General features: G+C 50.9%; 4 protein-coding genes across 9 annotated transcripts; 2 read left to right on the top strand and 2 right to left on the bottom strand.

The window, feature by feature from the left end:
• Positions 1-29,606: 29,606 nt before the first annotated feature.
• On the top strand, positions 29,607-59,545 carry RANGAP1 (Ran GTPase activating protein 1). Of its 2 annotated transcripts, none has more exons than XM_075009880.1 (16): positions 29,607-29,680; positions 32,827-32,965; positions 34,962-35,089; positions 36,011-36,070; positions 36,932-37,111; positions 37,644-37,778; positions 40,031-40,189; positions 40,385-40,498; positions 41,170-41,269; positions 43,184-43,268; positions 43,904-44,075; positions 44,601-44,717; positions 45,087-45,189; positions 46,748-46,836; positions 50,199-50,320; positions 53,498-59,545. In XM_075009880.1, exons 2-16 carry the CDS (start codon positions 32,854-32,856, stop codon positions 53,565-53,567), a joined length of 1,746 nt encoding a protein of 581 aa, XP_074865981.1. In that variant the 5' UTR covers positions 29,607-29,680; positions 32,827-32,853; the 3' UTR covers positions 53,568-59,545. The 2 variants fall into 2 exon arrangements, with proteins under 2 accessions (XP_074865981.1, XP_074865974.1); XM_075009873.1 differs by having other exon boundaries at positions 29,629-29,680; positions 32,805-32,965.
• Positions 59,546-59,645: 100 nt separating this feature from the next.
• Positions 59,646-74,786, bottom strand: LOC142021256 (uncharacterized). The gene is made up of 4 exons (XM_075009866.1): positions 74,670-74,786; positions 64,538-64,986; positions 63,194-63,792; positions 59,646-61,481 (listed from the first exon to the last, which is right to left on the bottom strand). Exons 2-4 carry the CDS (start codon positions 64,974-64,976, stop codon positions 60,630-60,632), a joined length of 1,890 nt encoding a protein of 629 aa, XP_074865967.1. The 5' UTR covers positions 64,977-64,986; positions 74,670-74,786; the 3' UTR covers positions 59,646-60,629.
• A 6,464-nt stretch (positions 74,787-81,250) lies between these two features.
• On the top strand, positions 81,251-103,576 carry CHADL (chondroadherin like). The gene is made up of 5 exons (XM_075009855.1): positions 81,251-81,377; positions 93,543-93,713; positions 94,820-96,487; positions 101,514-101,680; positions 102,552-103,576. Exons 2-5 carry the CDS (start codon positions 93,555-93,557, stop codon positions 102,787-102,789), a joined length of 2,232 nt encoding a protein of 743 aa, XP_074865956.1. The 5' UTR covers positions 81,251-81,377; positions 93,543-93,554; the 3' UTR covers positions 102,790-103,576.
• Positions 97,730-134,684, bottom strand: L3MBTL2 (L3MBTL histone methyl-lysine binding protein 2). 5 transcript variants are annotated; one of them, XM_075009838.1, is made up of 20 exons: positions 134,664-134,684; positions 132,194-132,470; positions 131,411-131,544; positions 130,931-131,054; positions 130,740-130,819; positions 125,788-125,905; positions 125,267-125,401; positions 122,942-123,030; positions 120,585-120,816; positions 119,526-119,605; positions 118,591-118,695; positions 117,082-117,229; positions 116,351-116,433; positions 115,187-115,421; positions 114,298-114,363; positions 113,213-113,335; positions 112,221-112,301; positions 107,719-107,816; positions 101,491-101,564; positions 97,730-101,323 (listed from the first exon to the last, which is right to left on the bottom strand). In XM_075009838.1, exons 2-19 carry the CDS (start codon positions 132,426-132,428, stop codon positions 101,520-101,522), a joined length of 2,211 nt encoding a protein of 736 aa, XP_074865939.1. In that variant the 5' UTR covers positions 132,429-132,470; positions 134,664-134,684; the 3' UTR covers positions 97,730-101,323; positions 101,491-101,519. The 5 variants fall into 5 exon arrangements, 4 of the variants coding, with proteins under 4 accessions (XP_074865939.1, XP_074865921.1, XP_074865912.1 ...); XM_075009820.1 differs by lacking the exon at positions 134,664-134,684 and adding an exon at positions 134,525-134,590; XM_075009811.1 differs by lacking the exon at positions 134,664-134,684 and adding an exon at positions 134,489-134,560.
• Positions 134,685-135,727: the final 1,043 nt, after the last annotated feature.

Below are 135,727 nucleotides of genomic sequence, written 5' to 3'. Positions count from 1 at the left end.
GGCATTTAAGGCAGCTGCAGTGTTGGCTGCTCACTGACATAGACTTGTCGCATGAGAGACAAGCCTTGAAGCCTGGAAAAGGATGCGTTGGTCTGGTACTGGCCTGATACCCAGCCTGATAACTCTGCTTTAGAAAATTAATACCCTAACCTTACTCTTATATCTAAATATTACAAGCTCATTACACAAGCTCATTATTAAAAACACTTCAGGACGGGGAGGGGGTGTGCCAGCATGCCCACCATCCCTGGTTCCAGCATCTATGCTCCTCTCCATAGGTTCCAGCAAGAGGAAGCCAGTGAGGATCTCACCGGAACTGCCATCTCCAAATTCATATCCAGTCCCCCCAGTACCAACAGGGTCATCTCCACTATGGTCTGAGAAGCAGGCTCCCTATGGCACCCCAAGGTTGGATCATATGTGTTTCAAACAGAGAATGCCAAGCTGGTACTTGACCACCCTGGTACCTGCCACATCCTCAGCATTCTAAGGACCACAGGGTCTCATCTCCATATCAATATCCCTTGAGGACCCTTTGGGGTTTCCCTCCACATTCTAAAGCCTCTGTGCTCCCTTCCCTCCCTTCTCCACTGGCAACACCATCACTGCCTTCTTTCCCTCAGTACAGGGATCAGTACCATTCAGAAGGAATTGCATATTGAGGACCTGTATAGGTGACCACCCGGTGAGGGACCATCTCAACAACCCTTTGCCTCTTTTTCTTTGTCACCTTTGTCTCCCACTCCTGATGATTTCAAAGCTCTCAAGACTTGTAGAGGAGGGTGGCTCCTGGTCTGGCTGTCTAACTAGAACAAATCCAGGTAAAGTCACACATAGCTGCAGACATTTTAGCCTCTGCAGAATCCTCTAGAGTAGCGCTGTCTGTTAATGAAGCTATCCTGGAACCTGTCAAGGGTTTATGGAAAACTTCTCTTTCTCCTATTGCTAAAGGAGTGAAAAGAAGACACTATGTCCATTCACAAGAATTTGAGGACTCATATAACCACCCTCTTCTAGGCTCCTTAGTAGTTTCTGCTGCCAATGAAAAAGAGAGGCAGGGACAACAGGTCACTGTGCTGGAAGGAAAAGAATAAAAAATGCTAAACCTACTCAGCAGAAAGCTTTATTCCACATGAGGTTTACAGCTTAGGACCACAAACCAGCAGGCTTTGTTGGGTCAATAAGATTTCAGCCTGTGGGATAATATCCTGAAGTTCAAAATCAGGATTTGTGATGAGGCAAAGCAGTTCACTGCTGTAGTAGAGAAAGGCAAATTATATCTCAAAATAAGTGTTCCTTCCTTAGATGCCAGGGACTGATATGCTGCTTTCAACTTCAAGGACACATTTTCACATGGCTATTCATCAGCGTCACAAAAAGTTTCTCAGATTCACAGTCAATTGATACCACTACCAATCTGTGGTATTTCCTTTTGGCCTGTTTGAGGAAACTGCCTTCCTTCACTGTGGAGAGGCAATTGATGGAATACATATTCAGACCATTTTACGACAGAGTACATCAATAGATAGAAGTACTTCTCATGATATTTCAGCTGCTTGTTGATTACTGCAGGCATTTCACTGATATACACATAAGGTGGTCTGAGAAGACACACGCTTCACGCATCTTCAGAATCATTGCCCTGTACAGAAAGTTGCAAGGTGCGTCTTACTTTCCAGAGCAGAAGATCACAGACAGGATTGTAAGACACTCAGGCCAGAGGGCTACAGAAGATTGATAGAAGGGAAATATATTCACTCTGGATAAATAGGCCCCTGTTCCCAAAGTAAACTAGCAAGGGCTAATCCAGAACCAACAGGAACCAGCTGGAATCAGTCAGGACAGTTAGGCCAATTAAAACACGTGGAACCAATTAGAAGGCTTCTAGACTCAAGTGAGCCAAGCTAATCAGAACACTGGGAGCCAATGAAAAACCAGATGAGACTGGTCCTAAAAAGGCTCCTCTTCTGTTGGCTCAGTGTGTGAGAAGAGTTGATGAGAAAAGGATCTGTGGAGAATCTGAGAAGGCCAGGTGGAAGTAGGTACCAGAGGGAAGAGCCTGCAGTAAGGAGGGTGCTGGGGTCTGATGTGGGGAAGTGGCCCAGGGAATCATAGCTGACAAGCAGCTGATACTTGAGACATTGCAAGCAGCTGCTATCACAGGATCCCAGGGCTGGGGCCCACAGTAAAGGTGGCCTTGGGCTCCCCCCATTCTTCCATCCCCTCTCCAGCACAGGAAAAGGACTGATATTGGTGGAGGTATTTGTCTTGCCCAAGTCACTTGGAGGGACAGCAGAAACTATGGAATTTTGTCTCCTCTCCTTTCACTGCGCTGGTCAATGATGAGAGTAGCTCACCAAACAGCAAGCTGGTGTTTAAACTGAGGGCTTCTGGGAGCCTCTGAGGCAAATAATCCACCAAAAAGTTAAGAACTTGCAGAGCTAGAGGACACGGGAGGTATGATCTGTATCTGATAAAAGTTGAGAAAAGCAACACTGAAGTTAGCTGTCAAAATTACAAACAAAAACTGAAATTTATCAAGACCATGTACCTTACAAGTTTCCTTGTGTCCCAGGGCCAACAACAGAACAAAGTTAACTCCTTAAAGACTTCATGTCCAACAGCTGGATTCATTGTACAGATTCCTGTACTGTGAAACAAAATCCAGGCCGGTGTCTGTTGGAAGCAGCTGATTCCCTATTGGTCCAAGCCAAGAGGAGCTATGCTAAGCTTGTTCCACCAGGAAGTAGATTCTTGAATATTTGAGATTGTCCTACAGTTCATGCCTATTGTTTTATTGAGCTCTGTTGGCAGGGGACAATGGCACACAGATATATACAGTTACAGTCCAAAGTGTGTATTTTTAAATTATGACAGAGAATCCCTAACACTCCCTAGGATGGTCATCTTTCCCACCGGACAAGTGTGACAGCAAAATATAAGACAAGGAAGTTTTATAAAGATCATATTATTTAAATGTTAATGTAATGAAAATTCAAAGTAGGGGGGTCACAGACCAGAAGGATACCACATACTGGAGTTTTTCACTTGGGACACATCAATTCATCCTAAGCTTAATATGTTTATATATGATGCAATATGAAGACTTTTCATTGGATGGTGATCACCTATCACAAGATTATCATTATGCATCTCAGTATAGTAGCATTTTGAAAGACATGAAAGTTATTGGAAGACTAGTCAACATCTTGCAAATCCTACTGCTTGTGGGACCTGGGATCATCACCAAGACAGCGGTTCTCAACCAGGAACATGTATCAGAGAGGTAATCGTGTTAGCCTGTAGCTTCGAGAACAAGAAGTAGTCTTGTGGCACCTTATAGACTAACAGATATTTTGGAGCATCAGCTTTCGTGGGCAAAGACCCGCTTCATCAGATGCATATGATGAAGTGGGTCTTTGCCCATGAAAGTTTATGCTCCAAAATATCTGTTAGTCTATAACGTGCGACACGACTTCTTGTTCTCGAACCAGGAACATGTATACCTCTGGGGATACGATAGAGGTTTTCCAGGTGGCGCTTTGGTTCATCTCTAGATACTTTGCCTAGTTTTACAACAGGACACATAAAAAGCACTAGCAGTGAAACTAAAATCTGAAATTTCCTTCGATGCCTTGTTTATACTATACACTGAAATGTAAATATAATACTTATATTCCAATGGACTTATTTTGTGATTATATGGTAAAAATGAGAGAGTATGCAATTTTTCAGCAAGAGTGGTCTGACATTTTTGTATTTCTATGTCTAATTTTTTAAGTAAGTAGTTTTTAAGTGAGGTGTAACTTTGGGGTACATAAAACAAGTCAGACACCTCGAAGGGGTACAGTAGTCTGGAAAGGGTGAGAGCCACTGATCTAACACAACTGTGATGGTCCCGGAAATATCATGATGGCTGGCAATTGTATATTCAGTAGCAGTTATATAGATCCTGTTTGCAATCTTATTCATAATTCATATTATCTCACCTTCCAAAAAAAGCAGACTTAATCAGCTACCAGTGCACATCCTTCCTCTAGATGTCTGGAAAGCCTGTAAATCATTGCGCCGATTCTTGCTGTATTAAGTACAAAGCGCGGCTAACAGAGGCCAGGCAACAGGTTCTGGGAGGCTTGTGCATGGCATAGGCCAGCGGTGAGCAAGGAACAAAGTCACTAGTCCATGTCTTCACAAAACAAAGCAAGTAGTCCTGTAGCACCTTAAAGACTAACAATATTATTTATTAGGTGATGAGCTGTCATGGGAAAGACCCTCTTCAGATCTGGAGAATTCCTGAGTGATACCGACTAACACGGCGACCTCTCTGAGCGTATCCTCCTGAACCGTGTGTATTAGTACAGCACTCAGGTTCCCAAATGATTTTCTTCCATTCTCACTGCCAGCCTATGCCATGCACAAGCACTCCAGGATCCGTTGCTGTGGCTCTTGTTGCATGGCCTCTGCCACCTGTTTAACTCCGTCCTAGTAAACTTACCCTGTGTTGCTTGGGACTGGTGGGGGGCTAAACCCCCCACCTGCTAGCTGCTCCCCTGACGGGGGGTGAGGGGCATGGCTGATGGTTTCTCCCAGGGCCAGCCCAGCACATCAGGGAGCCAAGCACTCCACCTGGTGGCTGCTTACTGAGGCAGGGGAAGGCCGTGCACTCTAGCTGCTGGCTTCTCCCAAGGCCAGCTAGGCCACGCTGGCTGTCCTACACACTTCCCAGGGCCAGTGGGGTCTGTGTAAGCTGCCTGCTGCTGCTCCCCAGTGCCAGCCCAGGGCAGTGAGACCACAGAGCAACGAGCAGCTGCTCTCTGGGACAGTCTAGGGTGACAGGGCTGGCAGCTGCTTCCCGGAGCAGGCCAGAATGGAGGGGGCCCTGTGTAACGTGCCTGGATTTTTTAAATAATTATGAAGCCATTGCTGGAATCACTATGTTAAGTTTGCACCAAATCTTGTGCCAGGTGGGCCAACTGAGGTGTCTAATGAAAGCTGGTAATGTCCTGAATCTGATTGTGCTACTTGTATGTCTGTGCCGTGTTTGTTTGTAAAGTTATAGATATTGGTGTTGTGCCTGCGTTAGAAATGTTTCAGTGCTGAGATTCACAGTGGAAGGTGTGATCACCTCCCCGGTCAGGTGATGTGGGCTGAACAAGGGAACAGAGAGCAGATACCCAAACGTCGATTCCACATTTTATTGACATGGACCAGGACGTGCTGGCTAACCCAGTGCCCAATAGCAGAATGCCACAACAGACAACCTGGGCAGGTGATCTTCCATCACCTATGGAAGAAGAAGGAATTATTCCCTCCACGTGGCAGGCTATAAAATGGCCCTGGGAGTGACCATCTTGGTCTCCAGTCCTCATAAACTAAGCCTATGTGAACTGGGGTCCCATCCCTCATGGGGTGTATTCTCAGAGACTTTCAAGAAATCAGCGTATAACATTGCTGTATCCTACTTCAATAGCTCTCTTTGATGTGTGTAATGTATCACTTAAACAAATGTTCTCTCTCTCCCTATTCTTTCTTTCTCTATTAATAAACTTTTAGATTCTAGTTTCTGAAGGATTGGCACAGAGTGCTGCTTTGGGTAAGATCTGAGTATATATTGACCGGGAAATGTGGCTGGACCCTTTGGGGCCTGGAAAAATCTGTGTGGAATTGGTGAAATAGGCTTTCAGAGCCTCTCACCTGAGTAAGGAGGGTTGCTAGTCAGGGCATTAGGAGCAGCTGGAGAACCTGGAGGTGTGCTTGTGTAGCTTCTGGCTAGCCAGTGCGGGTGGCAAAGGTACTTTTGTGGCTGGCTTAATTTGCCTTACTGAGCAGAAAACCCCAGCCTGGGCTGTAAGCGGTCTGGTTTTCAGCAATTTGTCCAGAACTGGTTCTCTCAGCTCTGCTGAAAACCCTAGTGAGCCATCACTGGAGTGCTGGTTGCCCTCTGTGGTCATACGTGACTGTCCCCTGTGTTTGTTGCCCCCTGTGGTGATGGGTGAGTATAACTGTCTCTGCTCTTGCACTCTTCTCTGTTTGATGCGAAATAATTACATTCCACACACATCCCATTATGTGGCGCAGCCAAACCCTGACTCTGCTTGAAATTATGATACAAGGAACCTGCTCACCAAATTTGGTCATCCTAACTCTTACCGTGTAGGAGGAGTTCTTGAACAAATGGACTCACATATGGACAGAAAGATGCACATATCTAATATACGTGATGTATAAAGGCCTCTACAAAGAGAACAAAATTGGATCTTACTGGACTGTAGGATGTAATAAAAGTCATCAAATAATGTGGCCAATTTTTTAATAAAACTATTGAATTTCAATGTCTTGTCTGCAAGAGCTGCTAGAAATACAGATTGTACCTCCCTTGTCCAGCGCCCTTGGGACATGAATGGTCCCAAATGAGGGGATTTGCTGGATGAAGGGAGGTCAGGCCTCCTGGCTGCCCTGAGCAGGGAGGGGAGGCGCGCGCTGGTTTGGCTCTCTTCCTGGCCACAGGCTCCCTGCCCCCAGGTTATCTGGAGGGGGGCCCATTTCTGCAGAACTTTCCTGTAGGCCCCAGCCAGCTCCCAGTTGTGGGCATGTTGGCATGTTGTCTTCCCTTGGCCTCAGCCAGGATCCCTGTGGCTGTGGGGCTGCCAGCATTGCTCTGTGCCCCAAGCTGGCTCCCCACCATGGAGCTCCTGGTGAGGCTCCCAACCAGGGCTGGACTCCCCATGGTGGGGCCCCCCAACCCCAGCCACACTCCCTGCCCTGGGGCTCCCCAGAGCAGGCTGACAGCAGGGCTCCCTGCCATCAGCAGGGCTCTGCTGTGGCCCCAGACAGCAGGAGTTCTCTGGTCCTGCAGCACCATGATCCTGCTGGATGAGGGATGTTGCCCATGAGAGAATGCTGGCTGAGAGAGTTTCAACCTGCATTTTGATGTTACACAATCACCAAAGCTAGCTCTTGTAACGTTAGCATAAACACCATGGGTGCGTCTACACTTGCATTCCTCTTTCGAAAGAGGGGTGCAAATGAGATAAAAGAAAATGCAAATGAGGTATACATTTGCATATTTGACACCTCATTTGCGTGTTCTAATTTCGAAAGAAATTAATGGGAAGAAGGATTCTTTCAAAGATGGGTTTACTTTCGAAAGAGCAGCGTCTATACTGGCTTTGTTCTTTCAAAAGAAGCTCTTTTGAAATTAGAATATGCAAATGAGGCACCAGAATATGCAAATTTATACCTCATTTGCATTTTTGATTTGCCTCATTTGCATACCTCTTCTGAAGGAGGAATGCAAGTGTAGATGCACCCCATGAAACAAAAATATGCACATTGATTTAACTACCCGAAATTCAACACAGCTGGAAATTTTCTATTTCTAAAACAAGTAAAAATATTTTCTTGACTAAACATTGAGTTAAAATTTGAATGCACACAAGTTAAGGGCACGTTAATGTTGTACTGTTTCAAGAAATCTTGGACCACGAGGGCAACTTGAATGAATGTCTTCTTTGGTCATTTAATGTGGCCCATTACTTATTTGATAATACTGGTGTGGAAACCATCTTGTATAAGAAGCCGTTTCACATTCCTTACTTCTGCACACACACAAGAGCCTGTACTTTCCTTGACCTGTTTGGGAATAGCAGGAAGGATGAGCTCTATGGAATGCATTAATGAACTGTTTGGAGTCAAGGCTCCGGCTCCCTAGTACCTGTTTCTCTTTGCTGATAACGGTTTTTCTTTGAGAAGTGATTTACAATTCTCTACCTAATTGCCTCTGACACTGGGCTTTGTTTGTGTAAGGGTATAAAATACTAGAGTTAGCTGCATCAAGCAGCCTTGCTGGACCTGGTTTTACTAGTGTCCAGTTTGGCTCATCTGTTGCTTTATTGAATTCAATAAAGCTGAATGTTAGCCGCCTAAACACAGAGAAGTCCTGTGCTTCAACACTGCCATTAAGCACTGAGGAACAGGTATGTTGACAGTCTTGTTCCAGTGTGCTACATTTGCCTGCTCCTACAAAACAAGCCATTGCCGATTTCTCCACTTGTTGTGCAGCCGCAGAATACTGCAACCCTGCAATCTGCTGGTAGTGGTGGCAATGACATGACCTATGGTGCAAGTCATTTGTTCTCCTATTTCCAAAGCACTGTTCTGGAAGAGGAACTGCTGGATTTGGAGCGCGGGCCTGTTCCCAGATTAGTGCCTAGCATTGAGAGCTCTCTCTCTGCGGAAGAGAAGAGCGCCACCTGTTGGAAGTATAGCTTCTGATCATCGCAAGTGTCATACACATATATATATATATATATATATATATATGTATGTATTATATATATGTATTATATATAATAATATAATATACATAATAATTTTTGCTGTGTCTGTCCATCTCTCTGTCTGGGAAAGGTTCTACCATGTTTCTTCTCTTCTGCACCAACCATGCCATCCCCAGCCCCTCCCCAGCTAGTATGGGGCCCAGCCCAGACATGCAACAGGCCCTCCCACCAAGGCAACTCCAGCCCTTCCCCCAGCCAGTGCAGGGGCCTGGCCTGAGCCCCCCCAACAGAGCCCCACACATCGTGCTAGCCTCAGCCCCTCCCCCTGCCAGCGCAGGGCCTGGCCCATACACTTTGGGTGTGTATGAAAACAGGTTTCTGTCTGGAACTTTGTTCCAGCTCAACTGCCACTTTCAAGCTGAGCTGCAACAGGGCCTCTAGTGTGAACAAACAGTGGTGTGGAGCTCTGGCAAGCTGTACATCTTACAAATACAGTCTTCCCCCGCCTTACGAGGGTAATTTGTTCCTGAAAAACCCCTCTTAGGGCAAATTCTCGTAAGTCAAAATGTAATTACCATTAATTTCAATGGGAAAAATTTTTATGCATTCCTGAGCCCCAAAATTTACATCCATTTATGCTAAAATATGATAAAATAGTGCGGCCAGGTGAGCAGAGCCCGGGGCCAGGGGGCCTGTCCCAGGTGCAGAGACACGGCTGCGAGGGGAACGGAAATTGAAGAGCACCTGGGAGGCGGGTGCAAAGCTGGGTAGCTGCCCATGGCTGCAGAAGCGGGGCCAGTGCAAGGGGGCGGGCAGGGTACAGCAGGGCACGGGGAGGCAGCCCAGCCTGAGCGCAGGTTAGGTTAAGCAGGGAGGGGGCAGTGCCAGGGGCCGGCTGCGTGGGGAGCTAGGTAGACATAGGGGGCCCCTGGCTGGCGAGGGGCGATGCCTCGCTCGTGTGGGGCTGCGCGGCGGAGCAGCCCCGCCAGTGGCAGCTGAGGTGGCAGCGCAGGCGAGCCAGGCGCTAAAGGGGACAGAACACCTCAGGCGGCGAGCGACGCCCGAGGCACAGCTGTGCAGGGCAGGTGGTGGCAGCCTCCTAGCCACCCCGGGGACGAGTGGCAGGGGCGGGGCCGGGATGGGCTGGGTGCCCAGCATCCACGTCTCACAGGAGTGTCTGGGAGCCCATGGCCTCCGGCCAGGCTGGGGGGCACCACTGCTGCAGCGCCAAGGTGGAGACCAGTCACAGCAGTGCCAAGGTAAAGGCCGGGCCGGGGGCTCTGTGAAACCGCCACCGGACACTGCAGAGAGATGCACCAGCCGGGATGCAGCTGCGGGCAGCTGTTGCCTGGAGCCACGGCCTTTCTCCCACTGCAGGGCAGCCGCGTCCCGCTGAGGCGCACAAAATCCAAATCAGTCCTCGTAAATTTGAGGAAATGCCTCGTAAGCCGAAGTAGGGGTATTAAATGAAACTCCTCGTAAATTCGAATTCTCGTAACCCGAATGGGCGTATCTCGGCGTATGACTGTAAACTCACCTGCGCTTTTCATCCTTTCTAAATCCAGGTCATCCTGTCCCAGGTGTGTTTAAAAACTGAGGCTATCACAGAAACAAACATTTCATGTACCATTTTTGTTTGGTCCAGCAATAAAGGAGGAAGCATCACACCCAGCTACCACATGAAACAGGAGCAGAATTTCAGAACAGTTGCCCATATTGTAGTTGCTCATGAATGGCAGGAATAGGAAAGTGCTTTCTCTCCTTTCATGTGCCAGCATTCATCCAAAGCAGCCTATATACCATTTTGCTATAGGGACCCCACCTGCAACGACCACACTGGTAGCACTCACTGGGACACACAGTAAAATAATTCTTGTGTCTCTTTCTTCCTGATGAATATACAACTGATGGATGTCAACTCTTGCTGTCGAACACCAGAAGCTACAAGCCAGAAAGAGGATTTCATCTTGAGGTAACAGAGAGGTGTTTGTGTAAACAGTTGCTCAGACAAAAATACTGAAAGCTTCTCAATGGGAAAAACTGTGTGTGGGCAATGAACATCAGATGTCAGACTAACACCCCATTCTGCTTTGGTGCCTGTTCTTGGACTGTCATCTTGGTGTACTAATGTTAATGCCAAAAGGACAGGCATTAACTCCTGGTTCAAAATCTGTTGCAATTCACAACCTGGATGGCTTCATAGACTGTGATTAGTCACTGAAGAATATTTCTGCCTCACCTTCCTGGCTGATGTCTTTCCTTTGACCTCTTTCCCTGCTTCAAATATCATTAAAAAGTTGGCGTGTTATTTATTGGCAGTGGGTTATGAATGTGTACACATCTGAGCTCCCTGTGGTGTGTTGTAAGCTGTTTCTCCATAAAATTGTCCAACTTCACTTTTCCTATGATAGTTACATTCAACAGTATCTTGTATGGCTTCAGCAGCCAGATTTTTTGTTGCACTATTTTGCAATGAAGTTGGTAGTACATCCCCACAGAAAACTTTGAACTTTTGAAGGGTTTGTAAGAGTGTGTCCTCTTTTTCATTGTCACACTACTTTCTGGTCTTTCTGAACTCATTGAGAAGAAGATGGTGATCCCAGCTAACATGAAACATAGTTCTGGTATCTGCTGCAATATGGGCTCTGCGGACGTAAGACAAATCCAGTCTGCTAAGTGCTGAGCAAGTCTTGGTGATGCCAATACTTCCATCTTCCTTCTTTCCATTAAGACACTCTTGGCTCTGATTAGGGAGAACTTGTTTGAACTTCTCCCATGAGCTCTTGAAAATATAGTTCTCTTATGGGACCTTCTTGAAAGTGCAACATCTCCATTCCACATGCTTCACAAAAGTGGGCTGTGTTCTTTTACAGATACTGCTGTCTTCACTGTGATCACTAGAGCTTGCCACGCAAGGTGTTTTTTAGTGGTAGATGGTCTTGCTTTCTATTACCCTTGGATTTTGCCTGGGTTGGTGTACTGAGCATAGATGGGGCCGGCAACCCTCTGCAGCTCCCTGCCCTGATGCTGAAACTACTGAACTAAATTCAGTTGGTTTAATGGTCATCAGGGTGGTGGGCAGGAGCGTGAGAACTCAGGCTGCCTTGAACCAGCAGCAGTGTCAGTTCTGGGGGTGCTGGCAGGATGCACGGCTGGCGCGTGGGGCTGGCACTTCAGCTCTGGTCAGAAGAGCAGGTGTGACATTGAGAGCCACCTGCAGGGAACTTGCTGCCCAGTTCCTCCTCCTCCTCAGCATGGAGGGCTGATGTGAACATTGCTCCTTCCTGATTAAGAGCCTACCCCTGCGTGCAGTGCTTTCTTTGTCCTCATTTGCTCTCAGATCCAGGGGTGAAAGTAACTTAAACTTTCTACCTGGTACAAACCATTGTGTGTGTGATGTTCTTAAAATAGGGGATAACAAAAAGTACAGTTTGATGTTATTTATTAAGGACTATCTCATATTCACATGCATTGTGGCTCTGGAAGTAGTGAATATGTAACTAAATTTGAAAAAATGGCTCATCTCGCTATTTCACTTGCAGACCCCGGCACATGATGCTATTGTTTCTTCCTCTTCACTGAGTAATGGGCCTACCCTGTTTGTGGTCTTCCTCTTGCTTCTAATACGTTTGTGGAACGTTTTCTTGTTACCCTTTATATCTTTATCTAATCTGAGCTTGTTTTGTGCCTCGGGCTTTCTATTTTTTCCCCTTTTTTTATTTGTTCGTGTTCATCCCTTGTAACATGACCCATTGTCTACTTTTCTGCAGGATTCCTATTTGATTTTTAGATCACTCATGATCTCCTGGTTAAGCCACTGTGCTCTCTTGCCATACTTCCTATTTTCCTACACAGTGGAGTAGTCTGGTCTTGCACCCCTACATCTGTGACATCTAAAACCCTCAAGGGCCTACACATCTGGTACAGGCCCTGCCCACAGCTGCCTCAGGCCAGGCACACAGATCCCTATTTCATAGCTAAGGTCCAGCCTGCTCCTCACACTCAGGGGTCCCTGGCCTGACTCCCATGGGGCTGCCCCATGGCCCACTAAGGTTTGTCCCAGGCCCTGTTTTTTTGGAGGAGTGGGTCTGAAGCCAACTTTGGTGCTGCATTTCACATGACACAGCCATGTGCTCAGTGTTGGCCCCAGAGTCTCCCCTTCCTCCCCACATCAGACCCAGGCTGGGATATTCAGGCCTTTCCAGAAGAGCCATCCTTAGGATTTACGGGGCCCTGCACAGTATGATTGAACCGGCGCCTCTCTGCTCCACTGAAGGTAGGCCCCAGCCACCACTGCTAACCCCAATGTGTCGATGACGCACAGTCACCAGCCCCTGCTTGTGCATCCCTCGGACACCGCCCCATTGCTGCCACATGCTGAGCTTTGTCTGCAGCAGATGCTGCAGTAGTGATTCCATCGGGCATTGCACTGCCACTTGGGTGCTGAATCTCACCAGAGCCCCAGACCCTTTCAGCCCCTCACCACGCCTGGCTCACCGGGAGCATTCTGACAGTCAGTACCAAGCAGTAATAATGAGAACCAAATACAAGAACAAGTGCAGGATGTACATGTGGAGTACAAGGGTTAAGTAGTAGTAGTAGTAGCAGCACGAGAGCCAGTGTGTATACGTATGAGAGAGAGAAATGAGTGAGCCAGTGTGTGTGTGAAAGAGAGTCTGTGCTGGTGGACTGTGACTCATGAGGGACACAGTGTATGTCGCTGTGAGAGCCAATCTGTGTTGTGTGTACACCCCCTTATTCCATCTGCCCTCTTTCCATTGCTTGTCTCCCCCACCCTTGCTCACACCCTCATTTGCACTGCAAGGCCCAAACTGTCTATTGTTTGGGCAGGTGTATTACACAAAGTTCAGGTTTTATTGGTTACTAGAGCTGGCAGCAAACCAGTCAAATTTTTAAAAAAATTTACAAAAGTTTTCATGATTCTTTCCCTCTCCTCTTCCCATTTACTGTAACAAGTTCCATGTTTTTCCCCACTAATATTACTGTAATTTTATGTGTGGAATTAGCAGCATACATATCACAGCTGCAATAGGTCCATTAAAGCCAAACTGCAGAGCTCTAGAGCAGAATCACAGAAATGCATCTGTAAACCTATCAAATTAAATCTGTAGAAACTGGCTCCGACACCTCCGTGCTAATAGATGTGTGTATTCATGTGCACACATCTAGCCGGTACTAACAGAGAGAGAGAAAGAGTGTGATACATCTATGACAGATTGGCTCTTCTCTACGGTGACCATCCACCCCATTTTTCCCAGGACAGTCCCTTATTTAAGCTGTTTCACAGGCGCCCTGACTTTTTAAAGAAAATGTGCAAATTGTCCCATATTTTGTGGGGCTCCTGTTCCATGGCAGCCAGTGTCTCGAGAAGGCAGCCCCCGCTGACAGGGAGCTCCCCTGCTAGGCGGCTGCCCCATTCCCTGGCATCCCACTGCCAGTGAGCTCTGCAATCGGGTGGCCTCTTCATTCCCTGGCACGCCCCTGCTGGGAGGTTGTGGAGCCCCCATCCTCCACTTTCCCTCACCAGGAGGCTGCAGAACCCTCATCCCTGGAGGCCAGTGTCTATTGGCCTATTGTCACCTTTCCTGTTCTTGATCACTATGGACTGGTCTATGAACAGGACAACAGATGGCCATCAACGAGGCATTCAGTGGACGCTTTTCAAACAGCTAGAGGACATTGATTTTGTTGATGATGTTGCCCTTCTTTCACACTGACATGAAAGCATGGAAGAAAAGGTCGCAACGCTGGACAAAACTGCCCCAATGACTGGACTGAGCATTAACAAGGGAAAGACCAAGACAATGAGGATCAACCAGTTCATCACTCTGGGAGGGGATGACCTGGAAGATGTGGAGCAGTTCACCTACTTAGGGAGTATTAAGGGAAGAGCTGGAGGAACAGTTAAGGACATCAGTGCCAGGACAGGGAAAGCAACAGCGGCATTCGACTTTCCATCCCATATGGAGTTCACAAATAACATCTGCGAAGATGAAACTGCAGATCTTCAACACAAATGTGACGAGTGTGCTCTTGTATGGATGCAAGACCTGGGCTACGTCTACACGTGCACGCTACATCGAAATAGGCTATTTCGATGAATAACATCTACATGTCCTCCAGGGCTGGCAATGTCGACGTTCAACATCGACGTTGCGCAGCACCACATCGAAATAGGCGCTGCGAGGGAACGTCTACACGCCAAAGTAGCACACATCGAAATAAGGGTGCCAGGCACAGCTGCAGACAGGGTCACATGGTGGACTCAACAGCAAGCTGCTCCCTTAAAGGGCCCCTCCCAGACACAGTTGGACTAAACAACACAAGATCCACAGAGCCAACAACTGGTTGCAGACCCTGTGCATGCAGCATGGATCCCCAGCTGCCGCAGCAGCAGCCAGAAGCCCTGGGCTAAGGGCTGCTGCACACGGTGACCATAGAGCCCCACAGGGGCTGGAGAGAGAGCGTCTCTCAACCCCTCAGCTGATGGCCACCATGGTGGACCCCGCTATTTTGATGTTGCGGGACGTGGATCGTCTACACGTGCCCTACTTCGACGTTCAACTTCGAAGTAGGGCGCTATTCCCATCCCCTCATGGGGTTAGCGGCTTCGACGTCTCGCCACCTAACGGCGATGTTAACATCGAAATAGCGCCCAACATGTGTAGCCGTGATGGGCGCTATTTCAAAGTTAGTGCCGCTACTTCGAAGTAGCGTGCACGTGTAGACACGGCTCTGGTGTACTAAAAAGTCTTCCAATCACAAGCCACAGACATTCATAAACAGGTGCCTGAGGTACATCCTTCACATCAAATGGCAGATGAGGAGGTTTGGAACAGAGCAGGACAAGAACCACTGGAATTTCAAATCAAGAGAAGAAAGTGTGGACGGCTATACCACACTCTCAGAACACCATCATCCAGCATAGTCTGTGGAGCTCTCACATGGAACCCTTGAGGAAAACACAAAAGAGGAAGACCTTGGATAACATCTGAGACTGAGGGACAGCAACTGTGGTGCTCCTGGAGTCAGCTGGAGGTTTTGACCCAAGACAGAGTGAAGTGGAGGAGGTTTGTAGATGACAAACCTCCATGCGGTGTACAAGGGTTAAGTAGCAACATGGTCACCCTACTATTCTGCAACTTCCAGTCAACAACATTCACTGTATAGGAAATAATGCATTTATGAAGATACACATCTCATAGAGCAGGAAGGAATCTTGGGAGGTCATTAAATCCAGTCTCCTAACTGCTTGGCAGGACCAAGCACCATCTTTTTTTTTTTCTCTCTTTTGCAAATCTAGTTGCCCCAGATCCCTAAATAGCGCCCTCAAGGATTAAACACACAAGCCTGGGTTTAGCAAGCCCATGCTCAAACCACTGAGCTATCCCTCCCCCATTGATGTTAGAGTTCCCTTCTCTTTTCAAAGTTTGTTTGGAAATGAATACACACACTCACACCATCAGTTTTTATTTGCAGAAGCCAGCAAAAGGAATAAAAGTCAAATAATTGGGCTGCAAATTTTATTCACACACACATGAAGCAATACACATGCCTCCCTATAAAAAGACACACAGTCTCTTACACATGCAGAGAAGCCCCAAGCAAACACCCATGGCCAGAACAGCCTTTGGCCGGCCCAGCCCTGTCTCCCACCAGCTCAGAGGAGCCCCAGGGCCATCACACTGCACCTCCCCTCCCTTCCCTGGGCCAACCTGCTGCCTGGGGAAAAGCTGCAGCAGTGTCTCTTCAGTCAGAAACAAGGAGGAGCCACGTGGCACCTCAAGGACCAACACGTTTACTTGGGCATTAGCTTAACTCTGCCCTGGAATCTGCGTGGGGCGCATAAAGGGCCTTTGCTCTCCCAGAGCAGGCAGAGCTGCCACACACCAGCCAGGACCTCCAGGCCCTTGCGAGGAGCCCAGGCCCCTGGGCAGTTGGTCCCTTGGCCCCCTCCCCCACGGCAGGGCCTGCCTGCTCCGGAGGGAATCCTGGAGACTCCAGGGGCGGACGGGGCGCTGAATGGCCGGCTGGCGACGGCCCAGGCTCCCTGCGAGCTGCTGCACGGCCTGTGGGGAAGCCGCCGAGCCGCACGTCCAGCTGGTGTTCGGGTCTGCGGGGCGGGGGCGTCCGTGTGCTGTCCCAGCCCACCGCCCCGCAGGTGCCGCTCCCAGGGGCTGGGTCACGGGAGGGAAGAACTACCTCCGGGAAGTGCAGCGAGTAGGGGCAGCTGGTGCTCCAGCCACCCCAGGAGGCGAGACCCGGCCCCTCCCCTGCTGCTGCCCCACCGCACAGACACCCTTCCCCCAGGGCCTGGGTGGCACGGTAGCTGCACTGCCAGCCCCTGCTCCAGGGGTGTGGCTGGGGGCAGGGGCTGGGCCATGCCTGGCTGTTTGGGGAGGCAGAGCCTCCCCCAGTCCCCTGCCCACCGCCATTCAATTTCTGTCCCCAAAGTGACCCTCCAGCCAAAAGGTTCTCCCACCCGCGAATGAGAACCTCTGTGGCACTCAGCAGCCTCCACCCTGGCCCAGCCCCGCCACAGCCCCGTTCCCCTGGCTCCATCCTCCCATTCCAGTTCCCAACACTCCCCCAGCCCATCCCCCAGCATCGTGTCCCTCCCCATCACACTGCTGCCCCGACAGCATCGCTGCATCTCTCCCCGTCCTACGCCCCACATGATCCCACTCACTGCTTCCCTCCCTCTGCCCCCCTCCCCATCTCACTCACTGCTGCCCTCTCCCTGCCACCCCCTGCCCCATCTCACCCACTGCTTCCCTCCCTCTGCCCCCCTCCCCATCTCACTCACTGCTTCCCTCCCTCTGCCCCCCTCCCCATCTCACCCACTGCTTCCCTCCCTCTCCCTGCCCCCACATCTCACCCACTGCTTCCCTCTCCCTGCCCCCCCATCTCACCCACTGCTTCCCTCCCTCTGCCCCCCTCCCCACCTCACTCACTGCCTCCCTCCCTCTGCCCCCCCATCTCACCCACTGCTTCCCTCCCTCTGCCCCCCTCCCCACCTCACTCACTGCCTCCCTCCCTCTGCCCCCCACCCATCTCACTCACTGCTTCCCTCCCTCTGCCCCCCACCCATCTCACTCACTGCTTCCCTCCTCTGCCCCCCACCCATCTCACTCACTGCTTCCCTCCCTCTGCCCCCCACCCATCTCACTCACTGCTTCCCTCCTCTGCCCCCCACCCATCTCACTCACTGCTTCCCTCCCTCTGCCCCCCTCCCCATCTCACCCACTGCTTCCCTCCCTCTACCCCCCACCCATCTCACTCACTGCTTCCCTCCCTCTGCCCCCCCACCCATCTCACCCACTGCTTCCCTCCCTCTGCCCCCCACCCATCTCACTCACTTCTTCCCTCCCTCTGCCCCCCACCCATCTCACTCACTGCTTCCCTCCCTCTGCCCCCCACCCATCTCACCCATTGCTTCCCTCCCTCTGCCCCCCCACCCCATCTCACCCACTGCTTCCCTCCCTCTACCCCCCCACCCATCTCACTCACTGCTTCCCTCCCTCTGCCCCCCTCCCCATCTCACTCACTGCCTCCCTCCTTCCACCCCTGGCCCCATCTCACCCACTGCTTCCCTCCCTCTGGCCCCCCCGACCATCTCACCCACTGCTTCCCTTCCTCTGCCGCCCCCCACCCCAGCTCACCCACTGCTTCCCTCCCTGTCCCAGCCCGCAGAGGTGGAACTACACACCTCTCCAGCTCCTGGGTGCTGGTGATGGAGCGACACACACAGGTGCCGTGGCTTGAGCCCTGCCACATGAGAGGCCCGAGAAGAGGCCCAAGCAGCAGCAGCAGCAGCAAAGGCGGAGGGGTGGCTCGTGTAACCCCTCAGCAGCTGCCTGCTGAGCACTCGTGTGCTGCTAGTTAAGGGGCGGGGTAACCTTTGGCCTGAGTCACACTGAGTACAGAAATTGTGCGGAGGGCCAGACTAGGATGGCTGGGGGAGGCTGTGCCTCCCTGAACAGCCAGGTGTTGATTGGCTCCCACCCCCCCATGGGCCCTCACCCTCTATCCAACCTCTCTGCTCCCACCCCAATTGCCCCCCAGGGACCCACCATCCATCCCCCCTGCTTCTTGTCCCCTGACCACCCCCTGAGGTCCCCAACTTTGATTCAGGCCCTCAGGGACTCTCCTCCTGGGACTCTTCACTTGCTATCTGACCCGCCTGTGCCCCACCTCTGATCATCATCCCTGGTACCCCCAGACCCTATCCACTGTTCCTGCTCCTCCATGTCCTGTCTGTCCCCACCCCCAGGAACCTTGCCTACAGACACTCCCCTGCTGCCCACCCTGAACACCCATCTCTCACTGAGCCCTTCTACTCCCCAGTCTCTGACTGTGCCCCCTGGGACCCGGCCTGCTGTCTAACTTCCTGCTCCCTGCCATCTGATCACCACCCCCTACACCAACACGTCCTCTCCAGTCCCCCCTGCTCCCTCACCTCCCAAAACCCCTCCCGCTGGAACCCCTCTGCCCCCATCCAAGCACCTGTTCCCTGCCTGCCTGCTCCCAGCCCCTGGCTGCCTGTCCTGGATCCCCCAGTGCCCCTCCGCCTGACCACACCCCTTGCAGCATTGTGCTTGCAGGGCAGTGACCGTACTGCCCAGCCACGGGGGACCGTGTCTGTGGGGTAGGGGGGCAGGAAAGGAGGGACCAGGGTCCAGCCTGCTCAGGCAGCCAGATCCCTGGCCAACCCTGCTCGGGCTGCTCTGGAGTAGTTCCTCCTCTGCCCTGGCCCAGCCAATGGGAGCTGCTCCTATGGGTGGGCGGGTGGGACAGCAAACCCCACACCCCCCGCAGCCCTTGTCCTTAGAAGCTGGACATGCTGACTCAGGTGCTTCCCCAGGGGCTGTGCAGCAGCTAGCAGGGATCCTGCAGCCCCACTGCGGTACAGGAGCCAGACATTCGATGGCCTGGTCGGAGGGGCTGGCTGGAGCCTCCAGGATTCCTGTTGGACGGGGGTTCCAGCCCCAAAGCAGCCACTGGTCACCATATTCCCTGGTCAGTGTGTGGTGAGCTCACCCCGTCCCAGCCACAGCCGCAGCCTTGGGCCTGTTCCCGTTTCTGCCCAGCCAGCGCCTGACACACCGCGACTGCTGCTGGGCTGCTGCGGCTGCTCTGGGGTGGCTGCTTGTTGGCACCTCCTGCCACAGTCCCAGGTTCCTCCAGGGGGAGCAGCTGTACGTTTGCGGGGGTCAGACCCTCCCCAAGATTTCTGTCCTCTCCGCCGGGTGCTCCGAAGCCTCTGTCTCCAGCTGCTGTGACCCAGAGACAGCGCCGGGCTCCTGGTGGCTGCCTGGGGTGGCAGGGTAATGATCCTTCCCTCGGGTGGGAGGGCCGCTCGCTCCTGTCTCTTCTTCAGCCAGCCCCCAGCGGAGTGCGGTGCTCTCCTTGTCTCTCCTCTCCAGGCCTGGCCTGGGCTGCAGGGTAACGGCACAGGGCAGGCTGGGCCCAAAGACTCTCCTCACCCCTTCTGTGCTGCTGGATGCTTTTGCTGCTACCCCATTGCTGCTCCTCCAGCTGAAGGAGGTTCTGCCATGGCAGTGGGGCAGGATCCCAGCCCCCCAGGATTGTTCTGCCACCCCCCCCCACCAGTGTGGGGTTCTACACCCATCACAGGCGCCCTAAGGGGCACAGCCCCTGCAGTTCCTCAGCACCCGGTGAGGGAATGGCTGGTGTGCAGCTGGTGCCTTCCCGTGGCTGTGATGTCTTACACCTGCAAGGGAACAAGGACCTGTCAGAGACTGGGATACCCCCAGGAATCGGGTGATTAATGGCAACAGGAACCAGCAGCATTTCCACCTACCACCTGCCCAGATTTACTCTCCTGACGCCTGGGAAGCCGTCTTGTCTTCCCCTCTAGGCTCTCCAGTGCTAGACAGCGGCCCCCATTGTAGGGCGAGCCCCAGCCTCTATTCCCTCCCCTGCCCTCCGAGTGCTGCTTCACCTCCCACGCCACCCAGCACACAGCTCAAGTGCTCAGTCTCCCCTCCCCCACCCACTCCACCCAGCGGGGGCAGGGAGGGGGCTGCAGCTGCAGGGGTGGGAGGCTCTAGCGCAGTAATGGGGGAAGAGGCGGTTGAGCCCTTTTCCAAGGTGACTCTCGGTGAAGCTGTAAGACGGCAGCGCTAGTGAATGGGGCTGATCAACAGCCCCCTGCTGGCTGCTGCCTCCAGTTCTCCTCAGAGCGGCTCCACTCTGGGCACCAGCAAAGCCAACTCCCCCCAGGTACCTCAGCCCCGCCTGGTCAGTTTGCCATGGCCCAGTCAGTCCCAGCCCAGGAAGCTGCCAGTAACAGGGGCACCTCTCCATGGTGATCTGGGACAAGGAGCGTGGCAGGGCCTTGCGGAAAAGCCTCCTCTGCTCCACCCTGTGTTCCTGTCCCCGTTCTCCTGGGGCCAATCCCGGCACCACAGGCGTTTGGTGCAGGTGTATCCTCTGCCCTGGGGTGGGAGAGATGCAGTCGGGTTTCCCATTCTGGTTTGGTGCCTGTATCCTTCCGGTCCCATTGGCACCGGGAGAAGCTCTTGCTGCGTCCCTGCCCCGAGAGAATGGCAGGAAACCCTCCAGATGGGGGGTCCTTGGTGCACAGTTGAGGGATACAAGCCTACACTGAGGAGAAGAAGAGAAAGGCTCATCCCCACCCATGTGTGATCAGTCTCAGAGACACGGGCAGGGGCAGCAGGGGTCCCATTACCCAGGTGGTGTTTGTCTGAGGTAGGAGGGGCCTGGTTTGTTTAGGGGTCCCTTTGCCCATCTTCTGCCAGTCTCACTCTTCTACTGGGTCCCCTCCCCCACTGGCTTTCCTTAACTCTGTAGCATGGCAGTAGCTGGCGGAGCTGAAGAACACACTCCTTGGTGTGCCGGCTGATGTCCTGGGCTGGCCCACTGGAGAACAGACTCAGCTGGGCCCCGAGATTCCCCATTGTGGGAGCTGTGCTGAGTTCTAATAGAAGGAAGGGGAGATGGGGCTCCTGGAGCAGTGTGTGGTCAGCTCCCAGTGTCCCCTGGGCCAGGAGCCTCTCTCCCACAAGTCCCTCTGCCAGAGCTGCTGGGGTGAGGCCCTAGAGCTAGACAGCCCCCAGTGGAGCCTGGAGCATGGGGACGTGGGCAGGGTCCTCCAGGAGGACTTGTTCCCCCAGACCCTTCAGGAAACAGTAAGGGACCCAAGGCCAGGCACAAACCTGGCTGGAGCAGGGACTGGATCATGGTCCCTTTGAGGTCCAGGCTCACTACTGAAGCAGGAAAAGAAGAACTTGACTCAAGCCTATCTTGTGCCCCGTTCTGAGTCTGCCTCCCCAAGGGGAACACTCCTAAGCCACAGTCCCTGCAGCAGCAGATCCTGCAGCCCATCAAAGCCGGGGGCCACAATCCAAAGCCAGGAAGCTGCAGTGAGAGGTCACCTACCAGAGGTCAAATCAAGGGAGAGCGACGGTGAATCAAAGCAGGACTGTGCTGCACTTTATGGCCCTGGCTTTCTGCTGGGACGCTCTGGCCCTGATCCCAAAGCTGACGTTCTGTTCGGGAGAGAGGCAGGTCAGAGTTCCTGGGCAGGGACACGTGCTGTGCAAATGAGCCCAGCCCCATACCTCTGAGGGCTGGGACACTGTGCTCAGGAGGGAATGTCTGACTCAGTGACCACAGAGCTTTCCAAGGGGACTGGTGCTCCCAGGACAACGCGTCTGTCCTGCAGGTCACATCTTCCCACCGTCTGTCTAGCTTGGGCCAATGGTCAGTGCCAGAGCTGGTCCCACCCTCCCTGAGCCCCTGATCCATGAACAGCTCAGTAGGAAGGAGACAGCCCCTCACTCGTCCCCCCTCTAGAGTCCTTGCTGGAAAGAAGGGCATGACAGCAGACAGCTGCCCCCAGCTCTCTCGGTGCCTGTAGGGCAGACAGGCTGATTCCCTGGGCAGCCTCTGGTTTGTCTAGGAAGGAGTCACTGACTCTTCTCTAAGAACCGTCTTTTGAATCTCACGGTCTGGGGATCGGTTGAGGGTCTTTCCTCAGGCCAGCTGGGGGCCCAGTGGTTAGTGCTCATCTTGAACCAGGTGGAGGTCTGGCTTGAAGTCCCAGCTCCTTCCCTTGTGCCTGACGGAGGAAGGGCCCAACATTGCAGGGCACGGGCTGCCCTGTCCAAGGATGGCCCAGTGGGATCCCAGACAGGACAGGATGGAAATGGATATTCCAGTCTCTCATTTTCTGAGTCTGGCCAGGATCAAGATAAAGTTGCCTCCCAAACCTCCTCAGCAGCCTCACCACCAAGGTGTGTTGGAGCCTGTCTGTATCTGGGGCTTCTGCCTGCAGGTTTCCCAGCCTGGCACCCAGGAGATTTGTCAAGACCTTGTGCAGAGCCTACAAGACAAGGGAGACTAATGCGTGCAAGGCTGCACCTGCCACAGGACAGTAAGGTGTGTGGAGCTCTGGTGAGACCCCAACACATACCCTGGCTTCTCCAATTCTCATCCCACTGCAAGCTTTGTCGCTGACCCATTCCTGTGTCTCTGGACTAGACAATTTAGCAGATATCAGAATGACTTAGTGCTCAACACCACGCAACCACCCTTCCTCCTCCATCGAGTGCTTTAATGCCCATTACCTCACCCAGACTGACTTCTGCCAAGAGCCATGGAAGTGTCTTTCTTCCCATTTGTCAGATTGGAAGCCTGAGATACAGAGACAGGAAATGACCTACCCCAGGGCACACAGCCAGGCAATGGCAGAGCCAGAGAGAAAAGCCAACAGTTCTCACTTTTAGTGTAACCAACAGACAACAACACTCTCTGCCCCCGGGAGGCAGGGAGAGAGCTCAGGAATTGAGATGGTGGGAACATTTTAAAGGAAACAGTTTTCTGTTGGGAAAATCCCATAGACATTAAACAAGTTTGTTTTCTGAAATTGTGAAATGATTTGGATGAAAATTCTTTGCCAAGATAAAACAAAAGCATCTCTTGTTTGTCACAAACAGTAATATGGTCTCATCGCACACAAAGAAGGGACACTGATTCAGAAACTAGGAAAGATGCTTCAGTCTGGGCTCAGGACTCGCTCCTCTTAATGATTTAAAATAATAAAACGGCAATAAAATTGACTCTTTCCACTAGCGCATGGAAGAGGAACATTTATTGCCTCAAACTGGAATGAGAACCAGCTCAGATCATCCAAAATTCCAATAATCTGGAGACTGGGAAAGTGTGAGGCTGAAGCAAGAGCTGCCTGCCTCCGAGTGTGCTGTTTGCTGGGCTAACACGGAAAGCTGCAGAATGAAAGGTTGGAAGCACAGGGCTCTCCTGCCTGGCCTCATCATCTGCAATGACTGAACGTTGTAGGATGCTTCCTAGTATACGCTGCTCCTAGTGACATCTCACTTGGACCATCCCAGCTCCCCAACCTCCACCAGCCCAGCGGCAGGGAGAGGAGGGTTTTCACCCCTACCTGAGTGAGGGCTGAGGAAAGCGAAGGGCCTCGTCTGACATCCAAGAGCCAATCTGCGCAATGTTGGGAACAGGACCCAGAAGCTCTGACTTCCAAAGGAGCTATCAGTCTGGAGCTCCACATGCTGAATGGTCAGAATAAAGTGATCTCAGGTCAGCTCCAAACCGACAAGAGAGAAAATCAATAGGGAGAAGCAGAAGAACTCCCCACGCACACAATTAATTCTGGCTTCTTTGTGGGGCCATAAAAGAGAACAAAGTCCTGAGATGCCTCCCAGTCACTGCCCCCCGCTCCCGGCTGAGCCAATCAGCGCTGAGAATCTGAGGGGTAGGAAGCTGTGGGTTCCCCCAGGTGGCCCAGGGATGGCTCAGTTGACCAGTGGGCAGGATCACTCTCAGAGCTCTCTTCCTGTCCCACATCTCTGTGAGGACCTCCCACAACAAGGGCCAGAGAGCAGCCCCACCCCCAGTGGAGGGAGGGAAGCAGGGAAAGGGGGAACCAGGAAAAGACAAAGCCCCAGTGTCCCCACTGACTGCAAGTGACAAAGGCTGAGGTGAGAAGCGCAGACCTCAAGCAGGAGGCTCCTGGTAGGAAAGTCATGGGGAGTTTCTCAACCTGCCCTGCCCTGCCCTGCAGCCTGTCCTAACCAGCGGTTGTCATGGCCCCTCTGTGAGGTCATCACCTTCCAACCTCCTTTAACCAATAAGCTGAGCTGCTGCAAAAGTCCATTGTGATGTCACTGCCACACCCACCACTGCCCTGAAGGGCTACTGTCCTAGCCCTGGTCTGCCCCTTTGCATGTTTGAGCTGCTCCCCCTATGTCACCCCCAACTCACTCAGTGTTAGTTCTGGGGATCAAGCAGCTGCACACGAGAACATCAGAGGCTGCTCAGTCTGCACAGTTTTGCACAGCTTTGCAGACTTTAAAGGCAGAAGAGACAGTTAGATCATGTAATCTGACCTTGCTGCATATCACAGGCCTACTGCAGTTGTGAATTTTGTACCAAAGCACACCCCAGAACAGCATTGCCTCTTCCCTGGAAGACAGCAAGAGGTGAAGAACACACCACTTCCCTTGGGAGTTTGGAGGAAATTGATGTAATGTTGGGAAGGGAATTGACCCCACAGCAACGCTTGTGATTCTGTATTACAATCTACGTGCACAACAGCGCTGCACAAAGGTTGTACAAGTAACCTTAATTCTGGTGTTTCCTAACGTGTACAGGGCTGGGCTATGCGCTGTTCTCAGTCATTAGGGAACTGTTCTGGGTAGGGAGACATTTCTTTATTTCTACCTAAATGGTTGTGCCACCATAACTTCGAGTGTGTTCATAAAAGTGCTTTTACACTGCTAAGACTGTGCCCATATGTGGGAGATTGTATCTGCTTAACTATACTAGCAGTGCTCCAGCAGTACAATTTTCTAGGTAAACAATCACCTGCACACCAACACTCATGCACCTTTAGACTGAGTTAACACAAAAAAGTCAGGCTTGTACAGACTCAAAGAACCAAAAGGCCATGAGAGATCATCAAGTCCAGCCCCCTGGATTCAGGGCAGGAGCAGTCACCTAGACTGTCCTGACAGGCGTTTGTCTAATCTGCTCTTAAAATATATATAATGCTGGAGATTCCACAACCTTCCTCAGCAATTTATTCCAATACTTAAGCACCCTGACTGTTGGTAAACTTTTCCTAATATCCAATCTAAATCTCCCTTGCTGCATTTTAAGCCAGAGGTTAAAGAGAATAATTTTTCTCCCTCTTGAAAGCTGTTATCATATATCCCCTTTCAGTCTTCCATTTTCAAGACTTAACAAACCCAATTCTTTCAGTCTTCCTTCATGGGTCATGTCTTCTAGATGTTTGGTCATTGTTGTTGCTCTTCGCTGGAACTTCTCAAATTTGTCTGGTTTTTTCCCTGAAATGTGACACTCAGAGTTGGAAACAAAACTCTAACTGAGGTCTAATCAGCACAGAGTAGAGAGGAAGAACTCCTTCTCATGTATTGTTTCCAGCACTCCTGCTAATAAATCCCAGAGCGATGTTCACTTTATTTATATACTTAGTTTGTGGTCCACTATTACCCCTAGATCCCCTGGTATTGACTGCAAACTTTATAAGTGTACGTTCTATGGCATTATCTACATCATTGGTGAGGATATAGAGCAGAATTGGTCCCCAAACTGATCCCTGTGGAACCCCACTTGTTATGCCCTTCCAGCATGATTGTGAACCATTGATAAGTACTTTCTCAGAACAGTTATCCAACCAGTTATGCACCACCTTATAGTAGCCCCATCTATGTGGTATTTCCCTTGGGTTATTAATGAAAAGGTCATGTGAGACTATATCAAAAGCTTTAGTAAAGTCTGGGTATACCACATCTACTGCTTTCCCCTTATTTCCCATCAGAGAAAGCTACCAAATTGCTTTGACATGATTTGTTCTTTACAAATCCATGCTGAGTGTTACTTATCACTTTATTATCCTGCAGAAGATGTTTGCCAATGGCTTCCTTAATTAGTTGCTCCATTATTTTCCTGGCACAGGAAGTTAAGTAGACTGGTCTGTAGTTTCCTGGGTTGTCCTTATTTCTCTTTTAACAGATGGGGAGTATATTCGTCCTTTTCCAATCTTCTGAAATCTCTTCCATCTTCCAAAACTTTTCAAAGATAGTAGCTAATGGCCCAGATAGCTCCTTCACCAGCCCATTGAGTAGTCGAGAATGCATTTCATCAGACCTTCGTGACTTGACATCACGTGTTTGATTTTTAACTTCTTCTTTAACTATTTTAACTTCTGAACCAACCTCATTTTCACCAGCATTCACTATGTTGAGCATTCAGTCACAACCAACCTTCTTCATGAAAATTGAAACAAAGAAGTCATTAAGCATCTCTGTTACTTCCACATGATCAGGGCTTGACAACCTGTCATTCTAGAGCTGCATGCTGCTCTTTAAGGAGTCAGTTGCGGCTCCATTCGCTGCTGCTACTGACTCCTCTTGCAGCTCGCTGCCCTGCTGCGCTGAAATAATGGCATTCATTTCAATTGGTTTAATGGCTAGCAGGAGGGATCCGGCTGTTAAGCCAATTAAATTGAGTTCCATTATTTCAGCGTAGCAAGGCAGGGAGCTGCCCATGCAGCAGGTGGGGGAAGGGAGCAGGAGAGCTAGGGAGAGGGGCAGCCAAGTCTGTCCCTGATGGAGCTATGCTAAGGAGGAGGCAGGGGAGGCACAGAAGGGGTTGGCAATGGCTTCAGAGGAGCAGTGGCAGCATGAGCAGCTGGGGGAGCTTGTTAGCTGAGGCAGGTTAATCCTGGGGGTGTGGCCAGCAGGTTTGGGTCTGAGAGGCTTTAAGACTAGGGATTGGGGGGAAGGTTTGGGGCTCAGAGGAGTTAGTCCTGGGGATGGGGGGGGCAGGGTTGGGGCTGAGACCATAAAGTCTGGAGATGTGGGTGGGGCTGTGGGTCAAGGGGGTTAGAGCCTGGGAATGGCAGGGGGCGGGGTGTGGAGGGTTGATGCCTGCATTGCCCCTTTCTGCTTAAGAGCTTATTGTCAGACACAGCTTTTTTGTTATCCTTGTTTGCTCTCCAATCCCAGGGTGAAAGTAACAAACTTTCTAACTGGTACAAATCATTGTGAGTGCGCTTTTCAGGGGTGACAAAAATTACAGTTTGATATTATTTATTAAGGACTGTCTCATATTCACATGTATCGTGGCTACTATTTATTTTGTAATCAAATTTGAAAAAATGGCTCTTCATGTTTGCAGACCCCCTGCACATAGCAATTTCTGTGCCATGTGTACTCCTGGGGGAATTCCACACCAAAAATTAAAAAATTCCTTACCAAAACAATTTAAAAGTTAGCACCCAAATTTTAATCAATTTTAAAATTCTGCATATTTTATTTTCAACACCACATTTTTAACACAAATTCCTTACGAGACAAATTAATACAGAACTTCAATTCATTTAAACTACAACACAGAAGTCTATTTCCCGAACCCCTCTGATGCAACGCAAAGGCTTTGGGGAGTCATAGGTAGCAGAGATGAGGGAGAGAAGGAGGCTGAGAGTGAACCAGAGGGCATTGCTGGGTGTGGGTGGGAGAAGTATGGGACTGTTATTTAGGGGGCATGTTAGGGAGTTGGGAGCCTCAGCCATGCAGACCCTGACCAAGCCTCTCCCATTCAGGCACATCTGTTCCCATTCCCATGTATCCCTGAACCGCCTCATATAGGGCTGGTGTCTTCAGGTCTGTAGAGCTACATGGCCTGGCAGGCCTCTACCTCCAGTCCCCATGTGGCCCTGTAGTCCCCTGCCCAGTCAGCCCCAGGCTCAATGCTGTCACCCCACTGGCTCCTATGCTCTCACCCCAGTCTGTGACTCCCATGTGGCCCACTCTGTTTGTCTCCCCCATATCCTGTGCTTCCTAATCTGTCCTCAAGGTCAGAGTGCTGTAATGAATGCAGCAGTGCACACCCACTAGTGCAGAATTCCTCGAGGAGTACACAACTCAGTTTTTCCCTGATGGACTAAATTCTCTCCCTATTTGACATCCTATAGTTTCTAATGGCTGTCTCCTCCCTTATCCAGCTCAATGCTTGTTCACCTCTTTCATGACACCTTCTTAATACATCACAAATAACATAGAGATTGTAGACAACTAGTATGGATCTCTTGAGCTCTACTACTGGTTCCATGGTTTACTGGAAATAAAAATCAATGAGTGTCATAAAACACCCCCATCTCATCTAACCACTGTTTCTCACCCTCCTTGTAAAAAAAATGCTATCACCATCATGTCTCTATTACTCCTAACAAAGAATTGTACATAAAACAAATGCAAAACATGGAAGGAAATAAAAAATGATTTCACATTACTTGACAAATAACCTGTGATTAACTTGCTTATAATATTAGATGAATAAACAAATACTATACACATTGAATTAGGGTACAGTAGATGTTAAAACCCATAAGTTTGACTCCTCATTCTCTTTCTTGATAGACTGACAAATGAGCATGCCATGTTCTTCTAGTCCTGTCAGGACCAGGATACTAGAGCGCTAACATGAGCAATGAGGCATCTTTTGATGAATCCACTTCAAATGGCAGGAGAGACAAGCTTCTGAAATACCCAGAGCACTTCTTCAGATTATGGCCTTAAGTTGAACACTTGCCTCTCTTACCAACAGAAGCAGTTCCAGTAGAAGATACTGCTTCACCCCCTCGTCTCGGTAAGGAAGTACATCAAAACATTAGATCGCACTGACAAGCTCATACAAGCGCTATTTGCGTACCCAACGCTCATGGTGAACTTTGGCACTAGGTGGGTGTTTGCTAGTTGCAGGGCTTCAACCTCAAAGCTCAGGCTTGGCAACTGCCCTAGGTGCGGGGCCAGCAGGTTCACGCAGGGCTAGAAGCAGCTGCCACCAGAGCTGAACAAAAACTGCTGGCGGGAACCTGACAGCACCGACTCACCAAGCCTTTAAACGACCGCTCCGCACCCACCAGCGCCACCTCCGGCCCCGCCATTTAAAATCGGTGGCGCTGCGCGAAGGATCCTGGGAATGAAAGTCCACGCGCACGATTCCTCTGCCAGAAGGCCTCGTTCGTCTTTTGTGGAACTACAATTCCCGGCGTGCCCCGTGGCATGGGATTTCCCCCCCTCCCGCGCGTTGCACTACGGGACTCGTAGTCTTCTCACGCCCTTGTGGCCTCTCCCCTGGGACACCAGGGGAACCACAGTTCCCAGCGTGACCCGCGGGGAAGAGCCGGCGCCTGCGCCAGCGCGTCGGGCGGGCGAGCGGCGCTGCGAGCGAATCGGAGCCGAGAAAACAAAACTGCCGGGTTTGAAATCCTCCGCCTCCCTCTGCGCCATCGGCGGCGGCGTGACGGGCCGGAGCCGGGTGCGTCCTAGGTGAGCGGTGCTGCGCGGCTTGTTTATTGTAGGGTCGCCAGGAGGTTGGCGGGGGTCGGGAGCGGGGTCTGACGCTTCTTCAGCCCGATCTGCGCCCTGCCGAGCGGCTTCGCCGGGCAAACGGCTGGGCTGCCCCCGCGCCTCCGTGCTCAGCTCCGGCGTTGCACAACCTCGGCTGCCCTGCTGCGGTGCCGGCCGCCGGGCCGGGAGGGTGCGCAAGCCCGGTCTGCGAAGGCTAGGCTGTTGCATCACTGCGGGATGTGGCTCGAGTCCCGCCCTGCCTCCTTCCTCCTGTTGCGTCCTCACCTGGCGCGCTGGGCCCGGGCCGCATTAGCGGGCGGCGCTGGCAGAAGAGGCGCAGAAGCAGTGGGGCGGGGGATGTCATAGAGCAGACAGGTGGACGGACAAACAGCTGCCTCTCTTGCAACCCAGTCACTCCCGGGGGGTTAGCGAGACACTGAGGGATGAGGTAATATCTGCTGTCAGATCATCTTCCCAAAAACAGGCAGCCCTGCAGCACCTTAAAGACTAACAGATGTATTTATTAGTAATGAGCGCTCACTATCAAATAAGTAAATGTGTTAGTCTTTAAGGTGCTACAGGACTGCTTGCCTTTTCTGACATTACAGTAAAATCCTGAGTTACATGGGGATTGCCTTCCTGCAACCCCCGCATAACTCAAATTTTTGTGCAAGTCGAGATGGGGAGAGCTGGGAGCCAGCCTGTTGCTTGGTTCCCAGCTCCCTGCCACTTGCAGGACCTGGGAAACTGACCAGCCTTCCAGGGCTGGTCAGTTTCCTAGCTGACACTCCTTGCCTTCCCCCAGCTGCATGGCTGTCAGCCTGGGGGTGGTGCTGCTGGAGGAAGGCAGGGAGAAGGGGCTGTTAGTCTGCTTAGCTGCCCACAGCTGCAGGCAGTTAGGCAGGCTGACAGCAGCAGAGCAGCCTCATGTTGTGTTTAACTAACATCAAAACCAGTTACGCACAAGCGGTATATTGTGAGGATTTACTGTACAAACTAACTCAGCTATTCTCCTGAGATCCTCTTCTGTTAGTGCAGCTATGTCTGCACCACAGGTTACTTCAGTGTAACTTGTGATGCTCTGGGGTATGTGGTGGGTTGGGACCACCTTGTGGCTCCCGCCTGATGGGCTGAGGCCCCACTGAGCCTGCTTTCCCTTACAGCCTGGGCCTTCTATAACCCTGTCTTGCTGACCCCCACTCTCTAGCCTGCTTGAGCAGAAACTCAGGCCACACCACCAAGCCTGCAGACACAGATGGAAGCAGTACAAAGGGGGCCTTTTCCAGTAGTCAAGTACACCGCTCCTCTGGGAGCTGATCACTGTAAGCTATGTCAGATCTCATGCTAAGTGTGGCTCTTTTCCCCAGTTCAGTTTTAGTAGTTTGCAGGAAGTCGTTTGGAGGAGCCAGGGAGAACTGACAGGATTAACTCATCTCCCACCCTTAAATAGGTTTTGTACAAGATGTGAGTCTTAAAATTACAGAAATCGAGATGGGTTCCAGAATGCGGAGACATCGTCAAATTTCTCTGTAGCTGTTTAAGCTCTTGCAGGTGGGGCATCAATACTGTGGCTCTTTCATTGCTGTACCTGAAGCATCAGCTGTGGGTATGATGCAAAGCAGCCATTGTGAAAATACAGATACCCAGGCCAGTATTCCTAACTTAATCTGTAAACTATAGCCTTTCCAATTATATAGAATATGAGTCATCTTGCATCAAGCATACCTGAGTTAAGACATTCATATCATATTTTCAGAAAGCATAAGAAATGCCCTGTTACTGTGTGAATAATCCACATCTGAGTGACATACGCTACTTAAATGCCACAGTGGTATATCAGTGGGAGAACTTTAGAGAAGCACAGCTCCAGTGAAGCTGCACCACTGTAACTCTTACAGACCATGTCTACACTGGCACAAAACTTGGAAATGGACATGCAGATGGCCAAACTGAAGATTACTAATGAGGTGCTGAAATGCATATTCAGTGCCTCATTATCCATGCTGCCGGCCGTGGCTCTTCGAAATTGCTGCGTTTCGCTCCCAGTTGGCTCATCCAGACTGGGGTCCTTTTCGAAAGTACCCCTGTCTGGAAGAACCACATGCGAGCGAAAAGCAGCGATTTTGAAGAGCCACGGCCGGTGGCATGCTAATGACGTGCTAAATATGCATGTTAGTGCCTCATTAGTAATCTTCTATTTGGCCATGTGCATGGCCATTTAGATAGAAGTTTTGTGCCAGTGTAGATGTAGCCATAGTGTTGACGTAGCCTGAGAGAGACAACTTCTGAGATCACTTAATTCAGCTTTGGCTAATGGGTGGCCAAAGAATCCACAAAAACCTGGTGTGTAATTACCAAATGAGCAGAAGAATTGTCTAGGATAAAATAAAGCATTCCAACCAGGATCAGAATATTGAACCAATCAAAGGGAAATCTGAGACTTCCTGCAAAATTTACCACGTCAGAGAGTGGAATAGGAAAAGAGGTGGAAAACCCCTTTGCTTGTTACAGTTACAACTTAGACTACATAAATACGAGTAAATAATAATGTGTAGTGTAGTTGCTCTTGTATCCTGCACCTATGCTGTCTCTGTAGTAGCCACTTATTAACTAAATGTGATTGTACTGTGGTATTGATACATGGGTACCATACAGGATGGAAGGGAAAAGGAAAACTAGTTTTGTTTAGCTCTGGCTCATTGTGAAGGGGAGGGGAAACTCACAGGACTGGACCATGGCTGGTGTTTAAAGGCCATCGTGGTGGGGTTTTTTTGGCGGGGGGGTGTGTGGAAAGGAATACTATTTTACAGTTCTAAGAGTGTTGCAAACAAAATAATATCTTGTGGGATGGTATCAGATAGTTCGGGTGCCTTTTTCAGTCTTGTTGGTTAAAAGTAAAGACTAGATTAAAATCTAAACCTTTCCCTGCACACTCTTAGATTCTGAAACTGACTAGTCTGGTCTCATTGCCATGATTGTTCCTTAGGATTTTTTTAAAACTTAATTAAATAGAATTCTTAAAAAAAATCAGTGTTAATAATCTGAGATGTTACTTTTAACAGTTTCATCAAATTGAGGTTTGGGGTTCTTTTTATCTTGACAGCATACTTCTTTTAAATCAACAGTTCTTGGAAGCGAGTGAAGTGGAAAAAATGGCGTCAGAGGACATTACTAAACTAGCGGAGTCACTTGCCAAAGCCCAGGTGGGCGGAGGGCAACTGAGCTTCAAAGGCAAAAGCCTAAAACTCAACACTGCTGAAGATGGTAAGAGAAAACCTTGTGTTGGGGTATTGTTTCCCCAGGATGTGCCTTAGTGTCAACCCAAAGCTGTGGGTCCTGAAACTCTTCCAAGCTAAACGTGTTTCGACATAGCTTAGTCCAATGTAGAAGAGTGTATGTCAGGGTGGGAAATAGTATTTGATGCTGGGGGGTGGGACATGCCAGGAATTTGGTAAGTGGTCACAGGCTGCACTTTTATCTCATGTTAACGGAGGGGTGTGGGACTTGGGATGGAGTTTGGGCACAGAAAGGAGCTTGGGATGGGAGGTGCAGGGCCTGGGAGCAAGTTGGGGTGAGGGAGGTGGTTGTGACCTGAGTCAGGGAATTGTCGTGTGTGAAAGAGGGTGGGTTGCCAGCTGTAGCCTCCTTCTGGGAGGCATTTTACCATAGGCTCCCTGACTGCTGTGGCCCCATGTGCCACTCAAAATGATTGGCTGCTGGGGCCAGAGTGTGTGTGTTATGCCCCCTGGAGAGCATGCCGACAAGCACTGCCCCTGCAACTCCTATTGGCTGGCTTCTGGCCAATGGAACAGGGTGCAGAGACCCCAGACCCGTCAAGGGACCTGCTTCTCAGAGATGCACACTCTGGCCTCAGCAGCCAGCCACTTTGAGCAGTGTGGGGGATACAGGCAGCCAGGGAGCTGAGGGCCTTGGCGGGCCACAAGACATTAGTGGCACAGAGGATCATGGCGGGCCAGATGCAAATGTTTGTTGGGCTGGTTCTGGCCTACAAGTTGTATTTTGCCCACCCTAGTCTATGTAATGTGGCAGGTGGACACAGTAATCCCTCAAAGTACACGAAGGCTGTGTTCCATGCAACCCTGGTGTACCTTGGATTTCCTGTAAGTCGGGGAGGGCATGGGGGGTGGGTTGGGGCCCTGGGAGTGGGTCGGGGGTGCCCGCAGCCGCTGTTTCCCCAGGGCTCTGGGGCCAAGAGTGCCCATGGCCACTGCTTCCCTGGGATTCCAGGGCTGGGAGTGCCCACAGCCACTGCTTCCCCAGGGCTCTGGGCAAGAGGAGAAGAGTTTTAGTTCTCCTGGCTGCCCACAGGGGTAGGCAGCTAGGTGAGCTAAAAGCCTTGCCCCTACCTTCCCAGCACTACTCTGGGAAGACAGGGGGAAGGGGCTCCTACCCTGCCTGGCTGCCTGCAGCTTCAGGAAGCTAGGTAGGCTGACAGCCCAGCAGCTTCACATTGTGCAAAACGTGCATTAATGTGAGTTTTGTGCAGCATGAAGCCACGTAAAACAAGGGTTTACTGTACAGGAGTTGGTCAACTGAGAAATGGGGGCCTTCTGGTAGCAAAGCAGCCCCTCCACGCCTTTCTTCCAACAACACTAGCCTATCATCAGTTCAGCCACTAGAGAGACTGGTTTGGGTTCTCCCTGACTCATGTCAGTTTTTGTTCTGGGAGTGACTTCTAACACACACGCTGATGCTTTAAATTTATAGAGGCAGGAGAATTTCCTCACAACTCTAAATGCTTCAGGAAGACTAGTAAAACCTGGAATGACTGAAATGGCACAGGATTGTAACCAAGACCTTACAAGCTCTGTGCAGGGGGCTGCCTCTGCAGTCCCACTGGCTGTAGAATAGAGTTCCTTGGTCAGTGCTAGACAATGTGTTTCCCTGGGGTTCTCTTCTCCCTGCACATCTCTGGCTGGGGAAGCGTTATCTTTGTCTTGCAATGGCAGGTGGGGGACTAAATCCCTGAAGCACACGTCCATTACAGAATAAAATGCCTACCAAGGATTAGATCGTACTCAAACCTGTGACTGACATTTCCCACTAGTTTGCTTGACAATAGTCTCCTCCTTTCCCCTCACTGATAGTGCAGAACTGCATTAGTTGTGGAGAAAAGATGTAGAGGCTGGAGAATAAGAAATAGGGATGGGAAGAGAGATTCCGTAGCTTGTGCTTGTATGGAACCTAAGATGTCTTAGTTTTGAAAGGAGGAGAGTAAGGCTCTGCTTGTTCTATGCAGCGAAAGAGGTGTCGAAGGAAATTGAGGAATTTGATGGCTTGGAAGCCCTGCGCCTGGAAGGCAACACCGTAGGTGTGGAGGCAGCGAAGGTCATTGCCAAAGCCCTGGAGAAGAAAGCTGAGCTCAAGGTGAGATCTTTTGGTAGTATTGAAGGGGATGGTAGGATATATTGGCGAGACGGTGAAGGCCTGTCTGTTTTTGAGCACTGACCCAGGACATGTATTGCTCCCTCAGGAGTAACCTTCAGCTTCCTTCCTTGTCCCACCAGCTGATAAAAATAGACACAAGAAAACTAGTCTTATGTATGAATAAGTGGTGACAAACACTCAGGAACTCATAAGTTGGCTTAACAGCCCTGCAAGTAGCATGTGTTGAAATGCTGCGTGTCAGCTGTGGGCAGCTCTCCATGGCTGAGGCAAGAAAGCCATGGGAGAAGACTCACACCAAGGTAAGCTTGTATGAACTTGAGGGGTGGAACCCTCCATTAAAGCAGTGTGGCCACTTAGGGCTGTAATCTCATCAGATCTTGCAGGGTCAGACCTCCTACTTAGGAAGGAGACTTCAAGAAAAGCCCTGAGTGCTGGAGGAAAGGTTGACTGAAGTTCAACAGGATGCTCTGTCCCTTGAATTATTTATCCAGTATTCTAGCCTAGCCCTGAGGAGGATGGATACTGCGCCATGGAGACACTATCTTCTTTATGAAACATAAACTGGAAACCTTGTACACTTGTGGTCACTAAGGTTACTGTGTCCCTTCTCATATGTTTAGGTTCCCATATCCTGATGAAATTCTCATTCTGTATCCTTCAGTTTCCACTGCACATAATCATATGTCCTTAGTTCTTCTATGTTGTTAAACAGCTGATGAAGTGTATCCCCAAAATGCATTTCATTGGTGAATGAAGTGAATTTGATAGTTCATGTAACTCTTTGGTATCATTAGGTGATAGGCACAAAAGAAGTGTAAGCTGTAATAGCACGTCTCCTGTGGAGTGCTTGTGGTTAGGGGACCTTTTTTTGACATAATTTTTCCATCTGTTTCTTTTTAGAGGTGTCACTGGAGCGACATGTTCACGGGGAGACTGAGGTCTGAGATCCCTTTTGCTCTGGTAAGTGGGAGAACTGGGACTGAAATCTGATTTATGATTGAACTTCCCTCTTCATGTTCACACTTAAAACTGTACATCCTTTCCATGGAGCCATGTGCTGTCAGAGACCCAAATGCAGGCATAATCTCGCTGATAAAGCATGAGCATGTAGGAATTTCCCTCTCTCTCTCAGCCCCTGGGATGATGGGAAGAAGCAATAGCATAAACACCTTGTAGCTCATCTGAAAAGCAGCTCTTCCTTGGAGGTGGAACAGCAGTATGGCCATATGCCAGGCAGGGCAAGGTGGGATGCACGGACTCCAAAATAAAAGGATACCCTCTGGAAGCAGTAATTCTGAAGGATCCTGGAGTGGATCAGGAGATGGCTTCTGTAATCTTATAGTTAAAAGTATCAGGGGGCAGCCGAGTTAGTCTGTATCTTCAAAAACAACAAGAAGTCCTGTGGCACCTTATAGACTAACAGATATTTTGGAGCATAAGCTTTTGTGGGCAAAGACCCGCTTTCTCAGATCTGTTAGATCTTTTCTTGAAGTCTCCTTCCGAAGCAGGAGGTCTGAAGCGGGTCTTTGCCCATGAAAGCTTACGCTCCAAAATATCTGTTAGTTTGTAAGGTGCCACAGGATTTCTTCTAATAGTTGAAAAGAATAATAGCTCCTTTTTAACTAGCATGCATTTGGATCTGTGAAACTTGGTGCTTGGGCAAGTCATGCTTCAGGGCACAAGGTCAGAAACGATTCCGTCTCCCGTGTGCAGCGTTGCACAGTGTAGAGGGGGTGCGCTTTTTCTTCTGTAGTAGTGGCTTGTGGTCTAGATAGGCCTATGGAACTAAGTTACTGAAACAAATCTTTTATCTCCTCACAGACTGCCTTGGGGGGGGCACTCATCACCGCGAGTGCCCAGCTAGTGGAGTTGGACCTGAGTGACAATGCCTTTGGGCCAGATGGCGTGCGTGGCTTTGAGGCACTGCTGAAGAGTCCTGTGTGCTTCACCCTTCAGGAGCTCAAGCTGAACAACTGTGGCATGGGCATAGGAGGTGGCAAGGTAAGAGATACTTCAGCCCCACCTCACTTGCACTGGTCGTTCTCAAGGTGCCAGGGCTTTGGGGTCCATTTGGTCTTGATTACCGTCATACTTCAGAGTGGTGAAGTGTCCAAGATGTTCAGAGTTGGGCTATTCCAATACCTGGAAAGGAGAATCCCATCAAGAGACATTTGATGATCTTCTGTCTGAAGTAGTCCCTGGTCTTGGTTCTATGGAGGCTGTTCTTTGCAGTGTGAAACCAAGGCCTTGATGATTCATGGTCACTAAAGAGCCAGGGTTGTTTACCCAAATCTGCATTTGGACAGGCAACAAGATAATTGTTGTTTTCATGATATAAAATTCCCTCCACAATTTCAAGTGACTACCTAATTAATGTGTAGTGGTGGTGGTATAGAATGGTTCCTGTGTCCCACCCCAGAAGCAACTTCACTTCAGTGGTGTCGTAAATGCTTCCTATATATCCATTTCATGAAACGTTGCTGGGATCCTTCAGGATGAGATACTATAGTAATTATGTTAATGTTGTGTCTAGATCTTAGCAGCTGCCCTGAAAGAATGTCACAGGAAGTCAAACGCCATGGGCAAACTTCTGGCTTTGAAAGTATTCATGGCTGGCAGGAACCGTCTGGAGAACGATGGTGCCACTGCATTGGCTGAGGCATTTGGGGTAAGCTCCAAAGCAGGACTTCCTCGCAGAGTCAATGTGGGTGTGTCAAGTGCGTGTGGGTGCTGGTTCTGGTAACTGTGAGGGAGCAGAATGTATCCAGAAATGTGCGTTGAGGTGACTCGTGCATAAGGTGCTGGCCCTCAGTTCATCTTTGCCAGAACAATCTGTATGCCGCTGAAAAAGCGCCTGAGCATTTGAGGAGGTTAACACCAAGTGAAGGAGAGGCTTTGGGCAGGGATGGCATAACTGAGAGTAATGGGATAAAACTGGGGTCTCCTGCATCCTTGGTGAGTTCTTTTACCTGTCCAGCTGAAAGTTAGGAGGTGGATACCACCTTCTCCAGACTATGAATGGGGGCTAATCTGGGAGGCCCTTCACCTGCCATCAGCAGCCAAATTCCTATCTTCCCCTGGTTCATGCCTCACTCTAGGGCTTACGCAGGAGTTGCCTGGGTGTCTAGAGGGAGATAGCTGTGTGTGCGCCCAGAGACAGGAACATAGGCACTGAAGGACTCTGAAAAACGTGTTTACTGAATGCGTGTTGGCACCTACAGGGTTAAGTAGGAGTTTTGTAGCTCACAGTGATACCAAAACTGGGATCTAGATGCTGAAATACCTTCTTGGATCCTGCCAGATAGGAATTGTAGTTACTTGATAGTTCTCTGGCTTATGTCTTTCAGATGTACGTTTTCCATCACCTAGTGACTTTTTAATTGTCTTATATGCTGTCAAATTTGCCCACAGTAGCATAGCCAAGCCTTGTTGCATGTAGATAGGTAGATATGGTCCTGCCTGTTTAATAATTACAAATTAAGGAGACTGACTATCTTCGGATAATTTAAAACTTTCTTCCTATGCCTGTCTGACGTACTTCTATAGTGCCATTAGCTGTTGTGCGTACAAAGAGACTGCTGCACATATAACAGAGCAACGCCTGCCTGCAGTCTATTATCAGGATTCACTGCAGCACTGTCCTGACAGGTCTCGTGCTCTGTCAGTGATGATAGCCTTCTGGCTGTGTGCGTGTGCGCTCAATCTTGTGTGGTGTGTTGACTTGCAGACTCTGTGAGAGCCTCCAAAGACCACAGAATCAGATAAAGATTGAAGGCACCAGGCCGGGTTTATTGGCAAGTGAAGCATGGTCACAGTTGTCAGTAGACTTTACCGAACTCATATGTACTCCCTGCAATTAACTGATTCAGTCAGTGGGAGATTCTGCCTCCCCAACTACCCCTCTGGGTTAGCCAAACACAGTCGTCCCCATCCTGCTCCCCTGCAAGACATCAACTTGTATACAAGTACAGACACGTTACACATCACTCCTGAGATATCAGGATGCCACCCTCTGACATCACTTAGATAGCATCGTCTCCATCCATCATGCTGTTACTTTAGACCTTTTCCTGAACCTGGGTCAGTATCTATGGGGGGTGAGGATACCGAGATCCTTGTTAATGAGCTGTTGTTACCATCCTTTTGAAATGTGCTTTCTGCTGGTATCTAGTTCCAATTACTGTTTTGCACCTGGGCTTATTACCAATTAGTGTTTTACATTGCCAGCCTTGTTAATGCCAAGGTCGGTGAGCAGGGGCCGGCTTTGTGCTCACAGCTTAACATTGCTTTGTGAAGTCTTGATCATTGTCAGCCTGGCCTTAGGCCTTACATCAGGCCTTTGTTGCACAGACTTATATTTCAGGCCCTCATCTTAGTACACAGTCCCTAAAACAATGACCATTTGTTTTCTTTGCTATATGGGAAAAAAATCAGACTTGTATGGGCTATATTCATATTTTCACATTATGTGTTGTATGTGCCATCTATCCCAAAAAACTAATTACTGCTCAGATTCCCCTTTTGGGAGGTTTCCTTTGCAACCATAAGGGCTAAAAGTCAGAGTCAAAATCTTCTGTTGCTTTTATTTCTGCAAGCGGTCATATGCCTTAATCTCACAAAAAGCTGCTTGAATCACTTCTGGCTTGTACCTCAAGGCTCAGAATCACTGACCTAAGAACTGAAGGACAGCCCTGACTCAGCAAATAAAGCATCGGCCCCATCTTGATTTGTCCCTGGAGGCATGGCCCTGAGGCATGAGAGGTGTACTTGTAACAGTTAACAGGATTACAGGATTTCTGGCAGGCAATATAGTACACACACTGTGGGTGGCAGAGAAGGAACTTGTATGGAATCCTGTAGGATGATGGCTGTCTTTGTGTTGAAGTGTCTTTTCTAATGGCTGATCCTGTCTGAATGCAGCTCATTGGAACCCTGGAAGAGGTCCATATGCCACAGAATGGAATAAACCATCCTGGCATCACAGCGCTGGCACAGGCCTTTGCTGCCAACCCTCTGCTGAGGGTTATCAATCTGAATGACAACACCTTTGCAGAGAAGGGGGCTGTGGCCATGGCCGAGGTGAGTTATTAGCAATTGCATGGGGTGTCTGTCTCTTTCCCCAACAGTGGAAAGATCTTCAGTGCTTTGGGGCTGAATGTTCTGTTAAAGCATGGAGGGAGAAGATGGTCTTTCCGCTTTTGAGTATCAATGAGTTGGTCCTTGCCTCTCCCCTGAATTTCTGCCTTCACGGGTGCCTGCTCTCCCTCTCTGCAGGCTCTGAAGACTCTCCGACAGGTAGAAGTGATCAACTTTGGGGACTGCCTGGTTCGCTCAAAGGGTGCCATTGCCATTGCTGAAGCTGTCAAAGAGGGGCTCCCTAAAGTCAAGGTACCACCTTCTGCTCCATCTTCATATCTCTTCCCAAAACAGCTGGTATTTTTCCCCCTCCTTTCTGTTGGCACTGCGTCCTAGGGATCAGCTGATTCAACATGTCAGTGGGCGTTGCTGCATGTGGTATAATTTGGTTCTTATTGGCCTGCTGGCCTATGAGTGTTTGTTTAATCCAGGGATCAGCAGCGTTTTGGAGGCAGAATGCTGAAATTTGGCCTTTTGACCTCTGTGTACAGTCCCGGTGCTGGTGATATTTTTTAAAGTCACTAATAGTCCTACTAACAACAGCTTCATTAATAAATAAATGAAGATGCAGAACTTTACCGTTTAGATGGTCATTAGCATTATGTGGTCTTTTGCCAATCCACAGGTAACACGGCTTTGAGCAAGCTCCTGCCTGCATGGGGGAGGAAGGGCAGGGCTGAGCTCCCACCTCGCGTGCTGATGAAAATCGTTTCGTTTGCCACTCTTGGCACGTGTGCCGGGCTGCTGACTCTTGGTTTAATCTTTGCTCACTGACTGAGGTTTTTTTGAAGACTTTTTTTTTTTTTTGACTCAAAATCCCCAAGGAGAGTGTTTCTCCAACAATTCTGAGCAGGTGAAGCTGGTTTTTGTTACTGGAGAATTTACATACAGCATTCCTCTAATGCACCTTCTGTGCTTCTCAGGAACTGAACTTGTCCTTCTGCGAAATCAAACGAGATGCTGCCCTGGTTATTGCAGAGGCTACTGAAGACAAGTCTGAGTTGGAGAAACTGGATCTCAATGGTACGTGAGCATGAAGTTAGATCAAGTTTGTCTGATCCAAGACTTACTCTAGAAACCACTGGGAAGAAGCTTGTGGGACAGAAATATCTGCATTGCTGCCGAGAGGGGTGGGGCGGAGGGGGGGGAGGGGGAGGGAGAGGGGGAGAGAGGGTGAGTGAGTGAAATTCTGAGGCTGCAGAGAGCAACTGAGTGATAAGCTCTTCTCCAAGGCTTTAATCATTATATATAAACCTTTTTGAGCGCTAGGTTCAAATCCTGGCTACTTATCAATGCTGCTTCCTGACATGGATACAGCTGAGTTCTATATGTCTTGTGTTTGTGTCCATAGGGTAAGACGTTAAAAGCAGGGTCCTGTCAGCACTGCGTTGGTGCAAAGATCCCATGAGGCTATTAGATTTGCACTGAGGTCTTGGCAGACGTTTCCGTCTACTCTTTGTGTTGTTGCCTTCCCTCCCGGCAGTGGCAGCATTTCAGTAACACTTTATAGGGCCCTACCAAATTCACAGTCCAGTTTGGTCAATTTCATGGTCAAACAGTTGCTGTCATTCTCCAGCCCTCCAGGTGCAGGAGCAGGCTGAGGGTGGGAGGTCTGGGTGGGAAGGAGAGTTCAGGAGCGGGTTTGGGGTGTGGGGTCTGGAAGAGGTAGTATGGGAGGGGGTTGAGGGTGGCGGCCCAGGTAGAAGGTGGGATGCAGGAGCAGGCTGGGGGTTTGGGAAGCTGAGAGGTGGGATGCATGAGGAGGCTGGAAGTGGAGGATCTGGGTGGGAGAGAGGGAGGGGTGCAGGAGGGTGATGGGGTCGGGGCTTTTACCTGCACAGCTCCCCAGGAGCACACATGGTTCCCACCTCCTGCTGTTCCTATTGTCTAGAAAAGCCTCCCAGGCAAATGGTTCCCCAAGCCGGGGGGAGGGAAACAGCACCATGCAGAGCTGCTTCCTGCTCCTACCAGGCTGAGCCTGTGAGCCAGATTCAGCCTGCGGCTTGCTTGGATCCTGCCCTGTGGGGCTCAACGCTTCCTTCTTCCACTCTCCTGACCCCAGCAGGGGGCCAGCGCTGGCACTCCAGCCATGCGAGGGGGCTGCAGTTCAGGAGAACTAGCATGGCTCCCCATTGCAGGGGTGGGGACAAGGGGAGGAAGCCCTGAGGCTTGTGCCGTCCACGCTGAATCCAGGCAAGCCATGGGCCATAGGTAAGAGCATACAAAAGACCAGATTTCATGGTCTGTGATAAGTTTTTCATGGCTGTGAATAAGGAAGGGCCCTAACGATACAGATATGATATGCAAAGAGCTTTAGAATCCTCTGGGGTGAAAGGAGGATTCGGTCTCCAAGACTCAGCTCTCATCAGGTTAATTATATTCTTCCTCCTTCCAGTGTCCCTCGCAGTTGGATTCTTTAATGCTGTTCTTTTGTCAAACCCTTGTGTGGGGTCTGAGTTAATGAACAGCCAACTGATTTCAGTGGAAGTCTGTGTATGTGCCGCTTGTAAAGCGCTTTGTGTGAAAGGTGTTTATAGAAATGCAAATCAAGCAGCCTCACTGTGAGCAATGGTTCCTTTTTTAACCCCCTTCTGGCTAATTCAGCACCCAGTCTGAACTTATGTCTTCACTACCCTAAAGATCGACCTGGTCAAGGTCAATCTTCCAGAGTTCGATTTTGTGCACCTAGTGGGGATGCGTGAAATTGACCCATCAAGGGTCGACAGTCAATTCCTGTACTCCTCAATCTCCTGAGGAGTAAGGGAGGGTGGCCAGGTAAGTCAACTGTAGATAAGTTGATTCCAGCTGTGCAGTTGTCATAGCTGGAATTGCTTATCGACAATCAGCTTTTAAGATCTAGTGTGGCCCTGGCCTGAGAGTGTCTTGTCTCTCTTCTCTCTGCCTCCCCGGTCTGACTTGTCTCTTCTTGCATCCTAGGTAATGCTCTGGGGGAAGAAGGCTGTGAACAGCTCCAGGAGATTCTTGAAGGTTTCAACATGGCAGATGTGTTGGGTTCCCTGAGGTAGGCCATGAGAAGAGGTGGTGGCAGGGATCTGCAAATCCTTCATGTCAGCACTCTGTCTGCAGTTTACATCTGTTTCATGCAAATTCTTCTCTGCAGGGTCTGACATTCCTGAGAGATGCTGGATTAACAAGACTGAAACTTTCAGACTTCAGTATCTCTGCAAGTCCCACCCCCCAGTATACCTCCGCCCTTTGGTCTGGAGCTCTGGAACAGTGAGGGGAGAGCCCAGTTTCCCCCACCTACTCCGCTCTGGACTCTTTTTTTGCCTATACTTGTGCTTGGTCTAGTGTTTTGTAGACACCTGTCCACTAGAAATTGGGCTGAGACTCTTGATTCTGTTTCATCCACTGGCAAAGGGCTGTCTGGTAGTGAGGGACTGTTCCCACTGGTCTGAGGACAGATTAGAGCAGATGACCTAAACATGCCAGGCTCCCTAACGCATTGCAGTCTCCAAAGGCTCCCATTCACTGTCACGGAAGTGACTTGTTCTCAGTCACCTTCATGTCTGAGGGCTTGGGAGGATTCCATTGCTTGTTGTAATGACCCGAAGAAGGATACCTTGGTGCCAGTGTGTGTCAGGAAGCCTGTACTGCAGGCCTGCTAATGCAAATACTTCTCTTAATCCTCCTTAGTGATGACGAAGGAGAGGACGACGAGGATGAAGATGACGAAGGGAAAGACGAGGAGGACGAAGAGGAGGACGAAGAGGAGGAAGAAGAGGAGGAGGAGGAGGAGGAACAGCTGCAGGAGAGGGGACAGGGAGAACAGGAATCACTGCCTTCTAAGAAGATCCTAGACTCCTATGTAAATGAGCTTTGAGGGATAGACAATAATCCCGTATCTGGAATAGGGGAAGGAGATTTCAAATGAGGGAGCTTCTCATAGAGCTATTATGAACTTGCGGAGAACAACTGGGGATTTGCATGTCTCTAAGTGTCTGCCTCTAGTTTGGCTGGAGGGGTGTGTCAGAGCAGGGGACGGGTAAAAGAAGAAGGTGAGAGAACAATAGCACATGAAGGTTTGGCAATCTGAGGAAAATCTGTAAGAAAATCTTTCTTCCATTGGTTTCTGTATCTCTGATACCACTGGCTGACCCCCATAAGTCATAACATTGGCTGTACTAGCTTTTACCACACTGCTTTGTTAGTGCAGCACCCCCTTCCCTTCACTCACTTGTCACACCCATTCACAAGCTCTAACAATGCAGATGGCGCCAGCCTGCAGCACCCTCCCTGGGCCAGGTCCATTGCGCTTCCCTTCCAATTCATGTGCCCACGGCTCTGCCAGTGCTCTGCAGAATTAACTGGGATTTGACTCGCTCTGTTTCAGGACTCTACTCCTGTGTCTCTGCCACCTCCTGTGGATGTTGCCAGCTTTCTTGCCTTCCCGTCTCCGGAGAAACTGCTGCGACTGGGGCCCAAGTGCTCTGTTCTGATAGCTCATCAGGTAAGCGGGTCAGTAGGTGCTGTGCACATGGCTTTTTTGGTGCGGTGGGATAAATTGTTTAACTGCCAGAGGTGATCTCTTCTTGAGGTCCCATGACCTGGATTTAGGGTCCTTCCATTGTCTTCCTCTGCTCTCTTCATTTGGACAACTTGAAGCTGCACGTTTAGGAAGCAGACACGGTGCCAGCGCAGCAGCTGCATTTCGTGGCACGGCTCAGGCCTCCACATGTTCTGAGGCAGCCAGGACCATTCTGTTCACCTGCAGCCAATTAGAGGCAATTGTTGCACTGTTTGTGGCTTCTGTTGCAATAGCCTCTCTTCTGTGCTCACTGCTGTGGACTTAATGGCTCCCGTGTTTTGTCTCTGACAGACGGACACATCTGATACGGAGAAGGTGGTTGTGGCTCTCCTGAAGATCTCTTCTGTGTTCAAAGATGAAACCACAGTGAAAACAGCAGTGCATGAAACAACAGGTGATGCAGTCTGTGTCTGTGCAAAAGTGGGGCCCAAAGAGCCTCTCTTAATTGTGGCTCCTGAAGAGATACCATGGATGGCCTTCTTGGAGTATGCCATTTTGGTAGCTCTGCTTCCTGCAGTGCCCAGAGGAAGGCATCTCTGTCTTCAGAGTGTGTAGGGCTGTTTTGGAGGGAGTGAGGGTGTGCAATCTTCAACATATAAGTTTATACCCCCAAAGCATGATGATCAATGTCCCTTATGGCCTAATTACTATTGCTGGGAGTGTTACTGGCATTTTTTTTGGTGTGGGAGGTGGGGTTTACTGAAGCTTTATTTTTGTGCCTTAATACCCTGTCAGTGAGCTCCACAAATTAATGATACACTGTTTTTCCTTCAGTCTGTTTTAAATTAACTGTAAACCATTTTTGTAGCTGGGGTAGTGAGAGTAGGGAGCATCGACTTGGTGTTCTTTTTCCTAGTAATCGTCTACACTACCTCTGTCATGTTTCCCCAGAAGGACTGGAACTGGTAAGGTATGGGGCAGGGCACAGTCTGTGCAGGGGCTCCATGTGCCCTTTGCATGCTGTCCAGGACGCTGCTGGATCACGGTATTATAGAGGAGGGATTTGGGTGGAGTATGGCCTAGGGAGTCTGTGAATCCTACCTGAGGGTATTGCTCAGTGAAGTATGGCTGCTTCCATAGCCCTGAATCTTCTGTTGTGGCTGCACAAGGAACATGAAAGTGCTCAATGGATTGCTCCAAGACTGAGAAAGGGGAGTTCTCCATCCTTCATTCCCAGCAGCTGTGTTCACTGAAGCTGGGCATAGGGGTCTGGATTTCGCCCCTCCTCTGGTAACCTTTTTAGAGTCTCTTTTTATACTAAACCACAACTAGTTGTTGCCATCAACAGACTCCTGGTGGGCAGGCAGGACAAAACCCATGAAAGCTGTTTTTGTGCACACCAATAAAGTCCTTCATCCATGAGGGCTGATCTCCATTACAGAGTGGATGAAGGCTGTAGCACCAGATAGATGACCACCAATGAGAGCCTGTGGCTTTAGTGAGACAAGACTGCAGCCAATCTGTGACACTCATTACAACAAGAATGAGGCTATGTGCTATCCAGACGCAGCCAGGTAGACCATTCCTTGCACTGTCTGTGGCTGATGTCAAGTGACATTCTTTGCCTCAGTCATAGTTCATCGCTAGGTCTTTGAGCAGCCCCCATACTTGTGACTGGTCTCCATGCCACATCTTGGTTGTCTCCTCTAATCTGCACCTCATCTGTTTCTATTCCCTGCACTCACTGTTTGGTCTGCTATAACCTCTCTGACAGCAGAGACAGCCAGGGTAGGCAAGGCCCATCTAACAGCTGATAATGGTCAAGGCCTTGTGTATGCAGTGGCAAACTTGACTTAAATTCTGCACTGGCCTCCTGGCATTCCAGTTCAGTAGACTAGAGATTGAGGCATCTTCAGATTAGCTGAAAGCAATTGAATCCAGCACTGAAATGAGCAGTAGTCACTATAATCTCTTACAGTGCTCTTCAGCTTGACCCATTTATTTCTCTCTAGATGCCTTGATGAGAAAAGCCTTCACTTCCACCACCTTTAGTTCCGACTCGTTCATCACCAGCCTACTGATCCATATGGGCCTGCTTAAGGTGAGAAGGCAGGAGGGAGTTAAAGTGGTCTGAATGGTGGACTGAGTGCTGATTTGTATTTCTCTTCTAAAAGCTAAAGCTTGTTGGCAAGTCATGTTCCTGTCTCCATGGCAACAGTAAGACTCCTGTGTATGCCCAGTGCCTAGAGACAATAGAAATCTGCAGGGATAACAAATTCCAGTGAATAGTAGCAGAGCGGTGGCCACGTTAGTCTGTACTCCAACAAAACAAAGCAGCAGAAATGTAGCACTTTAAAGACTAACAAAGTAATTTATTTGGTGATGAGCTTGGGTGGGACAGACTCACTTTTTCAGATCAATCTCATTTCCAATACAGACTGACATTTTATAAGTACGTAGGACCAAAAAGAGAAAAAAAATTGCAGTGAAAACTGACAAATCAAATAGGATAGAAGGAGGAGGGTGGGAGATGGGAGGATGTTACTTGTCCTGTTTTGAGATAATGCTGAGCATCAAAGGAAGAAAAGCAGTCCTTGTAATGCGTGAGGTAGTTGATGTCTCTGTTTGACATGTGGTACAATGTGTTGAATTTGAATATGTACTCTCTAACTTCCAGAGAGGGGAATTGTGTTAGAATGGAGGGTCTGACTTGTATTTTCAAGATGTGATATGTCTCTAAAGGAGGGAGGGTCATACAGACAAACCAGATGAAACTTTTATTTAATAGAAGCCTCATAAAAGATGAGTTACCAGGTGTCAGCCTCCTTGGTGTAGCATCATAAAAATCTATTCATCACCCTGGTGTCCAAAAGGGTCCCTCGTAGTCAGATTTTCCCTTTTGAAAAGATCACAGCAAGAATAGGCAAAGGAATTGACAGAAAGAAGCTGAACATTTCAGTCCAGTGTCCTTGCTAATGTCTGGAGCATCCAGAACGAGGCTGCACAGAATAAAACCTGTCAGCAGGATCATTTTGAGAATCAGCTGTCTAACCGCAATAGAACCTCCACTCAGCAGCATGAACAGAGTTGAAAGGGGATTGGAGTTGTCTCCATCTGCAAGCTCAGAGGAGTGCTTCACTGGTCAGGCTGTTCTGCTTCACAGACTAGTCTGAAGTGTCTCACAGACACAAGGACTAGAAATGGCGGAAAAGTAGAAAAATCCACACAAACCCTTGGAATGCTCTACAGCTACAAAACTTGCATCATGTCTTCAGTCATGTGGCTTTTTGGGGCTCTCAGTTGATGACTCAACAGCTGTGACATGGGTTAGGGACCAAAGACGTCTCCTTTGGATGTTCTCTCTTCCTCTGTTCCCCTCTTCTGAATGGCCCTACTTAGTTCTGTAGTCCTCTGCTCCATGAGCAGGTGTGGTGTTCTTTTGTTTCTTTTCCACCCCGCTTCAGATTGCGAACACCGTGTTAATGATGAGATGAACTGGAAGGGTAGAACTTGGGGCTGGGTTTCACAGTAGAGAATTGAATCGGGGAGTAGTGTCTCTTGGCTCCTCTCTTGGCTGACCAGTTGTTGGTTGTGATCCATGTGTGTCTATGGCTTAGGTTTGCAGTGGAGAAGGGAGGCTGTTTCCCTATTTCTTTTTCACTCTCTAGACCTAAGGCAGTAGCTGGACCCATTCAAACAAAATGCACTTTCAGTCTAACCAAATTCAAAGTGGTCCAGTCAGGACCAGGGCACACCTTGTACCCCGGAAAGCGGAGATTCTGAAGAGGATATGGGAATCGTGGTGGACAAGCAACTCAACGTGAGCTCCCACTGCAATAGTGTGGCCAAAAGGGCTAAAATACCCTTGGGTATATAACTGAGGGAGTGGAGGTGGAGAGGGGACTTTACTTATGCAGACAGCCCAAGGGAGCCCAAGTGTGAACTGTTGTGTAGATTTCTGGTGTCAACATTCTTTTTTTTTTTTTTAAAGAATGTTTAAAATTGGAGCAAGGGTGCAGAAAAGGACTGCATGTTTCAAGGGCTTCAGAAAGTGCTTTACATTGAGAAACTTGGAGAGTTCAATCCTAGTTTATCAAAAAAAGACTGAGAGTTGACTTGATTCAGCTAAAAGTGCCATGAGATGGATAAAACAGCAGGCATGGAAGGGCTCTTAAATTCAGTGGAGAGAGGCATAACAAGGACCAGTGGCTGGAATGTAGACAGCATGCCTAAACTCTATTTTGCATGTGAGGGTGATTTTGTTCATGAGGCCAAACTCCCAAGGGAAATGGTGGAGATCTCTTGCTGTCTTCCAGTCAAGACGCCCGGTGTTTCTGGGAAACGTGCTTCAGACAAATACAAGTCACAGGGGCTACTGGGTGAAACTCTGTGGCTTGTGACAAAATAGTTGTTGTAGGCACGCTGTCTACATTCCAGTCACTCGTCCTTGTTATGCCTCTCTCCACTGAATTTAAGAGCCCTTCCATGCCCACTGTTTTATCCATATCATGGCACTTCTAGCTGAATCAAGTCACCTCTCCATCTTTTTTTGATAAGCTAGCTCTCCAAGTTTCTCAATGTAAACGAGATGAGTTAATGGTCTCATTTAGCTTTAAATTAAGAATTGATTCTGGAAGTGATGGGAAACAATTGGCGAGGGGAGAGAGAGGCACACAAGGGAATAACTCCCCCGTTGATCTAGCAATGTCTGTATCTGCAGAAAGGAAGGTCTGAAAGGAATATCCATGAACTGTCTAAATCTCCCACACCTCGCAAGACTGTCAGGCCTTAATTGAAACACACAGTAGTCTTCCTGATGGCTGTGTTTTGAGACACTCACTTTCAGGATGGGGGTGTTGATTGTCCATCTCCTGACTAAGCCAATTCTCATAATACTGGGGCCAAATCCCTCCTGCTGCAGAGGGGAAGGCCAGTTCCAGCAAAGGCGTGGTTATTTGTTTGGATAACTGTAGCAGCTGTCGTCATATAAACTCCAGAATTAGTCTTTTCCGTGACTTGCTGTGGAAGCTGAGCCCCAGTGGGAGTCACACTTCTCCCTTTCTGGTTTGCCGTTCACTGGATGCATCCACACTCACTGGGAGATCGACCCAGTCAGGGATGATCTTACAGGATGTGATTTCGTCTGCCTGCTTGGGATGAGCAAAATCGAACTATCAGGGCTTGACAGTCAACCCCTGTACTCCTCATTATCACATGCAGTAAGTGAGGTTGACGGGAGCGTTTCTCCTGTTGACCTTCCTCGGTGAGGCTGGCCAGATAAGTTGATTCTAGCTTTGCAGTTGTAGCTGGAATTGCTTATCTGGGATCGACTTTTAGGTCCAGTGTAGACCTGCCCATAGACGCTGGGTTCATCAGCTGGCACACTGAATTAGATGCAATGGTGGCTGCATTTGGTGAGAGAGTTGGTACATGCCTTACTTTTCTGTCCTTTCCATCTGGCAGAGTGAAGAGAAGATCAAGCCTGTCCCAAGCCTCTACGGCCCTCTGATGACTCTGAACCATATGGTCCAGCAAGATTATTTCCCCAAATCCCTGGCCCCAGTTCTCCTGGCCTTTGTGACAAAGTGAGTATTGCACCTTGCAGACCGTCCCGTTCTGCAGGAAATTTGAAACTTTCTGTGTGTGGTTGCAATAAAAAGAAAAACACCCATTCTTCCCGGGTGGGGACAGTTCCTAGAATAAAAAGGCAGTGGTTTAAAGGTAAGTTGTTCCTATCTGGCCTAGTCCAACAGTCAAAGCTTACAAGGTAAGACACACTGATCCCAGGGAATGAACTGGAAAACGGACTTTCTAAAGGTGGTCTTAAAAACTGGTGTTTCTGCAGAGGCAGGCCAGTTGAGGACTACTGACGTCATGACAGGAGCAGTTTCTGAGCCCAAAGGAAGGCTAGGACCTGGTTTCCAGCTACAGGTTTAATGAGACAAAGGAACACTGCTGAATCAGATTTTTGCCCCATTTTGGGCATTCTGAAGTAGAGTCATGATTAATGTGAAAGTTTGTAGTGACTTCAAGTTCCCACAGAAACTTCTTGAATTCCAGTGTTTTGCAGCTGCAAATGAATGCTGAAGTGTTGGGATAGGTCATGAGAACAGGGAAATAAAAACCAAATTGACAAGTCTGTTAATTGTCTTTTGGAGAGAACTCTATAATGTAGAGATCATAAATAGTGAAAATTTTAAGCCAAGTTCCTTTTTTGAAAAATGTTTAACAGTAAAACATGTCATGCTAGTACCGAAGCTTCAGTTAAGCTGCGCTATTGTCCAGGTGAAAGCTTCCATCCCAACTCTAACCTGTGGGGGGCAGTATTGGAAGGGGTGTGCAACAAGGCCAAGACAACGCTGCAGGACAGCGCATTTTGTTGTTTCAGGGCTTGCTTCCTTTGCTTTCACACGTCGTCCCCCAACTGCAGGGAAAAGTGGAGGGGAGGGTTTAGAGGGAATCGGGTGCTATGCAACTGCAAGCTTTGCAGAGTTGGCTTGAGAACTGCTCTCTTCCTTCAGCTGCTCCATGGCTTCACCAAAACTCTTGGTAATCTGTGGTCATCTGTATCCCCTTTGCCTGAAGCTCAGATGCTGAGGAGCTTGTCTTGTCCTTCACCCAAAATTAATAGGCTGGTCCAACGCCCTAAAGTGCCACCTTTTGCTACTTGGAGTGCTCAGCTGCCAGCCTTGCTCAGCTTTCTCTTGGGCTCTAGCAAAGCCCTTCTGCTCATTGGCCTGAGCATCTACTCCAGCAGGTCTCCCGGCCTTGTCAAACGATCAGCTCCTTTGTTAGGGGCTTGTGGAGCTTTAATGTTCCTGTGAGCTGCTTCGGCCAAAGCTAATCTTGCTTCCTGTGTTCCCAAGCTCCCGTTCCCTTTCAGTACAGGGAGCCTCTTGAATGTCCAGGCTCCCCCTGCTTCAGTGGCAGACGATACAAATGACCTGAGTCAGAGCATTTAGGAACTCTGGGAACAAGGAATCGGCCACAGAGCGCACTCCATGTGACAGCATTTTTTCCTTTAAATCGTTATTAAGAGTGAGAGAAACACCGCTGTGCAGTGAGTGTAAGCGAAGGCCCTGATCATCGCAGATGGGATGCTAAGGGCTGGTTCTGTATGTGGAGTTTCTGATGGTCACCACTCCACGATGCTGCTGAGTTCCTGAGCAAGCTGCAGTCTCACTGCCCCCACCACCCTTTTTTGGGTTTTTTTGGCCCTGCCCTGATGGAATTTGGTTGTGGTTGCCTCTCTCAGCTCCTTTCCTCACAAGGGCTACGTCTACACTAGCCCCTTTGTTTCAAAAGGGGCATGGTAATGAGTGAGGTTGGAAGATGCTAATGAGGCACTGCCATGAATATGCAGTGCTTCATTAGCATAACAGCCACGGCAATTAGAAAGCGCCGCTTTCAAATTGCACGCCACCCATGTAGATGGGGCCTTTCAAAAGGAATCCCCACCCCCTGGCCCCCAGACTTCGAAAACCCTTCATTCCTATTTGGTTTTAGGAATAAGGGGCTTTCGAAGAGTGGGGGATCCTTTCGAAAGGCCCCCAATCTAGACGAGTGGCACATGATTTGAAACCAGCACGTTTGAACTGCGGTGGCTGCCGTTATGGTAATGAGGCGCTGCGTATTCATGGGAGCAGCTTATTAGCATCTTCCGACCTCGCTCATTAGCATGCCCCTTTCAAAAAGAAGGGGCTACTGTAAACATAGCCAAGGGCAGGGTGTGGTTGAGGTCAGAAATTCTAGTCAGCGTGTATTTCCCCCATCACTATTCCATGGAACCAGGTTGTAGGGATCCCAGTGAAGTGTCCAGCTCAGGAGAAGGGGAAGCCTTTTAAGGGCAGGCTAGAGCAGCAGATTTCAGGGAATTCTAATACAATGCAGTCAGTGCAGGGTCTCCTATCTCATTCCTAAGGTTTGGAAAGGAGGTTCCAAGTGAAGCTGCAGAATTTGGTGGGGTGGACCCTCGAACATAGAGAGCACTTTGAAGGGCATAGCTTACCGCTTAGCAACAAGGAGATGCTGCTCAGTCCCATGTTTCAGGCTTCATTTCAAACCCCCTTTTTTCTCAGCTGGTTCATGCACCTATTGCTGTTCTGGCTGGGTGGGCCGGGGGGAGTTGGTCAGAATGTTTTTCAGTGATGTATTGGATTCATGTTCTTCAGGGGAACACCACCTTGGTGTGGGCAGTGGGTACGAAGCAGGGAAAGTTTTGTTTTTGGCCTAAACAGTGAACACGGTCAAAGCATGAGCCTGTGAAAAGGGGGAACCTGTTGCAGCTGTAACTTTAGCAGCCTCTACCCCTATGCCTGTACAGTAGTACCAGAGGCCAGCTGGCTTGATACATTTCAGGAGAGGATGAGACGGTGGAGGGACCAGGGTGTAGCTGTAGTTAGTCCTGTAATGGTTCTTTTAGCATAATCAGCCCTCATGCTTCAGGGCACGGTGAGATTGTGTGTACAGTACAGTGACGCAACACTGGTGTTGATGTGTGCAGAGGTTGGATTTCCTCTGATTTACCATTGGCCACTGCCTGAGGTGGGATTCAGAATGAGACAGAGCAATAGGCTGGTTCAATGCGGTGATCCCTGTACCTTGATACCCTGTCTCTGGGTAAGAACGGAGTTGGCTGACTCTGGAGTTACTGGCCCCTTACTGTGCCGGTGAGCCCCTTAACTCATGGAGAGGGGGTATTCAGTGCTTCAGAGCCAGCTGGGGCACCTTTTACCTGAACTTTTTCTCTCCTCTCTCTACAGACCCCACCGTGCTTTGGATTCCTGCTCCTTGGCCCGTCACACGCTGCTGCAAACTCTCCACCAGCTGTAGTAGAAGCACAGCTGTGCCCTTCCCCTTCCTAGGACTTTTATCAGCAAGAGCTCTTAGCCAGCTGGTGGGAGAGGATGGTTGGTGCCCAGGGCAGCCCACTGGCTGGCTCTCGCGGGGGTGCCTGTCCTTCTGCTTTAACAAACTCGGAGGAATCCTGCTGATAGTTTTTTTTACTTTGGTTTTTCCCTTTTTTTTTTTTTTTTTTTAAATTGGAGGCCCCACGTCCAAAGCGAACTCCAGGGCAGGCAGTTGTGCCAGAACTTGGCTTCCTGGGGCTCCTCCTTGCTCTCCAGGAATAGGAAAGATGGGCTTATTGTGCTCAACAGGGCTGGCTCCATCGGCGTTGTGCTCGAACGACTGTCTTACAGAGGGTGCTGGACTGGGGCTTTCGCTGAAGCAGCAGCTGACCCAGCCGCAGCTTTTGCATGGTGCCGTGGCTTCTACCTCGTGCTGCTCCGGGCCATGGAGCTGGCAATAGCAGAAGTGGTGTTACTGCTACATGATTATGGGATTGTCTGGCTGACTCTTGCTGCTCCAGGGTTGGAAGGACTGGGGATGCTCCTTCCTGGTCTTGTAACAGGCCCCTCTCCCCCCTGTGACCTATCTGTATTTTAATCTGCTAATCCCCAGCTGTGCTAGAGGGGATCTCCCTCCAGTAGGGTTGAGCCCCAGGATCTCTGCCTACTCATTGTGATGCTGCCACAGCCAACATTCCCCCAACAGAGCTTCCCCATTAAAACAGGCTTGCTTTAGAACTGACTAGAGTCAGTTGACTCCTGGAGCTGGGTCCATGCTCAGTGCTCACACCCGGGGAGCAGTAACAAAAGGGGACTAATGCTTGGGAGCTGGAATCAGTTCCCATCAGCTAGGCTCAGGGCTGGGCAAAGTGAAACATTGGTGGTTTCAGTGACAGGAATGAGGTGAGGGTCTCTAAGCATCTCTTTGTACCCCCACATGACACAGTAGGTCTGAATGCTTCCTAGTTATGCTGGCACTTCAGTAAGTGACCCTATACACGTTAATGGCCGGGGAAGGGCACAGCTGGGTTCCTGCCCACAGGCTGTTTCCTTGGGGGCTGTAAAGGGGAGGAGGTGAGGGCCTGTATTACAGTGCGCCCCTCAGCTAGTTCTCCAAATTCCTGCCTTATTTCCCAGCTCCTTATTGTTCCCCAGAGTGCAGGTCTGGGAATTGTGCCAGAAATATTTGCCAGGGGAAGTGGGCCAGGGGCCTCCTCCCTCTCTAGGGCAGCTCAGGAGCATCTATCTTGGGCACCATAACACTGCTGCCTCTGAGGGGGAAGTGGCTGTAACGTGAGCTGCACGTTTTGCCTACTGCAGAGGCTGAGGCTAGCTTGCATGAAAGCTCCATGTTGAAGCATGCAGTGCTGAGCGAGGGGCAGGGACTCCATCCCTTGCATTGCACAGGATTCATGGGGCGGTGGGAGGCAGTTCTGACAGACAGCTAACTTCTGCTGGCTGACCCAGGTGAGTTGCTTCATAGGGTGTGGCTTTGATGGTGGTTGCTGTAGTCCAGCGGGGTGGTTGTGACCTAGCACAACCGGTGGTAGTATCTCACCTCTGGTTAGTGTGCTCTTCTCATGCTCCGGTTCACTTTTGTACTATATTTAGAGGTACCCCCTGCACTTAGGGGGCGGGGTCTGTCTTCCAGCACTAGTTCCTGGGGGAGCCAAGGTTCTGTGCCACTTACACAGAACTGAGCTGTTGCTGAGGGTGAAACGCTGCTTGTTGCCGTTGGTTTCTAGACACTGCCAAATGCACACCTTCAGCTTGGGGCTCTAGGAGCATGGGGGCAGCGGCTGGGGTGAACCATAGGGCCCCTGAGCAAGCTGGCTTTGCTAGTTGCTTTAGGGGAAGGTTAGGCAGAGTAAAGTGTGGGAAGCAAGACAATGGTGAACCCCTGCTTGTGTAACTTTGTATCTGGGGCCTGCTGTCACCCATCTGAGGGCTAGGCCCAGGGGTTAACTGGGCTGTGATACACCTCTGCTCACATTGCTGCCAGGTTGATAAGCAAGGGGGAGGGGCATGGCTGGGCAAACTCCATCATGCATAGGCTTGCCTGAGCGTCTAACTCAGGAGCAGGCACAACAGGGGCCATGCTCCCAATCCAGCGAGGCAAATGTCCAAATGTGGCCTGGGACAGCCCTCAGGGTTGCCGGTGGCCCAGAAGGACCCTTGGGCAGGATCTCTGCTGTCTACACCCCTGCATGTGGGTAGTCCGTGGGGCGGAGAGGAATGACTGTGCTGCCCCCTCCGCAGCACAAGCCTCACAGGTCCCAGTGGCCAGAAATTTGCAGGCATAAGTAGCTTGTGGAACCCCCGTCTGGTGATTTTGAGTAGCAGGTGGAAGCGCAGCAGGCAGGGAGCCTGCCTAAGGAGCCCACAGGGCTGCTGGCTAGGAACCATGTAGGGTAAAGACCTCCTGGCCAGAGCCTGCACTTGGCACGCGAGCTCCCTGCCCCAGATCCCAACTCCAACCTCTGTGTACCTCCCACATGTCAGAATGCATCCCTGCCCTCCCCTGTCCCTTACCCCAACCCTCTGGGCACCCAACCTCCATCCATGACACTGCACCCTCTCCAGGAATAGCATAGGAGAGGGTGGCCTTGGCCCACTTACCAAGTTCTTTGTGTCTTGTCCCCCCCCATCAAAAAGTATTCCCCACCTCCACTACAGCTACAGCTGCTTTCTAAGGTGCAGTTCCTATGTGCTAGCCCCGGCCAAGACAGCCATTAGGGAACTGAGTGGGTAGCTGGGGGAGACAGTCTATGGCCTTGTTACAGGAGGGCCTGGAATATGTCCTTTTTGCCACACAGAAGTAGCTCTGGGCTTCCTGTAATAGCTTTCCAGACCCCCTCCGTGCTGGCCTTAAGGCTCTTAATACTGCAAGGAAAGTGCATTTTTCTGACCTCTTCCCATAGGTGAAGCTGGTGTTACTTGTACTGGGAGGGAGAAGAGGCTGCGTGTATGTAAAATGGTTTACTGGTCCAGAGGCAGACAAAGTAGTATGGCCTGGACTAGCACCTGCAAACTAAACCCCACCCAGCCTACACCTCACTCTTCTCATCCAATCACCCCACCACTCCCACTCCAGCAAGCCCCGAAAACCTAGGCAGCTGGTGGGGTGGGGGGGAGGAGTGGTGGTAAGTGATGTTTGTGCTCTGGGTCTCTAATGCGCAAGGGAGCATGGGAAATGGTAATGACTATTAGACTAGAGCTGGTCTGAGGCAGTGCCAGAGGTCACCTGGGTGCAGGCCTAAGGGGAGGTGCTTGGTGGGGTCATAAAGAAGTGAGAGAAATTCTACCTGCAACCATGAGTCCTGGGTCCAGTCCTAGTTTGAGCTGAGGTTCTAGGCATTTCCCACATCTTGCCTCCTCTTGTCCCCCGTGAGTGAGTCTGAGGCAGGGTCCTGTCACGGGGCAGTCCAGCCTCCATGCCCAGCAGCTATGACTGACAGGCTGCTGGCACAGACCCAGGGCTTCCTGGCTGTTGGTGCTGTATCTTCCTATGCCAAGAGAATGGGCTGCACCTAACCCTCATGGCATGCTAGTGCTGGCATGTCATATTAAAGTCACAGCAGCGTTATTTAGTTATGGGCTGGGGGATGTTGCTAGGGGTAGAGGAGCAGATGCTTTGGACAGCCACGTTCTGTGGGGAGCTATTTGCTCAAGCAGATGCTTTATGTCAGTGGTAGGCAGCATCAATTCTCGCAGTGCCCATTGGCTGGGAACAGCGAACCACGGCCACTGGGGGCATGAGGGGGGGCACCGGTGGATGGCACTGCATGCAAGCCACAAGTTGCCCACCACTGCGCTTTACCCGAGTAAAGAGGCCAGAAGGTGCTCATGTACAGACAGGGAACAGAGAAAGGAGGCCCCAAGGGAGGTTTAGGCTGGACATTAGGAAAAAGTTCCCAACTGTCAGGGTGGTCAAACACCAGAATAAATTGCCAAGGGAGGCTGTGGAATCTCCATCTCTGGAGACATTTAAGAACAGGTTAGACAGACGTCTATCAGGGATGGTTTAGACAGTACTTGGTCCTACCATGGGAGCAGGGGGCTGGACTTGATGGCCTCTCGAGGTCCCTTCCAGTCCTAGTGTTCTATGGTTCTAAGTCCCATTCAGTTACAGCACAGGCAGCCAGGCAATTAACTATGGAAAGTAGCAGCGCAGTCGCCTCAGTCGCTGGAGCTCAGAGAGACACGTTGGGTGAGGGAACTATTTATTGGAACGGCTTCGGGGGGTGGGAGCCTAGCGTTCAAGCCACTGGCAGTTGCGCTCAGCAACGGTGTGGGACAGCTTCCGTAAGAAGTGGTTAAAAGGATGGGGCCTTTTCAGCTTGGAAAAAAGCCTGAATGGGGTTATGATCATGGGCTATAAAATAAGAACTGCCACGGAGCCCGTGAGTGTTACACACCTCTGCACATAGAGCCCCAGAGGGCAGCCAATGAACTTAAAGCTGCGGCTTTCAATGGAACAAAAAATGTGCTCCACACAATGCCTAGTCAAGATGTGGCACTTTCCAAGCCAGGGTGTGAGGGACAAAAATATAACAGGCTTCAAAAAATAATTAGGTACAGCCAGGGAGGCTGGGTCCCTCAGTAGCTATAGACCAAGAGGGTCGGGGGGGCAGCTCCATGCTCCAGCTGGCTCGAGCTTCTGACCACTAGCAACTGGGACTGGGTGACAAGAGCTGATAAACTGCCCCTAGGCTGTTCCTTCCTGTTACCAGCCAGTCAGAAGACAGGCTACTGGGCTCCATGCACCAGTGATCTGGCACCCATGGCCAGTCTGTCCAGCCACTCCCTGGAGGTTGCTGGGTGAGGCTCATCCCATTGTGCCTTTTCGGCACTACCAACAATGCAGGTTTGGGTGCCTCAGTTCCAAAAATGTGTCTAACCAGCTTCTATTGCAACCATGTCAGCTAACAAGAGCTGAGCAACACATTTGTATGGGACTGGTTTAACAGGCAGTTTATTAGTCCAGCAAGGAAGACGGTTGCTTGGGTGTTTTGGATATGGAATGTGCCATAAAGGGCTTTCGCCAGGTTGCCTGGGAGAGGCTCCTGTTCAAGCATGGTGGGTGTTGATGTGATGTGCTTTCTTAGCAAGCGTGAGACTGAAAGGTGAGGGTTAAGCTGTGCCCAAGCCAATGCCCAGCAATAGGTGGCTGGTGGGGGTGGTTTGAAGTGGGGAGCCCAGAACAAGGTTGATATTATCTAGTGTTCTGCAGGTCCCTTTACCGCCATTCAGCCAATGCCTTGAGACAAAAGTTGGCACTGGTGCTTAGGGAGAGAACAGGAACATCCCCACCTGCCTCCCTTTGTCCCAGGTCATGGACATCCTTCGAGTTACATAATGGAAAATCAAAGCAAGTCACTCTTTCATTAGGCAGCAGTTTAACACTCCTGGCCTCTGCCCTGATTTTGAATGGAAGGGAGCGTTCAAAACCCTGCACAGGGACCGTGGTGGGATGTGGAAAAGTTAATGCTATCAGCAAGTGTTAGCTTGGAACATGTTGCTTTGGGAAGTCGTCTCCTCCCTGATGTCGCAGTTATAGCTGCACCGACTGGCCAGAGTCTGTAATGCACCAGAAATACAATTCCTGCCTTGCTGCCCCGCCGCGTGCAGCACCTGGCTCCCCTCCCCAGCATCACACACAGGCTCAACTGGGCTGGTGCAAATTCCTTCTTCAGTTCTGCAGCTCCCCATGGCTTTTGCTGCCTGCAGCACTGCTCACACTTGAATGGCAAACAGCTGTTCTGCCTGCCTTCCTCCTCCTCCTCCTCCTCCTCCAACGCCTCCCTATGTACATCCCCCCATCCACACACCCCATTCAGTTTCACGCCTGCAAAACTACACTCATCCCTCACTATATGAGCACCATTGGTTCCCAACTTTCTGCTCGTGGGTGAAAACTTGTAAGAGGGACACAATTGCCATTAAATACAGGTAAAAGTCCCTGATTGGGTCCTAGTGCTCTTAACTCAGCGAAGGTGTGGCAGCAGGTAGGGCCGCTTTGGAAAGGTAAGTGAACCTTGGGTTGGGGAGGGGCGGTTAAAGGCTGGGGGCAGTTTGAGGGTTAAAAACCTGGTGGCAGGTTGGGGGCCATGGTGTGGGCAAGGGGTTCAGGTTGCAGCAGGTTGGGTGTGTGGGGCTGGGGCGGGGTGGTCATCAGGCTGTGGTTGGTGAGCTGGCAGGTTTCAGGCTGCAGTGATTTCGGTGTGTGGGGCCGGTGGTGGGGTGTAAGGCTGTGGCGGGTTGTGGCTGCAGGAGCCAGTGGAAGGGTCAGGCTGCGGTGGGTTGGAGCTGCAGGGAGGAGGTAATGCTTGTGTTAGTGGGGGGCATTCACTCATCTAGTGGACAAACGGTGTGTGTGTGTGTGTGTGTGTGTGTGTGTGTGTGTGTGTGTGTGTGTGTGTGTGTGTGTGTGTGTGTGTGTGTGTGTGTGTGTGTGTGTGTGTGTGTGTGTGTGTGGGCCGTCCCTCGTTTTAGCGAGTTTAACAAGGAATGAGTGTACGTGCCAAAACAGCAAGAGAGAGACACAGCAAGAGCGTAAGCTGCAAACATTGCCCCAGAGAAGGGAAATCCCAAACCCTTGTGCGCCTGAACGTTCTAGTCCAGCTTTGCTATAAATAGCGACCCCCATAGCCACGTGGAGGGGGCCTGGCAACTGGCAACCCGCCACCAACACTGCCTTTAAACATCACCCTGGCGGTGGGAGGCACACCTTTGTGAATCTCATGGGTGCCACCAGGGAGAGCCAACTCCTCAAAGCTCTGTATGCGTGGCAGGAGGCTGTGCAGTGCCTGCCGGGGGATCCTCTGTGACGAACAACCCTGCACGGGCTAGAGGGGACATGGACTGAGGTGGATAAAGGGCCTTGAGCCACAGGCTTTGTCCAGCTCAGCTTTCTTTGGCTCTGCTTTATTGTCCATGTCAGTCACAAGGGCAGTTACACACTTGTCTGATTTCCTTCGCAGGGCTCAGGTCCCTGGGGGGGGGGGGGGGTGGCAGACCCCACGCGGCTGGGGAGTGGTTAGAATCACAGTGCTATGTAGGTGGGTGTGGACGTGCTCCTAGGTGGGGTAGACACGGTACAGTTGACCTTCTCTGGACAGTGGCTGGCAGCTGTCATATGACTCTGCCTGTGCTCATCTTCCATGTCTTGGTCGACTGAGTGCATGGGCAGCTTGGCTCGGTTGCTGCTCCTGCGATGGGGGAGTGACCCGTCTTCGTCATAGTAGCGCTGGAATTGGATCGGCCGTGTCCGCAGTCTGTAAGTGACAACCAGGGCCAGGGCCACCAGCGTGAGGAGAGCGGCAGCGACCCCAATGCCTACGGCCGAGTGACTGTGGCCGAGCTGGTTGTGCACAGGTTGTGCGCTGCTTGGAAGGCTGGCGGTGTGCTCTGCTGAGCACTGCCCGGTGCCAGGGATCTGGCACTCCAGCAGATTCTCATTCTGGGGGATGACGCAGACTCTGTACTCGGTCCCGGGCCGGAGATCGTGGAGTGTCACCTCAGCCAGCCTCCCCATCACCCGCAGCACCTGCTCATCCCGGCCAGCCGTGTACCGCACCTCAAACTGGTCGTGGTCACCAGAGAATGACCAGCTAACCACGAGGGACGTGGCTCCCTTGGTTCTGATGCTGACCCTGCTGATGTGATCAGCCAAGCACGGGTCCCACCTCTCCAGCACATGGTGATGGAAGGTGGTGGAGCTCGCACTGCTCCTCGTGGTGATTAGGGCGGCGGAGGTCGTGGTGGCAGCCGTAGTACTAATCCTTGCAAGAGGTTTGTCTCTGGATGGAGCAGTGGCCATGGGTGTATTTGTGTTTTCGGGGAGGCTGAGGGTGGTGGAGTCCATCCCGTAAGGTGGACAAGTCAACTTCTGTAACTGGGTGGGGAGAAAAGAAAACCGCGTGAGAGGGAATATGAGCAGGGATAACTCCTTCCCATCAACAGGCAGGGAACAGCCCCGCCATCCTGCACTCCCATCCCAAACGGGTGGGAGAGTCTTTTGAGGGGGTTAGGACAGGAAATGGGAAATGCCTGGTCCACCTGGAAATGTAGAGAGGGGCTTGGTTAATCTGGAAGGATAGAAATGACCCAGGTTGGAACAGGCTCCGGGTACCAAGCTAATACTGCTGACACCAGCTGTCTGTGAGTCTTTTATGGGCAAGAATGTTAGAGTAGCTCCATTTTTGGATGCCCACATGTTTCGCAACCAGGACTGGCTCAGCTCCCATGGCCTGTCTCCATCTGCCAGTGGCATGTGGGCCTGCTTTTTGTGAACTGCTCTGGGTCCCCAAGGAGGCCAACAGCCAGCTGAGCTGGGAAAGCTGATGGGAGGTTGAATAGCTGTGGCCCAGCTTCCCCACAAGCTGAGACAGACGGCTATGCCGCTCTTCACCTGCCCTGCGCTTCAGGTGAACAGGGAGAGAGAGGTGTCAGGGGAGAGGCAGAGTCACAGGCTAAGCCTGAGGTGCTGGAGAATGAAGAAGGGTATGGCAGAGAGGGGAAGGGGGAGACAGGGCAGAAGGAGCTGTGCTGGTCTCTGCATTAAGCCAACAGGGGCTTGTATTTTAACACTATGATTGTTCTTATTCACGCCTTGCATAATGTGGAACCTGGAGCCTGCCGTAAGCTGGGGCTTGCTGCAAACACGGGCACCCAGTGACTTCTGCACGGCTGGATGGCCTCCGCAGCCACCCCCTCACCCAGCAGCCCTGACTGCTCCCCACAAGACCTAGGGAGAGCAGGGGCAAGCTGGCGCTAGAGAAGGAGGAGGACAGACAAGGACTGAGCAGAGGGGAAAGGGAGGAAAAAAACACAATAAACAGAGTGTGCATCTGCTTCCTTCTTTCCCTCACCAGCTGCAGAATCCTCCCTGTGGACACCTTCCTCTTCCCCCCCGACCTCAGCCACTGAGACACCCTAATGCCAGGCTTCCCTGTTAACACACGTCTGTCACTGTCAGATTTCTTGTGAGTGCCCCAGACCTTCACCAAAAAGACCCACCTCCCAGCTGGCAGCTCTCCCAGCACCCAGGGTCATGGACAGGGTTCTCGCTTGTTTATTCCATCCAGAGGTGGCATGCATTTTGTTATGTGCACCAAGCCCTGCAGGGATGTGCACCCCACAGTGGGTGGCTGTGCGCATTCAGGTAATCGGCGGGGCAGCGCCTGAAGCGATCTTGGGTGGCCGCCCAAGCATTCAGCTTACGGGGGTCACGAGCTATCATCAGCTGCAACCAAAAGCAGCCGTCTTCAGCCCTGTTGGGGGCGGGGGCTGTGTTTTCAAGCGAAGGGCTGGAGTTTTGGCTTCCCCCAGAATGGGCCCGTGAGAGTAATTTAGTGAATTGTCTTCACTGCAGCACATGGAATTTTCCATGTCCTGCCCGCACACTGGCCAGGCCTCACCCTGCCTGGAGAGCCACAAAACCATTGGTGACCTCACTCGTCCCCCTTTTAAAGTACGGGTGCAGTGAACAGCGGCTCCCCCTGCAGCGCTACCCGCCCTTAGGGAGAAAGGGGGGGGGGTGCCTCTCGGACTGGAAATCCCATGCACCCCAGTCCCAGGCCCTTTCCCCAAACTGCAGGCTGGTACCTCGAGGTTTACCAGGAGCCGTCCCTGCAGTGCCTGGGGGGAGCTGCACATCACGGGGCTGCGTTCTTTCCGGAGCACGCGCTTCTGCCAGGTGCGGAGCCAGATCAGGCTGCAGTCACATCGCCACCTGTTCCCTGTCAGATACAGCCTGGAGAGCGACTTCAGGGAGGAGAGAGACGGGAGCGACTCCAGGCTGTTGTTTCTCAGGCTCAGCAGCTCCAGCCGGCGGAGCCTGGTGAAAGCTAAGGCAGTGACCTGCTCCAGGGCCAGGCTGTCCAGGTACAGCTGGCTCAGGGAGCGAAGCCTCCTCCCAAAGGAGAGAGAGGTCAGCTTCCGGATGGGGTTACCGCTCAGCTGCAGAGTGGCCAGCATGGGCGAGGCACGGACGGCTGCAGGCACGCTCACCAGCTGGTTCCAGTCTAGGCGGAGGGCCCGCAGGTTGCCAGGGAGGGCTTTGCTGGACATGTTGCTAATACGGTTGCCGCTCAGGTAGAGCCGGCGCAGCAGCGGGAGGCCCTGAAGGGCTTGGTCAGAGAGCTCCAGCAGCAGGTTGTTACTCAGGTCCAGGACGCTGAGCTGCTTCAGGGAAGAGAACGTACCTGAGGGGGGGGAGAGAGAGAGAGAGAGAGAGAGACAGAGAGACAGAGAGACCCAACCCAGCAGGTCAGCCCAGTGTCAAATGTTCCGTGTGCCGATCATCTCTGATCCTTGTCCCCCTCCCCCAGCCCCGAGTTACCCCCTCCCATTTTCCCCTGGGGAGAAGGAGGTGCTGACTTTGTGGCCTGGACATGCGACACCTCCTCGATGGCCATTCTGGACCCCACCCTTTCCAGTACGGGGGAACAGTCTTCAGCCTGGGACAGGGCCTAGTTGAGAAGACATGTGGGGCTGAGACGGCTGGGGGCTCCGTCTGCTGGCTCATAGTGGTGCTGGGGATCTATCCCAGCAGTTTTCAACCTCTCCGGATGACTGCTTTGCCTCGTGCCCCCTCAAGGTTTATCTCACACAACTGGCTTTTAAAATCAGGCATAAAAATACACATCTCACAGCCGCCCTATTGCTGGCAAACAGCCGACTTTCTCCTTCCCCCCCATCTCATTAGGAAATCAAATCACTTGGATTATCAGGATAGTACTGACATTTCAGGGTGCGGTATTCAGAGCAGTATACACTTTTCCATATGAAACGCTACTTTGTTATGCTTTCATTAGTGCTTTTATGTAGCCTGCTGTAAACGAGGCAAGTATCTAGAGGTGTTGATGTGCCCTCTTGGAAGAGTTCTGCGTAACCCCATGACACATGCCCCACTGGCTGAGACCCACTGGTCCATCTATCCAGCAATACCTGGCAGGAGGTTGGCAATCTGGTTGTGCTCCAGGTGCAGGAAGATCAGATTTGTCAGGTTCTCAAAGATCCCCTCTGGGAGCTGCTCCAGGAGGTTGTTCTCCAGGTGGAGGTGGAACAGATTCTTCACCCCTATAAAAGCTCCTGGCTCCACCTGGCGGATGCCACAGCTGCCAAGGGAAATGGTGCTGACCTCCGGCAGCTCTGGGAAGAAGCCTGCTGAGAGGGTGCTGAACTGGTTGTGCTGCAGGTCAAGCTCCACTGTGGCACTGGGAATGCCCAGGGGACGAGAGACTAAGCTGGCATTGGCGCACTGGACAAACCACTGGGAGAAGAAGCAGGAGCAGTTCACCGGGCACTGGGCATTGCCTGGGAGCTGTGTGACAGCCATGACTGGAACCCCCAGCAGAGCGAGGCCCATGATCCAGAGCCTCAACATGGTGGTTTCTCTGCAACATAAAAGCAGGTGCCAGTGAATCAGATTTCTACATATTGTGAAAGGGCTGGGAACAGGCAAGGTCACATCTCATTCAAACCTCTCAGAAACTGTCCTTCCCTATGCTCAATTCTCCAGGGAACGTGTCCGTGCCACTCGTAAGCTACCCATTGCCCACTAAAGGGCAGTTCCACTACTCAGCAGATCTCACCATGAGGAGATGTAATATAATGCAGCCAACATGTTCCCATCCCACCAAGTTCAATCAACCCTTGACTCAGTCTGAACAGCTTGTCTTAACCCTTCTGGCTTGCTCCGAGAGATGGTGTACATGCGCCTCGTCTCACTCGGCTTTGGCGGTTGGCTGAGCAACAGGAACGCTGTTATTTTAATCCTTTCCTGTAGCCCCCGTCACTGATTTGGGCAGCATTCCCGCCACTTTATCAATAGGTTTCTATGCCTGAGCACTAGCAGAGAACACAGCGCTCGGAACCAGTGACATGGCTCATCTGCTACCAGCTGCTTGGAACGGTGTCCTGTGAGGGTCCTGCCTCAGCACAGGGGCTGTGCTAGATGATCTCAAGCTCCCTCCTAGCCTATGTGGCTGACCTTCGGGAACAAAGCAACGGCTGTCGCCAGATCAGCCCATTGCTCCATCCTGTCTGGTATCCTGCCTCCAACTGTGGCCAAGACCAGATGTTTTCAGTGCCATAGTTTAAGGACATATCTTGTGTTGTGGCAGGAGCTGCTGTAGTGTCACGGACATTAAGGCCAGAAGGCCCTATCAGGACCGTCTACTCTGACCTCCTGCACATTGCAGCCACCGAACATCACCCACCCACTCCTGTGCTAGGCCCCTGACCTCCGGCTGAGTCTCTGACCTTCTCAAGTCATGATTTAAAGACTTCAGGTTACAGAGAATCCACCACTTACACTAATTTTTACCTGCAAGTGGCCTGTGCCCTATGCCGCAGAGGAAGGTGAAAATCCCTCAGAGTACCTGCCTAAAGAACCTGGGGGAAAAAAGCTTCCTGACCCCAAACAGGGGGATTAGGCCGTCTCTGAGCATGTGGACAACACCCATCAACCAGACACTGAGGAACAAATTCTCTGTAGTACCTCAGAGCCTTCCCCATCCCACGTCCCAAGACCAGTCATTTGGGATATTTTCCATGGCAGATGCAGCCGGGCCACAAACTATTTTAGGCAGTTTTACCAGCCCATTCCCTCCACAGACGTTTCAAACTGTGTTGAAACAACAGAGAAGTGGCCGTGTTAGTCTGTACTCCAAGAAAACAAAGCAGCAGAAATGTGGCACTTTAAAGACTAACAAAATGATTTATTCAGTGATGAGCTTTCGTGGGACAGACCCACTTCTTCAGATCACCTTCATTTCCAGTACAGACTGACATTTATAAGTACAGAGGACCAAAAAAATTGCAATAAAAACTGACAAATCAAGTACATAGGACTGAAGGAGGGGGATGAGGGATGGTAAGTGTCCTGCCCGAGATAATTACGAGCATCAAAGGAAGAGGAGAAGCAGGCCTTGTAATGGGTGAGGTAATTGATGTCTCTGTTCATATCACGTGTTAATATATCAAATTTGAATATGAATGCCAATTCACAAATTTCTTGCTGTAATCTGTTTTTAAATTCTCTGTGCTCTAGGACACAAATTCTCAGGTCTTTCACAGAACGGCCCACTGCACTGAAGCGTTCACTGACTGGCTTATGTGTATTGAGTTTCTGATCTGCTCTGTGTCCATTTAGTCTTTGGAGAATGTTTTGCCCATTCTTTCCAATGTACATAGTGTCAGGGCATTGTTGGCACATAATGGCATATATAATGTTGCTGGAAGGGCATGAGAATGTGCCTTTGATCTTGTAACTAACATGGTTGGGTTCAGTGATGGTATCCCCAGAATAAATATGTGGACAAAGTTGGCAGTGGGATTTGTTGCAAGGAAAAGTTCCAGGTTTAGTATGACTGTGGTGTAGCCTGTGATTGCGGTGTATCCAGAGTCTCAAAAATAACTTTGACATTATAATCAAGCCAGCTGACAAAGGGGGTGCTATAGTCACCATGAATAAGTCAGACAATGAACAGGAGGCAGCTAGACTATTCTCCAACACCACACTTTACAGACTTCTTTCCTCTGATCCCACTTTAGAATTCCAAAAGAAACTACACCATCTACTTAAAGAACTCCCTGCCTCTGCTCGAGACCAAATTCACTCAGACACCATATGAGTCCCAGCCTGGATTATTCTATTTGCTGCCTAAAATCTACAAACCTGAAAACCCAAGACACCCTATCAGTTCAGGTACTGGCACCCTTACTACTGGACTGTCCAGCTATGTAGACTCCTTCCTCAACCCTATGCCAACAGCACTCCTAGCTATCTCTGCAATATCACTGACTTCCTGAGAAAATTACAAAACATTGGAAGCCTTCCTAACAATTCCATCCTTGCCACCATGAATGTAGAGGCTCTCTACACCAATATTCCACATGAAGATGGACTCCAAGCGATCAGGAATACCATCTCTGTTGCTACCACAGCAAATCCAATGGCTGACCTATGTAACTTTGTTCTCAACCACAATTATTTCCAGTTTGGGGACAATTTATGCCTCCAGATTAGCAGCACTGCTATGGGCTCCCACATGGCCCCACCGTATGTTAACGTTTTTATGGCCAACTTAGAATAACGATTCCTTAGATCTCATTCTGTTACCCCAACTCTACTTACTCTACATTGATGACATCCTTATCATTTGGACCCAAGGTAAAGATACTCTAGAAGAATTCCACAGAGATTTTAACAACTCGCACCCCACCATCAATCTCATCCTTGACTATTCTACATGAGAAATGCATTTCCTGGATACCACAATGCAAATCCTGATGGCTATAGAGACACCACTCTCTACCGGAAACCCACCAACTTCTACACTTACCTACACGCCTCCAGCTTCCATCCAGAAAGCACCACCTGATCCATCATTTATAGTCAAGCCCTTAGATACAATTGAATCTGTTCTGATCCTATGGACAGAGATTGAAAACTTCAAGACCTCTACCAAGCATTTATAATACTGAATTACCCACCAGGAGAAGTTAAAAAAACCAAACTGACAGAGCCAGATGAATACCCAGAAACCAGCTACTTCAAGACAGGACCCAGAAGATCAACAACAGAACATCACTTGTCATCACCTATAGCCCCCAACTCAAACCATGCAATGAATCATTAAAACCCACAACCTATTCCAGAGCATGATGCCACTCTCTGGAAGGCCCTCGGTGACAGGCCTGTTCTTTCCTACAGGCAACCTCCTAACCTGGGAAAGATTCTCACCAGCAATCACAGGCTACACCACAGTAATACTAATCCTGGAACTTTTCCTTGCAACACATCCCGCTGCCAACTTTGTCCACGTATTTAGTCTGGGGACACCATCACTGAACCTAACCATGTTAGTTACAAGATCAAAGGCACATTTTCGTGCCCTTCCAGCAACATTATATATGCCATTATGTGCCAACAATGCCCTGACACTATGTACATTGGAAAGAATGAGCAAAACATTCTCCAAAGAATAAATGGACACAGAGCAGACATCAGAAACTCAATACACATATGCTGGTCAGTGAACACTTCAATGGAGTGGGCTGTTCTGCTGAAGACCTGAGAATTTGTGTCCTAGACCACAGAGAACTTGAAAACAGATTACAGCAAGAAATTTGTGAATTGGAATTCATATTCAAATTTGACATACTAACACATGGTATGAACAGAGACATTGACTGCCTCACCCATTACAAGGACTGCTTCCCCCCCTTCCTTTGATGCTTGTAATTATCTCAGCTAGGACAATTAATATCCCCCCTCCCCCTTCTTCAGTCCTATGTACTCGTTTCATCAGTTTTTATTGCAATTTTTTTGGTCCTCTGTATTTATACATGTCAGTCTGTTATTGGAAATGAGATTGATCTGAAGAAGTGGGTCTGTCCCACGAAAGCTCATCACCGAATAAGTCATTTTGTTTGTCTTCAAAGTGCCACATTTCTGCTGTTTTGTTGTGTTGAAACAAGTTAGATGTCCCCCTTCTTACTGGTCCCCTTCAAAGGCTGTCCCAGAACTTCACTCCACTGATAGATAGAAACTTACATTCAATTTCAAGCTAAGCTTATTGATGGCCAGTTTATATCTATTTTGTGCTTATGCCAGCATTGGCTCTGAGCTTACTTAGCTCTTCTTTGTCCTTGGTGTATATCCCTCAGCCTTCTTTTGGTCAAGCTAAACTAGCCACACTCTGAGCCTCATCTCCTCTCAGGAGGTAGCTTTTCTGTTCTGTGGCACCTCCTAGTAGCTCTTTGCTACCCCCTTTCCAGTTTGCATCCACCGTTAAAAAAAAAAAGGAGACCAGAACTACACACCCTATTCTACTAGAGGTCTCAGTGCTCTGTACAATGGTACTAATCCTTCCCTATCTCTACCGGAAATGCCTCCCCTGACGCATCCTAGGGCTGCAGTAGCCTTTTTCTTGGCCACATTACACTGGTGGCTCAGTGTCTCCCTGTGATGAATTAATACCCCTAGGTTGTTCTCCTGTGTCCTCTCCTCTTAAAACTGTGGCACCCATCATGCTAGCCATGAACCACACGTGGCTATGTGGCTGGTTGAATGTGGCTACTTGGCTTGAACGGTACATATATTTTCAGAATAATGTGGCTAGTTCGTTACAGCATTAGCCACTGTAGTGACACAACTGGTTAGACACCACAGGCTTAAAATGGTTTGTATAGAAGCTGGTCACCTGAGCATCCCTTGGGATCAGTGCTGTGCCATATAGTAGACCTGACCTTAATAGCTACTCTCCGGTCCCAGGACAGGCCTGATGTCCGAGCTGGTTACTACTCTGCCATGAGGAAGATCCATGGTTGACTCCCTGTTGCCCTGAGTGTTCCCAGTAGACCCTGCTGTGCCTGAGATGAGACCCAAATCCCATCCCTGGTCCCCAGAGCTGGGCAGACCAGAGGTATTCCAGAAACCAGTGCGGTGGCCGACACTTACTGCTCTGGGCTCCCACTTCAGGAGAGCCGGACAGGAGGGGTCTCACGTAGAGTTAATTAGAGAAAGTTAATTAGTCATATTTAATTATTCATTTGTATCAGTTTATATTTGTACAAATTCATATCTAGTTCTGTTATAAACTGTAAAATCACTTGAACAAATCCAAACTTGTACCAGACTCCATATTGTACCAGCCTCCATACTGCATTCTGTAAGTTCTCTTGGGGCTGAACCCTTGCCTAGTTAAGTGACTAGGGTGTGAATTGTAGAATTGGATTAGATGTGTAAATGGGGTATGTATGATTGATCCTCAACGCCAGCCTGTCCTGAAGATCAGACACCAGTGGCTGAAGAAGCTGAAAAAGTGCAGACACCACCCTGAAGGTGAGAAAAGCTCCACCCCAAAGACAAAAGAACAAGGTCCCACAAAGGACACGCAGGAAAGTCATGTCTGGACATGACTCTGAGGCACCATGACACAGCAGGATCCATAGGCTACCATCTAGCCTGTATCCTATAAAAGAAGGGGTGAGAAGGAAGGACCTCTGGGTAACATTCTGCCTGCAACATCAAAGAGCATCGGTGCACGCCCGACAGAGACCCGGCTCTTCCTTGTGCCCAGCTTTCCTGGCCAGTTAGCCACCACAAGCTATGAACCCAAGCTGCCAACTCAGGACTGGTAATTAAGCAGCAGCTGCAGAACATTTGGGATGTGTGTGGGTGTGTATAAAGGGTATGTAACTAGGTATTAATTACTCATAATAAAACGTGGCATACTGCCTTGTCCCCTGAAAAAGATCCTGTCTGTATTTTCTGCATAACACTCACCTAGGACGATATTTTGTTCCAAAAAATTTGGAGGCTTTCCTGGGTGCCAAGTGGCCTGAAATGATCACCGGGACTCGCTCAGGTTGGCGATGGATTTTCGGCATTCCATGTCAATGTTCCCCTGCCAGGGCAACGTGGCACCAGAGGGACACCGTCAGTCAGGTCAGCTATGTGGCTGGGCAGCTTTACTGGTTGCTGTCCTGCCTTCCTTTAGTTTTTTCTCCCCACCCCGTTCTGCTCCCTGGGCCTATGGCCTTTGATTTCCAGTTCAGGCTACTTTCCTCCTCTCCCACTCCCTCCGGATTGCCTCCCGCCCCCACGGATAGAGACTCACGTGGAGTCCATCAGCTTTACACCACCAAAGCCTCTGGTTCCTACTGTCTCTCTGACCGCTCCTCCCCATTCTCTCTGCCCTGGTCTCGCTCCCTCCCTGGCAAGGGGGCATTCTCCCCTCTCCTGCTCAAGCAAGATTGTTTAGCTCCGAGCTGCAGATTGCACGGGACTGGGGGAAGCCTGAGCTTCCGCCTTTTGTTCACTCACATAAACTAGAGTGCTAGAAAAACGCTGACTCTGCAAGTCCAGCCCTGTGGTCCCCTGTCATCCCGCCCTTGGTTAAGGTTTGCCTACACTCAGGGAAGTCTGGGCTGTAACATGGCTCCTGCGAGATATAGAACACCCTGTCCCAGCCCCAGCCAGTCACAGCCCCTATAGCGTGGGGGGTGGGGAAGTGGATTCTGCAGTGCTGGCTCTGTCCGGCCCAGCCTGGGCGCAGCAGAATCCCTCTCTCTGGTGGGGAAAGCAGGGGGAGCAGAGCAACTCGGGGATCCCAGGGTGCTGAGTGAGGATCTGGTAGGACCTACATCAGGGTTGGAGCTGGAAATTGAACACACTGGAGACAGAGGTCCCTGGGCAGAGGAACAAGCTGGGGACTTCAGGATGATGTCCCTGGTCAAATCACTTCTCTAGCTGCATCCCTAAAACTCCCCAAAATCACCAGTACAATCCTTCACGAACGGAGATTATCCGAGTCTGTCTGGGATTCTCCTCTCCCTTCCCACAGCCCTTTCCTCAGTACTGACCTTAGCTGCTTGAACCCTGGGACCCCGAACCTAGAGAGGCTGGTCTCACAACCTCCGCTGGGGCCCAGTACGCCCAGCGTGCGTGCACACATGCACACGCGTGCGCACGCACGCACGCGCGCACACACACGCACACACACACACACACAGAGCGCTGGGGTGCCCCAGGGATCAGTTACGCCACTGGCATCTGCGGTATTACTCTGGGCCCACACCAGCTTCACTGAGAACCAGGCCCTGGCTGATGTGAGCCCTGCGCTGTGCAGAGGCCCTTGACCCAGGGGACTCGAGGCTGGTGCAAAATGCCCCTGCAGCTGGTTAGGCTGAATTTAGTACAGAGTGAAGAGAGGCTACCGAAAAGAAGCTGCTGTTCCCTGGCTGCAGACACCTCCTTAGCCAGCGATGGCGGGGCCACTTCAGTGCCCAGTTAAGGTACGGGGGGAAGCAGAACTCCCACTCATCCACCAGCCCATCCCCTGCCCCTTAGCTGGCACAGGGAAACCGCCCCCCCCAACCAACCCCTGCCCTGCTTCCATTTCAATGTACTGTATCTGCTGCTTGGGCACCTGCAGGGCTCTGCCCCGTCCCAGGGAATCTAACTCACGGTTTCCCAAACTGGGGGGGGGGGGCGTGAAGAAATTCCAGGGGTGACCCAGCCCCCCACATCATTCCCCCCCACCTGAAGAAAGAGCTGCTGTTTGCTTCTGGCTCTCAGGCCCTGCCATTTTACATGGGAGACCTGGCGCAGCTGCTGTAAAAATCAGGCAGCTGGCAAAGACCCACATGGAGCTAGCTGCCTTCTGCACGGGTGAGTGAGTGTGGGTTTGGGGGGCTGGGGGAGAGGAGGAGAATGGGGTTAGATGGGGGGCTGGGAGTGCCTGGCTCCGGTGAGAGGGATGGGGTAAGAGCAGGGGGGCTGGTGGTGCCTAGCTTTGTGGGAGGGGAGGGACTCAGGTGGGCAGCTTGTGGGGCTCAGGTGGCTGGCTGGCTTGTGGGACTCATGGTACTTTGGCAGCGGCCCTTGGCATCACCGGGCTCAGGCGGCTGGGGCTGGTAGCTGGCCCTGGTAGTGCGGGCTTGGGCAGCTCAGGCTGGTGTGGGTGGGTGGCTGGCCTCAACAGTGTGGGGCTCAGGGGGCTCGAGATGGCAGGTAGGTGACTGGCCCCAGCAGTCTGGGGCTTGGTTGAGCGGCTAAGGCAGCTGGCCTGCGGCTGGGGCGGGCAGCTGGTCCCAGCAGCATGGGGCTCAGGTAGCCAGTGGGCGGGAAGGCGGCTGGCCCAGGTGGCTGGCAGGGGGGGTGGCTGGCTCATCCCAGTGGCTCAGGGCTCGGGCAGGTGGCTCTGGCAGCCCAGGTCTCAGGTGGGTGGCTGGTGTGGGCAGCTCTGGCAGCTGGCTTGGGGTTCAGACAGTGGCCAGATGGGGCTGCACCAGGCACCTTCAAGGGGCCAAGAAAAACTATTTGTGCTTATTCTTAACTTTAAATAACATTTTTATATCAAATCTTTGTGTTTGTTTTAAATTACGAATTGAAGTCTTTGTTAAAGGGGGTTGGATGATGGTAAAGAAGAGGTGAGGGGGTGGGAGGGTTTCTCAAAAATCAAAAGGGCGTGTGATGCCAAAAAGTGGGGAACCCCTGTGTAGCTGCTGTCTCTTTCTGACCCCCCGGAGGGATCTCATTGGGGTGGTGCAGTTAGCGCCCTGCCCTGCCAAGCTGAAAGCAAAGCAAAGCAAGCCACTGGTTCCCCTCTCTTGCTCGCCAGCCTGCCTGCGGGTGAGGCCCAGCCATTGCTCCTGCCATTGGCTGCTGCCCAGTGTGCCACGAGGGAGGAGTGGAAGCTACGTTTGCTCCGACCGAGGGGCCAGGCTGGGGACACGATGCAAAAAGGACCTACCTTCTATTTCATTCCTGGGACCCTGTGTGCAGCTCCCCGGGACACGGAGGCCACGGTGGCCATCTGAGGAACAGGAGCCAGGGAGCCCTCAGGCCGCAGCTACCTAGAGAGGAGCCCCACCCTGCACTGCAGCCACCCACACAGGGGTGTCACCATTCTGCCTGAAGGGCACAGGCAGCTCTGAACCGGCTAATTGGGCTCCCTGCGTTCTCTACCTTCCCCATCAGCGGGAGGCTCTGCTCCATCTCCTTCTGCAGCCAATCAGCCCTCTGCACACTCTGTGTGCCTCTCTCCTCCCAGCCTCTCCCCATCCACCCCCACCACGCCCCACTCCCCGCTCATGGGGTGGGCTCTTTCACTCTTCCCCAGGCGGCGGCTCCCCCACCACACCCCACGTTCCCTTTTTAACCCAGGAGCCTGATCCTGCAGCCACTCAAACGCCTATTGGATTAGCTGCGACTCCCTCTTGGGTGCGAGTCTGCGCTCACTCCAAGCTTGTCATCTCTTGCGTTGCTGCAAGCTCCGTGGGGCAGCTCCGCTCTCCAGTGAAGCACTAGGCTGTGAGTGGCCCATAACACGACAGGGATGGCTTCCCCTCAGGCTGCACAGCTGTGCTCCCAACCAGGTTCCACAGAGGAGCAATTCCCCTTGCTGTCTGCTAGAAATACTTGCTCTGTGTTTGCAAAATAATCCATTTACAGCAGCTATTTCCAGGCACACAGCGTTTCTTCCTCGCCAGCTCTGCCTGGCCTCCACTGGACCCTCCCCCGCCTTCACTGCCCTGTATCGCCATTGCTCTCCAGCTGCCTTACCTGTCCTGGGAAATGGCTCTGCTGAGGGGTGTTTGCTGCACAGCTCCAGGGCTTTACCCTTCTCCAAACAGCCCATGCACTGCTGCTACCCAGTGGAGTGATTTTCCTTGTGACTCGTCCCTTGTCCAGCTCAAATGCGACCAACCCGCCACGTAACCTGATGGAGGAAGCAGAGCTGGGACATGAGTTGTTTCCGCCTATTGTCTGCAGGCAGAAAGGATACAGATGAGCTGGAGAAAGTAGAGGCAGCAAGAAAAATACAGCCACCAAGTTTGGAACCAACCATGCATTAGTGGTTGACACACCTGAGCCAGCTGGGCCCACCATCAGCCTTGGCCTCATTGGGGCATGAGCCAGGTTTGAAAACCAGTTTCTTACTGGCTCCCTCATTTGCCCCCAGAGCAAGCCAAAACATGATAGGCTGGCTTGTGCTGAGCCCACCAAACTGGGCTTCATGGCTGATTCCAAAAGCGTATTCTGGCCTGGCTCCCACCCACTGCAGACAGCATCCACTCATCTCAGCTCTGTGCTTCGCCAGCTGCCTGCAGGCTGGGCCGCCGGGCTGTACCTGGGCTATCCGCTCAAGGTCAGTGAGGAGATTCAGGCCGCTTAGAGGCTCTGGTAGCGACCAATGTGACCGGTCTCCTCTAAGGCAAGGCAGCCTGGCGAGGGCACATCCCCCCCTTGCTCTGTTCCCACCACGGGCAGAGAGGGCTGTGCCGACCAGCGCTCCCTGTGAGCTGAGCGCTTGTGCAGCCGCCCAGGAGAGAATCAGGCGCTGCCCTGCTGGGTAGCAGAGCGCCCACAGCCGGCAGCGTGTGTCTCTGTTGTGCTGCAGAGCCACGCATGCCTTGGTGCACATCACTCAATTTATTCTGCCCATGGATGGGAAAAAGGAGCAGGAACGCTGCTGCCAAGTGACCACCAAGGTGCTGGTGCTCAGGCGTGGATTCACTGTGAGACCCGCTCTGTGAAGGCAGGGGGCCTGCAACAACAGAGGGCCCCAAAATGTAGGCCCGGGAACTAGGGCTGCAGGTGCTGTAGCTCTCCCACATTTTACATGGGGCTCTGTTGCTGCCCTGTGCCTGGAGCTGCAGGCTCAGCTGCTGCCCCCCACTTGGGGCTCGGTGGGGCTCCAGCTTCCATGCCTGTCTACATCCTGAGGGAGGCGCCCTGAAAACAAACCTGTGCGCAGAGCCCCACAGCGCTGTACTCCTGTTCCTCAAGTTACAAACTTCCGGCTTATGAATGTTTGTTCCACCGATGTGCAGTTATACCTATTTTTCAACTTACAAACCTATTCGCTACAAAGAAGAACCAACCTGCCTCCAAGCGTCCGCTTTGCAAGTAACAAATACGGAGGAATACAGCAGTACACAGCATGAGGCTGACTTGTTTCCCTCCTCCCGCCATTTCCTGGGAGTTGGGAGCCAGTCACAATTTTTTTACATTGGAATTAAAGGGAATTTCATTTTTGATTTATGAATTTGCACCTTACAAACAGTTTTCATGGAACGAATTACGCTCGTAAATTGAGGGACAGGTGTGTAGCCACCATTGCTGGTGCCGATCTATAAAGCCTGAAATGGGAATGGCCCCAACCCCATACTCACAGGTCATGGAGCTTCTCTGTTATCCTACCAGATCCAGACATGTCGATGGTTTGTCCACGAGCACCGTGGAGCAGAGGGGTGTCAATAGTAATGCCTTGCCACCAGCGCCTTCTCTTGCAGGCAGTATAGCTGAGTCTGTTGTGGCTTTGCATGAAATGCTGTTTCCAAAATCTCCAGTCACAAACTGGTACCTTCTCCTGGGAGGTACATCATGTACTCTACAACTGAAGCTTAAATAGTGTCATCGCTGGCTAGGAACTGAGGCAGCAACGACTTCCTGACAGCAGACCTGAAAGAAATATCTCCTGTCCTAATGGGACTTTCACTCTGAAGCCTAATGAAATCACTTTGAATGTCAACAATGTTGTTAACAATTTCCCGTAAGAGGAAAGCAGATAGCATTATGGAAGGTTGCACCATCGCCTCTGAGCAGCCTCTCCATTTGGTATCAAAGCTGGACAGAGGTTGGGTTGTAGCTTGAGCTTATTTTTTTCCAGCCTGACATGGGTTTAGCTGAATGGCTTACTTCGCTTCCTGCTTGGTAATGCCGAACACACTCTTCCCTTTCTGGCACTGTATTTGTGACCTTACAGCTACCTGGTGACGGGCACACACGATTAGACAGAGCTGGCATCAGCCTCTGCAAAAATACAGGCAGGAAATTGCTTGGATTCCTACCTGGTGTCTCTAGGACCAGTGGCGGCACCGAGAGTGGTGGAGAACAGGCAGTTGCTGAGTCCCTTGATAAGATCTGCCTCATGAAATTGTCCAGCAGTGAATTTCTAAAAAGGTACCCACCCAATTTAACCCACTGTCCTAGAAATAACCTGACCCCTCCACACACTAGGGCCCAGTAAGAGCCACAGCAGAACAGACAGCATGTGACTCTATTGACTGACCTGCGTCTGGCTCAGAGCCAGAGACCAAGAGGGAAATAGTTATTCTGTCCCCACAAAGTTATTCTGTCCCCCTGGCTCTCAAAGGGGATTAATCCTGCCCAGCCTCCTTTTCCCAGTTAGGGACTCATACAGCTCTGGCCTGGCCACCTCTCCTTTTCAAAACAAAGGGTCGGAGCCTGCAGCAGCCTCCGGACTAGAAGGTCTGCCAAACCAAAGAAGCTGCTTGCTGAGTGGGGGCTCCGCCAGTGCAGCAGTGGTCACAGGGGCAAGTGGGCTGGGGAAAAAGAAGATTGAGGGAAGACATGATAGTGGTTTTCAGGTATCTAAAAGGGAGTCAAAAGGAGGAGGGAGAAAACTTGTTCTTCTTGGCCTCTGAGGATAGAACAAGAAGCAATGGACTGAAACTGCAGCAAGGGAGGTTTAGGTTGGACATTAGGAAAAAGTTCCTAACTGTCAGGGCAGTCAAACAGTGGAATAAGTTGCCAAGGGAGGTTGTGGAATCTCCATCGCTGGAGGCATTTAAGAACAGGTTAGATAGATGTCTATCAGGGATGGTTTAGACAGTACTTGGTCCTGCCATTGGGGCAGGGGGCTGGACTCGATGGCCTCTCGAGGTCCCTTCCAGTCCTAGTGTTCTATGATTCTATGATTCTGTGTGTCGCTTAGCAAGACACAGGACTCGCATTTACGGTAAGCTGCTCGCAGTCTGTTTGGATCAAAGAGCTGCAGCAGCAGCAGCTGGCTGGAGCAGCCATCCCAGGGACACAAAGAAGCCAGTGTCCTTGGGAGAGCAAAGAGGGGCAGGCCCACCAAGGCTGAGGTCTGTCAGGAGGATTGAAAAAGCCAGGTCTTGTGTGCCTCCTCCCTGCACAGAAATCTGCCTCCCTTCACCCCACTTCCTGCTGCCTGCCCAGGAACCAGCGTCTGCACTGCACTGTGGAAAATTCCACCCCGCTCTCCCGGGCGCACCAAACGTTTACCTTGCAAACAAGTCGCCTGTGTTTCCTCTTCCCTTTGTCCTGCTGCCCAGCGGCCTGGGTTTTGCTGCTGGATGTACCCAGTGCAGCCGCTGCCCCTCTCCCTCTGCAACGCAGCTTTGTGTTAAATTCCAGCAGGAGCCGAGTTTTAGCTCAGCCGTTCCCAGAGATCTAGATGGAATCTGGCCCAGCAAGATGATTAAAACTCTGTGCCCCCCCGACAAACCAGCATGAGCCGAGAGCTGAGCAACCCTACCATAACGGTCTGGATCTGCAGGGCGATCAGGCACTGAACCTTGAGCCTGCTCCCGCACATTGCCACCTCCGAGTCAGTGGGGACACTCGGGTCAGGAACACGTGCAACAACGGGGACCACTGGCTGGTCCAGCTCGTGACCAAGGGCCCAACCCTGCCCTAACTGGGCCCGGGGGGAGCAGAATGGGGCCCTGAGGTAACGGCATTGCCGGCGTCTGACCTGCAGGCACAGAGGTCTGCGCTGCTGGAGCAGAGAGGTGAGAGTTCTACCGCCGATGTTTTTCTAGCTCGGTGCTCAGCTTTACCACCTCCTGGCACACTTCGGCCCTGGTTATAATGTCACGGCACACCCGATATAGATAACCCGATCTCCTCCCCCTCTGCCAGAGCCAGGCACCCCCGCGCTAACTCAGTGTGGGTAACTCACCAGAGCTGCCGCCGCCACCACCACTGCCGCCGCTGCTTCTGTCACATGCTTCTCCCACCAAGTGATGGAGAGTGTGCACAGGGCAGTGGCTGGCACTCCCAGCTCTGAGGCACACCTAGCACTGCCCACGGCACACCAGTGTGCCATGGCACACCGCAGAGTAATGGTTTAGCTGATAGACCAACAAGAAGTCTTGTGGCTACCGGGTATTTTGGAGCACAAGCTTTTGTGGGCAGAGACCCGCTTTGTCAGATGCGTGAGTGGGGGGGAGGGTTTAGAGGGGTATTTAAAGAGTGGGGTCCCGGTAAGAGGGAGGGCCAGAGCTGACAAGGTCTACTCAGCAAGGTGGAACTGGCCCAGTATCAACAGTACTTATCAAAAGAGGAAGCTGATAATTTAGCTGATAATTACAATGCCTGTCTCTGCACATTGTGGGCATCTGAGTGTTTGAATGGTCCCCTTAGAGCAGTTCTATGACCCCTGGTTTGAAAGACAGCCCCTTGCTAGGCAACCCCATATTTGCAATCCTCACTGTCCTGCCAGCTTTAGAGGGGTGCATTGAGCAAGGAGCCTACTCAAAGACTTGAGGCATCTCCCCTCCAGCAAGTCCTCACACAAAGCTAGGAATCCGAGTCCAATCCAATAGCCCCAGTGCTGACGTTCACTTGAACTGACCAGGTGCAGGGGCAGACAGAGGCCTCCAATCCTGCAAACAGATCCCCCAGCCTTGCCTCTCGATGTGGGATTCCACTGATTCTGTGGACTCCTGCACCCTCCCAGAATCCCACGGAAGTCGATGTGATGCCACGACAGCACAGGGGTACATGCTGATGCATCCCTGAAGGAGGATCACGGATCTAAACAGCCTAGAGATTTGCAAGGGCGAAATCAGCATTTTCCTTGATGAAAATCACATTGCAACATTGTTCTGAAAAAAGGCTTAAATGCAAATTTGTCACCAACAGAATATTGCAGGGCAGGGTTCCCAAACATTATATCATTGGAACCCGGTTTTTTTTTTGTAACTTTTTTTGCAGCCCAAAAATATAAGTGCATATTTAAAAAAAAAACAAATGAAAAATGAATACATTTGCAGTGTTTACTATTTATTCACAATAATAATAGTACATAAGTATTTTATATCAAGATTTATATTATTAAGTGCCTAACTTATTGCCTTAATTATGTGAGAAAACATGAAATGTACCAAATTAATAGGATCACGTGCAATTATTTGGATATTTTCTAAGGACCAGTATTTTTTTCCAAGGACCAGTACTTGGCCATGGACAACACTTTGGGAAATGTTGGTCCAGGGCATTGCACCTGACTGACAGGTGTCCGAGCATCACAGTGGGGGTGACAGCTAAAACACCCTGACTTCTTCTTTAGAGGTGCAAAGAACAAGCAATTCCTGCTGGAATCAGAGACTGTTGGTTTCTCAGCAAGTCCTTGGCTCAGGGCCCCAGAAAACTTCAAAGAAAAAAAAATAGGTGGCAGAGTTATGTTCCTACAATCTTGCTAGGCACTGGGTCCTCACACAGATTCCATCAGCCGTGCTGTCACATGCCTGAGAAGCTGAAACCCAAGTTGTGCAAAACCACCCACCCTTCCTCCCAACTCTCTCAGCAAAGGAAAAACATCGCGAGTCACACCCGGACACAGGCACTTCCTTTAATAAAAAATGCGACCGAAGCATGAGGGTTGAGATTTTAAATGCACAACAGCCAGGCCATTCAGGAACCTCAGCGCATACCAGTCATTTGTGTGACTATCCAACCAAAAGAAAGCATCTGTGTGAAAGCATGAAGTCTATAGTAATGCCACTCTCTCTCGCTCTCTCTCTCTCTCTCTCTCTCTCGCTCTCTCTCTCTCAATATATATGTGCATAAGATGGATAAGTTAGTTATTAGAATGGAAGGAAGCTGCTAATATTTAATTTAGGTGCATTTCAGATGTGCATCATAATGTGGAATTGGTGTGGAGGAGGTTTTTTATTTATTGCCATGCAATGCCTACATTTTTATATTATATATCATTTGTCTGTACACGTGTATACATGGAGAGGGGCGAGGGGGAAGGGAGTCAGTCTAGGTCTAACTTTGTTATTACTTGTGAAGGCACGGTGACATTCCAGACAAGGGCTTTAAATTCCACAGCGCTTCTGCTGCCAAAGCCTTGCTCAGTGAGTAGAGCTGGATAGGGCAATTAATTGCTGCTCTCCCAAAGGCTGCTCTTCACTTTAGTTTTGTTTTTTTATTATTTTGTCCCTCCTCCTCCTGTTGGCTCTGCGTGAGCACGAGCCATGCTGGGAAAGCAACACAGCACTCCATTCAGCTCTCATTTCTTGGAGGAAAGTAAACCACCCGCCCCATTCCCAGTGGGGGAATTCACAGGGTTCTGGAAGCTGCTGGGTGAAAGGGTTTCAGTCCTTTTTGCTTTGCCATTCTCATCTTCGCTTTCCTGGGTTTGGCGTGACCCTGCTGGTGCTTTTGTGGGGCAGGTGCTCCCTTGTACAGACAGGAGGCAGCAGCTGGGTAAGTTGTTGGGGGCTTGGACTGGGGACGAGGGAGCTGGGCTGCAGAGGAGAACTAACGTACCTGCCCTTCCACTGCTGGGGCAGCAGCAGCCAACTTTCACATATTAACCCAATGTTAGTTCCAGGGTCTCCTGGTACTGGAGGGTTGTCTGCTCTGCACAAGCTCTCGGGCACTCCCTGCTCAGGAGAGACCTGGGCGTGCAGTAACAGGGGAGGACTGAGCTGAATTGGCAGAGCCCAGGGCTGGGATAAGCCAGAGGTGCAGCAAACAAGGGTCGCAATCCGCATGTCACAGAGCGAAGGCTGGGGTGGACGCTGCAGCACCAGCAGCACTGTGTGGGGCTCAGGGCTGGGTTGGCTGGGGCTGTTGCAGGGGGTGGGAGAGGCAGTGCCATGTGGGGCTCAGGGCAGGGGGTGCCATAGGTGGGGCTTCCCAGGTGTGGTGCATCCAGGGGCGCAGGAGGGCAGGCTCAGCAGTGCTGTTTGAGGGCGGGGAGCACAGAACAGACACAGAGGGGCAGCGCGTGCACAGAATGGGGAACGGAAAACCAGCGCTGCCCTGCTCGGGAGACTCACCATTGTGGGCCCTCTGAACTCTTGGCTCAGCTCCAGCCAGACTTGCGAGGGGGGGAGCCCTAAACAGAGGGATAAATGCTGACATTTATTATCTCCAGCTCAGCTGTGAGATTCCCCCCCTCGCCCCCCAGCCTGGGACTTGCCCATCTTCCCTACTGCCCATTCAAAAAGCCTTTGCCAATGCTGCCCACATGCTAGCCACATTCCTGGCAAATGCTAATGTGCAAAAACAGCTGCTGGAGGGCCTCAGCCCAGGGCAGGCCACATCCCCAGTGCCCCCGCTGCCTTGGCTGCTTCTTACCCTGTGAAACGCATGCTACAACCTGGGCAGGAAGGTGGGCCTGTGAGCAGACCTCGGGCTGGGAGTGAGACCCCTGGGTCTAGGGGTGCCACTGACTCTGATCTCAGGCAATCATTTCACCTTTCATGCTTCACTTCCCACCTCACCAACGTCTCCGGTGACTTCTCCCCGGCCTTATCACACTCCTGTCCTCCATGCTCACCCTCCTCGCCCTTTCACCTGCCACTGATCTGTGACACTCATCTTGCTTGGATCCTTTTCTGCAGTGCTGGTGTCTCCTCCCCTCATCCTCTCCCACGTTTCTACAGACACTCCCTAGAGCTCCATCCTGCATCCTCTCCTCTTCTCCCCGGATACCCCATTGTTGGGTGATTTCTCTTTTCACACAGGCTAAGCTGGTACCTGTGGGCAGGGGACTTTCAGATATACATCACACAATTAAATTAAATGTATGAGGAGAGGCTAAAAAGATTGGGACTTTTCAGTTTAGAAAAGAGGAGACTGGGGGGCGGACATGATAGAGGTATAGAAAATTGTGACAGGTGTGGCGAGGGTGAATAAAGAGAGGTTACTCACCGTAGTAACGGTGGTTCTTCGAGATGTGTCCCCGTGGGTGCTCCACAATAGGTGTCGGGCTCGCCCGGTGCCACAGATCGGATCTTCCAAGCAGTTTCTGCTGGACCGCGCATGCGCCGGTGCGCGCCGCTCCCTTGCGCGCTCCTGGCCATTTGCGCGATCCGGTCCCCGCCAGTTCCTCGACCAACCGCCTCGGGTGCCCCTGCAAAACACTAACAGAGATCCAAAGCGGGGAGGATGGGCGGGTAGTGGAGCACCCACGGGGACACATCTCAAAGAACCACCGTTACTACGGTGAGTAACTTTTCTTTCTTCTTCGAGTGTCCCCGTGGGTGCTCCACAATAGGTGACTACCCAGCAGTAACCCAAGATAGGAGGTGGGTAATCGGATTATGTGCAGCTTGTCCCCGAGAGGACCGCTGTAGAGAGACGGGTATCCTCTTGGAATACCCTGTGAAGGGCGTAATGTTTGGCGAAGGTGTCGTAGGATGACCAGGTTGCCGCTCTGCAAATGTCTTTTAGTGCAACGCCCTTGAAAAAGACTGTTGATGCCGCCACCGCCCTAGTGGAATGAGCCCTGGGCGTGGCCAGTAAAGGAGTCTTTTTGAGTTCGTAGCACATTTTTATGCAGGATACGATGTGCTTCGAGATTCTCTGCGAAGAAAGACCTTCTCCTTTCGATTTGGGAGCGAGAGAGACTAGGAGTCTATCCGTTTTCTGGAAGGACTTGGTCCTGTCTACATAGAAGGCTAGCACCCTCCTCACGTCCAGGAGGTGTAGGCGCACCTCTTTGTTAGAGTTATGAGGCTTTGGATAAAACGAGGGTAAAACAACAGGTTTGTTAATGTGAAACTCAGAAGAAACTTTGGGAACAAAGGCTGGATGCAGCCGTATGGTTACCGCCTCCTTGGAAAAAACAGTGCAGGGTGGCGTTGCCATAACTGCCGCAAGCTCACTCACCCTGCGAGCTGACGTGATTGCGAGAAGAAAGGTCATCTTTATCGTGAGGAGGCGGAGGGAAACCGTGGCCAAGGGCTCGAACGGTGGTCCCGTTAGCACATTAAGCACCAGGTCCAAGTTCCACGAAGGTGGAAGCGGTTTCCGAGGGGGTATAGGTTTACCAACCCTTTGAGGAACCTGGTAACCATGGGACGGGCGAACCGTGTGCCCTTCCTCTTCGTGTCTGAACGCCGAAATGGCGGCAAGGGGGACCTTTAACGAGGATAGTGAGAGTCCTCCTCTCTTGAGGTCCAGTAAATACTCTAATATCACAGGTACAGGCACTGAAAGCGGGGCTAGCCATTTGGTAGAACACCATGCCGTTAAGCGAGTCCATTTCTGCTTGTAGGTCTTCCTGGTGGAAGTCCTCCTGCTACTTTCTAGGACTTGCTGCACTTCCTCCGTACATGTGCTCTCTAGGGAGCTGAGCCATGGATTAACCACGCTTGTAGTCGCAGGCCTTGGGGGTGCGGATGCACTATGGACCCCTGGGCTTGCGTGAGCAGATCCGGCGCCACCGGAAGGAGCATCGGTGGACAGTCCGACATGCGCAGGAGTAGGGGGAACCATTGCTGTCGATCCCACTTTGGGACTATCAGGATCATTCGGGTTCCTTCCCTCCTGGCTTTCTGCAAGACTTTGTGGATCAGCACTGTGGGAGGAAAAGCGTAAAGCAGGGGGCCCCTCCACGAGATCGCGAACGCGTCCCCCAGGGACCCCCGTCCCAGTCCTGCCCTGGAGCAGAATCGTGGGCACTTCTTGTTGTGTTGAGTGGCAAACAGGTCTATCTGGGGAAAACCCCATGCGTGGAAAATCGGTCGTAGCAGATCGGGACGGATCTGCCACTCGTGCGTGAGTGCAAAACGCCTGCTCAGCTGGTCTGCCTTCACATTGTGAGCGCCTGGTAAGTACGAGGCTTTCAAGATTATATTGTTGGCGATGCACCAGTTCCATAACTGGACTGCTTCCGCACATAAGGCACGGGACCGAGCTCCTCCTTGCCGATTTATATAAAACATGGTGGAGGTATTGTCTGTACTGATCCCGACAACTTTGCCTTGTATATGGTCTCAAAAGTGTCTGCAGGCGTTGAACACTGCTCTGAGCTCCAGTATATTTATGTGCAGTGACTGTTCCATGGAGGACCACAGCCCTTGAGTCACCTCTTCGCCCATGTGTGCTCCCCACCCTATGAGGGAGGCATCTGTAGTAAGAAAAACCGATATTTGTGGTTGGTGGAAGGGTACCCCTGTTAGCAAGTTCTTGGGGTTTACCCACCATTGCAGGGATTTGCGCACCTCTGCTGTGGGAGACACCACCCTGTGAACGGTGTGTGCTGCTGGTTTGTATACGCTCGCCAGCCAGTGCTGCATGCTGCACATGTGTAACCTGGCGTTCTGTACTACGAACGTCGCCGCTGCCATGTGGCCCAGCAGCTGTAAGCACGTCAGGACCGGCACTGTAGGGCTGAAGGTGGTGACCTGCACGAGGGAGCCGATGGCCCGAAAGCGAGTCCCTGGTAGATACACTCTCGCTGTAATAGAATTGATGCGTGCCCCTATGAACTCTATGTCCTGTGTGGGGTCTATCTTTGATTTTGCCAGATTGATAACCAGGCCGAGCGAAGAGAACGTGCCTGCTGTGACGCGTATCATGCGTAGTACCTCCTCCTTCGAGGCCCCTTTGAGTAGGCAGTCGTCCAGATACGGGAATATAAATACCCCCTGTCTGTGCAGGTAGGCTGACACCACTGCCAAGGTCTTGGTGAAGACTCTGGGGGCCGAGGAGAGGCCAAACAGTAGGACCTTGTATTGAAAATGTTCTTTGCCTACCATGAACCGGAGGAATCGCCGGTGAGCTGGATGGATAGTTATGTGAAAATATGCATCTTGTAAGTCGAGGGCTGAGAACCAATCTCCATCGTCCAGCGCCGTAAGGATGGAGGCGATTGTGATCATCCGAAAGCGCTGCTTGCGCAGGTACCGGTTGAGGCCTCGAAGATCTAAGATGGGCCTCCAGCCGCCTGTCTTTTTCTCCGTGAGGAAGTACCTCGAGTAGAACCCTTTTCCTTGCAGTTGCTCCGGCACTCTTTCCACTGCCCCTATGAGCATGAGATGGTCTACCTCCTGCTTGAGCCTCGCTACGTGGGAGGCCTCCTGGAGGTGGGGCCTGGGTGGAGGTCGTGGCGGTGGGAGCGACTGGAAGGGGATGGCGTACCCCGTGGCTATGATCTCCAGCACCCATTTGTCTGTGGTGATCCTTTGCCACTGGTCGTAGAATGGTCGGAGGCGATGGTAGAATAGCCGCTTCGGATGACCTTGTGCGATGGTAGTGATGGCGCAGCCCTGGATCTGTGTGTCAAACTTGTGGCCTTTGGTCCTGCCCTGAGGACGCACGGCTCTGTTGGGAACGTCGCCTGGGAGTTCTGTACTGCTGGTGCTGTTGATGTCGCCCTTGCTCGTAACCCCTGTGGTACTGGGGACGCTGTTGCTGGTACTGGTACAGTCTTTGTTGAGGGTAGTACTTTTCATTCTGTATGGAGGGGTGTAAATCCCCAGGGTCCCAAGTGTGGCTCTTGAATCTTTACTGGAATGAAGGACCGAGTCAGTTGATTCAGCAAACAGCTTCTGCGAGTCGAAGGGAAGATCGACTATCTTTGCCTGCAGATCCCTCGGTATACCTGAAGTCTGGAGCCAGGATTCCCTTCGCATCACCACTGCCGTAGCTGTGGAACGTGCTGCTGTATCCGCAACATCCAGGGCGATCTGAACTCCCGTCCTCGAGGCCGCGTAGCCTTCTTGCACGATGGCCTTGAGCACCGGTTTCTTGTCCTCTGGAAGCGAGTCCATGAGGGAGGTTAACCTAGTGTAGTTGTCGAAATTATGGTTCGCTAAATGCGCTGCGTAATTTGCCATTCGCAACAGTAGAGTGGAGGAGGAGTAGACCTTTCTGCCGAACAGCTCTAGTTTCTTGGCATCTTTGTCTGTTCCCCCTGTCTTGAACTGAGATGTCTTTGATCTTTGTTGCGACGACTCCACCACCAAGGAATTTGGTTGTGGGTGGCTGAACAGGAACTCCATGCCCTTCGCTGGCACGAAGTATTTCTTATCCGCTCTCTTGTGGACAGGCGGAATAGTCGCAGGGGTCTGCCATATCATAGTGGCGGACTCCAAGATTGCTTCATCAAGCGGTATTCCTATTTTGGAGGAGGCCGGAGGTCTCAGATTTTTGAGGAGCTTATGGCGTTTCTCTTGCACCTCTGCTGTCTGGATGCCTTGCGTGAAGGCCACCCTCTTAAACAGCTCTTGAAACTGTTTGAGATCGTCCGGAGGATGGACGTCCCCCGGGGCCATAGCCTCGTCCGGGGAGGAGAGCGAGGAACCACTGGGGTACACCTCTCTGGACCCTTCCGGTTCCTGTTGGTTATGGTACACCCTCTCACTGGAAGCTTGCAAGGGAAAATCTCGGGGTTCCATAACCAGTTCCCCCTGAGATACTTGAGTCTCTGTCCCCGTTCGCGATTGCCCTTGGGGATACGGGACCGTCTGTGGGGATCTTTCCCTGGTAGATTGCCGGTGGTGTCTATGCCCCGCGTGATAGGGGCGACCATGGCAGTATAGACACTGTTCTTGGGAAGGTGACCTAGACCACTCCCTTGGTGCATACCCCCTGCGTCTGGGGGAGCGAGATCGTCGAGAGATCTGGGACACTGGAGAGAGCGATTTGTGATAGTACTCCAGCGGCTCAAACCCCAGGAAGGGTGAAGGTGGTCCCAGCCAGGGCGAGGCTGGTTGTAAAAATGGAGAAGGGGGCTCCGGGTAGGCTAGGGGGGACCCCTGCCTTCTGGTTGGAGTCTGCAGCATAAGCGGAGGGCTGAGAGAAAGCAACTCTGCAGCCCTGTCTGGAGAGGGGCTGCGGTGCCTCGTTTTGTGTGCAGCCTTCCCCCTCCCTTGGGGAGGTAACTCCGCCCCCTGACGTGCTTGGCACGCTCATGGGTGGTGCCGCACGGGCAGTGTCCTCCGGTGCCTGCAGGCTGCGTGCCTGCGCGCTCTGCACCGCCAGTTCCCCGGGGGTCGGTGCCGCTGCTTGCAGTGCCGCCGGTACCGGCGCTTGTTTAGCCGCCGCCCTGCCTGTGGTGCGGAGCAGCTGTTTGATTATCAGAGGCTGAGCCGCCTCCACGTGGCTCTCCGTGCCGCCGCCGATCAGCTGTTGCTGCGGCTGGGGGCTGTGCGCTCCTCCCGTCCCGCTCGCTGTTGCTGCCGGCAGGGATCGGGCTGGGGAGGCTTTCCTCCGTTTTTGCGCTGATGGGGTGAGGGAGGCGGCTTTCCTTTTATGGGCCCCGGAGGGTCCCTCCTGCTGCGGCCGCTCCGGCATGTCTGGCTGGAGGGCCTTGTCGAAGAGCAGCATTTTAAGCCGCATCTCCCTGTCCTTCCTTGCTCTGGCTGTTAATTTTGCACAGAAGCAGCATTTCTGCATGACATGGGACTCCCCCAGGCACCTTATGCAGAGACTGTGCCCATCAGACGCTGGCATTGCCTCTCGGCAGGACTCACATTTCTTAAATCCTGAAGAGGACATTGTTGGTGAGTCTTTCAGTTGTTAATGGGTACTTAGCACCTTCTCTGTGCTGTTTTTCCCCCTCTCCGATGGCCTGCCACGGCAGGAGGGCTAATGGCCCTAGGCTCCTGGCCTCCAGTGTTCTGCTTGTTACTAGGACTGGACTGAATGCCGTCCCGCTTGTTGTTTCTTGGTTTTTTTTGTTTTTTTTTTGAAAATAACAACTGGCTAACTTAACAGTAGCCTAAGAACTTGAAAACTTTAAAGAAAAAACAGTTAAAACCATTGAATACGCCAACTTGGCCGTAGCCTAGTCGGATTCCGTCTGCAGCCGACGGCGGTTAAGAGGAACTGGTGGGGACCGGATCGCGCACGTGGCCAGGAGCGCGCAAGGGAGTGGCACGCACCGGCGCAGTCGCCGTCCGGCAGAAACTGCTTGGAAGATCCGATCTGCGGCACCGGGCGAGCCCGACACCTATTGTGGAGCACCCACGGGGACACTCGAAGAAGAAGGAGAAGTTATTTACTTGTGCCCATAATACAAGAACTAGAGGACACCAAATGAAATTAATGGGTAGCAGGTTTAAAACTAATAAAAGAAAGTTCTTCTTCACTTAGTGCACAGTTAACCTGTGGAACTCCTTCCCAGAGGAGACTGTGAAGGCTAGGACTATAAAAGAATTTAAGAAAGAGCTCGATAAATTCATGGAGGTCAGGTTCATAAAAGGCTATTAGCCAACGGTAGGAATGGTGTCCCTGGCCTCTGATTGTCAGAGGCTGGAGATGGATGGCAGGAGACAAATTACTTGATCATTGTCTTTGGTCCACCCCCTCTGGACACGTGGCACTGGCCACTGTTGGCAGACAGGCTACTGGGCTGGATGGACCTTTGGTCTGACCTAGTGTGGCTGTTCTTATGTACTTGTGTGCTCTGGACCTCTCTTTCCCTGAGTCTCCAGCCACACATCCTGGCAGTTCACAACTCAAATTCAGCAAGGCCAGAAACACGCTTGCAGTCGCCCCTGCCAACCATCATCACTGACTCTGTTCTGGGTTACAGCTGATCAGAGCATCATCTCTCACATCGCACCAGCCCATAACCTGGATGACCTCTGTGGCTACTGCCTCTCCTTCTCTTCACACCTCCAGGCCCTTACCGACTCCCGTCACTCAGTCTTGCACAATATTGCTAATGACCCCATGCTTTCCTTTCTGCCCTGAGGATCACCTCACTTGTCCCAGCCGCCACCACCTCATCTTCCCCCTCTTCAGCCCCCTGAAAGAGCTCTGCCATAGAATCATAGAATCATAGAACAATAGAGCTGGAAGAAACCTAAAAAAGCCATCAAGTCCAGCCCCCTGCTCTAAACAGGACCAAACCCATCAGATCAACCCAGCCAGGGCTTTGTTGAGGCGAGACTTAAACACCTCCAGGGATGGAGACTCCACTACTTCCCTGGGGAGACCATGCCAATGCTTCACCACCCTCCTAGTGAAAAAGGTTTTCCTAATGTTCAACCTGGACCTTCCCAAACGCAACTTGAGACCATTGTTTTATGTTCTGCCATCCGTGACCACTGTGAACAGCCTCTCTCCAGCCTCTTTGCAACCTCCCTTCAGTAAGTTGAAGGCTGTTATCAAGTCCCCCCTCAGTCTTCTCTTCTGCAGACTACACAGTCCCAATTCCCTCAACCTTTCTTCATAGGTCATATGCTCCAGCCCCCTAATTATTTTGGTCGCCCTCCGCTGGACCCTCTCCAGTGTATCCACACCCTTCCCATAAGTGGGGGCCCAGAACTGGACACAGTACTCCGGATGCGGCCGAATAAAGAAGAATAATCACTTCTCTGGATCTACTAGCAATGCTCCTCTTGATGCAACCTAATATGCCATTAGCTTTCTTGGCTACAATGGCACACTGTTGACTCATGTCCAGCTTCTCATCCACGACAACTCCCAGGTCCTTTTCTGCAGAACTACTACTGAGCCAGTCGGACCCCCGCCTGTAACAATGCTTCGGATTCTTCCAGTCAAAGTGCAGGACTCTGTACTTGTCCTTATTGAACCTCATCAGATTTCTTGCAGCCCAGTCTTCCAATTTGTCTAAGTCACTCTGGACCCTATCACTACCCTCCAGTTTATCTACCGCTCCCCCTAGCTTAGTGTCATCTGCAAACTTGCTGAGGGTGCAATCCAACCCCTCATCCCGATCATTGATAAATATGTTGAACAGAACAGGACCCAGAACTGAACCTTGGGGCACTCCACTAGAAACTGGCCGCCATCCCGACTTCGAGTGGTTGATCACTACCTGCTGAGCCCAAACTTCTAGCCAGCTTTCTGTCCATCTTACCATCCATTTATCCAATCCACGTTCCTTTAACTTGCTGACAAAAATAGTGTAATCTGTTAACGCCAGATGCCTGCCAGAAGGGCCGGGTTCAACTCTTGTGGGGTTTTCCTATCAAGGATACAATTAACCGGCTCGAGCCCCCACCCAGTGGCCTGGGACAATTTCACCCCCATGCTGGGTGCCTGTAAGGCGGTTCTCCCCGCCCTCGCAAGCACAGAGTCTGAGATAGAAATGGCTTGTTTAATGACCATAACCTACCCCAAGGTTACAGCGACCGATGCAGCATATCTCAGCACAGAAGAGACAAAACCCCTTTTACCCAGATACCATCCCCATATGCAGTAGAACCCAGTCTCTTGCTGGGGCTCTTGGCCCTTTTCCACACACACACAGTTACAGGGTGAACCCTCTGCGGTGCAGTCCCAAACCCAAACCCCACAGATACATCACTAGGGCAATACTAGCTGTCCACTTGTCTGTAGCCTCCCCTTGCTGTCACAAGCCGTCTGCTGGTCGCCGTCGTCTACCGCCGCCGCTGCCGCTCCTACCGGCCGCCCGCCGGTGTCTACTGCTGCCGCCGCTCCTACCAGCCGCCCACCGGTCGCCGTCGTCTACTGCCGCCGCTCCTACCAGCCGCCCGCTGGTCCTGCTGTTGTTCGCCAGTCCTAACCCCACTGCTTGGGACTGCCCTAAGGCAGAACCCAGTGATTTCAGCTCTGTGTGGCCTCAGCTGCCACTCTGTGATTTCAGCTCTTGGTATCTCTAGTGTGGGGTTTCACAAACACCCTAGTATCCAGCTCTATTTTTTAACAGGTGGGGAGGGTTAGTCAAGCCAGGCTTATAGCTATATGGCCAAGGCATAGGCAGGGCCAAGGCACTCAGCAAGCTGGCTCAACCAGTACCCCTCCCCTGCTCTCTCACAATGCTTTAAACCAGGAAGCCCTGTGTAATCAATGTCTTACACAGCTAAGGCGACTGCCCTGTCCCCCACAACAACCCAGAGCATTGGTGAGATCTCACAACTCCCACCTTAAGTGTCAGCTTAAATTGTGATTTTACAACTACATGTTTACAATAAACCAAATCTCATGGCTTACTTGCTACCCATTAGGCTTTGCCTGAAAAGGTATCACACATGCACACCTTTTGCATTCTCATGCAGATGACCTTTGGGAGACTCATTCCTCCCAGCCTTCAGCAGCACTGCATTCCTTCTGCCACATTCCCTACAATAGTGTGGGAGACCCAATCAAAAGCTTTCCTAAAGTCAAGATAAATCACATCCATTGATTTTCCCCTATCCACAGAGCCGTTATCTCATCATAAAAACTAATCAGATTGGTCAGGCATGACTTGCCAAAACCATCTCTCTCACCTGTTGCTCCAGGCACATCAATTCCCACTGAGTCACTTCACTGGGTACCCACCACTCTGAGTAGCAAACACTAGCACTTTGTCTTTGCACCTAAGCCCTGCACCTGGATATGGTCTCCTCCTGCATTTCCCACCCCCCCATCCAACCTGCTCTGCCACTGCAGCCAGCCTCACAATTCCTCCCCTGCCTCCCACAAGCACCTCCAGCCCCATGACTTCTTCCCAGCTGAGCCTTACGACTGGGGCAACCTCCCCCCCAACACACTCATCAAGCCTACCTCTTCCAAGCCTTTCCTAAGAACCCACCTCTGCCAGGAAGTCCACAGGGTGGAAGTAACAAACCAAAACCGCTTGGATGAGTCATGCAGATGGGTCACACCTCACTTCCAAACCACCTGATCTTATATGGCCAACCTCGTCCTCCTGCCCACTTTCTGCTGTTGCCTCCTGCTGTACTTTCCCTTGGTGTGTTCTCTCCCATATAGGTTGCAGTGTCCCTGGAGCAGGATCACACAGTTGGGGTACTTGAAAATTAAAGAAAATTATAATGATGATGTTACCCCCACTGTAAAATAAAGCAACCTTACAGAAGTGCTCGCCAGGGGTGTTGCAAGGCTGAGCTAATCAGCGTCTGGCAAGCGTTCAGCTATTGATTGAACGTTGTGGTACAAAGACAGTCCCAGACGAGCAAGGACACATTGGAGCAGTGCTTTTGCTAGTCTGATTTGTTCCGATGAGTTACCACCATGGCCGACCCTTCTTCCCTCAGACTACATGGCACTGGCAATGCCCATTGTCACCGTCACATTAGCACATGCCCCTGTGTCTGCAGAATGGTCAGGGCCAACCCTCCCTGCTCCTTTTCTGGGCAGCACTAGTGTTGTCCTTTAACCACAACGCCTTGGAGAGAGATTACCTCAGATCTCAGAGCTGGACGAGGCTGGACCAGCTGACAGCCCTTGGGAAATAAAACCTCCAAGGACAGCCCAAGAGCCTCAGGAGAAGGTACTGGTGATTAAGTGGTGGTTGCTGTTCTCTAAAGCCTGATCCAGTACAGCATGTAAGCAAGTGCTTTGCTTTAAGCACCTGAGTCGGCCCACCCTCTTCAGTTCAAGACCGGACCCAGACTGGGCCCAGCCCTCTTTGAGTTCACTGGGACACCTCACATCTTCTGACTAGTCTCAGACTTAAGTCACCTAAACTTCTGGCTGCACTTTCTCTTGGTCACACTGTCCCTGGGCCTGTCTCTCAAACTGGGCTGTAGCGTTGCCCTGCACCACGAAACAGGTTCCATAGCCCACCTCCATGCTAGCCACGATCCCAAGAGACATGGCCTTGCCAAGCACACGGGCCATGGGGATGAGAAGCACCCCAGAAATGCACATCTGTCTGACTGGGGCTGCCTCTTCCCCCTCTCTCACCTGTAGCTGCTGTCCAGGATGTGGGGTTCCCTGGGCCTCCTCCTGGTGTCCACTCTCTTACCCCTCAGGACAGCGGATGCTGAGCGCTGCCCACAGATCTGCGTCTGTGATAACATCAAGCGCCACGTCATGTGTCTGAACAGCAGCCTCACGGAGGTGCCCATCACCATCCCCCAGGTGAGTTGTGGGGGCAACGGGGGTGGGACAGAGGCAAACACCACACAAACTGCTCGCCCATATTTGCCGTTGCTGCCACCCTCTCAGTGAACGTCACAATGCCACTCGCCCTCAGGGCATCTGAGCCATTCCTCTGGCGCCCTGCCCAGCACTGAGGCACACAGGCTGTTGGATGAGAGGGGAGAGGCACAGGCGGAAGATGTGGTTCACTTTGGGCAGATGTCTGGGTTTCCATGGATACAGTAACCTTGCAGCCTTTAAAAGCCACCAAGGTGAAAATCTGGAGGGGGCTTTGATCCATAGACAGGACAGGTGGCAAGATGGGGCAGGCTGCTCGCTGCAGCCAGGGCAGAGGGCAGACTTCACCAGACCTGGGAGAGGTGTGGCTGTGGGGCCCCTGAAGAGGCGAGGCCGTGGGCAGAAGGGGAGGGCGGGGGGGCTAGCCTCCCCCCAGCCAGCCCTTCAGCACCACCAAGTGCACATAGCCTGGGGGCTCTGGCAGAAATTCTAAGGGCCCAGGGCTCTGCCTGCTGCTACGGCCAATGTAGCGGCAGCCAGGAGCCCCAGGCCCTTTTTAAATTGCCAGACCCTGGGGCAGCTGCTCCCTTTGTCCTCTGTTGGCAGCCCGTGGGCCAGCTCCTTTACAGACTAACAACAGAAACATAAAATTTGATCAGGACCAGTATTTTCTGTGTGCTCCTCACTTGGGCCACGCCAGGGCTGGCATTGTTCCAGGCCTTAAGCTAAAGCAGAGTCAGGCAGTGAAATAACCAAGGGAAAATCAGATGGCTGCAAGGAGCTGGTGTTGGGGACTTAATGGGAGGTGCTTTCCCCATCCAATCAGTACTGTGCAGAGGCTCACACCCCATGCTAGTGCTTGCTGCATGGCAGGAGAGCTGGCTGAGCAGGAGGAACCCCAGCACAGCTCCTGCAGCAGGCCGGCGGTCTTCTGGGAGGGGTTTTGGCCAAGCACTGGCCAGGCATGAATGAGTGGGAAGGATCTGGCAAGACCCCAGTGACAGCAGCTGCAGTGAGGACTGGGAGGAGGGTGATGGGAGAGGTTGTGCATTCCAGCCGCCATGACTGATGCTTGTGTTAATCAACAGGTCACCCAAAAACTGGATCTCCGTGGCAACAACATAAAGGTCATCCCTGGGGGAACGTTCCTCCCTATCCCCTACCTCACCCACTTAAACCTGCAGAGATGCAACGTGGAGAGCATTGAGGAAGGGGCATTCAGGGGCCTAGGCCGACTGATCTACCTCAACCTGGCTTCCAACAACATAGCCGTCATCTACCAGGAGTCCCTGGATGGCCTGTCTTCTCTCCAGCAGCTCGTCCTGGAGAAGAACCGCCTAGAAGAGATAAAGCCCGGGGCTTTCGGCCAACTGGGTTTCCTCAACTTCCTCAACCTTGCAGAGAACTTCTTGGTCTACCTGCCAGATATGGTCTTCCAGGGCCTGCAGCTGATCAAGTGGCTCCGCCTGTCCCATAATGCACTTCACGTCATAGGCACAGAGGCCTTTGCTGGGTTGCGTACCCTGAGGAGGCTGAGCCTGGACCACAACGAACTGCAGTTCCTACCCACGGAGGCCCTGTCGAGGCTGTCAGGTACCACACGGCTGGACCTGGGACACAATCCAGTCACCTACATCGGGGAGGAGGCCATTGAGATGGCTTCACTGAAGCAGCTGTTCTTGGACAATATGGCCCTCCAGGAAGTGTCTCCCAAAGCCTTTGTGAAGAGCCCCCTGCTGCACACAGTCGACCTCCGCAACAACCAGCTGCAGGTCTTGCAGCCGCTGACGGAGGCTACTCACCTGAAGAAAATCAGCTTAACCGGGAACCCTGTGGTTTGCACTTGCTACATGCGGCCCTTCAAGGAGTGGATGGAGAAGGCAAGGGTCCAGGCCGACGTGCCATGCGCAAGCCCTGACACCTTCAGGGGCGAGCAGCTGGAGTCACTGAGGTCCCTTGATATGAAGTGTGGGAGCCCAGCCCCGGAGCAGCTCTCCAGCCGAGCCACCCGCCGGAGACAGCCAGAGGGAGATCCTAAGACTAAGTGTCCAGAAGGTTGCACCTGCTCCCCTGATTTCCACCACAGCAACTGTGAGAACAGAGGTTTCCGGGAGATCCCCAGGGGGTTCCCTGGCAGCACCCAGCTCCTGGACCTGCACCAAAATGAGCTCCACTCCGTACCCAAGGCAGCCTTCCCTGGTTTGCAGCAGCTGGTCTCGCTCCACCTGCAGAGCTGCAAGATCACAGAGCTGCAGCCAGGTGCCTTCCAGGGCTTAAAGAAGCTGGTCTACCTCTACCTCTCCAATAACAGCCTCACTGCCATTGATGCTGCTGCCTTTGATGGGGCCCCACAGCTCAGCTATCTGTACCTGGACCACAACAGGTTCACGCGAATACCCAGAGGAGCCTTCAGCCTCCTGCCCAACCTCTTCTCCCTCCACTTGCAGCATAACTCCATCAGCCAGCTGTTAGATGGTGACCTCACTGGGGCAGGGCAGCTACGCTGGGTCTACTTAAGTGGGAACCGCATCACGCGTGTGTCCCCCAGGGCTCTGAGCCCCGCCAAAATGCTAGAGAAGCTGCACCTGGATGAGAACCTGTTGCAAGAAGTGCCCACCGGGTCCCTCCGGGGTTTGCCTGTCCTCAGTGAGCTGAAGCTGTCCAAGAATCCCATCAAGTGTATTGGGGATGGAGCCTTTCTCCCGGTGGCTAGGTCCCTGCAACACCTGTACCTGGATAATCTGGGGCTAGAACAGGTGAGAAGGAGGGAGATGGGCAAGTACCCCAGCCTGATACAGTTGAATCCTACTACACACGTTACTGTTCTGTCCCTTTCCTTTTGGGCGCCCATTGGAGGGTGCCTCCCCGCAGCACCTTACAGTGTTTTGTCTGGGCCTAATGAAAGGGCTTCCACGCCCCCCTTCCAAGGAATGGCCCCCAACACTGGGGCTTGCAACATGTCCCTTGGGAGATGCTTGCTCAGCCCGAGGTCTCCCTCAAGGAAAAGCTTCCCAATATTTAGCCAAAGTGTTCCATTTCCCCAGTACTCCTAGTGATAACAACCCTGGGGCCTGCCCCAAAACCAACGTTTCTTAAACTACGTTCTGCGGAACACTGATGTTCTGCGAACAACTCCCAGATGTGCCGCGAGCATCTGGTAAAATTCAAAGTTTTAAGATAAATAACCATTTTGCAATAACAGCAGCAATGGAAAATACGGAAACAATATTTCTACATCTCACAAGCACGACAGTAATCTAGCAACCCAGAAAGGCTGGCTGACATTGTACTAGCCTCCCCTCGCCTCTATTCTTCTTCCAGCTATATGGTGCCGTAGCAACTAGCAACGATGTGGGTGCGTGTGCTACACCGGCATGGTAGCTACACTCTCAGTCAGCTGCATGATGTCAGCCAACGTGCGTGTGGCACGGTCATGTGTGCGGCATAAAAAGTATTGTTTGTTGTTCTGTGGTCTCAAAAAGTTTAAGAAACACCGCCCTAAATGGCATCACAGAGGTAGCCGGGTTAATCTGTATCTTCGAGAACAACAAGAATTCCTGTGGCACCTTATAGACTAACTATTTTGGAGCATAAACTTTCACAGGCAAGTCGTGTGCAAGAGCCAGTCCCACTCACCGCGTTACACCTCCCAAGTCCCGTTACCTAGCGAGCCCCTCGAGAGGATCAGAGCCTGGCGCTAATAATGGCCTGGTGATCTGTGCCGCTGTCACGTACACTTCCCCTTTACACAAAATCTTTTTGGTAAAAGACTAAAGCGTATGGCCAATTGGACCAAATAAAACATGGGTGTGTAGTTAAAAAACAAACACAGTGCCAAATTTAGGAGTATACACAGGTGCCTGCTCCTGTACAGGTGAAATACCTAGAGAGGGAGTCAAGTGGAACTCATGACTCAACACACTTGCAGTATACCCGAGAGCAAATGAGGACAAAACAGGCAGACTAGTCAAAACAAAATCAAGAGTTTATTTGCTCAATTGCCCATATCCTTTAACCCTCAGGTTTATTTTCTTTCTTCGTATTACTATTATCAGTTAGTGTATCACGTTCCCAGACATGGTTACATATAATTCACAATTAGTTACTTACCTAGCGCACGTGAAGCTTGCCGAACATGGCTTGAAGTATTGGCACTCCGCCAAGATTTGTTTCAATATAAGAGAATAGCAAATCTTTTGCTTCCCTTTTTGTTACATTTGACTAACTTTTGAAGTTGCTACTTCCAAAAGGTCTAGTCAGATAAGGTTCAAAGGTAGCAGGGCCTTGAACTTATTACTTTAATAACAACAATAATTAGCTCGGGCGGGGCGCTACTCCCACCTGAAGCTACCAATATATATTCTTTTCTATAGTACCCTATCTATTTTAGCTAAGTGCTTTAACAATACTATATTTTTATCTGAGTAGTATAAGATAAACAATACTAAGCAAATAATTCCTTCTTTGTAACTATCCTAATTTATACCTAAACTTCTAACTAAATAACTATCTAATCTTAATCCTATACTTAATCCTACCCTACACTAATACTAATATTATTAACAAAACTTTGCTTATGTCTAATCATAAACTTTTACAGTTTGCTTATTAGTACTGTTGTTAAGGAAATTTAAGTCTTTGCCTATGGTCAAATGTTCAGAGTCAATAAGAGGACACAAATCAAATTAAAGGATATACCGGGGACTGGGCCGCAATTCGTTTGCTGCGGGGACCAGCTCCTGTGCTGTTAACAGGTGGGGGGGCTCTACCACCCCGCACACTGGCTAGGGCACAGTACCCCCTGAAGAGGGGCCAGTTCGACCACTAGCCGACGGGGGCAGGAGCCACCCACTGAAAGTTGCTTCCGGGTCCTGAGGTCCTTTGCCGTGATCTTTAAGTGGCAGGTGGAAACAAAGCTCGAAGCCGCCAAGTGTCAGCTCTTTGAATGAGGTGGGCGGAGACAGAGCTTGACGCCTCATGCCTTAGTGATTTTCAGCTAGAGGCGGTGGAGGCTCGCTCGACACCGCCGAGCGCAAGTTCAGCTCTCTTCTTTTCTTCTGTGACTTCAGCGCCTCTTTCTGTCTCCTCTCTCTGTCCCCTTCTCTCTGGGCCTGGATCCGAAAAAAAGAGTGCCTCTGACCCTCGTACGGGCCACCTTTTCTAGAGCCCCCTCATTAATATTTATGAGGCTCAGAGTTCTGAGCGGACCTGACTGAGGACTTCAGTCCTGTGGTCCGCTGGACTTCTGAATGTTCCAGGTGTATTGGTAGATATAGAAGTTCATCCATGATTCTACAGGTAAGCGTGTACCATATTAACACTAATATACTGGTAAAACTAGGTTGTAACTGACAGTTAGGGGGCTCCAACGGCTCCAACTGTCATTCCCTCAATGTAAGTGAATGGACATGTGGTGGTTTGAAAAGTAAACCCATTTCTAATAACATTTTTGAGGTAAAAACTTCATGATTTGCCTGTGATAAGCACGGCCACACATAGGAGGAGACCCTGCAATACACCCCGAGGGCGGGGATGTCAAAAACCCCCACTAAGAGATTTTTAACAGGGCAAAGACCCGCTTCATCATCATGTGTCTGATGAAGCAGGTCTTTACCCACAAGAACCTATGCTCCAAAATATCTGTTAGTCTATAAGGCGCCACAAAACTACTCATCATGCCCTGAACAGCGTCTCTCTCTCTCTCTCTCCTGCCTCTCCCAGAGGAGAGCTCCTCTCGATGTCGTTGCTTATCGGGGTTGTGGGCTCTGATTCCTTTGATCCGTTATCATTGGAGGTGTGATCCAAAGCCACAGCTGTCAGCAAAGCCTCCCGTTTCTTTCAATGCTCTGTGGATCCTGCCTCAAGCTCCTGGCCCCAGGCCCTACTAACCCATGTTTCTCTTTCTTCCAATTTGTCAGTAGTTTTTGTCCTGAAGACCTACTCCAAGAGGTTCCCTCTCCTACTCCTCTCACCTCTCGAGCATTCCAAATTGCCACCCTCCTCCCACCAGCCAAGGCTCCATTCATTGCTCACTAGGCCATGTCTAGGACCTCCCAGGCTAGCACACAGCACTGCCCAGCCCTGGGGAAGGACAGCGCGAGGCCTGGGAACAGGGCGCTTGCTTGGCCATTCAAGCAGCTGATTCGTTTTACTTCCAAACCTAGAACCAGGCCAGCATGGAGCCGAGTTTCTCACGCTTGCAGAGAAGGACGCAGAACACATCCCTGCCCCATTCTTCCTCCCCTTTCAATGAAAGCTTTGGTGCCTGATGGAGGGTGACCCCCCCCTGTGAATTAAAGGGGTCACGTCAGTTTTTCATTGCTATGAAACTCTCGCTCGGCTACTTGTACCTGAGTCTCTCCTCACATATGCTCCCAGTGCTGGTTTACACAGTCCCCACATTCCCCAGACAGCTCTGCAAGCTTTGCAGGTGGGGGGAAGTATTGAGGTGCTCCTGGAAGTGGGAGAGCAGCCTGGACATCAGGGACTGACCGAACCGCAAAGCCAACAATGCAGAGGTGGGAAAGTGGCCTGGGCTTTTCCTTGGGGACTGTCACACTAGAGGATTCTGCCAATTCCCTCCAGAGATGAATTTAACATAGGGAGAAAGACCATGTCTTGCAAGTGGAAACCACTTAGGCTATGGCTCTGACCCAACAAAGCTGTTAAAACTTGAGCAGTGACCTTGAAATTGGCACCGCTTGCAAGCTCAAGCACATGCTTAGGTGCTTGCTGGATTGGGGCCTGTTTAGATGGAGACAAAAAGTAAGATGACAATCAGCAAAGCAGGGGGCTGAAAAAGTCTCCACTGTCATCTCAGGTCAGTGCCTTGCCTTTAGACAAAGGAACACTTGCCTGACAGTGGAAAGCTCTCCTAAGTGCAGAGTATCCAGCTGCCAAAAACAACATACTATCAAATTGGAAAAGGGTGCGAAATATGGTTACTGAAAACCACACGTGTTTGTGTAACACCTTACAGTTAACCTTCACTTTCAGACACAGAGCAGGAGAGATTCCCCACTCCAAAGAGCTGCCAATCCAGGGAATAATTCAAATGTAAATAGGAAGCTGCCAGCTTGAGTTTGAGGTAGGCTGAGACACAAACTGCAACATTTCAGCATGTGCAGCATGTAGAGGCTTTGAGAAAAGGAAATCATATTTAGCACTAAATAGTCAGTCCCTTGCTTACACTAACCAGTGGAGATGGAGAACTCTCGACAGAATCTTCTTTTACTGGTCCCTCAATAACGAGTAGGACATCTTCCTGCCACCCTTCTTCTTACGAGTCCGGGGTGGCTGATCTGGAGCCTCACATCTTACCACAGAAGAGGCAGGTGCTGGGAGCTGTTGGAGTGGCACAGGGCAGTTTTTGCCACCTTTTTCTCCTTCTCCACCTCTCCTCATTGGTGCAACCCCCACCCCCACTGATTACCATGCTCCACTGGGGACGATCCTGGGTGAGGTTCTCCCAAGTGTCGACACCGATGCTGCACCTTTTTCCTGTTTATAGAGTAACCTTGAAAATCTCTGCTTCTCTCGCCGTACATTCCTGCACTTCCTTTGTCCCAAAGTACGTCAGCAAACTGAACCTCCTGCCAGGAAGTAGCAATACAAAATGGCAGCAACACAAGCCCCAGTTACAGCGGAGTCCGGAACCCGTGAGAGTTAGCTCACCCCCCGCCCCCCCCGCCCCCAGAAAGCCCATGCAGATATTTAACTCGCTATTAAAACCATCCACTGCCTTTTTCCTTTGCCTCACCTCCCCTGTCTCATCCTTTGCAGGTTTCCTCAAAGGCCTTTGCAGGGCTGGGTCCCAGGATGAAGAGTCTGTACCTGGAAAACAACAAAATGCACAACATGCCTGACTTGCGCAGCTTCGCTGGGCTGGAGATCATCAACCTGAGGGACATCCCCTTCCACTGCGACTGCCAGCTCCTCCCACTGCGCAGGTGAGGCACTGCTCTGCTCCAGCAGCCTGGCTGGGGCTGAGTGAGAGGAGGGTGTAGCTCTCTGCTTAGTTCCTGGCAGGGAAGCAGTCACACTCCTGACAATTTCATCACAATGGGCACCCATTAGCACCCTTGCAGCCAGTTTTTAAACAGGGACGCTATTGAAGTTTAGCTACTTTCTCAGCTCAGTTCCTGAGCTGGAACTGAGCACGGAACATTGAACAGGGAACTGAGCATGGAACATTGAACCCAATGGCGGGTAGGTTCCTAAATACCTTTGAAGCTCTGGCCTCTCCTGCCCAGAGGGATGCTCTCCACCGCAGGACTGAGCCATATGGACACATGAGAAAAAGCATTAGGAACTGGCAGATCTGAAGAGACCATAGGATCCTCTGGTTGCTTGTCTCACCCAAATCCCAAGCGCTTGATGCGTCCAAGGGAGGCGTAAATGCCACGATGCACCTCATTGTGTGGTATCCTACCATACACTTCTTCATGACCTCAGTTGCTGGTCACCTTTTGCCCTGAAGCATGAGGTTTGGGAACCTCTGAAACACAGCCAGTCTGGGGTGGCTGCAGCAGCTAGTCTTACTCAATACAACCACACTCTAGGGCTGTTGTTGTAACTTCTCAAATGATTTGCACCTATGGGAAGACTGAAGTGCCCTGCCCGAGCTGTCCCTATTCCAGGGGCACACAGAGGGCACCACTTGCCAGAGCTGTCGAGTTGGTCCCAGCCTCCTGTTGCGCTTGTCGAGAGAGAGCAAACACTCTGCTTTGCCAGCACAGCCTTTTTTGGCAGTACAGTTATTTGCCAAGTCTACCTGGAGTTTGTCTCACCCCTTTCCTCTGTCTCTTGTCCTGTTTTCAGGTGGATCGACAAACTGAACCTGCGTGTGGGAGCCACCTGCGGGGCCCCGGCAGAAGTCCGTGGGCAGAAGGTGAAGCTTTCTGCTGCCTTCAACAGCTGCCCAGGCTGGGGTGTGGAGAAAGCCAGAAAGGCCCATCCAGACAAGGCCAAGCCCAAGATCAAAGCAGAAAGAAGCCCCAGCAAGACAGCGGGGTCAGGAAAAGCAGGAAGCAGAGTGGCCAAGAGGAGCAAAGCGTAAGAGGGCATGGCCTTGCTGCAGTGGCTGACAGGTCTGTGAACACATTAGTAGGGAGCAGCTTAGTGAGAGAGAAGCTTTAATGGAATTTTAGCCATGTTGCAGCAATATGTACATTGCACAGGGGAAAGGAGCAGGCCTGACTGCAGCTATGAAGGAGGGAGCTCGGGGCTTCTGGCTGGACTGGGGCTGGAAAGGAAGCGTGAGTGCAGCGTAGTTAGTGCTGGGGGAGGGAATTCAAAGAGGAAATTACCTTGAGAGGAAAAAGCAGATGTGAGAGCTCCTGACGATCCCATGATGCTTTTCACAAGCACGCATCCCCTCCACCCCCCAGCTCTGTGTAAAATCAGTGCTTGAACAAGTCTGTTCTGTCTCCTTAAATTCTCTTGTAGATTTAATGGATCACGTTATTGTACTCCTGCTACCCTAATGCACTGTGTGATGCTGCTGCGTTATGTTTCGCCTCAGAGGTGGCTGATTTTTAGTGTTGGGGAAACAATCTGCTGTCCACAGGCAGGGTTTCATGTCCTCTGTGATTCCATGGCCTACCATTTGCTGTTGAATCCAACCCTTCCTGCAGAATTGATGCTTTGGTCAAAATCAATAGACTTCTAGCCTGCCAGATTGTTCAGGTAACACTGGAAAAAACAAACCAAGTAGAACACACACGGTCGACTTAGTGATTCTGCAGAAAGCCAGAAAGAAAAGCCTGCAAAAGGCGAAACGCCCCATCAATCTCATTAGAATGTCAGATAAACAAAAAAGTTGACTACTAACATGCCAAAGTTGCTAACTATTCCATTGCCGGTGGTTCCAGAAGGCCAGCAAATGTATGTATCTCACAATCTTCAACCCTCCCCTGCACCTCCCCAAGTCTCAAAATCTCCAGCTACCTCCTGTCTCATCTCTCCAAATCTCCCGCAACACTGCTACACTTCAGTTCTATGGCATTAATACAAAAGTCAGCAGCAAATTGAAAAGTTACAGCTTTAAATCTCAGAAAAGACAGCACAGGTGGATATTGTACCAAGCATATTTATTTTTGTCAAGTAAAACCCTCTAGTTATATTGCAACCTCCATATTTTATGGAAATATGCTTTTCAGTATGAATACACCTAATTCAGCTATGCTTTATGCAATATGTGGCCAGTCACTGAAAAGCTTGTAATCCACTGAATGTTTATAGTCTATTTGTGTGCATGGATCCTTCCTGTATGTGAAGTTAGAAATATGAACCATAAACCTGTTTAGAGATCTACGTGTAATAGTGACAGCCATTAGTGGTAAATGAGGGACTTAATGGCCCAATGCTCAAAACAATGATCTGTGAATAGTCTTGTGCTTCCTGCAAGCATGGACTATGGTTGGTCCTCTCAAAATACAGCCAGGTCACCCAGGGCTGGAACCCATTTTCAATGCACTACTTTTCCATTAGACCATGAAAGGGCTGAAGCAGAAAGTAAAGGATTCACGCCTTGGTCAAAATCTACTTATAGGCAGGAACAAGACAATGGGGGGTTGACAACGGTGAGCCATCACAACAACACCTGCTTACCACCCAGATGACTGCTGGAAGTGTCTAAGCCTGAGTGGGGGAAGGATTAGGCCTAAACTAGGAGGCTACCTAGCTTCTGAGATGATTAAAAACTACCGTTGGATTAAGAAACTGCATGTAACTAGTTTCTTAGAGTAGAGCTTAGCTGGTGTGTTTCATTTTATTTTGCTTTGCAACTTACTTTGATCTGTTATTGCTTGCAACCACTTTAAGCTACTTTTTATACTTAAATCACATTTGTTTATTATTTACACTTGGTTTATTAATACACTTTTTCTTGGGCTGGAGTGCTCAACAAGCAGTGCTCAGGCCAGCATATTTGTTCACTCTAGTACAAGACAGGTGCCTGACCAATAGCAATAAAATACATCTACCATGCCAGGTACCCTCTCTAAGGGTGTGTCGACACTTGCATTCCTCTTTTGAAAGAGGTATGCAAATGAGTGAAATCAAAATGCAAATAAGGTGCTTATTTGCCATCAAATTTGCACACTCTTATTTTGAAAGGGCTTCTTTTGAAATGACACATTAAAAAAAGGGAAGGATTCTTTCGAAGATGGGGTTTACTTTCGAAAAAGAAGCGTCTACCCTGGTTTTCTTCTTTCGAAAAAAGCCCTTTCAAAGTAAGAATATGCAAATGGTGCCAAATATGCACCTCATTTGCATTTTTGATCTCTCATTTGCATACCTCTTTTGAAAGAAGAATGCAAGTGTAGATGCACCCTAATTGTGGCGGGTGGGGTGGGGAACCCTTTTTTTTGCACTATAGGCCCTGTCTAAATAAAGGAAATAGGTCATGTTTTGAAAGTGTCTTTGAGTCACCGCCTTTATTTCTCATGTAAGCAGGCTCTAAATCAGGATGCAGGGTCCCGCCCTTCCAACCACTGCTTCCTGTAGCAGATGCTGAACAGCCAGCTTGCGAGGGCCCCATGAACAGCAAAACCCTCCAACGTGCCCTGCCTCCAGAGCTGAAAAAGGGAACCTTACAGATGATACAATGGCATGTAAGGACTCTCAGTGGAAGTGAAAAAAAAAAATCAGTCAAATGACATTCCCTGCTATCTTATTCTCCAGTATCACATATCTAAAATGACACAAAAGCAAACAAACTGTTTACCTGTATCACGGACACCTTTCAAAGAATGAAGAATAAAAACATGTAAAATGTAGTACGTTTGTCACCACTAACACTGACACACTAGATTGTAAAACAAAAGTGAAATTGGCCAATGAGTTTTGCTGGCCCATTCTAGTGTTAACTCAATGCTGCTGTAGTCTCAGAGGTAGCCCAGTCAGTCCCTATCTTCACAAAACAAAACAAAACAAGCAGTCCTATAGCACCTAAAGACTAACAACATTATTTATTAGGTGATGAGCCTTCATAGGAAAGATCCACTTCAGAGCTGAAGAGGAAAAAAAACCCCAAAAAGTTGAGGAATCAGCTAAATGTGTGGGAGAAAGGAAAAGGAGAAAAAAAATACTCTGCAAAGTGTAATTTAAGTTAAATAGGATGTCTGCCATCACTGCAAACATCAAAGGTGGGAAAATTCTCCTTGTAATAATGCATAAGCTGAGATCTTTGTTGAGGCCATGGTGAGAGGTATCAAACTTGAAAATGAATTCCAATTCAGATGTCTCCCTTTGTAATCTGGTGTTAAAATCTCTTTGACACAAACCACTAAACCATTAATAGTGTGTTCTGCCAAGTGCAAGTGCTCACTTACCTGTTCATGCATATTCCGCTGCCTAATGTCTGATTTGGGTCCATTCATTCTTTGGCAAAAGGATTGTTCAGTTTGTCCCATATACACGGCTGAAGGGCATTGCTGGCCTGTATCATAAGGCTGCAGTGTTTGGGTTCCCCATATATCAGGGGAATGTAGTTTTGTTTTGTTTTTTTTTTTAAAACATAAAATGTTAAGTATTTTAATCAAATTAAGTACAAGCGCCAGGAAAACAATTATATAAGTATTAAGTATGTGGGGGTTTAAAGTTAGCAGACAGCTTTAAGGAAAGCAGTAATGAAACAGCCCAGAGTCCCCGGGGTGGGGAGGGAAATCACTCTCACCAAAGAGCTAGAGTGTGTTTGGTTGCACACCTGACCATCAGCTTGTATGATGGTCAGAGCTCAGCACGGAGGGGAGAGACTCACTCCCCTAGAACAAAGAGTTCTGTGCCAACTTGTGCCAGGAAAAGTTCACCTCCCCTACACACGCTTCATCCTGGCTGAGGGCTCCCTCTGCTGTGTACACATGCACATCCTTCCAGTTGCCAAGACTGGAGACATGATTTAGGGACCCCTGCACAATACCTAGGCAGTAGTTCTACCAGAGCAGCTGACAGGGATGCTCCATGTTGCTAGCAGCTGGCACTTGCCCTACGCAGATTGTACAAACAAGCAGAGGTGGGTGTACAAGGGCTACATTACAACCATCACATTCACACCTTTCCTATCGTTTTCATGTTCAGATTGTCTCACCCGGGAGTGAAGCAGGCACTTTGTTGTTCCTTCAGACCAACACAAGTCTTTGACTCTTACATTTTATTACAGGGTATTTCCTGGTAGAATTTATTCTGAGGATTATAAAAATAATAATAGTCCAGCAGCACTGTGTGTTTTGAAGGGGGAAAAAAAAAGTGAACAAATACCCTGCTGTCTTCTTCTAGACTGGATAAGATTTAGCCCATCGCACATCAGGTAAAAAAAACACTTAAATGATGAGTAAAATCAAGAGAATCCCCCTTGCAACCTGTTTTTCCATCTTCTCCATTTCCCAGATATTCTCTAGGTTCTTTGCATCCATGTCCATGTCACAGCAAGGCCGAGAAAGAGGACCGAGCACATCATAGATGTTGACCTAGTGACAGCAGCCAGGTTACTGACTGATTTCCTCCCCCGAGACCATACACGGTGGCTGTGGTTCTGCAGCTTCAGGGCTGCTCAAATCACAGTTCGCCGGCTCCACAGCTAGAAGTCTGAGTTGCTAGCCTTCTCCACAGTGCAGCAACTGCTTCCTATGGAGCTCAGAGCGAGGCACAGCTGTAGGCCAATAGGATTTCCCAGACTCAATAACACACCCTCGGCTAAGGACGAGCTGTATTTTTTTTCCAAAGCCTGATGCCCCTTCTGGAAGCTGAGAAATGGTTTTAAAAAAAAAACAAAACACCACACCAAAGCAGCAGTGTGCAGGCCTTGGGGTTACTCTTTTACAAAAACAAAGAGGCATTTTGTGACATTTGGGAAGTGCCCAGTCCAAAGGAATGATGCCCCTGCACACTTCTACTTGGGGCTTCCCCAGAGCGTCACAGGACGTAGTGCGCACCCTTGCTTACGCCCGGGAGATCCCACCCGAGGGATCAGAGATTAGTCCTCTACCTCCTGCTTTATGCTGCTTATCAGAACGGGAAGCTCTTGGGCTTCAAACTCCATGGCTGATGGGTCAACTGTTTCCTCCTTCACTCGTACAGCAATAACTATTGAGACACAAGAAAAGGAATACATCAGTCCACGCCAGAAAGCATCACAAACAGCAGCAACAGCACCTTGGGGCCCACTCTGTTCATCCAGTCAGTCACAAAGGCTTTGGGAGTCCCAGTTCAATTTCCCAGCAAGCAGGTGCCCACACCACATATAAACACCAGCCCAGATGATGCCTCTTACCGGCAGCCTCGTCAGAGACCAGTGAGGGAGTACGCCACACTGACCTCCCATCTCACCCTCCCAAGGTCAGGGAAGCCTATGCTGTGAGTGGTGTGCCTCTTCTGGGACTGAACAAAGCAAGTCAGCCTCTAGGGAGAGCTGTGTCATCCTGGAGGCCTTTCTCTGGGGAGAGAGACTCTCTCTCTCATGCAGCCAGAAGGCATCACCTGCTGCAACCCATTGATGAGACCCCAGCTGTGAGGCCCGGGTCACATACAGCTGCTCACAGCATTATGCAGCAGCAGTTGCTTAGAGGCAACGCTGTGTACGCTGGAGCTGAACTAGCCCTGTGCTCTCATTGCCAAGTAGTTGTGTGACCCCCGCCCATTCTTCTCACTTAAGTCTGTGCTGCGCTATCCCTAGCCCAGGACCCCAGGGCAGTGCTGCAAATAGCTAATTTTGCGCCTGAGGCAAGAATATAAAATTGTGCCCCCTCACGTTTATATAGTCATAGTAGTTATTTCATAGAAAGAGGGAAAAATAAATAATAAATGATAACAAAACCACAATGTTTATTTATTATAGTTGTGGGGGGGGAAGACTCAGGCCTGCCCAGGACTTGGATATACCAATTGTATAAAAACAAAAAAGCAGTCCAGTAGCACTTAAGACTAACAGAATAATTTATTAGGTGATGAGCTTTCGTGGGACAGACCCACTTCAGATCATAGCCATACCGGAACAGACTCAATATTTAAGGCACAGAGAACCAAAAATAGTAATCACGGTTGACAAATCAGAAAATTATTATCAAGGTCAGCAAATCAAAGAGCAAAGGGGCAGAAAGGGGATGAGGGGAGTCAAGAATTGAAGCCCTTCTTTCACTGCCTCTGTCTAAAGGAATTCTTCCAACACACCTATGAACAACAGTCTGACTCTCTCGACCCCCGCTACCAACACCAAAAGAACAACTCTGTGTGGACTCCCCCTGACGGTGGTAGTGAAAGTCTGGATTTCTATGTACAATGCTTCTGCAACCGTGCTCAGACTGACATTATATGCAAACAATACCAAATGAGAATCTCAACTATGCTGAAACGCTGTGCTGTCCAGAGTCTCAAAAATAACCCAGACATTGTAATCAAACCAGCTGAAAAAGTGGGTGCTGTTGTCATCATGAATAAGTCAGACTATGAACAGGAGGCAGTGAGACAATTCTCCAAACACCAAACTTTACAGACCTCTCTCTGTTGATCCCACTTCGGAACTCCAAAAGAAATTACGACTACTTAAGGAACTCCCTGCTGCTACTCGGGACCTTATTCATTCAGACACACCATCTGAGTCCCAACCTGGATTATTCTATTTACTTCCCAAAATCCACAAACCTGGAAACCCTGGACCCCCTATCATTTCGGGTACTGGTACCCTTACCGTCCAACTATCCAGTTACGTGGACTCTCTCCTCAAACCCTACGCCACCTACACTCCCAGCTACCTCCGAGATACCGCTGACTTCCTGAGGAAATTACAAAACACCGGAAAAGTTCCTGACAACACCATCCTTGCCATCATGGATGTAGAGGCTCTGTACGCTAATATTCCACATGAAGACAGATTGGCTGTGTATTCCTGATCGCTTGTAATCTGGTGTCTGACCTCTTTAACTTTGTTCTCACACAATTATTTCTGATTTGGGGACAATTTATACCTCCAGATTAGTGGAACTGCTATGGGCACCCACATGGCTCCAAAATATGCTAATATATTTATGGCTGGTCTGGAACAACGATTCCTCAACTCTCGTCCCCTATTACCCCTCCTCTGCTTACGATACATCGATGACATCTTTATGATTTGGACCCATGGGATAGAGACTCTATAAGAATTCCACAGAGACTTTAATAATCTGCACCCCACCATCAACTTATGCCTCGACTACTCCATGCTAGAGATACATTTCCTGGACACTACAGTACAAATCAAGGATGGCTTGATCGGTACCACAATCTACTGGAAACCCACTAATTGCTATACTTACCTACATGCTTGTAGCTTCCATCCTGCACACACAACTCAATCCATTGTTTACAATCAAGCCCATAGATATAATCGCATTTGCTCTGATCCTACTGACAGAGACCAAGAACTACAAGATCTTGACCAAATATTCACAAATCTGAATTACCCACCAGAAGAAATAAAAAACAAAAAAAAACAAAAAAAAAAAAACCACACACACACACACACTCACTCTGACAGGACCAGACGAATACCCAGAGACCAGCGACTCCAAGATACGCCCAGAAAAGCCAAGAGAACAGAACACCATTGTTCATTACCTACAGCCCCCAACTCAAACCACTGCAACGCATTATTAAAGACCTACAACCTATCCTTAACCAGGATGCCACACTCCAGAAGGCCCAAGGTGACAGGCCTGTTCTCTCCTCCAGACAACCTCCCAAACTTATGAGGATTCTCACCCGCAACCACAGTTTATACCGCAGGAACTCCAGTACTGGAACTTTTCCTTGCAACAAAGCCCGTTGCCAGCTTTGTCCATGTATCTATTCTGGAGATACCATCACTGGACCTAACCAGGTTAGTCACAGAATCACGGGCACATTCTCAAGTTCCTCAACTAACATCATATATGCCATCATGTGCCAACAATGCCCAGAGGCTTTGTATACCGGACAGACTTCAAACTCTCTTAGACAAAGAATGAATGGGCACAAAACAGACAAACACTCCTAATCCACAAACCGGCCAGCCAGCACTTTAATGGAGTGGGCCATTCTGTTAATGACCTGAAGGTTTGCGTCTTACTGAAGAGGAATTTTCACACTACTTTGGAAAGAGAGGCTGCTGAACTCTTTTATATTTAAGTTCGACACATTAACACGTAGTTTGAACTGGGATGGGAATTTTTTAGGTCATTACAAGGGCTCTTTTGCATACTTGGCTTAATCTAATTCTTGACTCCCCACCACCCCCTTCTTCCCCCCTACTCTCTGATTTGCTCAACTTGATAATACTTCTCTCATTTGTCAACCTTGATTACTGTTTTTGGTTTTCTGTGCCTTAAATATTGAGTCTGTTCTGGTATGGCTACGATCTGAAGAAGTGGGTCTGTCCCACGAAAGCTCATCACTTAATAAATTATTCTGTTAGTCTTTAAAGCGCTACATGACTGCTTTTTTGTTTTGATAGTACATAAACTAGCACGGCTCTCTCTCTGTTACAATTGTATAAAATCTGTCTGGAAGTTAAAGAGGAGGTGCAAAACATGCCAAGCCAGATGCAGTTGAGGCAAGTACCTTGCCTGACCAGGAGAAATGGGCAGGGCAGGAGGTACATTAAGTACCAAGTGAGCTGGCTGGCACAGATTACAGTTGCAGAGAAAGTGCTTTATGCAGGTGGGGAGGCAGCACGTTGGACACACTGCCTATCAGAATGACCCTGCCATGGGTAGTTACTGGGACAGATCATTTGTTTGAGGGATTCGGGCAAGGAAGGGATTGAGCTCTGGTCCCAGGTGGCCCCCTGGGGAGGAGTGTAAGAGTGTTACCTGTGTGCTGGCTCTAGCAAGGGGGGCATTACCTACCCCAGAGCCTAGAGCAGGGGTCTGCACCCAAATAGCGAGAAGAGACATTTTTTCAAATTCACTTATGAAATCAATCCTTCAGAGAGCCGCAGCGCATGGGAACATGAGACAGTCCTAAATGGACAATGTCAGACTGTAGTTTTGTCAATATCTCCCTTTTAGGGGAGGATGTGCCAGTAACTCAGCCATCCAGATGTTACCACATCCTCCCCTCACTCCCACAGAAAACCCTACCAAGGAGATAATACATCTCTCATAGAACTGGAAGGGACCTTGAAAGGTCATCAAATCCAGTCCTGGGGACTCAGAGCAGGACCTACCACTGTCCCTGACACACTTTGTTTAAACCAAAGCTCCCCAGACCCTTGAAAGGCCCCTCAAGGATTGAATTCACACCCAGGGTTTACACGGGAGAAAGGCAGAGAGCAGGTCTGACAATGTTGGGCTCTCTCTCTTTGTAGCTCTTTGCAAACCACTTGCACTACCCAGGGAACAAGTATTGGGCCCGGGGGTGTAAACATTGGGTGGTATCTCTGTCACTCGTACATCAGCACACCAGTGGTGCTCGGCGTGGTCTCTGTGTAACCGCCAGCCAGAGCAGCCGTGTGTACCTGTGACTAGGCCTTACATGTGAGACACAGCAAGTAAACAGCTACTTGAACCCCACTGTGCTGGTGTGGTTCCTTCACAGGCAGGAGTCCCAAATGAGCTGTCGTACAGATAAAGAAATAGGCAGGGAGGTAAAGTGAGTCACGGGAAGAGGCGACAGCCACACCCAGCAGGAAGCAGCTCAGGTGCCTGCTTCCCCCTCACACCTGCTGCACAGACTGGCACCCAGGCAGCTGGACTGCGGCCGGGAGGGCTGGCTGAGCAGCCAGGGCAACAACTAGTGGCAATAAAGAGGAGGGAGTGGCAGGGGGCAGACTGAGCCCAGCCTGTTCCTTCCCTCTATGTCTACCCCAGCCCCCACAAGCCAGCTTCTCCCCACAGCCCCCCTCACCCTGCAGCCCCCGACACTCAAGTCCCACTCACCCAGCAACCCCCCAGCACCTAAACAAGCCCAGCTCCTCCCCCAAGCCCCAATCATGTGGCAGCCCCAGACACCCCTACAAACACGGCTAGCGAGTTCCCCGGCTGGGAGGAGGCAGGGATGGCTGCTGCAGGCGCCCACAGCAGCTGCAGCTGGGGCAGGGTTGCTTCAGGGGGTGCAGACAGCTGGCTGGGCAGCTCCATCCAAGCTGCACTTGGCTCTTTAAGAGCCACTTGCAGCTCCTTATTCTGCTGCAGGGACAAACCCCCCCTCCTCCCCCTGCTCAAACTCCTCCCACACCAACAGGCGGCTGCAACTCCATTGGTGGTAGCTGCTGCTGCAGGGACACCAGCAGCATAACGAGCTGCAAATGGCTCCTAAAGAGCCACATGCAGCTAGGCCAGAGCTGCCCAGCCAGCTAACTGCACCCCCTGAAGTTTGGTGCCAGAGGCGAGTGCCTCCGTCACCTCACCCTTGTTATGGCCCTGCCCCAGGGCATGTCTGCTAGGAAGGGGAGCAAGTCACAGGATTGCTAATGGCCTCCAGCATGTAGGGGTGGGCTGCAGGCTGGAGTGACTCTCTCTTCTTACTCTCATCAGGTGCTGGCACCAGGAAGGCCTTGCTTGCTGCTTTTGCTTCTCGTGTTGCTTTGAGGCCAGCTGGTTTCTTGGTTGTCTGCTTGAGGGACCGGGTTTTGGATGACATCTTTTTCCCTTAATGAAGAAGAATGGGAAAAAAAAAAAGTGTTGGGGAAATCTGTTCTTTCACTAAAGACAGACAGTCATCAACTGGGGAAAGGGGCTTTCCTGGGCGGGACCAAGCACATTAGGCCAACAACGTGTGTTCTGCTTGGCTGAAAGGCAGTGATATTCCCTCCCGCTCTCCGTAACTCAGACTCACTTCCCAGTTGCTGGTGGCATCTTGCTCAGAGGCAGTGGGGAGCCTCTGAAGGTTTAACTCCCCACACAACACACTCCAAAGAGAGGCAGAGAAGAGGGATATAGAAGAACCCACGTTTCCAAATCATCAAAAATATCCAGCTGCAAGTTCTGAAACACTAAGGCTCTCAGTCAGCAAAGCACTTAAACACCTGAGCAGGCCCCCTGAGTTCAGTTAAGTGCTTGCTTAACACTCAGGATCTAGACCCTGAAAAACTGACAGGGTCTGTATAATTTTGATAGTTAGAGTGCGATGGGCTTTGAGATCATAAATTCTGTGGGGCAGGAAATATTTGGTGCTATCAAACACACAAATGACCTGTAACATAGTCTCAGCCCATTAGCCTCTTAATTATCAGCGAAACCATCCTCAACCCCTACGACTACCTGTGAGAAGCTCACATCAGGGACTGATTCCAACGAGCCAGGCCAGGGTAGCCACACATTGCCACAGAATATGTCAGTCACCTGGACACGTTCTCAGAGGCAGGCAATCATAGTCTAGGTTGCAGCCAACAGCCATAGCCTACAGTCCTCCGCACACGCAGGTCCCAGGTGTCTCCTCAGCAAGAGCAGCACAAGCAGATGCTAACCAGAATAAGGAAGCTATAAACACACACACTGGGACAGGCGTACCCCAAATCTCTCCTGCTGGCGAGAGGGTTCTTTTAACTGTTTTCAGCCAATGGGGGAAAGGGAAGTGCTGTGGAGGTGGGACTAATCCAACCGTCACTCACTTTTCTTTCCATAGGGTTTCTTCTTCTTCTTCGGCATCTCTTTGACCTTTACTGGTGTTGTTGGCTCTGTCATCAAGACATGAGGGAAATGAAAGCCGGGCTCCATCACCAGCACTTACCTGGGATGCTACATTACAAGGCAGATACAAGACTCACGCTCACCAGCCCACCCTCTCTCCCAGAGCCGGACCGCCAAGTAAGCGGCGAGAAGAGCTGGCTATAGTGGTGCTGGCAGGTGTGTGGCTGTGAGGGTCAGGGTGAAAAGCCCCTGAGCATAGCAGGCTGTGCAGAACTAGCACAGTGGTACCCCAGCGAAGACGGATGGAGTAGGCAGGAGGCTAGTACTTTCAGGTGAAGGGAAGGCATCTGGAGTGTACTGGTGGCAGCAGCCCCCCCAGGCTGAAGAGAGCAGTGACACTCATGGGAGGTTCAGACTTACCTCAGCGGCTGAGGGCCTCAGGAAACTGCAGGGCCTGGGAAAGAGAAAGGCGGGCAGGGGCAGAGCTGTACCTGCTGGCAGGTCTGGTGGGCTAAGGCTGTACTCGGAGGAACGAGGGAGAGAGCACAGATAGAGGGATGCACTGAAGTGCTCCTTGGATGCTCCATTTTAGCAGGAACAATGCCCCATTGGTTGATGGGATGGGAAAAAAAGAGAGACTAAAATCCACCTCAACCTGCCAGTCCCCTTCTCTGCCAGCCACAGATCGGGTTTCTCCAGTCAGCTGGTAAGCCAGGCTGAGTGAGGGGCGCAAGGGTCCGTGTGGGACTCGAGAGGGCTTTGCTGTCCCACAAGTTGCAGGAGAACATGAGGTGCAAAGCAGGAGGTCAGAGACCCACCATCAAACCCAGTGTTGCCACGATCGGGACACAAGAACTGGGGTTCACCCACCTGGCGCCACTGGTGGCTGCAGCTGGTAGCCCGTTAGCTCACACCAGCCTACAGCATAGATATCTGGCGACTCACAGTCCACCCATTGGTCATACTCGCTGTCCCAGCCATCAAAGTGGATGCTGAGGAGGCGGTGGACCACACGCTTCACTGTGGCCACGCAGATGAGTCGGGGCTCCATCAAGTCCACTGCTTCCAGTTTCATGCCGGCCTTGAAGCCGTGGTTTGGGCAGTCCTGGGAAGACGGAAAACCCAACCCAGTCACGGCCAACCCAATCCCAACCCCTAATGCCAACACACCAGTTCTGCTGTCGCTCAGCAAAAGGAGACAGAGCACCGTGACGCTCCTTTGGTCTCTCCGCAACAAAGTCCATTTCATGATGTGTCTGGGGGACCTCAGCTGCCCCCATATAAACAGGCCCGGTGCCCACTAGCCCAGCTGCTCCGCAGCAAAGCTCAGCCTGACCACAGAGAAGTCAGACGCTAAACCACAGGGTGCAACTCTGCAGCGTTCAGAGGAGGACTGAGCCCAGTAAACCAGCACTCTCACAGGGACTGAGGCAGGGAGACAGGTGTGGCACCATCATGCCATTTTGCTGGTGAGGAACAACTTCTGCCTATCACCCCAGAGACAGCTGCTTTTCAGTGCAGAGAGCAGTGTTCCCCATAAGCAGGGCGCTTAGGTGGCCACCCAGGAGAGAGTCAGGTTCTGCCCAGCAGAGCACCTGCAGAGGGCAGTATATGTTTGTGCTGGTGGTGCACATTCGCACATGCCTTGGTGCACGTAACAAAACGTATTCCACCCATGGGTGGAAAAAATTAAAGGGACCACTGGCAGAGAGTGACTTCAGTGCGCAAGAAGAACTTGGATATCCCTGCGGGCGCTAAAAGAACAAGTCGCCATAAGCAAAAGACCATTCCATTATGATGTTCAGAGCACTACCTGTCATCACCAGCCACTAAGGGCCTTACTCACAAGGCCTATAGGAAAGAACTCAGGGCACATCCACTGATGGGAAGAATGCCCGCCCAAGCATCCCCCACAAGTTTTAGCCGCTATCACAGAACAGCCCAGCTCAGAAAACCCTATGGTGCATTTGCCCCTCCATGAACGCTGGCTCCACACTGGTGTATCTGCCTTGCCCCTGGCCAGCCAATACTCACCATGTTGAAGAGCCTCACTGGCACAGCTTTGGATTTGGTCTTTTCCAGGTAACTTGTCCAGTTGAAAGTCCTTGCATCATACCCTGCAACAGTAAAAGGGTCACAGGGTATAAGAGTGGGGAGAAAGAGCGCACAGTGGAAGAGCAGCAGCAGACAGGGCCGCAGAGATATCCCAGTAGCACTTCCAGGACACAGCCCCAAGGAAGATAAGAGGAACTGCATTGCTCTGAAATGCACTCCCTTGCTGAGCCCAGACCAGGAGCAGCAGCAAGCTTTGACACGTGGACAACAGGGGCTATGCGGAAATTAAACAGCCCCTATCAGCTGCCACACGGAGGAGGAAAAAAAAAAAAACTTTAAATGCATTAAGAAGCATGATCTCTCTCCTACACCCAGGGGAGAAAGTGCAGGCAGGAAGAAACCCTCCTATCCTGCATTAGACCACCCACGAGGTTCAGAATCTGATGGCAAGGCAAATTCAGAGCAGACTTCACTTTTATTTCAGCTTCAGGGCCATCAAATACCAAAACCATCCCTTGGAACTCTGTGGGAAATAAGGCCAGTCTGAACGGGTTGGCTGGTGCAGCCTCATCAACGCTGACTCCTCAAGGAAAGCAGCCACACAATTTTATTCCATCTGAGCCACAGTTAAGCCCTCACACACCCCTGGAAGACATGTAGCCCAGCGACTTTAGCGCTCAGGGTGGGGGTGGGAGGTTTCGGAGCCTCACCTTTCGGAGGGGTCAGGTCAATGTTGTTCTTCTGGCAGAAGTTGACAGGGAAGATGGCGTGTGAGGAGGCATGGTAACAGAACCAATCAGAGCCATCTGCAGACATTGCCCCATCAATGCCAATCATGAGATAACCATCCAGAAGGACCTGGCAACACAGGGGGAGGGCGAGAGAAGAGCAGCTTAGCATGCTCCAAAGCCTTGTATCCTGAGAGACCCTCCAGAGCTCTATAGTTCATCTATCAGAGGATCATGTCCTCACTAGTGAAATGCAGCCGTCTCTGGGGTGGAGCACGGCAGATGCTGAACAACGCACAGCAACACACTCAACTGTCATATCACAGACAAGGGAGCGACAGCCTCTCCAGCTGAAACTGCAGCAGGTGTTTTAGCTAACAGTGACCCAAAATGAAATTCATCAGGGACAGAGGGCTGATCCCAATCCTGCTCTGAAAAGTGCTGTAACTTCAAATGCTCAGAAGCGAATTTTTCTATCCCAAAGGACAGCGTCTCCAGCTGCACAGAGACCCCTCGTGGCTGTGCTGGATCACTGGCTCACTACGGACTCAGACAACAGCACTACCCTCCATTCAGCACCACCACCACTTCCACCTGTGCCTGGGATGTCACCACCCCATTGCCAACCAGGCCTGATGCTGCTTTGCCTAGAAAAGAGAGCAGATGTCCATGATGTGGTGGGAAGGAATCGTCAGCTTTGTTAGCCCCATGTTCCAATTCCTCAAGATGGATAACAACAGACACCGCTTAAGGGGAACATTTTCTGGACAAACAAAAGTGCTTTTGTGATCTGTAGTCAGCCTTTCGCATCAAGTCCCTGCCCTTGGGTCGTACGGGGAACTGATGGTTCCATGACAATGCTGCCTCTCAAGTTATGCAAAGTGGAGCACAGAGTCTGGAGAAGGAAAAGACTCACTGAGTATGGGCCTGCCAAGCGATGCAAAGTGTTCCCCAGGGAGTGGACAGATCTCTGCAGGAGGGTGCAAAGAGAGAACACGCCAGACTCTGAAGCAAGGCCGTGCAGAATGAATACGCTCTGCCCTTCTCCCAACGCCCCCCGTACACCTTTACTCAGTCTGCTGCACCGACGCCCACCAGGAACTGCTAAGGCCTCTTGGGAAAGCCAATCCTCCCTGACAATTATCCAGCACAGAGCATGTGGGAGAAGAGAATGGCACGTGGGCTGCATGGACAAGGAACTCACACTGTGGCAGGCCAGCACCCCGTCCTCAGGCAGCACAAACGCATGCCTATACGTATCTGTAACAGCCCAGCCTAGAGTACCTCAGCTGCTGAGGCCACCTGCAGCCTGATGAACCCTGACCTAGTACCTCAACCCAACCATCTTCCCAGCTGCTTCACCCCCAGGAGCCTTCCCAAAACAAGAGCCCCAACTCCTCCCTCACCCTGCCCTGACGGGTAAGACTGCAGAGCAGGGGCTCAGATATCGCAGGCCTCACTTGGGTGTTGTTCCCTCTCAGCCCAGTTTACCTTGCATATAGTAGCCACACAGATGTTGCCCAGATTCAGGGGGTCGATAGCTTCCAATTTCATGCCTTCCTCGAACCAGCCGCCCTCAGTATAGACAGACCGCACCTAAGGTGGACAGTGGGGAAAACACAAACTGGGAGTCCCATCAAGACCATGGCCTGACTCTGTGCACAAAGGGGATTCAAAGCCATAGAGGGGCACAGCAGGGGAAAAGGAGGAGAAGAGAAGAGAAAGGAAATGTTGCCCTAAAGCAGAAAAAACAAGTGACACAAAAGGGGAAGGGGCACTAATGTGACTCAACAATGGAGGCAAACCAAAGCCAATCAATCAATCGGACAAGCCAGCTGTCCCAACGCCAAAGAGCCTCCCAGTCGCCAACAGAGTACGCCCCTTGCTCCAGCCCATGTTCTGCAGCATGCAAACCTCTGGCCTGGCCTGCGCTCCCTCAGTCCAGCCCAACCTCACAGGAGCATCTCCTTCACCCTGAGCTGAAGCCTTCTGTGCGCCCCCCCAGCACAGTGCAGGAACCTCCCATCGCAACCCCCACACAAGCCCTCTCCCCAACCAATCCCCCAGAGCTTCCTGCATCTTCAAGTCCCTCCACCCTGACCTTGAAAGAGCAAACATCCCTTCCTGCTGCCCACCGCTTCTCCAGCCCATCCTCAAACACCCCCTCTTTCCATCTCCCAGCAACAAGCAAAGCCTCTGGACAAGTGAGCCCCCTTATCCCAGCGCTGACCAACCTCACCCTTCCAGTCTCTGTGAGACAGACCTTTCTTCGCTGCTGCGAGGGGAAAGGGAGCTCAGCATCCACATGGCTCAGAGCCCAAACAGCCGTGCCCAAGTGTGAGATGGGTCCCACCTGCTCCTGGCCAGGCCCCCCGATAACCCCTTTGCCATGGCAGTTGCAGGGCGCCAGGGCATAACACACCTACCTTCTTGAAGAGGTACGGGACAGCATCGCAGTAGATCTTCCGGAAGGTGGGATGGTTCGCCATGTCACTCCGCTTTTCTTCTGCCGGGGGAGGAAATGAGGCAGAGAAGCAGAAATGAGACCTCTAACGTGACAGAGAGGGTGCCTAAGTCAAAGTCACCGCCTGATCAGAGGTCAGCAACGATCAGAAACAGGAAGGCACCAGACAGGCAGAGGGGGCTGGAAGGGGGCGTTCAGAAGAACACAGGGAAAACAATAATACGAAGGGGCTGATCCATGTCCTATGTGATGGGAACCAAGGGTCCCCTGAATGCAAAGGATGGTTGATTTAGCACAGACAGACAACACAGGACAACCAGGCAGGGGAGCGTGCCCTGGAGGTCTGTGAGAGAAAGGGAAGCATGCCTATGCTGCACCTGGATTTCATGTCTGAAGTGTAACACAGCATGCTGGCCCCTTTCGGAGCACGTGCTGCTTGGCTGCCTCTTAAGGACTGATGGAAAGAGCAGTCCCAGGGCATAAAATGCCTCTTCGTCTCTGGACTTCCCTGGGAAATAACATTGTTCAGAAACTCCTCTCCTTAAGAGGGCCAAGCCGCAAAAAAAAGGTGAACCAGCAGAACCTGCTCTTAAAGCACCCAGCATGAGTCGTCAGACAAAGCCCAATAAGCGTATGGCCATTAGTGACGAGGCGGGCTAGCAAAGGTGCAGCACACTGACGCTCCGGGGGATGAAATAAGGAACTACTTTTGTGCCACTGACATGCAGCACAGCAGAACTGGCCGGCTGCATTGCAGTTGGTTGTTCGGTCTTTGCAACCTCTCATAAACGGCTCCTAGAGGGCAGATTATGCAACTGGACAGAGCACTGGTCTGCTATGGCAGAGAGCAGAAGATGGGATAACATGGCGCAGTGTGCAGGGCGCGGGACAGCCTTGGCAGAATCAGAAGCATTCAGTGAAATCCCAGGACTAGCGCAAACTCTAATCTTGTGTCAGTCTCTCTTTGGGACCGAGAGACAGCGGGGTGGGAGATTCCAGAGAAAGCCCCGTGAATCTGTACCTGTCTTCTTGATGTTGTGGCCAACCCTTCGTGACCAGCCCACTGGATGAATGAGCGTGCTCCACATGTGGCACCAGAAATCATCGTCACTATCACCATCCTCATAGAGGAGCCTCAGCCGGCCACCGATCACTGTGTCCACCACTGCCATGCGCGTCCGAGATACGTGGGCCTTATCCACTACCTCCACCCGCATGCCCTGACGGAACGGGTACTTCATGTTCTCTGCCATCTGCAAGGACAACACACACGCACCCCTTGAGGGAAGGGCACAGCTGCTGTTAGGAGACCACGCCACCGAACAACTAGTGAAATCCCTGTGGTAATTCTAGCTTGGCAGAATGCAACTCCACCAGCTCAAAAGAGGAGGCTCACACCTCACTTCTAGTGAAGATGGCTGTATGGCCTTTCATGGCTACCTCTGGTGCAGTCCAGCTTCCAGTGAAGTCAATGGGAGACTCTCAACTGACTGCATCAGGAACAGGATCAGGCCCTTTGTTTCACACTTCCTAGAAAGACGGAACCTCTAGCAACACCTCCACACCCTACCGCTATCCTGGAGTACTTGTACGACTGACTAAGGGACTTGCTTTTCCTTTGGGGACATTCCCCAGTTTTGGCCAGGCCCAACCCTATCTATCCTTAGGGACGTTCCAAGGCATTTTTTTAAGTACTGATGATCACTTGGGTATGTCAAAACCGCAGGTTTCAGGGTGTGGCGAGAACTAGCGGCAGATGGCAAAACGCATGTTAGCAACGTCTCAGTGCCCCCGTCCCCCCCAACCCAGATGTGCCTTGTAGAAATTTTTCTCCAGTCTCTCCCTAGCGCTCCATTGCCAACTCTGTCAGTCAGTGGGAACTCCCCAGAGCTTGTGCTCCACTACGGCCCAGTGCGTCTGACAAATTATCCGATGAAAAAAGCATCTTCACTACAATCACAACTTCAGAAACCACAGAGACACCAGGTCAGTGTCCCTGACCACATGCACATGAATCCCCTCAAGTCCTCTGTCTGCTCTTGCATGGTATCGGTTGAACCTCTCTTGTCCAGCACCCTCAGGACCGGACCAATGCCAGGGGGGAGAATTTGCCAGACCACGGGAGGTCAATATCGTCTAGCTCATCACCAGCACTTGCACTGCTTACTGGGCTCCCAGAAGAGATTTAGGGGCAAATTACAGCCAAACAACAGCAGAGAACACTGAGAGCCAGGCCTGGTGGCTGGAAACAAAATTTATGGGAATGTGGGACACTTGGCCACACCCATGATAACTAGATGCCCAGCTAACTAAAATCACGCCTGATTACGGAGGTTGCTGGACAAGAGAGCACCAGCCTAGAGAGGTGCAACTTGACTCCCTCCCTCCAATCAGAAATACACCATCTGTAACAAGACAAATAAGCTTTTTCAAAACTCGCCAGCAGGGGGAGCGTGCCTCCTCTTGCTACTCACACTGCAGCTGCATCAGTGTCCCTTCAGCTTGTTACAAGGCCAGCAGAGCTATCAAAATCTAAATGCCTTTTCAAACCCAGTGTTACCGGCTGCATGCACTTCAGGAGATCCTGAAGCTAGACGAGTCAGCTTTCTCGCTCTCTTTGCCCCGCATTTGCTGCGCCTCCAAAGGCAAAGAAAAATGTTTCTATTCAAAACCAACTGCTCATTCCCTGAACTACTACAATTCACACTTAATAGCAAGATTTGGTGTATGCAGAAATCTCTCTCTCTCTCTCTCTCACTCTCTCTCCTGAAAGACCGACACAAAACAGTCACCCTGGCTGGGTCACAGGCACAATAAATAAGGAGCTGCCACAAGGACCACTTTGTCCTACAACGAGGTGTGTTAGGCAGCACTTAAGGAAGATGCCCTCCTCCGCCCTGCACTATGCCTGCTCTCCCTCCCAGCATTAGGGTGACCCTATCTCCCTGTCCCAAATACAGGACAGGGAGATATGGAGGGGAGGGGCGGCTCCTCCAAGCCCTGGGGAGCCAGGAGCCAGCGGCGCGCCCTGGGAGCCCCAGGAAACCAGCAGCCTCTGGTGCTCCCCAAGCCCTGGAGAAGTAGCAGCTGCCCACGCTCCCCTTGCTTCCCCGAGGCTCAGGGAAGCAAGGGAGGGGGGACAGCCCAAATACAGGGCAATCGGTCCCTTTTCAAAAGTAAGGTGGGATGCCTTTTTGGTGTCCCAAATACGGGGCACTACCGTCCAGTACAGGCCAGACGGCTGCCCTACCCAGTATCAATGATGGACAGGAGAGGTGAACAGAGCTGAACCAAGAGAGACTTCCCCACAGTGCTGTGTGACATATACACATGAAAGCTGGATGGACTGTAGAACCTCCTCCCTCACTTCTCTTTTACCTTGATGTGGAAATCCACAGGGATGGTCCTTGCTCCCACCAGCCTCTTCATGAGGTACCCCCTCCAGTCTGTGTACTTGGCATGGATGGCTGTGCAGGCAGAGAGAACAGCAGCTCACCTTATCTGCCTGTTGCAGCTTCATCAGGGCACAAAATTAACAATGCACTTGACGCCCCCCTCCTCTTCTCCAGGAGCCGCTTGTCTAAATTGTTCACCTTCCCGTTCAGATACGCCAGCGTTCACTCATGTGTCAGGCCCCCATTCACAGACACACTGCTTCCACGCCCCAGGAGAAGGACAGGGCTCTGATGAGGTCCCAGGGCTTTGCAGCCATGTGGCACAGGAAGTAAAGAAAATGAGTTAACATTCTATTATCGCTGCACCATGGAGCCCCCTCATTACAGACCTAAATCCCACTGTGCTCGGTGTGGTAAGCACGCAGGACAACAAGGCAGAAGTGGAAGAGTCCGATTTAGAATAGAGGCTGGTATAGTCCAGGGGCTCTCAACTGTTCCAAACTGCCCTACCCTTTCAGGAGTCTGATTTGTCTTTTGTTCCTCCACGCTTCACCACGCTTAAAAACTACTTTCTTACAAAGTCAGACACAAAATATAACAAGTGTCTGGAGTGGGGCAGCTGCCCCACTACAAGACAAAGGAAGGGGCTAAACCAAGCGGGAGGGAGCCTGCACAATGCCCCACACAACTGGAGAACGGCTCGGAAATAGCCAATCAGAGGGCAGCTTGCTGGTACAGCTCTGCATAAAAGGAGCTGCTTAACAGAGCAGGGTCAGTTGGGGCCTGACCAGGGAAGGTGCAGGACCAAGTCCCAGTCAGAGGAAGCACGCTGGACAGACCAGTGTTGGGCAGGCTCAGGAGAGATGCTCCAGCTTGACATCTGCCACACTGCTGGCCAATATGAAGGCTGGAAAGGTGCAAGGGGTCACAGGGAAAGTGATGCAGTTAAGGGAGAGAGGAGGAGGGCAGGACAAGGCTGCCACCAGAGGGTCCCTGGGCTGGGATTCAGAGCAGTGGATGGGCCTGAGTCCCTCCCTTTCTCCCTTGTATCGCACCTAGCCACACACCAGAGTGACCGTTATGGATCATGGCTTGCCCCTGAGGTGAGGGGCTAGATGAAGGCTGCAGCTGGCTACGGTGGTGGGGGCACTGAGTCAATGCTGCCAGGTTGCCTGGAAAGGGGTCAGAGACCGTAACGGGCATGGCCAGAATGCAGCGTCCTGAAAAGGATGCCACAGCCCAGGCAGTGACAAAGGCCCAGAGAGCAGAGCGTGCACAGAGTGGGGAGCGACAGACAGAACACCACCTGATGAGGGTGCCCTGCTGAAGCTCAAGCTCATTCCCTGAGTGACCAGAAGGAGGCGCCATGGCAGAGAATCCCACGCTGTAACACACCGTAGAGAACGTGAGCCGTTGTGGTCCACCCCTTACACAAGCAGCACTGGAGAAGGACTGGGCAAACTGTGCCTGGCAAAGACTAATGGAAGGTTGAGGGCAGTTGCTGTCTGCCCCCATACAAGGAGTCGGGTAAAAGGACCAGGCCAACTTTGCCACAGAGGCAAAGACACTGAGAAACAGCGTGGATGCCGAACCAAACATGGACTATTATTGCAGGCTCGGGATGGCTCAGCTTGCTGAGCAGCCGGGGGGACTTTTCTGGCTGCTGCAGGGGTGGGCACCCAGCCATTGCGGGAGACCAGGCACTAATCTGACAGCCTCTATAACATGCTCCGTGGAGCTTTCCCAAGATAACTCCCAGAGCAGGATTTTAGAAAAAACATGCAGTCTTGCTTAAAAGATTGTCAGGGATGGGAGGAGTCAAACCCAAGCCTGGTATATTGTTCCAAGGTAATAAGAGCGAGGGTAGAAAGCTGGGACAAGCTATGGAAAAAGAAAGCAACTGAGTAAGAGATAGATAACAGAGAGTGCTACATGACTGCTGGGTAAGATATGTAAGTCAAGGTACGTCCTCTTGAAACGATGTGAGTAGGATCCTGGCAAAGAAGGTTTTTAATGTTGCTCTTTAGCCAGCAACACTAGTGATCTTTGTGGTCGAAGAGGATGAGGAGTTCCTCCCAGAACCGCTCCTAGTCAACCAGAAGGAACTGCAGAGAGATCAGTCCAAGGAGTTGCTTTGAGGACCAAAGGAAATAGATGCTTTATAACAGAAGACAGCAGTGGATCTGCATTCCTGAGCATTACAAACATGACATTGCAAGACTGAACTAGGAGAGAAACAAAACACTGTGACGTGCCGAGTTAAATACTAGCCCCTCCTCTGATTGCAAGGCACCAGCCAGGTACTCACTCTGGGGGGGCACTAGGATTTTGCTGTTGATGGCACACCAGCCAATGGGATGAATGTCCACTGTACCCAGGTTGCACCAGAAGTCATGGCTGGAGTCATTCTCAAAGCCTTCATATCGCAACAGTGCCCTGTACCCTGAAGGAGACAAATGAGAGATGTATTAAATCTTGATTGTTTCTCTGCTCTGGCTATTTCACAAAACTGGTTATTTTACAAAAACACTAGCTTCAAGTACCTCAAGTGAAAGGACTTCTACCACCTTCCACGGAACACTGGCACACCTTAATGGAACACAGCAACACCAAGTCATTCCACAAGTCCTGCTGGTTTCTCCGTTCAGTTTCCATCTATTGCTCCTAATGACTCTTAACCCTCCTTGGCATTTTCCCCCTTCCAAAGATCCCTGGCCAGCTCTTGTAGCTCTGTTAAATTGTCATAGGGTCGGGCTAGACATATTTAGCTCTTTTAAACATTCTTCAGCTATCATCAAAACCTTACTGATAAGCCTCTCGGAGACCCACCTGCAATCTGGATGACAGAGGCAATCCAGTACACCCGGCTGGGGAGCACAGCATCACTATTCAACACCTCCACCTTCATCCCTTTAATGACATCCTCCCACTGCTCAAACAGCGGCACCTACAAGATTGCAGCAAAAATTAAGGGAAAGAAGAGAAGTTATTGTTTCTGCAGAATACATGCAGTTGTGGTCACAATTTGCCTCTTTACTCAGAGCTGTGCTCCACAATAAATGCTTTAATTTAAACCACAATTATTTGAAGCCTTTAGGGTTATGAAAAGAAACTATAACAACATGAACCGAGCATAACTGAGACACCATTGCCTTCCTGAGTCTGCAGACAGCGAGCTCAAAGCCAAACTGTTCAAGTCGTTTCAATCAGGTGTTGACGTTGAAATCTAAAGCTGGTTTACCATCCAGATCATGTCAAGACTCATGCAACCAAGCTACTGTCTGGCTCTGAGACAAGCAGCAGTGACTACGTAATTTCAGAAAATTTTTCCTTACCTCTGGAGTGCAAACTTTGACCCTGCAGCACCAGTCCATTATGACAACAACAATGCCAATCACAGTGGAAAAAGAAAGACAACAGTCCTATGGAAACTATAACCCCAGAAGTTACAGGGCAGCTGGATACAAGTTTGAGATCAAAAAGACCACATCAGGTATCCTGCCATGATTGTCATGGCTGCATGCATGACAGTACAGTTTTGTAGGATGGCATGAGCAAGGTGACCAATATGCCAGAAATCACTGAAGGACCTGAAGTATTAACTCCTAAGCAGTTTCCAAATGTCATCAGTAGAACTCACAAGGCCCTTGTTCTCTCACATGTAGCTCAGAGGAGCACTGACTCTTGGTGACACAGGCCTAGTGGAGCAGCCTGGCATGCACCTGAACGAACGAACACGAACACGAACACACCACCCCACCCAAAATAGGGAAAGTTTACAGATTGTTAAGAATGGATCAAAGGGAAAGGGAATTATTCATGTACTAAAATATGTATTAATAGTATCTCCACCTTCACTGATTCTAAGTGCGTAGCTATTTTTACCCGATGCTGTTTCAGCTATGTAGTGAGCAGAAAAGTGGTAGAATGGGGTTTTCAGCAGTTGAGTAAGGCAGAAAAACCCATTAACCCACAATGACAGCACAGGGACAAGCATAATAATATCTGTTTACTGAATAACATGCAAAACCAAGAGTGATCATGACTTATGAAAAACATAACAAGGATGCAACCCACATGCAGCTGAGGAGGTAGCCCGTTTCCTCTGGAGCTGTAATCTGCTAGTACTGGCTGAAAAGGGCAAACTACCAGAGAGAAACTCACTGTGTACATACTTTCCAAGTGCTTATGGACAGGGTTTTGCAGTATGACTGTGCTGTGCTGGGGTTGGGTCGCCCTCTGTAGCATATGTGAGCTACAATCATTAACCCCACATCTCAGGGCTCAGCTCTTGCACCTTGATTAGTAGTTCTCATGGGTAGTCGCCCCACTGAAAACAAAGGGATTAATGGCAGAAGCAGGCACTAGTCTATGTAAGAGAGTGACTGTTTTAGGCCCTTTGTTTGTACAGGGTGTGGGACTGTCAGAAAGCACGCAGGGTGTACTGATGGGCCAAGTAAGAGATTACATGCAACATTAGAGTGGAAGAAGTACATCTGTGTACATACACATGCAGATTGCTACTCAAGCAGGTGCTATGTGGTTTGTGGAAAAAAAGAGAATTGTACGGAAGAATAATTCAGTGCAGTCTTACAATTAAAGACCAGCAAGTGGGTTGTCTAAGTCCACCAGAGGGTCTCTTGTCCAGGAATAGTTTTATGAAACACCAAAGGCAACAGACCAGCTGCAATATCAAGACACGAAAGCAAAGTGCAACAGATCATAGTGGCTGAATTGTTGGAGCCAAATTTACACCATAGCCTTAGCCAGTTGCCACTGTTGGGTAAGTGTAGCTCCCGTTTTCTCCTGAACCACTGTTTGTCTGTTTTCTTTTGCAATCATCTTTTCCATTCACACTTCTTGTTTCACAAAGTTCTGCTTCAATTCCTGTCCTCCTGGTGGCACCTCCCCAGTCTCACAGGAAAACCTCATTTTAACCAATGCTCACACATGAATTCAGAGCCCTGGCACATATTCAGAAATAGCTCTCGTGTGCTCTTCTTCTGGTCCCCAACACCTCAGCTTTTTCACCTTTTTGGATCTGGTCTGCTTCTCGCAGCCTGCTCTAGGAGCTCTATGCTAGTGGAATGGCAACTGAAGTGATGAGAAAGTTAACAGTTCAAGCAACAGCACATCCAATATGGCAGAAGTTGTCATTTCACTTGAGTTTCAAACTAGTTCCTTCCAGCAAGATAATTTCCTCTTGGTCAGTGAAAGGCAAGGACATTGTATTACTATTCAGTGCTACTTCTAGAAATAGGAGCAGGTGAAGATATTCTTTCAATGGCATAAGTATCAAGGGGGTAGCTGAGTTACTCTATATCTTCAAAAGCAACAAGATGACCTGTGGCATCTTAGAGACTAACAGATGTTTTGGAGCATAAGCTTTCGTGGGCAAAGACCCACTTTGTCAGATGCATGAGTAGGGGGTTCCAGAGGAGGGTTTAAAGAACCTTCCCCCCTCCCCAACTCATGCATCTGATGAAGTGGATCTTTGCCCACGAAAGCTTATGCTCCAAAATATCTATTAGCCTATAAGGTGCCACAGTTCTTCTTGTTGCTTTCAATGGGATAGAGGCAGACAAACCAGGAGTGGGCCTAACTGAAGTAGGAAATATAGCTCAGCTCTCTGGCCTACATATAAAATTGCACCAGTTTAACTGAATCTGCTCAAATCACAGTTAATTCAATACAATTCTCTGATGATGCACCTAAAATCCATTTAACCCTGGCTTACAGACAGTTTTAAAGCATAGCCTGTGCCCACATGGAGTCTGTACGACTTTACTGTAGGCTACAAAAGATCCTGCAAGCCATCCCTTTACAGTGTCAAGGGGAAGAGAGGCTATTCTAGAAAGTACCAGAGATGCCTCCCAAGTCTGAAGTATTCGTTCACACAGATGGGAGGGGACTGGGCTGTGTAAGAACTTTTTTGGGAGAGGATGGAAACTATCACTTGCCTGGACTCCAAGACTGGAGTACCTGCTCCGAGACTGTCCAAATGTTCCCAGTGTGGGAATGCCAATGGCCCGGATTAACTGGTGTCTGATAAACATATAGAGGGTATTACTGCATATCCAAAGGCAGTCAGAATAGGCAGTACAATTACTGTACCCCAAACGCATGGGCTGTCTTTTGTTTGCTTATTCCTTTGCCAGTAAAATATGCCTGAATGTTTTCCATGTATTTAACAGCAAGGCACACTGATGGGACACTGCAGATAGATAGAGGCAGCAAGCTAGTTAGGTACCCATAGTGCCCAGACTGTATTTTTCTGCAACTGGAGTCTTGTTTTTACATTTTACATTGCAGCGTGTTACTTATGGACTATCCCTTCTCCTCTTCCCAGGGATCTACCAATTCAAGTCCAGCCACATAGTGTGGCTCAGCTGGGTGCTATGAAGGCCAACGCAGGTATTTCTACAGTGGACTGGGAATAGAGATCTGATCCAAAAGCAAGATAGGGCACACACAGGCAGAGTAACTGGGAAGTGGCAGGGCAGTCAAAACAGCTGAGCCGATAAGGGATTTGACATGTAGTTAGAGACTGGTCCCTGTTAAAATAAGGGTAGGAAGAGGAGGGGGAAGAAATTTTAACTCCATTCGAGGCTGTACCTGCCCTTTTACATATATCAACACCATCAAAAACATCTTTTGCCTCAAACCTGTAAAATCTGCACCATTCAGCACATAAAATAGTAAGAAGCTGCATACCGTCTGTTGTGCAGCGCCCCGTATCTCCTGAGCCCTAGTCCTACCAACTCAGCTTGACTGTCTTCTCCCAATCCTGGGCTCCTGGAAGCCGGCAACATGACCAGCAGCTCCAGCATAGTTCCTTGTCTGGCCAGTCCACAGATCTATTGTCCTTCTCACAGTTCTCAGAGTGCCCCCAACAATGCACTGCATGTTGTCTCCATACTGGTTAGTAGTAAATCAGTCAGAGTGGAAGGATGGGACCATATCATACTAGATCTTCCATGTCTCCATCTCTGCACAACATCATCTGACGCCTCAAGTGATGTCCATCTCGGCCAGTCCATGACCTGCTAGATTATACTCTACTCAGGCTGAGCTGGCCGGGGACCTGACCTCTCCTCTCCCTAGACAGGCATCAGAGACCACACATCAGCTTCAAGCCTTCCAGCAGCAACCTTTCAAGATGGTCTCCTCAGAGACATGCTGGCAAAAGAATCAGCCAGTTGCAGAAGCAAATGATGTTGTTGTGCGTGAGAACAAGGAATTCCATGGTAACAGTGTGTGCAATGTTACTCATATGGGCAGGTGAATCCTGGCCGACTAGAGCCATACGTGGCAGGATATAGATCACACAGGCAGCGATGGGAATAGTTCATGGGAGGACCATTAGCACCAGTAGGGCTAAGACAACAGCTGAATTCTACCCCCAGTGACACTGTCCTGATGGAGACTGGCAGAGAGAACCAATGCTTGTTAGATTCACTAACGGCCACAGCTTTGGTGCCTTGCTGTGGCTGGAGGCAGCGTGTGCCACACTTGCACAAGGGGACAGCATGGCAGCTAGCACGCCAATTCCCTCTAGCCCTCCTATGACATTTTTAATTCAGATAACAGAAGACCCCCGTTCATTTCTCTTCTGCAGACAGAGGGGCAGGACTTCAGCATCAGTAGCACGGATCAGACTCGCTCCCTGCCACGAGGCAGAGAGAAAGCGTAGTATCAAGCTCTCCCATGCCACAAGGTTCCCTCACCTGCTCCTCACTCACACAAGCAGAAGCCAATAAGCCCAGAAAATAACAACTCACATGTTTGAAGCAACTGACAGGGGCAGCCTTGTAACCATGCTCCTGTAGATATTTTCCCCAGTCAAAACCCAGGACAAGGGCTGCAGGAGGACACAAGAGAAGACTGTCAGCATCAGCTGGTTCCGAGGAGATTGAAGAAGATATAACCTGTATAACGTATAGCCTTCGTTGCCACCCTCAGCTGCACTTACCATCTTGGCCTGTTAGGGTTCCATCTGCCAGTTGCCCTGTTCCCTGGGAATGGAGGAATGCCCCAATTTTGGCAGACCACGCTGCTTTGTGCAAGACTTTAGCTTTCTTTGTAGGTGGTTTCCCCTGCAGAAGCATGAAAAGGGGAAATTGGGATCCAGAGGCACAGTGATACAAGGTTCCTGAAGGCAAGGTGCAGACTCAGTTTCTATCTCCGGCTGAAGAATTTCAGAGGTCATGATATACTCACTGGGCCACGGAGAGCTGGAAACCATGGATATAGTAAATTCTACCCTTCCCATCTTTTCCCACCCATGCAGAGAGTGAGATGCTTAGGATACCCCTGTATCCCTCAAGGAAGGAAGGGAGGCACCAAGAGGCTTCCAGCAAATGCTGTCTAGTCCTTATCAGCAGATTGTCAACACTTGTTCTTACACGTTCATCCCACTGATTCCAGAGGCAGACGTGTGGGTGTCACTCACCTGCAGCCTTGCCAGGATGCTGGCTTTCTTCGAGTTTGAGGAGTAGCTCCTGGAGCAAGACACACTGCAGAAGCGTTTGGTCTTCGAGAAGAAAGCTTCCCTTGTGCCCACGATCCCACACATTTCACACACAGCTGGGGTAGAGGAAGATGCACAGGATATGACCTGAGGGTGTGGCATTAACCCTGCAAGGCCCAAGCTAAATACAGCAATGCCACAGTGCCGGGAAGAATAACTAATTTGGCTATCCTCAGCAGAACCCTGAGCATCTCTTCACATAACTCACGGGTGCAGAACACAATCACCGGGCAGTCCCACTTCCAGGGCACATGTATTAGCTAGAGCAGGAGTGAGCACACATTTTACAGTGGGCTCCACTATTTGTCCCTGCAATTAGACCCCCCACTCCCCAAATGGTCTAATGTAATCGAAAACAAATGGAAGTTATGGTCATATGAAAAGAATCAAAAACAAACAAAAAACCCCCACCCTTTTGGCAGGTGAAGGAAAATGCATAGACTGTAAAAACTTTATCAATCACTCTATAAATGTAGACGTATAAAAACAGTAACATATTTCAACATTTTTAATTAAATGGGCAAGCCTGATACTCAGCAGCGAATCATGCTGTGCTCCCCTTGCAAAATTTCACATGCCTTAAGAGGGCCTATCCCCGAGCTAGACCACCACCCATACCCTGAAGCACCGTACTACTTTCAAATGGGTCCATATCTGTTTCTAATGAGCTGTATGCTCTGCATGCAACAAAGAGGCACAATATACCTGGCTCAGAGCCGCTGTCCTCTGTCAATCGGCCTGTGGCACATGGATGTAGCTGCAGAGGGGAGGTGGGCAGCTCCCCAGCCTCACAATCAGCCACATCATCATCGCTAGATTCATCCAGGCACGAGCTGTCATCACTGCCCATGCTGCTGTTATAACCCCGGAAGCTGTCATAACCCCCAAAGAGGTCCAAATCATCAACATCATCTTCCTCCTCCTCATCCTCCTCCTCCATCCGCTTCAAGGGTGACGTCTTGCGACAGAAGGGAGACAACAACTAGAGGAGAGAACAATTCTTCAGACCCAAGATTTTCTATATACCTTTATGCAGTAAACCTGGCCTTCACACAGCAGGGTTGTCCCATGAAGCTTAAGGTGTGGCTATTAAGGATTCTACCTGGCAGACCCAAGAGCAGGTGTCTTACTCATTTGGGACTTCAGGGGGAGGAGGGTCTCCCATTTGCTCAGTGAGTTCTCTTATAATGTTTTCCCTATCACACTCAGTGTTCCCAGAGAGGCAAAAACCACAGCCAAGAAGAGCAGAAAGTAGGAGAAGGAAATCAGAAGTGAGAATTTAGCAGACCAACAGGAATAGAAGGGTGACAGCATAGGAAAAATTTGTGGGGAAGGGTAGAGAACATATGCTTTCATCCATTCTTCTTTCCCGTAGCTGAACCTGCTCACTGGCAGTGCTGGATGTTTCCGGGCAGCGTGGCAAGACACTGCCATGTCTTACAGAGAACATATTTCAGCTTCGGTCTCTGAGTTCCATGTCACTGCAACATTCCTCAATAAGGCCTGGAATTAAGGGGATCAAATTCAGTCCTGAAGCAAGGAGGTGCAATTCTTAAGGAACACCTGCATTGCCTCGTTCCCATGTTGAATTTGGTCCAGCAGATGCAGTGCCAGAAAACAGGACAAATTTAATTTTCAAGCATTAAACATTGAGCAGAGGGAGAGAGAATATCTGCATGAAACTATTTATTTACAGTTCATTTCGTCATGAGTTGTTCATGACTATGTCCAGACCTGGAGCTGCAATAGCAGGGGTTAGTAAGGAGGAGCAAGAGAGTAAAAGGGCAGCAAACCAAGACAGCCAAGGAAGTAGAGCAACAGGGGTTTTGAAGTGTACTTTGGATAGGAATGAACTTAGGAGATAAACTGCTCCTAAGAGATCATGCAACTGCAGCACAGAATCGGCCTTCAGGATGACACGGAAAGTAAGGGGAGGCAGACGGACAGAGAGGAGGCTAGAATAAGTACAGGGAGAGAGCAGTCCATAGAGGCACACAGCAAGAATGGATGAGCAATAATCAGCGTTGGAGGCTGTCAGGTTACTGAGGTCACAGTCATTTTCTACTCCCAGATGATAATGTAGTGGCAAAAACTTTTAGGGCAAGAGACACTTCGCTTGAACCACTGTACTTCTTTCTGATTTCCCTCCTCCTCCCTTCTCAAAACAAGTTCCACCACCAATGCGCTGTGTGTGACACAAACAGATTCTGCCCTGGTGTAAACAGATACCACTCCCATTAAAACATAGCCAGTCACCAGCTGCTCTCACCCATCCTGAACTCTTCAGCAGAGACAGTGGCAAGAAAACAGAACTCTGTTCGCAGCCATGGGCAGAAGACGCAAAGCCAAGCACGAAGATGCCAACTCAAAGCCAGAAGCAGCCACTGATTGTATTAGCACAGCTCCAGGAGACTTGCCTACCCACAGGCAGGCAGGGGCCAGTTGCCACACCACAAAACCAGACCCCTGTAGAGGTCAGACCCCTGAAGGGCCATTCCCTGCTGAGACCCACTAGCTACCCCCTCCCCACTGCACCATGCAGGCCAAGGTGCTCTAGGGAGTGGCACAGGCTTCCCTGCCTGGTGCCCAGGCAGCGGGAGATCATAGAACCATAGGGCTGGAAGTGACCTCACGGTGGGGGTCATCTAGTCCAGCCCCCAAATTTATTTGCCCCAGATCCCTAAATGCCCCCTCAAGGGCTGAGCTCACAACCCTGGGTTCACCAGGCCAATGACCCAACCAGCGAGCTATGCCTCCCAGGGATGGGATAGGGCAGGGCAGGGCGGCGCTGGGCGCCTCTCCCCACCCCTGGGCGGGCGAGGCGTCCCAACGCCCCCTACCGCTTAGGGCCCCGAGGTGCTGCAGCGTAGGGCCTCGGGGGGTGAGGGGGAAGGCGGAGCTGGCGCAGCCGCAGGTACCCGGCAAGTACCGGGCAGGGCAAGGTGAGGGGCCGGAGGCAACAACACGTCCCTGCCACTGCCCGGGGGAAGCGGCTCCCACCTGGGGCCGACGTCCGGCACCGTGCGTGCCGCTCACCTCGCCCCTGTCCTGCTCCATGGCTCCGGCGCGGCTAAGGGCAGTAGCAGGCAGCCGCCAGGCACATGGCGCCTTCGCTGACCAAGCCCCGCCCCCACCGTTGGCTTCAACACGCCGCCCAAAAACGCCTTAGCCTCACCGTCCCCCTGTGCCGGGAAAGCCTATTGGCGCTTCCCTGCCAGCCAATCCGCGGACAGATTGCTTAACAAACGGAACCGGAGAGCGGAAATAGCCCTCTCCCGCCGCGGAGCGCTCTGGGAGCTGTGGTTCACAACGCCCGATCGCTTGACGCGGAGAGGCGCAGGACGGCGTGGGTAGTTAGTGCCAGGTGGCTCCCGGCTTGGCCCTCGCTTCCGGTTGCGTCATTCTCGCTACAGACAGAGGGGTAGGGGAGGGGCCTCGGCCGAGCCTCCTTTAAGGGGCGGGGCTGTGCAAGTAGCTCGCGTCGCTTGCGCGGAGGAGCGGAGCTGCGTGACAGGGTTTCTGGTCGGCCGCGCCTCGATAGTCCCCGTCCAGACCCTGCCGCGCCGCTGTGTGCTGGCCTGGGAGCAGCGGGGGGTGGCGTGGCAGGCCGCCTTGGTCGGGCGCTGACCTGGGTGGGGACCACTGGCTAGACGCGTGGAGCCAGGGCTGCCGTCTGCGGAAGGGCCTCGTGCCCCGCCGCTGAGCCTGGCGGGCTGCGGAGCGCCCCAGGGCGCCTCCTTGTTCACACCGCTTCAGAGCAGCGTAGTTCCTCGTCTGAGGCTCGGCTCCCAGCGCGTCCCTGTTCCAGGTGCTGGGCTGGCTTAGGGCCCTCGCCCTGCTGCGTTCCTGGGCTGGGCCGCAGGGGAGAGGGCAGATGTGCTTACATAAGAACAGCCACAGTGGCTCAGACTGAGGGTCCATCGAGCCCCGCGTCCCGTCTTCTGACTGGCGAATGCCAGGTGCCCCACAGGGAGTGAACAGAGCAGGTAAACATCTACTGATCCTCTCCTGTCAGCCATTCCCAGTCCGTGACAAACGGAGACTGGGGACGCTGCTCCTACCCATCCTGGCTCTTAGTCACTGATGGACTTAACCTCCCTGAATTTATCTAGTGCTTTTTTGAGCCCTGTTAAAGTCCTGGGCTTCACAACATCTTCTGGCAGGGAGTTCCGCAGGTCTATTGTGCACCGCATGAAGAAAATCTTCCTTTTGTTAGTGTTAAACTTGCTACCGCTAATT

Source organism: Carettochelys insculpta, chromosome 1, assembly GCF_033958435.1.
Source record: "Carettochelys insculpta isolate YL-2023 chromosome 1, ASM3395843v1, whole genome shotgun sequence".
NCBI classification, from domain to species: Eukaryota; Metazoa; Chordata; order Testudines; family Carettochelyidae; genus Carettochelys; species Carettochelys insculpta.
Note: the sequence above shows the minus strand (reverse complement) of the source record. Positions and strands in the feature narration are given on the sequence as shown.

Bases quoted from the DNA above. Each gene is read 5' to 3' on its own strand.
- L3MBTL2 (XM_075009811.1), bottom strand. From the start codon at position 134,545: ATGGAGCAGGACAGGGGCGAGGTGAGCGGCACGCACGGTGCCGGACGT. The intron at 130,820-130,930 runs GTAAGTGCAGCT...GTCCTCCTGCAG, and splicing joins AACCCTAACAGGCCAAGATG to CCCTTGTCCTGGGTTTTGAC. The intron at 112,302-113,212 runs GTAAGAAGAGAG...TCTGTACGACAG, and splicing joins GGTGCCAGCACCTGATGAGA to CTCATTTGGGACTCCTGCCT.
- CHADL (XM_075009855.1), top strand. From the start codon at position 93,555: ATGTGGGGTTCCCTGGGCCTCCTCCTGGTGTCCACTCTCTTACCCCTC. The intron at 96,488-101,513 runs GTGAGAAGGAGG...CATCCTTTGCAG, and splicing joins ATAATCTGGGGCTAGAACAG to GTTTCCTCAAAGGCCTTTGC. The intron at 101,681-102,551 runs GTGAGGCACTGC...TCCTGTTTTCAG, and splicing joins CAGCTCCTCCCACTGCGCAG to GTGGATCGACAAACTGAACC.
- LOC142021256 (XM_075009866.1), bottom strand. From the start codon at position 64,976: ATGTTGAGGCTCTGGATCATGGGCCTCGCTCTGCTGGGGGTTCCAGTC. The intron at 63,793-64,537 runs GTATTGCTGGAT...CCCCCCCCTCAG, and splicing joins GATTGCCAACCTCCTGCCAG to GTACGTTCTCTTCCCTGAAG. The intron at 61,482-63,193 runs GTACCAGCCTGC...CTCCCCACCCAG, and splicing joins GGCTCCTGGTAAACCTCGAG to TTACAGAAGTTGACTTGTCC.
- RANGAP1 (XM_075009880.1), top strand. From the start codon at position 32,854: ATGGCGTCAGAGGACATTACTAAACTAGCGGAGTCACTTGCCAAAGCC. The intron at 44,076-44,600 runs GTAAATGAGCTT...GCTCTGTTTCAG, and splicing joins AGAAGATCCTAGACTCCTAT to GACTCTACTCCTGTGTCTCT. The intron at 46,837-50,198 runs GTGAGAAGGCAG...TCCATCTGGCAG, and splicing joins TCCATATGGGCCTGCTTAAG to AGTGAAGAGAAGATCAAGCC.